At 37.2% G+C, this 106,632-nt stretch overlaps 2 protein-coding genes across 10 annotated transcripts in view; one reads left to right on the forward strand and one right to left on the reverse strand.

The window, feature by feature from the left end:
* Positions 1–1,667: 1,667 nt before the first annotated feature.
* On the forward strand, positions 1,668–86,548 carry LOC103092814 (trichohyalin-like). Of its 9 annotated transcripts, none has more exons than XM_056817516.1 (22): positions 1,668–1,849; positions 4,485–4,711; positions 7,311–7,380; positions 11,188–11,405; positions 11,880–11,910; positions 12,816–13,039; positions 16,890–16,938; positions 18,690–19,261; positions 22,634–22,700; positions 33,758–34,038; positions 35,968–36,025; positions 36,399–36,429; positions 43,746–43,779; positions 47,761–47,959; positions 53,757–53,787; positions 73,733–73,824; positions 76,268–76,301; positions 77,393–77,490; positions 77,770–77,803; positions 81,911–82,024; positions 83,871–84,035; positions 86,458–86,548. In XM_056817516.1, the coding sequence occupies exons 1-21, from the start codon at positions 1,683–1,685 to the stop codon at positions 83,982–83,984; spliced, it is 2,745 nt and encodes a 914-aa protein (XP_056673494.1). In that variant the 5' UTR covers positions 1,668–1,682; the 3' UTR covers positions 83,985–84,035; positions 86,458–86,548. The 9 variants fall into 9 exon arrangements, with proteins under 9 accessions (XP_056673494.1, XP_056673496.1, XP_056673497.1 ...); XM_056817517.1 differs by having other exon boundaries at positions 1,725–1,859; XM_056817522.1 differs by lacking the exon at positions 1,668–1,849 and adding an exon at positions 6,375–6,427 and having other exon boundaries at positions 4,574–4,711.
* A 3,719-nt stretch (positions 86,549–90,267) lies between these two features.
* LOC107648936 (zinc finger and SCAN domain-containing protein 12-like) overlaps positions 90,268–106,632 on the reverse strand; it is an 18,781-nt gene continuing 2,416 nt past the window's right edge. The window contains 1 exon segment of the mRNA XM_056814688.1: positions 90,268–98,148. Coding sequence (XP_056670666.1) covers positions 97,280–98,148 — 869 coding nt within the window. The 3' untranslated portion in view covers positions 90,268–97,279.

The raw sequence follows: 106,632 nt of genomic DNA on the forward strand, positions 1-106,632 counted from the left end.
TAAACCCCCCCTCATGCCTTTTCAACCTCATTATACCTTATTTCCTTTAATCCAGTGTCATTGATCACATTGTTCCATAAAAATGACATCTATTGGATCCAGGCAAGTTCTCTGACCGTCCCCCATACCTAGAATGTTCTCCTTCTTCACCTTGACCTGAATTTTCTGGTTTCTTTTAAGTCCCAACTAAAGTCCAGCTGTCTATAAGAAGCCTTTCCTAACCCCTTTTAATTCTGGTGCCTTCCCTCTTAATTAGTTCCTATTTTTCTTGTATGTAGCTTGTTGTCATAGCCATTAGATTGTGAGTTCCTTGAGGTCAGAGACTGTCTTTTAACTCTTTTTGTATACCCAGAATTTAGCCCAGTGCTTGATATATATAGTTAATGGAATGTTAATTGGCAGTTAATGAATGCTTATTGACTGGTTATTTTGGTTTCCTCATCTGTCAAATAGGAATAATATAATAGCACCTAAGGATTGCTGTGATGATAAAGTGAGGATTTTGAAAACCTTAAAGCTCTATATAAATGCTAGCTTGTTAATGCCTTTGTCATCCTCTAGTCATTATTGTTAGGCAAATTAAGTTGAGCAGTAAGTGATACATGGGACAGTGTTCTCTGGCTTTCATGTTTATAGAGGAGGTGGTCCTGACAATATAGCTGGGATGGGGTACCAGGTGAAGGCAGGCCTTGAGAGTAGCAGATTGGGGTCAGATAAGGAATTTGATTGACCTATGCAAGCAGCCAAGAGGGTTCAGAGACATAGACTGCAAGATGATTGTGTTAAGGAAAATCAGTTAACCTTCCAGACATCAATGCCATGAAGCAAATCCCTAATTGACTTACCCATGTGGACTTTAGGTGTGAAGATTATAGACTCAGACACATTAACCCATTTTCCCAGAACTACCTCTTGTTATGGGTACTTTTTTTCAGATCAAAAATGGAAATGGAAAGGGCTGCCTCATGAGGGTTAGTATCTTCCCATTAGAAAGATTCAGGCAAAAATGATCATGTTCATCCTTCATTTTGAAGAGGATCAGTGACTTTACAGGGTCATGTCTTATGTTGTACCTGAATTGGATTTAATTGAGACAGAGTTGCACAAAATTTTTAGACTCACTTTCTCTTTCAGAGTTATTGAAAATCAGGTTGACTGGTGATAGCCAGGTCAGCGTTGGCAAAGACATGGCATGTGTGCACTCAGGGAGCTGCTCTGTTCCCCCTCTTCCCAGTGCCCGAGGACATTTTTTGCATGTCCTGCCCCTCTGTCCAGCTGCCCAAAGTGAGCACTTCCTCAGCTCTCTTGAGTAATGCAGGGGCTCACAGACAGTTTGAATTTGCTCTCTGGCACTTGAACTAGGAAAAGGTTCACCAACACTGGCCTGAGGTATATTGGACAATCTTGGTATCTTCAATGTCTAATACCTGCTTCAGATGCCTTAATGGCAACTGGAGCAAATTCTTCCTATCATACTTGTAGGGGATGTTGTAGAAGGGACTGGCACAACAGAAGGGGATTTGTATTAGAAGTAATTTAAGATTCTTTCTACCTTCTAGATTCTCTAATTCTATAATGTAATAGGTATCTTTTAATTGTCATAGGCCCCTGGGGTCCCTAACTAGTAGCCCAAAATGCACAAATATGCAATCACCTTGGTTACAAAAACTTGAGGTGACATCATGGTGACACCACAACAGAGGTTGGGGCCCATCCCTGAAAGTTTTTGTGTTTGGGGCCTTACTATGAAGGAAGTGGTCCAGACTGGTTTTATTCTTTCACACACTGTGTGGTTGGATAACAGGCAGATTCACCAAGGATTTTCAAGAATGGAACATGGAAACCAAGGGTAATTATTTGTACGTTGTATTCCAAATTTCTTTTTCTCTCAGAATTATTGATTGAAATATCGAGGGCTAGGAGTAAAGAGTTTAAAACTAGAAACTAAGAAACACATATCTATAGTATATATTTATAAATGTATGTATTTATAGATATCTCCATCCATCCATATATCTTTTTATTTGTCTGTCTACCTACCTATCTATGTCACCTTTTCTAATGATTCCTATGTGTCAAAATACTTATAACCTCTCATATTAGCCAAATTGATTGGCTAGAGGCAGATGTGAGTTTTTTACATTTCATATATAGTCAGCTGCCTAGTCTTGTCAATTCTACCTATATAACATCTCTTTGTTTTCTTCTCCACTCACATAACCAAGATCTTAGTTCAAGCCCTCATCATATCTCACCTGAAATACTGTAGTAACTATCTAATTGGTTTTCCTATTTCCATACTTTTCCCTTTCCCATCTATCTTCCACAGGACTACCAAATTCTTCCTAAATTTAGTACAGGTTTAACCATGTCACTTTCTAGCTCCAGAATTATACGAATAGTTTCTTGCTATCCCTAGGATTAAATACAAATTCCTTAGCTTAACATTTGAAGTACTTCCAATCCAACTTTTTAGTCTTATTTCATACTGTTTGCTTTCACAAAGTATGTTCATACCAAGTTGACCAATTTGCTATTCCTCAAATTCTGTCTCCATCTTCGAGTCTATTTCCCTAGTCTGGAATGTACTTTCTCCTCACTTTCACTTATTGGAATCCTTAGCTTTCTTTAAGGATCTTACTAAGGTGCTACTTCCTACTCAAGATCTTCCTCTGCTTCTTATTTCCCTCTCCCTCCTTATATTATCATCCATTTATTTATTTATTTGTTTGTTTGTTTATTTATGTACACATTGTTTCTCCCAAGAGAATATAAGCTTCTTAAGAAAAGGAACTATTTTTCATTTTTCTTTGTGTATCACCAATGCCTGACACAGTTCCTTGGAAACAGTAAGCATTTAATAAATGTTTACTTCTTATGGTTGTTGATTATATGTAATATTTACTTAAATTATAAGCAGTTTTTTAAAAGTTTTATTATATTCTTTTAGTAAAAGACTGCCAATTACTGGAGGTCATTCCAGTTCACATGGAATTCCTCCAGTTCATTATTCCTTTGAGCACAATAGTATTCCATCACCAGCATATACCACAATTTGTTCAGCCATTCCCCAATTGAAGGGCATCCCCTCATTTTCCAATTTTTTTTTTTGCCACCACAAAGAGCACAGCTATGAATATTTTGTATAAGTCTTTTTTCTTATTATCTCTTTGGGGTACAAACCCAGCAGGGCTATGGCTGGAGCACCCTTTGGGCATAGTTCCAAATTGCCATCCAGAATGGTTGGATCAATTCACAACTCCACCAACAATGCATTAATGTCCCAATTTTGCCACATCCCCTCCAACATTTATTACTTTCCTTTGTTGTCATTTTAGCCAATATGATATATAAACCCTTACCTTTCCGTCTTGGAGTCAATACTGCATATTGGCTCCAAGGGAGAAGAGTGGTAAGGGCTAGACAATGGGGGTTAAGTGACTTTCCCATGGTCACACAGCTAGGAAGTGTCTGAGGTCAAATTTGAACCCAGGACCTCCCATCTCTAGGCCTGACTCTCAATCCACTGAGCTACCCAGCTGCCCCCAATATGAAATATTTTTAATAAAAGACTGCCCAAGATTTCTAAACTAGCCTTCACAGTCTAAACATGCTAAAACAACCCTTCTGGGGCCCACATGAGAGAGACATGAATGTAAGCAACTGAGCCAACAGGCATGGGGAAAATAAAGCGGAAAAGAACCACTTCTTGTTTAGACTTGGTTTTTAAATCTTGACTTGACCCCCTTATGTAATTTATTGGCAAAAGTTACCTTTTTTCTCATCTTTAGTGCTCCAGATTTTGCATTATCTTACCAATGACAAGTGTGGTTTCTTCATTGCAATTGTTAGCAGCTATTTTTTTTTTTACTTTCTTACTGTTCTTCCAACTTTAAGAAGCCTATACCACATTTGTAGAAGAATCAGCAACAACCACTTCAGACTGGGTCACTCAAAATGTCTTTGCTTTTTTTCCCTGAGAATAGATGAGATGATTTTTCAGCAATTAGTCAACATTTCAATTTTTCTTTTTGACCACACTTTTCTTTGCCATTTGTTGTAAATGATCCTGTTTTAGTGCTGAGATGATCCTTGCAATACTTGACTCCCCCACATTAGCAGCCATTGTAGTGTCTCCCAAGTTTCCTTACAGTAATACACAACAATATGTGTCTGACATGAAATCCAGCACTTCACTGATCAACAATTAAGTCTAGGTTGGAAAGCCAGTCCAATCTGGTTTCATCTAGTCCAGGTCAAATGTTCTATGTTAGCCTAATGTTAGTAGACTGCACATTTACATAACCATTGCTGTCACAAAATGAAGCCATACCAAAATTACTGCTCATCTCAAACTATTCACATAGCAGGTCTAGGTGCATGAATAAGGTTCTATAATGAGAAGTATTTAGGGAACAAAACATTTATTTTCCAGTTTAAAATGTAGAAGCTTCTTTAAAGATATCCCATTTGTTTTTGCCCAGGAGAGCCCAGAGAACCACAGAAGAAACAAATAACAGCAAGGAAGAACAACCCTCTGACCATGCAGTATCATCACAGGAGATATCACCATTCCCACAAATTATTGGCATGAGGACACCACCTGGGAGTATGGAGAGAGAGTCCCCATCACACGGAGAAAACAAATGTCCTCCTTTCTCTTTGGAGGTTGGACTGTTGGAGACTGGACCACACAGTGATATAGAGATAGGTATCCTTATGTTTATAAATATGGATATCTTTTTCCTCCTGTGCCTATCTTCTGTTATGACTGAGTTTATGAAACCAAGTGAAACAACTCCTACTGACATGATTGTTGGGCAAATGTCAAGACGATGTCTCTGGTGATTATGATGATTCCAAATAGCCCACTTACTAAATCCATATCTGTTTAGGTATTCTACTTTCTGTCTTGAACAAGGATGGCTGCGTAACACTGACTACTTAGCCATCTTAATAGACCAAACAAAAGAGCCACAATTGTTTTGGATTGGACTTAGGAATCCATTGGTATAGGAAATGCCCTTTGGGAAAGCTCTACCAGGGCTAATCAGCAATGGCTCTGTAATTTAGTCTTTTTTTTAACCTTTTGGGTTTTTTTCAATTACACGTAGAAACAATATTTAACCATTTATTATTTTGTGATTCAGATTCACTCTTTCCCTTTCTCCCCCTGCCTTTCCCAGGCACTAAATAGTCTGATATAGGTTATACCAGTGCTGTTATTCTATAATTTAGTCTTAAAGAGTTGTTGATAAGCAGGGTCACGCTGACTATGTGTGTAGCAACCATAATTTAATAAACTATAAACACAAAGAGAAATCGTTTTTGAGGTTTGAGGTTTGTTTTTTATTGGGGGCTTATATATGCACTATTCAAAAGGCAGGTCTGGTAAACTTACACAAGGTGGCTATTTCTTTGTTTGAGCCTGTGAAAGTTCAGTTGCCCCTCCTGTCAATAAGAGCTGTGCTTTAGGAATATTACTCTGCCACCAGCGTGTTAGATCAGGGAAGGTATATAGGATATGGCCAAGACTGCAGGTAGGAAGATCAGCTAGAAATTATTGAAAGAGTCCAAACTCTTACTTTATACATGTTTTTACAAAAATGAAAGTAGGAAAACTTATCACCCTTTAAACAAAAAATTTAATATAATTCTTTAAAAAAAAAAACACCTTACCTCCCATCTTAGAATCAATACTAAGTATTGGTTCTAAGGTAGAAGTATGATAAGGACTAGGTAATGAGAGTTAAGTGACTTGCCCAGGGTCACACAGTTTGGAAGTGTCTGAGGTCAGATTTGAACCCAGGATCTCCCACATCTAGACCTGGCTCTCAATCCACCAAGCCTCCTAGCTCCCCCTCCCCCCTCCCCCTATAATTCATGAAAGAGCCAAATGTAGACAAAATTAACAAACATAATACTTGTAGAATGTAAGAATCGCATAAGTACAAGTTGACAACTGGGAGCATAAAACTGTTCACTAAATATATTACATGATTTGAAAATAGACTTCAGTTTAAGAAGAGAGACTAGAGAAAGAGGAAGGAAGTGGGGCAAAGGGACACTCAGAGGGAGACATTGAAACAGTTTGTAGAATATTTTCTGTCAAGATTCTAGAACTTATTATTAAAAGGATGATTATTAAGAAAGCATTTTTAAAAAGCCACAACCTACTAGCATGGCTTTACCAAGAAAAAATAATGTCAGATGAACAGTCCTTCCCTTTTTTGGACTGGTAAATCAGGAGAATTCTGTAGATATATTTCTACCTAGATTTTAGCAAAACATTTAATAGTCTGTTGAACTAGTCCTATGGAAAAGATGAAAATATGTAAACTAGATGACAGTACATTTATGTGCATTTGAAACAGGTTGGATGGCTAGACAAAGAAATGGTGACACTTTGGAAGATCTCCACTATTGGGTATGTAATAGAGGATTTTTTTTTGCAGGTATACATTGGATTAGACAGGGACAAGATCCCTTAGATCTCTGAAAAGATGTGTTTCTGTGAGGGTGTGGGAAAAGGTCTTGGATTCTCTGATATCATGGGCATAGAAACATCACAGCCAAAGACTGGGACATTGATGACCAAAAGGACACCAGCACCAAAATAGGTGGCATGGGCTTATTGAAGACTAAGAGATACAGCATAAGAAGGTCTAAACTTTAGTGATGAGAGCTGTCTCTCTTTTGGTTTGGGATGTTTTCTTACACAGGGACCTATTGAGGGAAATTAAGATTAGTGTAACAGGAAAAACTTTATAATTTTGCCTAGGCAAAATTATCTTTTTTAACTGGTTCGATGAGTATTTCATATCCTACCAGAAGGCATTTGCCTGGGATTTTAATTAGCCAAGAAAATGAGCTTGGATTGATAATTTTAATAAAAATCAATAGAAATTTAAATTAACAATAATATAATTTTTTTAACAAAATAGAGCATTTATAGGAGTAGAAGAGTGGTTGTTGGGGGTTTTTCTTTTTCCCCTCCAGAAATTCATGTTGCACAGGCCTCTATAAAAGATATGTTCCACTTTCGGACTTTCCTTTTCTCCTCTTAGGTTTCTGTTGGGTCCTACTGGTCTTGGAGATGAATATTTTACCTTCAGTTTTTTTTCCTTTTTGTCTATGCCCCCTTTTCCTGCTCTCTGATTCACATCTTGTTGATAATGGCAACTCTGTTGTATTAGAGCCACATCTACCCCATAATGGGTCCTATTTCACATATTTGCAGTATATTGAAAAGTTTCCCCCATAATAATCCATCAGTAACAACTCTTTCTTCTTCCTCCTTCTCATTTCAGGGAGTGGAGACAACATGAAAGGAAGCTCAAGTCAAGAACCAAATCTTCAGCTACCTGTATCTAACTTAAAGTAAGGAGATGCTTTATAAAGGGTGTCTGAAATCAATTGAAACAGTTTTGTGTTCCAAATACTGCTTGTCTTAGAGTATATAGGCTAATAACTTTTTTCAGTGAACAAAAAAACTACTTTATCTCCCTACCTTATCTCCCCCCTGAAAGAGAACAAAAACAAAAATTTTATAACATGACTATGCATAGTCAAAATAAACAAATTTGTGCATTGACCATACATGCATGTGTGTATAGTTCAATCTCTTTGGGCTATGTTTTGTTGTTGTTGTTAAATTGTCTTCAGTCATGTCCAACTCTTCATGACCCCATTTGGGATTTTCTCGGCAATTATTTTGGTTTGCCATTTCCTTCTCCAGTCAATTTTTACAGATGAGAAAACCAAAGCAAATCATATTAAGTGACTTGCCCAATTAGAAAACATCTGAGATCAGATTGGCTCTCAGGTCTTTCTGACTCCAGGTTCTATTCACTGTGTCACATACCCCCATGTGTTGTTCAGTTGTTTTTCGGTTGTGCCTGACTCTTTGTGACCCCAGTTCGAGTTTGCTTGGCAAAGAAACTGACGAGGTTTGCCATTTGCTTCTCCAGCTCTTTTTACAGATAAGGAAACTAAGACAAACAGAATTAAGTGATTTGCCCAGGATCACACAGCTAATAAATGTCTGAGGCTAGATTTGAACTCCTGATTCTAAATCAGTGCTTTATTCACTCCACCTATGTCTAGAGCATACATTGTTTGAAGAAAGTTAGTATCTTTGGTGTGGGAGCTTTGCAAAGACCTTTTCAGGACTTCTTGCCCCCTTTGGTGTCCACCTGCCACCTAATTCTCATCTGTGGCTCCAGGAATCACACACATTGGCCACACCCTGGTAAACCATCTCAGCAAGCAGGTCAAATCCAGAGTAATCAACAAGCCTCAAACTCATCAGTGAATAGTGTCTACCTCAGACATGTGAACTCTCTTGGCAGAATTGGTGAATGAGAACAATTTGTTCCAGCAGCCCTGAAGGCAGCAGCAGTGGCAGTTATTGAGCATTTAGAGCTTGGTTAGACATGAAAGAAGCATCCCAAGCCATCATCAGTTGTCTTGACTGTAAGAATTTAAATTCAAGTTTTATGCTAAATATGAGAATTCTAAAGTAATATTGTGGTCACCCATTTAAAAATAATACAGCTTAAGTCAAAATGACTTTTAGCAGCTTTATTTACAAAGAAGTGGAAAGAGTGAAAGTGAAAAAATGTAGATAAAGAGACAAAGTACTGTGTAGCTACAAATACCCTGAGTTTAATACTAATGTCTCCAGATCACAAATGCAAATCCAAAAGTGAATCTTACCAGAATCCAAAGCCCTAAGGAAGTCGGAATCCAAAGAGCCAGGAGATGCTCAGCTGAGAATCTTCAGTGCATACAAGGCAAAGACCTTCAAGAATATAACCAGAACTCATGCTGAAGAGAGTGTCCCACCAAAGTGCCGATGAGCAGAGAGTGTCTCCTCACTGAAGAACCTAGGAAGGAATCACTCCACCCACCACCTCAAGTCAATGAAGGATCCAGGGAAAGAGTCTCCTCCTCCAGTCTGGCTCACCAGTGCAAAGAGAATCCTTGAATCCTTGAGCTGGCCTTTTTAAAGCAGTTTTCTCATTGTCACTTCCTGTCACTCCCCCACTTTACAAGAACCAATCACAGTCTTTCAATTTGCCTAACACAGCCCAGTGACTGGGCAGTGGCCTCTGAAGTTTTTCCCCACTCTAGCAAGTGACTTGTGAACTTTCATACTTAGTGACTGGTAAGGTACTAAGTAGGGGTACTTGAGTTTTTGATTGATTAACTTAAAAGTTACTGATTGATAGACAAAGAGAGTTTGATTCATTCTTCACATGACTTTTATATTGCCACTGGGCTTCAATGACTAGAAGGGTGAGTCTGATGTTTGTACAACTGCCTCATTTAAGGTTTGAAAGGATGTTTTGCCGTTGTCATTTTCTTCAATGAAATTGTTAATTGTTTCTATGATTTCTTCTCTAACTATCCAATTTTGGAGTATTATGTTATTTAATTTCCAATTAATTTTTTATTTGGGTCTCCATGTACCCTTGCCGATCAATATTTTTATTGCCTTGTGATCTGAAAAGGCTGCAGTTATTATTTCTGCTTTTCTGCATTTGAGTGCCATGTTTCTATGACCTAGTGTATGATCTATTTTTGTGAATGTGCCATGTGGTGCTGAAAAGAAAGTGTATTCTTTTTTGTCCCTATTTATTTTTCTCCATATGTCTATTAACTCTAATTTTTCTAAGATTTCATTCACCTCTTTTACCTCTTTCTTGTTTATTTTTTGGTTTGATTTATCTAAATTTGATAGTGGTTGGTTCAAGTCTCCCACTAATATGGTTTTACTGTCTATTTCCTCCTTCAATTCTCCTAGTTTCTCTATTAAAAATTTGGATGCTATACCATTTGGTGCATACATGTTGATTAGTGATATTTCCTCCTTATCTAGAGTCCCTTTTAGCAGAATATATTTACCTTCCCTATCCCTTTTGATCAGGTCTATTTGTGCTTTGGCTTTGTCAGATATCATGATTGCAACTCCTGCCTTCTTCTGCCGGGGAGAGGAAGCGTGTGGCGTCTAGATTGCAGCCATGATTACCCGGAAGTCTCTTCCAACTGCCTCATTTAAATACAATTCTTGGGAGAGTTAAAAGACATCAGTAGTGATGTCATTTTGGTCCTCTTTGAGTAAAAAAGACAACCACCAATATGTGTACACATATATCTCTCTTTATCCATATATATGTATTAAATGTATGTATACACTTACATATATATCTTTATTTCTATCTCTATCTCAAACTGCTCCCTGAATCCATTACTTCTCTGATAGATGAGATGATTAGTACATTTCATCATTAGTTTTCCAGAATTGCATTTGGCCATTGATTGCCAAGAAAACTCCAAATGGGGTCAAGAAATCAAACACAACTGAGTTACAACATAGAATAGATTAGTTCTTAAGGCTTTCAAATTTATAAACAGGTTAATCTTAAAATTAGGGAAATATAGCATATATTCCTCTCTTGTTTTTATCATTTTCCTTTCCAAATAGTTTCTTCTCCTACTATCTGGAGTTGTCCCTTGTAATAAAGACTAAAAAAGAAAAACAAAAAAAAGGGTAGAGGGAGCAATTTCCTAAAACTCATTAATCCATCAACTAAGTGTGAAAGAGTCTTTGGAAGCTGAGTTTCCAGGAGAAATCATACCAGGATTTAGCCAGAAGTCTTAGGTTCAACAGCTTGTATTAACTTGCTTGAGGACCCTGGGAAAATAACTTTCTCTTTCTCTTTCTGGACCTCATTTTCTTTTTCTGTAAAATTAGGACCTATACAATTACCTCTTGAATCTCTTTAATTAAACAGTATGGCTTAGTGAAAAGAACATTGACTACTGCCTATGACACTTTCTACCTATCTGACCTTGAACAAGTCATTTAATCTCAATGGGCATGCAGTTTTCTCTTCTGTAAAGTGAGTTGTTTAGCCTAGCTTGTTTCTGAGGACCCATCTGGCTCTAGATCTGTGATCCTATGATTATATTGTCTGTACTTTCTCCATTACATTGCCAATCATTATGAAGGAAATATATATGATAAGAGGTTAAACAAAAATAAAAAGGACTGCAAAAGAGCAGAGAAGTGGACCACTGGGAGAAGGAAGGTCTATTATGATGAGAAATATTTAGTAGGGGGAATATCTAATTCTTAGAAAAAATCCTTTATAATATGCTCTGCTTGTCTTCGCCTGGTAGAACTCATGGTCTCAAAGAAGAACCAAGTAACAGCAAAGAGGAAAAAATCTCTGCCCAAATAGTGTCACACTTGGAGATGTCACTGTTTGTGCCAATGAAAGCAATTATTGGGAAGGTGACATCACGAGGGAGTGTGAGGGTTCCCCCATCCCCCAAATGTGCGCCTTTTCCTGTGAATCCTGGATGTTCTTCTGGGCCACAGAGTGACACGGAAAAAGGTATGGATCCTTTCTTTTTTCTTTGGTTCTTATCCCTTCTTTGGGATTTCTTGGAGGAGATGAAGTTACAGGATCAAAGGGTATACAGTTTTATAGCCCTTTGGGCATAGTTCCAATTACCCTCCAAAATGATTGACTCAGTTCACAATTCCATCAGCAATGCATTAGAGTCCCATAATTGAGAACTTTTATTAGTATTATGGAAACATTAACAAGACTTATGAAATCAGGTCTGGAGAATGGAGTGGGAGGGAAGAGAAGGGGAAATGAGATGATTGAAATTTTAAGAATGAGGGCGTAAGGGAAAGACCTTATATGCTTAACTATTGTGAAGAGATACCAAATAATTTCCCTGGCCTCACATATCAGGAATAAGGATTACCCTTCTTCCAAAGAGAAATAGACAGTTCTTGGGTGGGCAGATATCCCTGATAATGGGAACTCAAGGTGATTCTGTTCTTTTCTTCTATTCAGGGAGTGGTGATACTCTTCAGAATACAGCAAGGTAAGAAAGTCAGAATGTAACACAGAAAAGGTAGCTCTCTGAATTTGAAGTGAGAAAGCAATGTGGAGGAAGGGTTAGAGCACTGGCATCAGAGAGAAAAAGACCTGGGTTCAAGAATTATTTCCAGGTGCAGCTGGGTAGCTCAGTGGATTGAGAGCCATGCCTAGAGATGGGAGGTCCTGGGTTCAAATATGGCCTCAGATGTGTCCTAGCTGTGTGACCCTGGGCAAGTCACTTAATCCCCATTGCCTAGCCCTTACCACTCTTCTGCCTTGGAACCAATACACAGTATTGATTCTAAGACAGAAGGTAAAGGTTTAAAGAAAAAAAAGAATTCTAACCAGTACTGAGGATATGTTTTAAAAAATAAGACGTAGAGATTGGGGATAATCACCTATATGGGTAGTGATTAATACAGGATTAAGCAAAGAAATAGGAAGCGGGAATTTGTGAACCATAGGGGTAGTAGCAAGTTGTACAGATGAATAACAGTTAAATTACGGTCCTTAGGACATGCTTCAGAGAATACTGGCTTTTCAGAGAAGCTCAGGTCTGAGTCACTCTAGGTTGCAACTACTCCTTCTTTGGAATAATTGGGTTGGTGGGAATAGAGCACATGATGGGCAATAGTCCCCTTGGATAGAAGTGCACTCTTCTGATTGGCTGGGCCTAAATTTGATTGAGCCCTTGCTTGCTGTTGTAACTTCCCTTCCAAGGTGGTCAAGTGATAGGCAGAGCAGTAGGCTGGTCCTCTCTCCAGGAAATGCACTCTCCAGGAAATGCACCCTCCAGGTGCTTCCCTTCATGATAAATTTCTTTCTCTGAAACTCCTATCTACAATACACACACACACACACACACACACACACACACACACATTTATTGATTGATTGATTACCCAACAGCTTCCTTGACAATACAATAAAAGGCAAAGAAAGTAAAAACATCAAGGAGGAAAAAAAGACCCTCAAAAAATCGGTGATATTGAATGTTGCCCCAGTGACTGGAATGGAATCTAAGAAGAAAATTAAGACTTGTGCCACCCAAACAGAAGAAACATTTACACTACTAGTTTCTCATAAAGCAGTACAGATCCCTGAAGAGTCAAGTAAGAAAGCCCAAGACCCAAGTAGGTGACTTTCTTTCTTTAAATGTACTAAATTAAATACTTACTTGAATTTGCGTTTTTATCTTCTTTATCCTTCTCTTTCTCTCACTTTTATTCCACTTCATTTCAGAATATATGAATCATTTCCTATATTCCTGAATCATCAGTCTTTCCTTTTCTACTGGCTCTTCCCCCTCTGCTGACAAACATACTCAAATTTTCCCATCCTGAAAAAATTCATGTCTGGAAGGCATTTATTCAATCTTATTTAGTTAATTTAATTCATATTTGCCCAGCAGCTTCTAGATGCAGATTCTAGATGCTTGAAGAGATGCAAAGTTTAGGTAAGACAGTACCTGCCTTCATGGAGATTACAATCTAGTAGTAAGTATAATTAAGATAACTAACTTTATATCAATACTTCAAGAAATCCATGATCTCATTAATTTTGGTATTTCCTCCAGTTGTGCAGATGAAAATATGACCTTAACTTGATCTTGCCCAGCTCTTATGTTTATCCTCTTTTCAATAGGGCAGAGTCTATCCAGGCCACTAGAGACATTTCACATTTTACACAGAGGGCACACACGGATAGATTGTCCATCTATTGTTTTTGTCTTTTCCAGTCACTTCTTATGTGTAAGAAGCCATCGTCAGTAATATCCTGCAAACGATTTACACCTGCCATATGTGCTTCTATTGTCTTGCTTTGTGAAACCAAAAAAGTACATAGGAAGCACACTAGGGAGATAAAAAAGAAAGTTCTACAATTTTGCCTGCTATTATAGTTATTTGTGCCTGTGTCTTCTCTCCCCCATCACAGTTTATGGATTTAAGAGAAAGAGATAGCACTTAGGAAATTTATCTAACAATGATTTATTAAACCAGTAAGACCTGGTTTCTACTCTTGTCTCTGACCCATATTGGCTATAGGACCCTGGACAAATCACTTAGCCTCTTAGTTTTCTAGTTAGCTAATACTGTTCGTACTAAAGAAATATCACTGTAAGTGACCTGTATTGGTAAAAGGAGATTCCTTACCCAGGACCCCCCTATATCAGGGAATTCTCATGTCTAATTCCTAATCCCTGTGGGTATAATTTATTGACATCAAAATAAAGACTATACTAAAGGGCTTTTGTGGGCCTTCAGCCAAAGGAGCCAAATCTGAGCAGCACAAATCTCTGATACTAAATTGTTAGCACCTCGAAGTCAAGGATCATCAATCAGTTGATAAACATTAAGTGCACATTATATGCCAGGCACTGTGCTAATCTCTAGAGATTAAAAAAAAGAGGCAAAACACAGTTCCTACCCTCAAGGAGCTCACAATCTAGTGGGGGAGACGATAAGCAAAGAAAGATGTACAAAGAAGCTATATACATGATAAATAAAAGATAATTAAAAATATGAAGGAGCTAGAATTAAGAAAGGTTGGGAAAGACTTCTTATAGAAGATGGGAGTTTGGGAGTACTTAATGGGGGAAATCAAGAGGCAGAAATGAGGAGAGAAAGCACACCAGATGTGGAATTAGAGAAATTGACTGGGAGCAAGAGTGGGAGTTTCTTGTTCCTGGAACAGCAAGAAGACCAGTATCAATGAATCAAAGAATATTTGAGGAGAGAAGTAAGAAATCTGCAAAAGGGGGGCATTTAGGGGACTCAATGGATTGAGAGCCAGGCCTTAAAGTCTGGAGGTCCTGCCTGGGTTCAAATGTGACCTCAGATACTTCCTAACTGTGTGACCCTGGGAAAATCACTTAACTCCCATTGCCTAACCCTTACCACACTTCTGTCTTGGAACCTAAGGACTTTAAATACCAAAGCATTATGTATTTGATCTTGAAGCTAATTAAGAGCCACTGGAGTTTACTGAAGAAGTAGTCAGACTTTAGGAAAATCACTTTGGTAGCTGAATAGAAGATTGATTGGAATGGGTAAAGACTTGAGACTGGAAGTCCAAACAGAAAGCTATTGCAATAATGTGATAATCCAAATGTGAAGTGATGAGGTCCTGCACCAGATTGGTGACAGCATCAAGGAAGAGAAAGGGGCACATAGGAAAGATGTTTTAAAGCTGAAATTAATAGGCCCTGGCAACAGACTAGCTATGGAGGGCAAAAGAGAGTGAGGAGTTGAGGACGGTACCCTATGTTGAGAGTGAATAAGGATAAGGTTGGTGATACCTTCAATAGCTATAAGGAAATCTGGATGGTGGAGAGTTTAGGGAGAAAGATAAAGAGTTCAGTTTTGGACATGTTGATTTGTCTTCTATACATCCAATCTGAGATGTTTGAAAGACAGCTGAAGGTATGATGAGACTTGAGGTCAAGAGAAAGATTAGGCAGGACAGATAGATCTGAGGATAATAATTAAATAATTAAGACCTAAAGATAATAATTAAATCCATGGGAGCTGATGATATTAACAAAATGTGTAAGAAGAGGCCAACCTAAGACAAAACCCTGTGGGAAATCTATTGTTAGTGGGCATAACCTGGATGAGGATCCAGCAAAAGAGATAGAGAAGATAGAAAACAACCAGGAGTAAATGGTGTTCCAAAAACCTAGCGAGAAGAGAGAATCTAGAAGAAGGTAATCAACATTGACAAGTGTCATTGCTACAGTTGGTTGCCCTTCCCTAGATTTTGAGCTCCCCTTCACTTTTGGAACTGTAATACTTTGTCCCTAGAAGACATATCTTGAATTTCAAAGAAAGTTACCCCTAACTTTTAGCCAAGAGGGTGACAACATTTTCAAGTAAACAGGGAATAAGGAGGCATCATGATTCAGTGGGAAGAGCACTGAATTTGGAGTAAAAATACATAGGTTCAAATATTTTCTCTGCTTTACTAAGTGATCTTGAGCAACTTCATATCTCTGATCTTCAGTGTTCTCATCTATAAAAGATTGTTGATGTTGACAACCAACAAAGTCCCTTCTATCTCTAGGTCTATGGTCCTATAGTCCATTTGAATCCCTGCTGTAATGGGGGTTTGCTTTTGTGCTTTTCTCCCACAAAATACAGTAACCCCTTGCAGGAACTATGCCTTCTATATTTTTTGTCATCTCGTCTTCATCAGTTTCTTCATTTACAAATTAAGAGGGTTGGATTGGATGGCCTTTTCACTCCAAATCTGTGATCCTAAATTTGATCAGTACTTCCCAGTTTTCCACTCTAGCACTGTATTAGGGGAATTAACTGAGGGTTATGTTGATGGAAAGATCAGATCAGACATCCTCCTCTCCCTCTTTACCCCCCTCCCTTTCTTTCCTCCCTCCTCCCTTCCCCATCAGTTGGTTCTTCAGCTGGTATCACTGGAAATCAGCTCTAAGTAAGTATCTTGATATTTCAGACAGACAACTCACTCTTTGGTATGTTTAAACAAGGGGTTTTATTTAGGAGAAGGGGAAACATAGGGAAGTTGATGGGAGGGAGGGTTTGGGATTTCCCTAATCCTAAAATACTCCTATGTTGAAGAATAGTGGAATAGAGTCTAAAATTGGAAAGATGGATAAAGGGTTTGAGGATTTATTCACTTGAGTCTTGAAGGGAGAAATCAGTGAGAGCAGGATCTTTTCAGTCCTTACTCTTTCTTGTCCCAAGAGCAAGAGACTCAGTCTCTCAGCTTGGGTGTTCCTTCTTCAACCATCCTTCCTGGTCACCATTCCATTTAGAATGCTTTCTTCTGCAGGTCTTGCTACTTCTGTTCTGCTGCAGGTTTTTTCAGTTTTCTCATCCACAGTACCCCATTTGTCCTTATTCGCTAATATCACTAATAGTGCTATTTACTAGCAGTCCACTAATAACTTAGTGTCCCTATCTTAAGAGATTTTTCATAATGATCTCATTTGTTTCTTGTACTTTTCAGGAAGTGAATTACAAAGCCCAGATATCTTTCCATCTTCTTCAAACATAAGGTAAGTGTGTTTTGGGCTTATTTGACTCAAGTTTTGGTAAACTATAGCAATGCAAATGAATAGAAGGCTTTTTCTGAGTACAATTCAGAAATTTTCATCCTAGAGTGAGGAGGCTAATGCTTTTCCAGTGAAATTTGATCTGCTTATTTTCTAAGTTGCATGAAATTCTTTTTAGTTAGCAATTCAATTTGATTTATTGAATTAAGTCAAATTGGTTGAATTATTGTCAATATTCCCATGGGTCAGCAAGGTAGTGCTAGGATAGAGCTCTGGACTTGGAATCAGAATTTTTTATCTTCATGAATTCAAATCCAGCCTCAGACACTGTGTGATCCTGGACAAGGAACTTAACCATATTTGTCTCAGTTTCTTCATCTGTAAAATGAACTGGAATAGGAAATGGCAAACCACTCCAATATCTTTGAAAAAAAAAACAAAACCCAACAACAAACAACTCAAAATGGGGTTAAAAAGAGTTGGACATGACTGAAAATGACTCAGCAACAACAATACCATTTCTATAAAAAGAGACAGCATGAAAGGTACAACCTTGACAGGGAATCATAAGTCCTGGATTCTAGTCTGGCCTGTACCTTCTGCTGCATGATTCCAGAACTTTAGTTTTCTTATCCCTTTGGTGGGGGGTGGGGAGAGGGAAGAGAGAAGAAAAAGGATTAGATGATTTCTAAGATCTCTTCCAATCGAAACCTTGTGCAGGAAATTTGTTCTAAAGAAGTCCCAGCATTAGCTATGGAGCACATAAAAATAGAAAGGGGGGGGGGGAGAACGGGACAAAAAGACCTAAAAATGACCAAATGGGTCTCTGCTCTCAGATACCCTATGTAGTTACAAACCAGCTTCCAACTCAAATATTGTATGATTACATGTTAATTTTATCTGATATGTATGTATATTAATGGTAGTAGTTTATGTTCCATTTCAACTAGATTTCTAGATATGTCCCATAATTCTTTTCATTTGGATACTTGTATCTATTTCTTCTGAGCTTTTTCATAATTTAATCTCATCTAAGTTTTTGTTAGTAATCAAGGCTTGTGGAATTTTGGAATTGGAAAGAATCTTAAACCTAAGCTGTCTTGAAGAGGTAGTTCATTGTAAATGAAAAAAAGCAAAAGAAGTCATAAGAAGACTTGGCTTTGAGTCCCAGTTTCAACATTTTATAGCTGTGTGACCTTGGGCAAGCTACTTCGCCCTTAGCTTTAATATCCTCATCTGTGAAAATATTTTCACTACTTATCTATCTCATTAGGTTGTTAGGAAAGGACTTTGCAAACCACAAACACTATATAAATATAAACATAAATTCTTCCGTCTTTTCAGTCATGTTTGCCCCTTTGTGACTCCATCTGGGGTTTTCTTGGCAAATATACTGGAGCGGTTTGCCATTTCTTTCTCCAGCTCATTTTACAGATGAGGAAACTAAGATAAACAGGTCGACATGTCTTGCTCAGGGTTGCACAGCTATTAAGTGTCTGAGCCTGGATTTGTACTCAGAGATTCCTGACTCTAGACTAAGGGCTTTATCTGTTGTACCACCTAACTTCCCATGAATTGTTAATAATAAATACTAATTCTATTTTTTTCATCAGTGTTGTCTACTCGAAAGAATTTAGGTTCGGATTCTTTCTTCCTGAAAGTGAATTCTTTACTTTTTTGCAAATTATCATCAGGAGAATTTACCAGCTGCCATTCAAATATGCCTAATTATTATTATCATTTTGTTCAACCAGTGGTCTCATAGAGAAGGAAAAAGAGTATAAGAGAAGACAGGAAGAGAAAAAACAAGTTAAACAAGAAAAAAAGAAATTTGAAAAAATGGAAAAAAACAAGGAAAAGGAGAATGGAAAGAAACAGAATGAAGAAAGTGTGAAGAAAGTAAGAGAGGAAAAAGAAGAGAAAGCAAAGAATGAGAGAGTAATAGAAGAGAAAGATATGAGACGGAATGAAAAGCATAAAAAGGAAAAAGAAGAGAAAGAAAAAAAAGAAAGAATGAAGGAGAAGAAAGAGAGCTTAAAGAAAGAAAAACACAAAGAAGAGAAAGAAGAGAGGAAGACAGCAAAAGGTAAAGGTGAAAAAGAAGAGGAATATGTTGAGAACTCAGAGGAGGAAAGAGAAGACAAAAGGAAGGAGATTGAAGCAGAGAGACTGGCTTTGCAAAAGCGACTCCAGTTGAAGGGAAGAATGAAAGGGATGAAGAACAGTGAGGTGTGGTGGCCCAAGGAGAAAAAACTGATTGGGAAGATAGCAATTCAGAACTTTATACAACTCTTGCCAAGTTCCTCTACTATACTCAAGAGCCCAGGTGCTTTTCCACTCCCTACCCCACTTCTCTCTTTTACCTGCTTGAGTTAATACAGGGAGGGAGAGAGAGAAGAAAGGAAGGAAAGAGGGAAAATGGATGGCACTGTGGAAAGGGTGCTGGACTAGGAAACAGGAGACCTGAGTTCTGGTCCCAGTTCTACAGATGACTAGCTATTTGATTTTGGACAAGTTATTTACCTTTTCTAGACTTCAATTTCTCCCTCTGTCAAATGAGAAGGCTGGACTAGATCTCTAAGGTCCCTTTCTGCCCCTAATGCTATGTAAGCCTTCTTTATATTTGGAGGTCTTTAGGAGATTGAATGGCAACTTGTTGGAAATATCCAAAGGAATTCTGCCTTCAGATTCAATAAATACTTGGGTCCCTCCTAATTTTGAAATTTTTTGATTCTATCTAATCTATGAATTAAATTGGAATTACAAGATTTCAGTTTTGAATAGTGAATCACCTTGGTCTAGACAGAAAATATATTTACATTTCTGTTGTCTAGGAAATAAACTAGGGGCAATCAGGTGGCTCAATAGATAGAATACCCAGCCTGAAGTCAGGAGTCTTGAGTTCAAATTTGACCTCAGACAATTAGTTGTGTGATGCTGGGCAAGTCACTTAACCCTTTTTTTCCCTCAATTTCCTCATTTGTAAAGTAAGCTGGAGACATATCTCTGCCAATAAAAACCCCATAAGATATCACAGTGTTGGACAGAACTGAAAATGACTAAACAGGAAAGAACTATGCCACATTATTACTTCAAGCTCACCTTTGGTTTTCTAGTAAAGTACAAAAAATGAAAGTCTTGTCATTATACTTCTATTTTATGGTGATGGATAGATATACCTTTCCTCTTTTGAAGTCACCCATTGGTGATTGCTCACCTCTTTATGAGTCCAACTTCTGAACTTTGGAATTGCTTCCTCTGTTAGACTTCTCAGAGGGTCCTGGAGGCCTCAAATTCTGAGCTTCCACACTCCAGTATCATATCATCTCCACATTAGGCTATATCCAATCTTTGCCTTATTATCCAATGACTGGACATCAATTGCCCTCTGTAGTGTTGTCCTTAGGAAAGTAGAAATGTCCTTGCCTTAGAATGAATCATGCTGTATATTATAATTCCATTTCCCACTATTCCCCCCTCTCTCTTTCTCTTTCTCTCTTTCTCTCTCTCTCTTTCTCTCTCTCACACACACACACACACATACACACACACACACACACACACACACACACACACACACACCATCTTCCTATGCTAGTAAAATTCAGTTAAGCAAGTCTCAAGGGCAAACTTAAATGGAAAAAAAAAGGCATAAAGAGAAGGGTAGTGTGAAGCCTGAGGGAAATATATAGGATATGGTAGGGTAGGCTTACAGGTTAACTATATATGAGTTTAAAGTCTTTTCTGATACTATAATTCAGTGGACATTTAATTCAGCCCACACTCCCAAAGAATCCTCACTGTAACTGTCGTTAATACCCCAAAAGAAGTCATCCAGATTCTGGTTGAAGATTCCTAAGTGACCCACCACTTCTTGAAGTGAGCCCATTTCATCTTTGGACTGCTCTAATCATTAAGGAATTGACTAATGTCAAATCCCATTTACTTCTTTATAACTGGTACCTTGCTACCAAAATTGCTTCGGTTATGCCCTCTAGGATCAAACTGGTTTAATCATTCCTCCTCTAAATGCACTCTTCAAGGCTGAAGGTAGCTAATCCCCTTGAATCTTCTCTTCTCCAGACTGAATATACCTATTCCCTATCCTCATAAGAAATGAACTAACAGCTTTTCACACTTTTGTTGCTTTCCTCTGTACATTCCTCAGCTTATTAATGTCCTCCTTAAACTAGTGCTCAGAACTGAACCCAATAATCCAGATGAGGTTTGACAGGGGCCGGTACTATTTTTTGGAAGTTTCATTCCTCAGAGGAAGTCCAAAATTAAATTAACTTCTTTTGGTTGCCTCATCACACTACTGAAACTTACATTTCATTAAAATCCCCATATATTTTTCAGAACAACTGCCATCTATCCATGTCTCTCCCAGCTTATACCTAGGAAATTGATTTTTTTTAAACCTAAATACCATTTTACATTTATTCATATTGAATTTTATCTTATTTGATTTAACCCAATGCTCTGACCTCTAAAGACTCCTTTGTTTTCTGACTGCCATCCATTCTGTTCATTGTCCTTCCAGCTTGGTGTTTTCCACAAATTAGAAGAACTTGTCATCTGTGCTAGTCTTCATTCATATTATTGATCTAAATGCCAAAAAACCAAGAGCCATGCACAGATCTTAGTAGTACTCCACTGAAGAACTAGTGCCATGTTGCTATTCAACCATTAACCACTCACTACTCTTTGAATCTGATTATCCAATCAGTTCTGAATCCATATTGATTATCCATTTCACTGAACATCAATGTTCCCTGCAGTGCTATCCTTAGGAAAGTAGAGAAATGTCTTAATTTAGATGGCTCTCTACCTCTTCTCCACAAGAAAAGTATGAGATACTTTATCAAAAGTTTTGCTAAAATCTAAGTAAATTACATCCATACCTACTAGTTTAGCTTAGTAATCCTGTCAACAAAGGAAATGAAATTAGTTTGACATGAGCTGTTCTAGATAAGCCATGATGGCTCTTTGTAATTACTCCTTCCTTTAATGGATATATATCCACCAACACTTTTTAAAACCGTTCTTACATATTTAATGGAATTTAAATCAAGCTGACTGGCCTTATAGTCTATAAACTCTGTTCTCTTCTCTTCTGAAATTAAGGACAGTTTACTTTTCTTTGATCTAGTTTTCTATGATCTTTAAAATATCACTGAAAGTGGTTCAGCAATCATACGTACCAGTTATTTTAAAAGTTGAGGATATAGTTTATCTGGGCCACATGATTTGGATTCATTAAGGGCTGTCATATACTCTCTCACTATCATCTCCCTGTTAATCATTTTTGTGTCTTTAATTTTCATTGAAAAGGTCATTCTCCTTTTCAGAGAAAAGAGATAAAAATCATGAGATTATATTTAGAGCTCATCAAGGTCAAACCCCTCATTTTTGTAGATGAGGATAATTGGGACCCAGAGAAGGTAAGTGTCTTGTCTGGGAATTATAGCTAGTTTCTGTGGTGGGTTTTGAATCCAGGTCTTCCTGACTTCAAGTCCAGTTACTACCACCACCCTGTATTTTATAGAGAAGGCAAACAAAACCTAGAAAAATTTAGTAATTTTTACTAAAAGTCAGATAAGGGATTTCTTTCCTCCAAATTTCCAGTCTTTCTATTGAAGTCTTCAGGAATGATAACACAAGACTACAGCAATTACTCCTTATTTTTAACTTTTAGACATAGAAGACCATGTGAACAGGCCAAAGAAGAGACACATGGACCTTCAGGAACATCTGGACCAAAAGTAAAATTTTTTCTTCTCTGCAACCCATGTTAATGTGCATTTGACTTAGAGTCACACACACATAGAATGTATATGTATATATGTATAGATATATCATTTTTTGTATGTACCTACCAGGCATTCATAGAAAGACATCTGGACTGGGAATCAGGAGATCTAGCTTTGCAAATTCTATGTGATCTTGTCTAACAGTTTTGCTTTTCTGGGCTTCAGTTACCCATATGTAAAAACAAAGAAACAGAGAGAGACTAAGATGTGCTTTAGTGTCTAGTCTAGTTCATATTAATCTGCTTTGGTGCTGCACCCCAAGGACCAAAGACTTTTCCATCTGAAAGGCTCCATGGAAGAGGTCGTAATTTAATTCCTTGAGGAAATGGTAGGTCTTTTATAGGAAGGATAGACTATCAAATGTTACAGAAAAAAATGGTCAAGACTCATGAGGACTAAGTAAAGGGCACAGGATTTGGCATTGGAGAGAACAGTTTTAGCAAAGTGTCAGTATAATGGAATGGAATCTTGCTACCAAGAAAGTGAGGAGTTGGTGCTTGATAAAGAAATAGAGGCAGAAAATATAGAAATAGGTTGACAATCAGGAAAAGAAGAACAAAACAGGACAAGAGATTGGAGGGTGAAAGAGGGTGAAAATGTTTCTATTTTTGTTTTTTGATTGAGCAGACCATAGCATTCCTTAGAAAGGAAAAACTAGGAGACACAGATAGAAAAAATGAAGATGGAGAGAAATGATTAACATATTGCAAGTTGCCAAAGGAGTTAAGAAATTAGGATGAGGGACATATGCAGAGGTTAGTTTTGGCAATAAGGGTCCCCTTGAGCTCTCAGAACCTTGAAAGAAAGAGGAGGAAACAATGGGTGAAAAAGGGTTTTTTGTATTTTTTTAATTAACGTTTTTTTTATTTGTTCAAATTCAAACATTATTCCTTGGATACAAAAATCATTTTCTATTCCTCCCTCCACTCCGACCACCCCTCCCATAGCTGACGTGCAATTCCACTGGCTATTACAGGTGTCCTTGATCAGAACCCATTTCCATGTTGTTGGTATTTGCACTAGGATGTTCATTTGGAGTCTACCTCCCCAATCATATCCCCTCGACCCTTGTAGTCAAGAAGTTGTTTTTCTTTGATGTTTTTACTCCCACAGTTTTTCCTCTGAATGTGGATAGTGGTTTTTCTCATAGATCCCTCCAGATTGTTCAGGGACTTTGCATTGCCACTAATGGAGAAATCCATTATATTCTATTGTACCACAGTGTATCAGTCTCTGTGGACATTGTTCTCCTGGTTCTGCTCCTTTTGCTCTGCATCAGTCCCTGGAAGTTGTTCCAGTTCCCATAGAATTTCTTCACTTTATTATTCCTTTGAGCATAATAGTATTCCATCACCAACATATACCACAATTTGTCCAGCCATTCCCCAATTGAATAGCATCCCCTCATTTTTCAATTTTTTTGCCACCACAAAGAGCGCAGCTATGAATATTTTTGTACAAGTCTTTTTCCTTATTATCTCTTTGGGGTACAAACCCAGAAGTGCTATGGCTGGGTCAAAAGGTAGACAGTCTTTTAGTGCCCTTTGAGCATAGTTCCAAATTGCCCTCCAGAATGGTTGAATCAATTCACAACTCCATCAGCAATGAATTAATGTCCCAACTTTGCCACATCCCCTCCAGGTTTCATTACTTTCCGTTGCTGTCATGTTAGCCAATCTGTTAGGTGTGAGGTGATACCTCAGAGTTGTTTTGATTTGCATCTGTCTGATTATAAGAGATTTAGAACACTTTTTCATGTCCTTATTAATGGTTTTTATTTCTTTAGCGGAAAATTGCCTATTCATGTGCCTTACCCATTTATCAATTAGGAATTGGCTTGATCTTTTGTACAATTGCTTTAGCTCTTTGTAAATTTGAGGAATTAGACCTTTGTCAGAGGTTTTTGTTATGAAGATTGTTTCCCAGTTTGTTCTTTCCCTTCTGATTCTGATTACATTGGATTAGTTTGTACAAAAATGTTAATTTGATGTAGTCAAAACTATTTATTTTACATTTTGTGACTCTAAGTCTTGCTTGGTTTTAAAATCTTTCCCTTCCCAAAGGTCTGACATGTATGATATTCTATGTTCATATAATTTACTTATTGTTTCCTTCTTTTCATTCAAATTATTCACCCATTCTGAGTTTATCTTGAGGTATGGTGTGAGGTATTGATCCAAACTTAATCTCTCCCAAACTGTCTTCCAATTTTCCCATCAGTTTTTTATCAAATAGTGGGTTTTGGTCCCCAAAGCTGGGATCTTTGGGCTTGTCATAGACTGTCTTGCTGAGGTCACTTACCCCAAGTCTATTCCACTGATCCTCCTTTCTGTCTCTTAGCCAGTACCAAATTTTTTTGATGACTGCTGCTTTGTAATATAGTTTAAGGTCAGGGACTGCAAGGCCCCATCATATGTGTTTTTTTTTTCATTATTTCCCTGGATATCCTTGATCTTTTGTTCTTCCAAATGAACTTTGTTATGGTTTTTTCTAATTTCAGAAAAAAGTTTTTTGGAAGTTCAATGGGTATAGCAAGTTTGGGTAGGATGGTCATTTTTATTATGTTAGCTCATCCTACCCATCAGCAATCAATGTTTTTCCAATTATTTAGATCTAGCTTTAATTGTGTGGTGAGTGTTTTGTAGTTGTGTTCATGTAGTTCCTGTGTTTGTGTCAGCAGATAGATTCCTAGGTATTTTATATTGTCTAAGGTGATTTAGAATGGAATTTCTCTTTCTAATTCCTGCTACTGAGATGTGTTGGAGATATATCGAAATGCTGATGACTTATGTGGGTTTATTTTGTATCCTGAAAATTTGCTAAAGTTGTTGATTATTTCCACTAGCTTTTTAGCTGATTCTCTAGGATTCATTAAGTAGACCATCATGTCATCCACAAAGAGTGATAGCTTTGTCTCTTCATTGCCAATTTTAATACCTTCTATTTCTTTTTCTTTTCTAATTGCTACTGCTAGTGTTTCTAGTACAATGTTAAATAATAGAGGTGATAATGGGCATCCTTGTTTCACTCCTGATCTTATTGGGAATGCATCTAGTTTATCCCCATTGCAGATGATGTTGGCTGATGATAGATACTGTTTTTAGGAAAGACCCTACTATTCCTATACTTTCTAGTGTTTTCAATAGGAATGAGTGTTGTATTTTGTCAAAGGCTCTTTTTGCATCTATTGAGATAATCATGTGATTTTTGTTGGTTTGCTTGTTGATATGGTCAATTATGTGCATGGTTTTCCTGATATTGAACCATCCGTGCATTCCTGGTACAAATCCCACCTGATCGTGGTGAATAACCCTCATGATGACTTGCTGGAGTCTTTTTGCTAGTATCCTATTTAAGATTTTTGCATCTATGTTCATTAAGGAGATTGGTCTATAGTTTTCTTTCTCTGTTTTTGACCTGCCTGGCTTTGGAATCAGTGCCATATTTGTGTTATAAAAGGAATTTGGTAGAATTCCCTCATTGCTTATTCTGTCAAATAGTTTGTATAGTATTGGGATTAGCTGTTCTTTGAATGTTTGATAGAATTCACTTGTGAATCCATCAGGCCCTGGGGACTTTTTCTTAGGGAGTTCTTTGATGGCTTGTTCAATTTCTTTTTCTGATATGGGATTATTTAAGAATTCCATTTCTTCTGTTAATCTAGGCAATTTATATTTTTTGTAGATATTCATCCATATCACCTAGATTGGCATATTCATTGCCATATAATTGGGCAAAATAGTTTTTAATGATTGCCTTAATTTCCTCTTCATTGGAGGTAAGTTCTCCATTTCCTTCCCTGATACTGTTAATTTGGTTTTCTTCTTTCCTCTTTTTTATTAGATTGACCAGTACTTTGTCTATTTTGTTTTTTTTTCAAAATACCAGCTTCTAGTCTTATTTATTACTTCAATAGTTCTATCACTTTCAATTTTATTAATTTCTCCCTTAATTTTTAGGATCTCTAATTTGGTTTTCTTCTAGGGGTTTTTAATTTGTTCACTTTCAAGTTTTTTGATTTGCATGTCCTTGATCTCTGCCCTCCCTAATTTGTGTAACAGTTAAAATTTAGGGGAGACTGAGGCAGGTAGAAATTAGTTTCTCTCTGCAAGGAGTATTATATTTTTAGAGGTTTATTGAAGATTAAGGATTAAAGAAAATACAGGATAAGGAAAACGTGCCTAGGCCAGAGAGGCCTAGACAAGACCTCACCTACATTATGGAAAGAGCCACGTCTGCCCCAAAACGGAAGTCCAAAAAAAGCTCAAAAGCCTTTGCAATCAGGTTAAATCCCTTCTCAATCTTGGCCCAGGTGAGATTTCAAGGCATTCTGGGGAAGTGGAGCAAAGGCTTGTGAGGATTGAAGTCCAGAGTTTGAGTCTATTTTTACATTCCTCCATTTGATTGTTGTTGGGGGGCAAAGTTTCCCCAAAAAGGATAATGAGAACATAATCAACTTAAACATTACAGTAATTTGAGGATAAGAGAAAAAAACAAAACCAATACATTGACAAAAAGCCAGTTGGGGGCAGTCCCCTTTGGCATGAAAGTATACATACAAATAAATGTTCAATCAACCACACCCAAAGTTCAATTTTTGTGCAGCTGTCTGGTTTGGAGGCTTCTTCATGGTATCTTCTCCAACAGTTCAGTTCTGGATTCAGAGAGGTAGAATCTTCTTTACCTAAAATTCTTCTCAAAAAGAATTTACACTTTGCAATTTAAATGATATTTTTTACATTCCCCCATTAAGAGGGTGATTGACAAATACAGGATCACTTAGGGATGCATGGCTGAGGTATGAGGTATATGAATCAATTGGTAAGAGATATTAAAAGGATATCAGAAAAATCAAAAAGAAAAGAAAAATTTCTGGATGAAAATATAGACTATCAAAGTCTTATGTGTAAAAATTCCAAGTAAAAGAAAAATAAATCTATAACAGGTCCTTCAATCAGGGCCCAATCAAAATGATCTAAGCAATGATACATTTACCCAGTCAATAGCCAGGACTACAGAAAGGTACCACACTATGAAAGACAGAAAAGGGGACCAGATTATGAGCCAAGGTTTTGGGGATACTCGTCTGTGAGTATTTTCAGAGTGAGTGTGGACACAAGGAAAGCCTATGTCTAACAATGTTAAAACACAGTAACCTCGAGTCTTCACACTAGGTTCAAGACCTTTGTATTGGCCTAGAAGTGCATCAATCCATCCTGGATTGGGTTTTCTTTGGCCCTGTGCAATGGCTCTTGTGTGGATATCTTGTCCTGGATTCAGACAGAATCATTAAGCAAAGTCCCATAATTTTTTAAATAATTAGTGGATCATTTTTATAGTCACAAGCTTTTTAGGACATGCATTAGCAAATGTATCTTAAACTTATAGTACTGAAAAATCAAAAGATTAAAGAAAATCTTAATGCTGGACATGTGCTTCAAATATAAAAAGAGACTGAAAAAGTATATTGCACATTCAAGAAAAATATAATAATAAAAGAGCTTTAAAAAATAAAAATGCAGCTTATAATCATTGACACACTATGTCAGCTAAGAAATATACAAGGCTTTCTCACCAAAAACGAGATCCATTTCCTCTTCAATATCTGGCCATGATCCAAACAAATGAGTTTAGCAGTAGTACAAATATGTAGGTATCAATATCCCCAAAATTTGCAATAGCCCAATTAATTACAATAGCAAACAAACACACTTTAATATTTCACATAAGTTACTGTATGGAATTTAAAAAAACCTATACATTGATGGAAATTTGTCACACGTTTTTACAAAGATAGCAAATCTTTCAACCTTGGTAATAAACATATTTTTTTAAACAAAGTAAAACTCATCTTGGGTTAAGAACATAATCAAGAAATCTGTATATCATTCTGGTGGAAGTAAAATAGTGAGCTAAAGAGTATAAATAAAGGGGTGCTCCTTTTTTGGAGGCTTTTTAGGGGTACAAATGCCCTGAGATTAACTGCCCCAACTTCCATTCACATATTTAGAAATGTGGGAAGGTTGGGGGTTATAAATAAAATGTATTTCACTTCAGCTACTAGAATGGGCCTTACCTCATAGTAGGGGCAGGCAAAATAACTAGAGATTGTTTAAAAAATTACAAAAATCATATTTAAAAAACCCTTAAAATCATTTGAGATATTTAGCATATTAAATTTTCCAAAGGTTGTTATACAATTATAACCAGTCCTGAAGTCCATCTATCCTCTATGTGATAATCTACAAAGTCAAAATAGAAAGGCTGTTGTTTTTTTTTCATATGGGCTTAATTACAATAATATTTGTTCAGCACAGTTATAGGGGAAAAGCAACAGAATTTTTAAAACTCAGTACATTAAATGAACAGTATAACAGAATATATGAACTTAAAATCACAAAGTTAAACCTTAAACAAAAAAATCAGGAAAAATGCAATAGAATACAGAGATTTTTATAAACCATTGGAGTCTGAAATGCCTTACAATATAGCCTTTAGTCTCTTCAAAGTTCCTTGAGGTTTTTTTTGTTTGTTTTTAATTATCTATTTAAATGTCTATTGTCCGAAGGCAGAGTAGTAAGGGCTAGGCAATGGGGGTTAAGGGCCCCACAGCTGGGAAGTATCTGAGGCCAGATTTTAACCCAGGACCACATGTCTTCAGGTCTGGCTCCCAGTTCGTTCAGCCACCCATTTGCCCCTTCAAAGTTAAAATTGAATCTTAGGGCTGAATCTTCTCCCTTACAGGCAGGTGAAGTCAATGAAATTATCAGAACAGTCAAAAGGTATTCTTTTAAACAGCCCACTGCTATTAAGTTTCTGTTTGAAAAGTCTGTTTCTTCTCTCTCCCCTGCTATGAACCCCCTGTGGTCAATACTCCCATCCATGTGGAGGCTTAGCCTAAGGGAAAATTACCCATTCTCCTTTCCCTCTTGTCTCTCCCCTCTGCCCATGTGGCCAATACTGTTACCAGCTGGTCGCAATGAGTCCTGAGCGATCTGCTTCAAGGATCTCAGTGATGAGCCTGCTGGGGTCACACTCGTGGGTCTGGGGCTGGAGTGATGAGCCGTCTGGGTTGGGGGCCAGATGGGCAAGAGACAGACCTCCAGGGTGGGCAGGGCCGGGAGCCAGAGCACAGACAAGCAGGGCCTGGAGCTCGGGCACCAGGTGAGAGGCTAGGAGCAGAAGCAGGAGCTGGAGAGGGCCGCAGACAGGAGCTGATCAAGATGGTTTTCTAAAAAGCATCTTGGAGAAACGTGGCTTAAAAAAAATCATTATCTAGGCTAAAAATTTTTTGAGAAATTCTCATCCAATCTAGTGGTCGCCAAAAACTGTAACAATTAAAATTTAGGGGAGACTGAGGCAGGTAGAAATTAGTTTCTCTCTGCAAGGAGTATTATATTTTTAGAGGTTTATTGAAGATTAAGGATTAAAGAAAATACAGGATAAGGAAAATGTGCCTAGGCCAGAGAGGCCTAGACAAGTCCTCACCTACATTATGGAAAGAGCCATGTCTGCCCCAAAACGGAAGTCCAAAAAAAGCTCAAAAGCCTTTGCAATCAGGTTAAATCCCTTCTCAATCTCGGCCCAGGTGAAATTACAAGGCATTCTGGGGAAGTGGAGCAAAGGCTTGTGGGGATTGAAGTCCAGAGTTTGAGTCTATTTTTACATTTGTTAATATATGAACTCAAGGATATAAATTTTCCCCCGAGCACTGCTTTAGCTGCATCCCATAGAGTTTGAAAGGATGTCTCATCATTGTCATTTTCTTCAATGAAATTATTAGTTGTTTCTATAATTTGTTCACTAACTAACCAATTTTGGAGAATCATATTATTTAATTTCCAATTAATTTTTGATTTGGCTCTCCATATGCCCTTACTGATCATTATTTTTATTGCCTTATGATCTGAAAAGGTTGCATTTATTATTTCTGCTTTTCTGCATTTGTATGCCATATTTTTACGGCCTAGTATATGGTCAATCTTTGTGAATATGCCATGTGCTGCTGAAAAGGTGTATTCCTTTTTTCCCCTATTTATTTTTCTCCATATATCTATTAACTCTAATTTTTCTAGGATTTCATTCACCTCTTTTACCTCTTTCTTATTTATTTTTTGATTTGATTTATCTAAATTTGATAGTGGTAGGTTCAGGTCTCCCACTAGTATAGTTTTACTATCTATTTCCTCCTTCAATTCTCCTAGTTTCTCCATTAGAAATCTGGATGCTAAACCATTTGGTGCATACATGTTGATTGGCAATATTTCCTCATTATCTATACTCCCTTTTATCAGGATGTACTTACCTTCCCTCTCCCTTTTAATCAGGTCTATTTTTACTTTGGCTTTGTCTGATATCATGATTGAAACTCCTGCCTTCTTTCTGTCAGTTGAGGCCCAACCTTTAATTCTGACCTTGTGAGTACCTATCTGCCTCAGGTATGTTTCTTGTAGACAACATATGGTAGGATTCTGGATTCTAATTCACTCTCCTATTCATCTACATTTTATGGGTAAGTTCTTCCCATTCATGTTCAAAGTTATGATTGTCACCTGTGAATTCCCTAACATTTTGATATACTCTCCTAGTTCTGTCCTTTCTTCTTTTGCTATATCCTTTTAAACCAGTGGTTTACTTTTAATCAATTCCCCTAATCCCCTCCCTTGATATGCTTCTGTTTCTGGTCCCTCCCTTTTTGTTCCCTTCTTGTTTTTTTAGGGTCTGTTAAGTTCCCTCCCCCCTCTCCTTCCCTCCCTTTTTGTTCTCCTTCCCCCTACCCCCTTAGTTTTCCCTTCTTCCTTACCCTGTAGGATAAAATAGACTTCAAAATCCCAATGGATCTAGATGTTCTTCCCTCTCAGAATTGATTCCACTGAGAGTAATGTTCGAGTATTACCTATTAGCACTCTCTTCCTCTCCCTCTTATAAGAGTATTCTTCCCCTCCCCTTCCCATTTGTATCTTTGTGTGACAATGATTATTCTATTTATTTTATTTCTTCTACTATGTCTTGGTACCATCATCTATTCTCCCCCAACCCTTTTTCTTTTTTTGTATATCATTTTACAGCCCTTAATGCCCCAGTCCTTTCCTATGAATGATTCTTCTAATTACTATAATAATGAATACAATTTTTCAGAGTTACAAATGACATTTTCCCCCATATGATAATATATATAATTTGATCTAATTGTAGCCCTTAAAGAAGAGAGTTTGAATAAAAAAATTTTTTTTCTCCTTTTCCCTCTCTTTCATATTTACCTTTTCATGTTTCTCTTGATCTTTTTTTTGGATATCAAACTTTCCACTTAGTTCTGGTCTTTTCTTTACAAATACTTGGAAATCTTCTATTTTGTTGAATTCCCATATGTTCCCCTGGAAGTATATAGTCAGTTTTGATGGATAGGTGATTCTTGGTTGAAGACCCAGTTCTCTTGCCTTTCTGAATATCATGTTCCAGGCCTTGCGATCCTTTAGTGTGGAAGTTGCCAGGTCTTGTGTGATCCTGATCGGTGCTCCTTGGTATCTGAATTGTCTCTTTTTGGCTTCTTGTAGAATTTTCTCCTTAGCTTGAAAGGTCTGGAATTTGTCAATTACATTTTTAGGAGTTGTTTTTTGGGGGATTTTGTGTAGAGGGTGTTCTATGAACTCTTTCAATGTCTATTTTACCCCCTTCTTCAAGAACATCAGGGCAGTTTTCTCTTGGATGATTTATTATAGTATGGTGTCAAGATTTCTGTTTATTTTTGGCTTTTCAGGTAGACCAATGATTCTCAAATTGTCTCTCTTTCCTCTGTTTTCCTGATCTGTCACCTTGTCAGTGAGATATTTTATGTTTTCTTCTACTTTGTCAGTCTTTTGATTTTGCCTTATTTATTCCTGCTGTTTTACAAGATCATTGGTTTCCTGTTGCTCAATTCTGGTCCTTAAGGCCTGGTTTTCTGTTATAATCATTTGGTTTTTTGATTTAATCTTTTGGTATTCAGCTATGATTTCTTGGTTGTTTTTTTTTTAACCATTTCTCACTTATCTTGCCAGAAGGCTTCTGTCTTTTTGATAAGCTCCAATTTAAATTCTTCCAGAGCTTGTGGACAATTTCCATTTTTTAAAGGTTTTGCATTTATTTGAATTTCATCCTATATTTCCTCTGTAGCATGGTTTTTTGGAAGGATTTTGAGGTTCCTGTGTGCAATTATCCATCACTAAGGATGGTTTTCCTTCCCTTTTTAGTCAGAAATCTGAGTGAGCTTGGCAGGTTCTCTGTGTATGGAGTTAAGGAGCAAGGATTTTGCCTGAGGCAAGCTCTCAAATCTCTGCAGTCCTTTGCAGCTCTTCTCTGCACTACCTTCCCAGGGGCTCCAAAGGTCTGTGCTCCCCTGCCCACCTGGGTTTCTGGTCTAGCTGCTTTCAGGGGTAGGTACTGGACAATCCTAGTCAGCTCCCAAGGACCTAGAAGTGCCCTTACTCACTCTAGAGGTGCCCCTTGCTCGCTTGCTGGTTCTGACGTGTGCTGGCTCTGGCTCTGTAGGTGGGGTGGGGAAGGGTGGATCAGCTCACGTTTGGGTGGGAGCTTTTTCATCCTCTTATAGTGTGAAAATGCCCAAATCCCATGTACCTTCAATGTTGCACCCTACTGTACAGTTCCTCTGTTCTTTTGAAAATGATTTTTAAGGACTTTTGAGGTAGTCTATATTGGTGTGTTCTGGGAAGAGGAAGTGTCCCGCATCTAGACTGCCACCATGCTTACCCGGAAGTCTCCTGAAAAAGTTTTAAAGTGTGGAGAAGGGCTTCTTCTCAGTTGGTTGATGGGACTGAGGGTAGAGTCAGAGATTTGAGGAAAAGGGAGAGGAGAAATAACATGAGAGATGAGATAAAGGTAGATTGGGGCCAAATTCTGAAGGCCCTTAAATTTTAGATATACTATTGAAATTGGGAATAAATTTTAATGTCAACCTTATCCCATTAGGCAGTCTCAGGGGTCTTTGAATCAGTTCATTTTTTGTCCCATAGATTTGTGGGGCAGAAGGGGAAAACAAATAGAAAGGAAAGAAAATGCAAGGGAAGAGGTAATGTCAGCAATTCAGAAGAGGAAGACCAAGCTGAGAAGAACAAAATTAAAAGAATAGACAAGAAACAGAAACTAGAGACTGTCAAAGTTCTAAGAAGGAGAAGCATATGGTTCCAAAAGATGACACTTGGAGATCTGCACCCACTGTATACACCACGCCCCTGCAGAATCTATCTGCTCACACTTGAAGGCACCCACACAGAGACAACCACCATCATCAATGGTAACTTTTATTTTTAATTTATTTTTAAAAATTTCCCCTTTTTCTCCCTTTTATTTGGTCTATTGGTTCCAGAAGACCAAATGAGAACTGACAGGTGAGAGTTATTGAGAAGCAGATTTTGGCTCAATATAAGGAGAAAATTCCTAACAATTAGAATTGTGAAACCACAAAAAAATGTTGCTTTTAAGGTAGTAAAAGTTCATCATTGAAAGGACTCAAAAGAGTCAAATAATTATTTTATTGGTCATATGGAAATATCCAAAGACTAATCATATTCATCACTAGATCATTAGTAGAGACATTTTATTACTTTGTTTTATTATATACTTAGAGCATAGGTATCTGATCACTGTAAATCACTAAATAAATCTGACCACTGAGCATCAGAGAGAGTTTTCATAAGATTTATGCAGTTGCTAGATTCATCAGAAGGGGGAAAAAGATAAAATTAGATTTTGAAGCTGGTAAAAAAGTTAGGGGAAGATTTACATTTCAAAGATAATTTTTTTTTAGTTATTGTGGACTAATGGAGAGGAAGGAGGTTTATATGTCAAAGATAACAGAAAGGGGAAAAATTAGGTTATGTTGTAAATTGATCCATAAAACTGAGGGGAGTTACTGTGGAATTTATAACTAGTAATGTTTATCATAAAGCTGGGATATAAATTCTAAACTGTTAATCATCTTCAGTGATGGTGAACATTTTAGAGACTGAGCACTCAAACTAAAACCCTCATGCTGCATGTCAGCTGTCCCATGGGATACCAGACAGGGGAGGGAAGAAATGCTCTCATTGGGATGCTGGGCCAAGGATCGAGAAATGTGAGAAATGTCCTCAGGTTTGGGGGTAGAGTGGAAGGGGAACAGCCTCCTCTGGCATGTGTGCCATAGGTTCGCCAACATGGATCTAGATTAAATTATTGGAGGGCTCACCTAAATTCCCCACTAAGGAAAGCTTCAGCCAGTAATTTGATTTTTTCCTATAAAGTGGCCATACTGAAGCCAAATAGAAAGGAAATTTAAAACCTTTATAATGCTGGGAATAGGATTCCTATATATTGAACCAAGAATTGTACTAAGAACTTCTAGGATCCCTCTCAATTTTGAGATTCTAAAAATCTGTTGATATGCCTCACTGCATTCCTAGAATAACATCTTATCTTCATTCAGTGTTCCACATTTGCTTTATCCTCTAACTGGGTGACTATGGGTGAATTTCACCTTTCTAAACTCAAGTTTCTTCCTGTAAAATATATAAACTGATTCCTGGGGTCCCTTTCCTAGTGCTCACATTTTCTATATATCCTTCAAAAATCTCTTCAAATCCAAAATGGTTTCCTTGAATGGTTCAAAACAATTCTCACAAATTGGTCTATAAAATGTCAAATAGCCAACTCCTTTCACCTTCTGTTTGTTCAGTTTCCTCCCTAAGAGTTTCTTATGAGTCTCCAACTCCATGTGTCATTCTGTCATTCATCCATATATTCATTTGCCACACATCTCTTAAAAGTGCTTCTGTGGATATTATGCTAGGGTGCTTCTCTTTTTTTGCTTCAAACTATTTTTGTATAGTTTGTAACTTAAATAAATGATAACATATTTCTATAATCCTTTAAAGTTTATAGTTTCTCCGCAATGATCGTGGGTTGTAGGGATTATAAACCCCACATTTTAACTTCAATTAATTAACAACTAATCAACCAAAAATATTATTCAAGTCCAGGGTTCTTTTTTTTTAACAATATTCCCCAGATTCAAAAAAATATTCTGTGACTTTGATCCCTCACAAAAGGACCCAATATATTTCAACTCAAAGGGAATTTCCTTAAAAATTGGTATTTCTATTCTTCACCATTGCTTTCACCAGGCTTTCTCCATCTCTTTGGAGGAGAGTACAGATATGGTTTTGTTCTTCTTTTTGTCTTTCAGGAGATAGACAGTATGGTCTTGATCCAGAGGAGAGAGAAGAAGTCACTCTTGAAGAAAGGTAAGAGGTTTTACCTTTTTTTGTTTGTTTTGTTTTTATTTAATTTTATGGTTTTTGCTAGATGTTAGTTTTTGGCAGGATAAAGGGATTCTTAGAGAAAAGCCAAACTTCTCTTCCTGAAAGCTGTTATTATATTCAATTCCTGTCCTTGTATATGGATTATGGATTCTGGAGTCACAAATGTTGCTCCACATCATCCCTTTCACACCAGGAACAATTGTGTCACCCTAGCTCAGGAGTAATATATTGGGGAGAGGGAAAAGGGAGAAGAAATTGAAACCTTTGGGATGGGGACTGACTGCCTTGAGGGATGAAGAGACAATGTCAATAGGGCAGAAAAAGTTCTCAGGGTTCTTTTACTCTCTTTGTCTAGACTGATGACACAGCTTGTGCAAAAGGGCAAGGTAAGTGGGACTCCCTTGAATGCTGCTAGTACCAGTCCATAATTCAGTGTCCTGCATAAAGGAGAAAGTGCTCAATAAATATTCATTGCATCAGATTAACCATCCAATAGGTACTTTTCTCAATTAATATAACTATAGAGGAGAATCATCAGAGAGTAGGAAATAGAGAGCTGGACTTGGGGCTAGGAAGAACAGAATTCAAGCCCCATCTCTGACCCAAGGATGAATCATGAAACCTCTCAGTACCTCCAAACAGTCCTCTAAATTATAGTCAAATTTCAGATCACTAACAGGAGTTTGGAAACAACCATCGGTCCAGACTAAAGGGAAAAGGTAGTAAATTTGGCATTGTACATTACCCAGCTCCCATGAGTGATAGGATCAAATGAGATCAGAGGTGCGTTTAAATCAAGTACCAAATGAGTGTGTGTCATAGTTATGATTATTACAAATAATAACAAATTGGGTTCTCTTTTTGCAAATGTGAGATAGGGTTGTTTTCTTTCCCTTATGCAAAATGTGGGGAATTTTTTTTAATTCAATTCAGTAAGCATTAATTAGATGCTTACTTAAGTATTAGTGGCATAAAAATGAAAAACAATAGAGTTCCTACTTCAGGAAGATTACAGTCTAGTTGTTAGATGATTCATGCACACAAAGGGAGAACATGGTTGATTACCCAGGATAAATCAAAAGAAGAGATGAGTGGAAGGAGGGAGTAATTATCTTCAGCTGGAAGGATGAGGAAAGACTTTGAAGGAAATGGCAACTTAAGCTGGTCCCTGAAGAAAGAGAAGTTTTCAACTAAGAGACTGTTCTGGGGATGGGAGAGGGGACAGAGGAAGAGGGACAATGAGACTTGTAGGAACTTGGGCAAAAGAAGGCAGGACAAGATTAGGCATCAGTGATTAACTCAATTTGGCTTGAGTATAGAGCATGTGAAGGTAAACAATGTGAGGTAAAATTGTAAAGATAATTTGAAGCCAGATTTATGCTAAGGAGCTCGCATTTTATTTCTTTGTCACTCACATGCTCCGTAGGAACCAAAATCTGAAGGGTGGTCTACACATTTATACTTGGATAGAAAGTGGACATTTTAGTTGGTAACCTAAGGCTTTGGATTTTGATCAAATGTTTTACTTTCTAGATTTAAAATCCTTAAGACTGAGCTGAGTATTTCACATAATGAAACCTAATCTCCCATTTGTACTCCTTTCTGAATTATTTATTCTTCTCCTTGACCCTCAGAGATGAGATGGTACTTCTGGAAGACAAAAAAAAAATTTACTTTCTCTTGCATCTACTCCCACTGTTAATGTGATTCTGGTCATAACAAAGTGGGACCGGGCTTCCTTAATTTTGCACTGAACCCCAAATACAGGGGAGACAGATTTTTAGACATTAAAAACTATTAATGAAAAAAGAGCAAGTAATTAAAAGAAAACAATTAACAGGATAAAAAAAACTAGGTAATCTGATCTCTAATTGTAAGAAAGATTAGGGGCTTTCTAAGTTAGGAGGGTAAAAAAAAAGTTACAGGCAAATTGCAAGGGAGTGAGTAGATTTCTGAGATCTTTCTTTTTCCCAGAACTGGGAGGTACTGATTATGTGTATCCACTTACCTTTATGAAACAATAGATGTCTTATACCATTTACCTTCCCATGAATTATTTGCAGAAAAATAAGATGGAAGATAATACATGTGACAGCACAAGATGGAATCAGTGTTCATGAAATAGAAGCTGATTGATTCTCTTGATTCCCACACCAAACCAAATCTTTTTCTTCATAACTGGCTTTCATTCCATCTTGTTAAGAGATAAATGTAGGATTTAAATTAATGTCCAATACTCCAAATATTATATTTAATAAAGTTTATTAATAATCACTATAAGTAAAGGAATAAAAAGGTAATTATCTAACAATAAAACCATGTGACTAAGCTCTCCTTGCCTGTTTAAAAGACCGAACTCCACCAAAGCTATGTCAGGAAGAGAAGAGAGCAAGAAGCAGGGCTACACAAAATTTATATCCTCCCTACATCAGCATATAACATGAGGAGAGTAGGATACTGGGAATTGTAGTTTTTAGGGTAACAGATTCTAATCACACAATCCCCCTCATGATCCTTTGGGAGACTAGTCCCCATAATGGATCCCTTAAACTTAACTATTTTATATCTCTAAAGATCTTCTAAAGGTGCATATAATATTGTACTTGCTAAGGGGAAATTACAATAATTTGGAGATAAAGGGGAAATAAAAGAAAAAGAGAATAAAATCAATGATTGCTAGGTATATTGACAAACAGCCAATTGGGGACAGTCCCCTTTAACATAAGAGTACACATTCAAAATAAATGTGTTCAACTCCCCATAGTTCAATTTCACTACATCCCAAATTTCATTCTGGATCTTTTGGTGCAGTGTGAGGTTTCTTCAGGCATCTTCATGGCACCTTCTCCAAATAGTTCACTTTCTGGGTTGTGGGAGGTAGCAAGTTCCTTATCCTAAAATTACTCTCAAATGAAAATTTTTATAAAACTAGAATTTTATGATTATTATACAGTCTCCCCTGAGGAGGGTGTTGACAAACACACAGATCACCCAGGGATACATGGCTGAGTTATAAGGTATATGAATCAATAGTCAAAAGAAAATAAAAAACATTAAAAAAACAAAATAAATTTAAAAAGGGAACTTCTGGGTGAAATATAAAATATCAAATCATATGTGTAAAAAATTCTAAGTAAGGAAAAGTAAACTTATATCAGGTCCTTGAATCAGGGCCCCATTAAGGTGATTTATGTCCCACAAGCCTGTAGGACCATTGTAACTACATGCACTTAGCCAATCAGCAGCCAGAACTACAGAAAATTGCCACACTTATGAAAGACAGAAAGGGGACTAGATTTTTGTAGAAGACATTGGTCTGATTTTACATTTGCTCTCAGGGATGGGAGAGCCAATATTGTAGCTAGACTGAGATACTTTGTCTGCATCTGGCATGGGGAAGTCCTGCAGCTGACTGTCAAACATCTGATTGTCAAACAGCTGCTTCCTTGAACCCCCAAAACAAGTCTTTCATCTTGGTGCAGATTCTTGTCAACCCCACCATGATTGGTTGGTCTCTGTGACCTTGTGCTTCTTGGCACTGTATAATGGCTCTTTTGTGATCCCTTCTCCTGGAAGCAGACACAATCATTAATCAAAGTCCCATAATATTTAACAATCAATAGCAGGTTTCCATAGTCTAAAGCTTTTGGGTATATTAGAGCAAATGGATATTTTAAACTTATATTAGCACAAAATCAAAAAACCATTAATACTGGTAACATGTGCTTCAAGTACAAAAAATGAGAGAATAAAAATAACTCAAATACTCTATTGCACATACAAGGAAAAATAACAATAAAGTTTTTTTTAATCAAAGATATATAGTTCACAATCAGTGACACACTGTGTTTGTCCAAGGAGGGGGCAGAATGAAAAAGTTTCTCACTCAAAAGTTATATCCATTTCCTTTTTAACTTAGCTGTGATCCATAATGTGAGTGTATATAATTTTCACTAAGAAAAAACAGCTTTATTTAAAAAAAAATAGTAGTATAGCAGCTAATGTACATTCAAGAAGTACCAAGATCCCCAAAATCATAAGAGCACATTTAAATGACAATAGCAAACAAACCTGCTATCATTAGGATTCACATGAGTCTCTATAGCCACCAAAGCTCATGGATACTTGTCACAAGTTCTCCAGATTTAGCAAATCTTTTAACCTTCATTGAGATATTTTTAACAAAGTCTATTACTGCCATAATTCCAAAATTTGTCAGAAGAACCCAGAAAAAACCTCTGTACTGCTGATGAAAATCTTTTGGGTCTAACATGTCACCAAGAATCTAGATCATTCTGGTGGAAGGGTAGAGTAAGCTGAAGAGTTACAAATATTAAAAAAAAATTCAGAAACTACTAGGCTTCATGGGAAATGCACTCTCTCAGGGGCCATTCAGGGGTACCACACCCCCTAGGAAAACCTTCCCACCTCCCAGATGAGATTATAACTCGTCATGGGGTAACCAAACCCCTTGGGAAACCTCCCTCCTCTGGCATGAGACTGTAACAACCATAAAAGGCATATCTTTATAAGTTCCATCCATTGCAATGTGGAGGCAAGGACTACAATAGTGAAAATCACTTTAGATGTCCCACCCATTACATTTTTACAAATGCAGAAGTGGGGAATATAATAGTGCTATAGCACTTCAGTTCAGCTAGTAAATGGACCCTTTACCTCTTTTTACAAATAACCTAAAGGTAGGCAAATGATCAGTCATAAGTAGTGGTGCTCACTGGATATCTAAAAATCATTTCTGAAGGCCCCTTAAAATCAATTCTAATTTTTAGGTCATTAAATTCTCCAAGGGTTGTATACAGGTTGTAACCAATTTGATGGAGTCCATCCATCATCATCTATGTGACAGTTAATAAAGGCAAAAAGGCATAAAAGACTGTTTAGGCAACATGTGACCTTGATGGATCTGGTGACAAATCCACAATTCATAAAGACCTATGGTTTTGCCATGGAAAAGGATTTGCAAATGTTGACCTTTACAATGGTATTTTCTCAAGTCTAGTCATAAGGGAAGGGTGCAATTAAATGATGATACTTGGGAGAGGAAGGAACCTTAACGAGTCTAGAGGTAACAACATATAGCTAACAGCCAAAACACACCGTAACTTAAAGTGACATAGTGTAACAGAATATATAAGATTAAATCAATATGTGAATTTAAAACAAAATTAAACTTTAAAACAAATAAACAGCAAATACAATATACATGACAGGATACAGGCACTAAATTTGAGTCCATTTCTCCAATTCCAATAGCTGTGTTACAGAGACTTCACTATTTGGAGGGGAACAAACTCAAACATCAGTAAGGCAATGGGATCTGAAAAGGCTTAAAATTCACCTCCAGACTCATTAAGGTTCCTTCCTCTCCCAAGTATCATCATCCATCTAGATTCCTTTGGTCACACTTCTGGGGTGGGCATAGGGTAGATGAACCACATATTAGATGTGCTGCAGAGACTAGGCAGGCCAAAATGGCAAGAGAGTGTAGAGAGATGAATCTCCCCCTGAATCTCAGGATTACTCAAACTAATCTCAAGGACAAGAGCACCCAGTAATGGTAGTAAAAGATACCCCAAAACTTTGAGCTATGTGAGCTCTGTAATGCTCTCTCAGAATGGGAGCTGTTTGAGATAAGCAGGAAAGTGGGCCATGCTTGCAATTCTACTTCTTAAATTCATTGCAAATTTGCTTCCTGTTTTGAAGAGTAACCTTACTTCCTCTCCCCCCCAGGGGCAAAAACACCAGGGGCCACATGATACCTTAGGCCCAACCCCCACATCCAGGAGCATAGAAGCCCCCCTGGGTTAGTTTAAAATTTATCTGGGAGGTAAATGGGAGTAGGCAGCTGCTAGTTTAGAAAGCCTTTCAGGTCTAAGCTACCACAGGCTTCAGACCTACATGGTAGGGAGTTAAGAGGATAGAAGCATCCCCTCAGGAAAAAACCTGTAGGAGGCTTTTTGTTGCCTAAAAGAAATGCCCAGGCTTCCAAATCATTCAGCTGTTTGCAATGGAAGAGAAACAGGGATTTATATTTTACCAGCCCCATGGAAAGTGGCTCACAAGAACCCCTAGCTTGATGAGTGGCAGGCTTACAGCAGCAGGAGCAGGAGCAGGAGCAGGAGTGAGAGTAGAAACAGCAACAGCAGGCAGCAAAGGCTTCATGCTCAGCAAGGACCATCTAGGCAGTTAAGGAGAAAGGCAGAAGCAGCCGCAGTTAGAGTTCCCTGGAGGGGAAGGGCAAGAAGGCCATGACAGGAGAAATGTGGTTTTTAATTAAGGGTTCTAAACCCCACTTCTGATCACCATAAATGTTTTAAATTAATATCCAACACTCTAAGAACTAATTTTATATAAAGTTTATTAATAATCACTTGAAGTAGAAGGAATAAAAAGAAAATAGAAGTAAAAAAAAACTAATTATTTAACAAATTAAGACCACATGACTAAGTTCTCCTTGCCTGTTTAAAAAGTCCGCTACACCAAAGCTGCTTCAAGAAGAGAAGAGAGCAAGAGGCAGGGTTATGCCAAATTTATATCCTCCATACATAAGCATGTATTGTGAGGAGAGTAGGGCTGGGAATTGAAGTTCTTGGGGTAACAGATTCTAATTACACACAAGATGTACATGATGCTCTGTAGTACATATTGAGATTCCTATCCCTTTGATTTCCCAGCTACTCATGTATCCTACCTCTCAACTGCCATCCATATTCTATTGATGCCCTCTTGTCCACCGCAAAGGCACAGAACACTCTCCCCTAAAAGTAGGAGGCAGTCTTGAGAAGCCCAATCTCTGCTCAAAATGTCCCAGAGTTCCCAATATCCTAATAAAATATATTGCAAGGCTCCTTTTTACCCTATTCCCAGTGAAATATGCCTCAGTCTTCACAGAGAACTAAGGCTCCATAGATAGAGTCTGGTTTCTATATGGCAGAGTCAGAAACAAAAAGGATCTCATTAGACTGGAGCAATGATTGGTTGAGTCCAAGAAGATACAATTCTTTAAAATAAATGTAAAGTCTTACACTTGGATACAAACAATTAAATTCACAAGTACAAAATCAGGAGGAAGCATGATTAGACAGTAATTTAAAGAGGTTTTAGAACTTTAAGAGGTCTGTGAGCCTAAAATGAGTCAGCAGTATGCTAGAGCAGTCACACCTGGGCAGACCTCAGCTGGAATACTGTGCTCAACACTGGGTGCCACCATTTAGGAAGCTGGAAAGTGCCCAGAGCAGAGCAGCAAGGATGTGAAGGGTGTTGAGTCCTGTCATATTAGGATGAGTTGAGGGAACCCTGGAGAAAAGAAGGCATAATAGTTGTATTCAAGTATTTGAAAGACAGTCATTTGGAGGAGAGACTAGATTTGTTCCATTTGAACCCACAAAACAAAACCAGGAGCAATGAGTAGACGTTCCAGAGGCAAATTTATGGAATGGTTCTCAGTATCTTTAAGCAGACTTGACAAAGGGGAGTTTTAACTGAATTAGAACTTTCAATTTTGTTCCCAAATAATAAGAATCCACTTTTACCCAGTAATACGAATAGCACCCAACCCAGGTTCACCATAAGGAATAGTCAATAGTGTGAGCAAAGTGTTGTGTTAGATAAATAAATGTATCTCTTTTTTTCACATTTTTCACATTCTCTTAGTAATCTGACTTTTTTCTTTATGTTTTAGAAAACAATACAGGAGACACTCCCAAAGGTAAAAGGTAAATAAACATGAGAGAACTAGATGGCAAAGTCCTCTCCTCAAAAGAAGTTAAAGATACCTGAGTAGAAATGGGATCTAAAGAGGATTTAGAACTTTTAAGGTGCTGTGATCTTAAAATGAATTAGCAGTGTGCTGAGGCAGGTAGGTGGCTCAGGGGATTGAGAGTCAGGCCTAGAGACAAGAGGTCCTGAGTTCAAATGTGGATTCAGACACTTCCTAACTATGTGATCCTGGGCAAGTCATTTAATTCCCATTGCCTAGCCCTTACCACTCTTCTGCTTTGGAACCAATATTTAGAATTGATTCTAAGGTGGAAGGGAAGAGTTAAAAAAAAAAAAAACAGAACAGAATAGAACAGAATAGAAAAGAACAAAAAAAGAAAAGAAAAAACTGGGATTTGTGGGGAAAGAAGAGTTTTTTCTGGTCATGAGCTATGAATACAGAGGACCACGCCATCTCTTTTTAATTTTGATGTTTTTGACTACCTACTTTCTAAGCAGCAATCAAAGAATCAATCAACAAACATTTATTAAGCATGTATGTATCAGGCACTATGCTAGGTGCTAGAGATTCCAAAAACAAATAAAGCCCTCAAGGTACTTACATCGCAAAAGAAGAAAATCATTTCAGTGTCCCTACATTTCAAAGTCTAAAAAGGAGTGTTAGCCAGTAAACTTATCTTTGGAGGAGGCTGAATGATAGCTGAATCAGTGTTATTCTCCTTAGTAACTAGCCTGTCTTCAGAGTAATCCATTCATTGTTGTAATCCCAATGTTTAGTAAGTGAAGAGTCCAAATAGGGTGAATCTGGGGAGTACTCAGAGACAACATACTGGAGAGACCTTAGGTATGTATTTTCCCATAGTGTTGGGAAAGGTAGATTCAAAATGAATACTGGGAACAACATTGGGTTGCTCTGGGAGTCATGAATTATGGAGTCCTAGATGAGAGTAAGAACTCTCTCACCGAATTCAGGATATTTCTCCTTGCAATGAACCCAACAGCTTAAGCCAGTGATGGCAAACCTTTTAAGAGATTAAGTGCTGGGCCCTGCCCCCTTCCCATCCCCCAGACCAATTGTCATGCCAGACCCCCACCCACAAGAGACCATGTGCTGTGCCCTGCCCCCTCACCAAGTGGGCATACCTTGCCCCTCCCCTTACCCCACACAGGGAAAGGAGAAAATGTTCCCAATTGGGTTGCTACTGGAGGAACAGGTGAAGTGAGGAATGTCCTCAGCTAGTATAGAGAGGGAGAGGGGAGTAGCCTGAGCACTCTGCTCCCCTCCAGCTCTGCTGCCCACCTTACCCCTCTGTGTTCCCATTGGGCTCATGGGTAGAGGGGTGGGTGAGGTGAAAAAATGTCATCAGGTGTGGTAAAAAGGGGAAGGGAGCAGCTCCGCCTGAGTCCCTCTGCCCTTCTAGTAGAGAAATAGGGGAAGGGGTGCACATGCCCAGAGAGAGTGCTCTGCGTGCCATCTTTGGCACCTGTGTCATAGGTTCAGCATCACTGTTTTAAGCCAAACCCAGTCTCTGCTTCAATATACCCATTGTAAGATAATGCTGTTTACTTAATGTGAACTGAAATCAGGCTTTCTATAACTTTCACTCCTTGATCCTTATTTTGACCTTGGGATCTATATACAATATGTTCTATCCCTCTTTCATATGGCAGTCCATCAAATGACCCTGGAAAGATAAATTTAGAGATGACCTTAATAAAATTAATTTGGAGATGATCTCAGTGAGGTTGCTCTGGGGAGCCACCCTGAGATCATCTTGAAAAGCAACTCTGAAAGAGTTGTCTTGGTGGAACTGGTGATAGGATAGGTGATATTCCCAAATTCTTGTTTGTAGATTATGGCAGAGTATTTCTAGAGTGGCCCTATGGGTTCATTTCCCTTTCCAAAGTAACCCATCAACTTAGTGTTGCCTCAATCAGGCTGTCCTCTAGAGATATTTCCCTGTTGACCTTGCCAAGATTGGTCTCTGAAGTAATGTTGACAAGTCTATCTCAAGAGCAAGTCCTCAGGATGATCTTGGGGACCTACATCTATAATGATCACCAAAACATGGATTGCTTTTAGCCAAAGGGAAAAATTACTAGAATGTATATTATACTATCTTTATAATAAATTCAGAATAGAAGATAATTATAGTGAATTTTATTCATGAATTAGGTAACTTTCCCAAGTTGGTTGCAAAAAAAAGAATCTCCATGCCTATATATAAATATATTTATTTAATAATTTGCGATCTGATTTTTGAAGCAGCCAGGCCAAAAGAGATTCTCTAAAAGTCACATTTAGTTATGTGCCAGATAGAAAGTAACTTGTCTTTCCTGCAATTAGTATTTTTTAAATTCAAAGATATTTTATTTTCCTAATTACATATAATAACAATTTTCAATATGTGTTTTCCAAAATTATAAGATCTAGATTGCTTCCTCCCTCTTCTAGGTTATATATATATATATATATGTTATGATTCTATAATTATTCTTAAATAACTGCTCGTTAAAATGACTTCTAAGAAATATTGGGAGGTGACAAAGAGCCAGATAAAAAGGATGTGAAAGTTTCTCCCAATTTGGATTTTCCAAAAATGCATATTTGCTTAAATGATTAGATGATGTCATATAACTAGTATCAGTCTTGAGACTTGACGTTGGGTCCCATGACTCTTAAATCCAGTGTTCTTTCTCCTATACATATCTTATTTTATCCTCACAGTAGTCTGAATTAGGCAGTATAAATATTATTCCCACCTCTGCCAATTTTACAGGTCAGGAAATTGAGGATTAGAAAGTCAAAATTACTTGCTCAAGGTCATATAGTACTAAGACTTTAACCTAACTCTAAATTCCCTGCTCTTTCTTCTACCTATACAGGAAGCCTTCTCTAACCTCTCTTAATTCCAAGGCTTCCCTTCTTTCAATTATTTCCTATTCATCCTGTATATAGCCTGATTTGTATATATTTATTGGTATGTTGTCTTACATACTAGATTATAAGCTCCTTGAGAACAGGGATTGTCTTTTGCTCCTTTTTATATCCCCAGATCTTGGAACAGTGCCTGGTATATAGTAGGCACTTAATACATGCTTGTTGATTGATTAATAAAAGTAAAGTATGGGGAAAGCACAGACTGAACAGAAACATCTGGATTAGAGTTTGACCCATCATTGGGATCAGCAATGAGAACCAATATGGCATTTCTGTCCTCACTAACATTGTCTTAATTTTTTATCTTCTTTCCGGATGAGCATTAATAGAGTATCAAATACTTTAGAGATAGTTCCTATAAGGTTGCTATGATAATATGGAGAATCACTCTGGACAAGGGTTTGATTTCTGGAAAGTTTTGTTGGGTTATTTTCATGGAGTTGTTATGGGTGGGAATCAACTCTGGTGACTCTTCTAAGAATGGTTCTCAAGAGTCCCATTGAGAGGTTGCTTTATAGAGGTTGTTTCTAAAGTGCCCTAAAATCACAATTATTATTGATAAAGAGTAGTGGTTTTTTTCTATTACTGTTTCAGCTTCTCTAATGTTTGAAAGCTTTCTTTTTCCACTGACTATTTTACAACAGTAAGAGCTAAAATTTTCTCATTAGGTCAATACCATAAAAGTAATTGAGCTTACCTCTCTAGGTCAGTAAAACTCTTATGGGAGTTTTCATAAACTGAGTTCAGTAGCTAACAATAGTTATTCCACTTAATTTTCTTGGTAGAAAAGTAGCAGAAAGAGTCTTTGGACAAGTAGCCAAAAGGCTTATTAGGTTCTTGTCCTGTCTCTTTATTTGTTGACTTTGTGATTTTATATCTCTGAACCTCAATTTTCTCATCTGTAAAATAGTGCTATCTTCTCTTCCTACCTAATGCAGCTGACTCAAATGAAATACATATAAGTGAAAGGGCTTTGTAAACTATAAAATATTATATAAATAAGGTTATTTGGCTCAATATTTTATGCCAACTATAGAAATGGCTATGAGTGTTCCCAATCGTTTCCATGGATGTTGGCTGATCTGTCAAGAAGAAAAGAACCTAAATACATTCAGAAAGCTACAGGCCACATATCAACAGCAGCTCCTAAAGCAGAGAGAACTGACACCCACCTGGGAGAGCACTGACCTTAAGTTTTGGAAAGAGTCAGCCAAGTCAACAGCCTTAGTTTCAAGGTAAATGAATATGATATAATGGAAAGAATGCCAAGTTTGCATTCAGAAATCAGGGTTTCAAATCCAGTTCCTCCCCTTAATTGACCAAGTGACCTTAAGCAAGTCGTGTCTTGTCTCTGTATCTTAGCGTTTTCATTTCTAAAATAAGGAGATTTGACTAGATATCTATAATATCCCTAACTGAGGGAGTCCAAGGCTTTGTTCCATTTTCTTTTTCTCTACACCCACTCTTATTGATCTCATCAGCTATGAGAGGTTCAATTATCATCTCTCTGCAGATGACTCTTAGATCTATATATGGAGTTCTAATCTAGGCTGTCTCCTGAGTTCCTGTCCCACATCATCTACTGCCTATTGGACATTCATTTCTTACTCAAATTCATCATATCTAAAACAGCTCATTTTTTCTTCTCGTACCTTTCCCTTTTTTCTAACTTCTCCACCAAGGGTAGCTCTAGTCTGTCTCTTTCCTGAATTCCTGTCCTACTATCCTACTATCCAGCCCATTCCATAACTTTTCTACTGAGAGCAGGATCATCCATTCAACCACCTGGCTTCACAGTTTGGTTATTATCCTATATTTTTCTCTCTTATTCACCATCATATGTAATTAGTTGTTCTTTTTTTTGTCACATCTATCTCTGTATTTCTCAAATCTATTGGCTACTTTCCAATCATGTGGCCACACTCTAATTTCTTTCATCTCTTATCATTCAAACTATTGTAATATTTCTCCCTCCCTCTAGGTTTCACCTTACCAATCCAAGTCCATAACTTCACTAAAAGCACTTTAACAATCATTTATCCAAAAATCACATATCTCCTATGTTAATTGCATTGTGCTTTGGCATTGGAGTGGCAATAATGGAAGAAAGCTCTTAAGTATTTTGAAAGTTCAAGCAATTCTGACACCTGCCTCCAATTCTATGACAATGGAAATTGTGATCCCACACATGAAACAGCCATTTAAAGTGATTCCTGGAGTTCTCAGATTACATTAAGACACGGATGTGACTTTAGCTATAATTCCAAACTTTGAGATGGAAAATGGGAATTCAGTCAATCCCCTAAATGTTTAAAAAAATATTCAGGTGTTTCGCATCATGGATACATGGATGATATAGGAAGTTAAACTGATACCATCTTTTTAAAAGTGTGTTCTTTATTGACAGTTCTATTCTGATACTTTGTTGTAGCCCAAAGGGAATCCAGATTCTCAAAGGCAGTATCAGTGAAGTGCAAGCTCTGGCAGGCAATTTCTTCCAAGCTGGAAAAATTTCAAGAATGGATGGGTATTCGGAGAGTGACAAAACCTCATCAGTTTTCAAAGTTGATCTACTAAAGTATATGAGAAGGCTTGCAATCTCTACTCTTGGCCTTCTCTGGAGTTTGCTCCCACAATAATTTCCTTAATTTCTGTCATCTTGAAACTCATTGTATGCATTGGCTTATACATACATTCCTAGGTTTTCCTAATGCATTAAAAGTCTTTCCTTAAGGGCCATCCCTTTAAGGTACCATTTTATATCTTTTTTTTTTCCCTTTCACAGTCAAACACATAGAGGATCATCTCCACGCATTGCCTCTATTTCCTTACTACCCACTTGCTTTTCAATCCCTTAAAACAGGGGTCCCCAAACTTTTTACACAGGGGCCAATTCACTGTCCCTCAGACCGTTGGAGGGCCAGACTATTTAAAAAAAAACAAACTATGAACAAATCTGTATACTGCTGTCTGGAGCCTGTCATACCTTACACAGGCCCAACTCTGCCACCACTATTGGGCAGCAGTATTCACAGTGCGGAATCCCCTCCCCCAGATCGCCACTCACCATGCTGACATCTTCCATAGTGCAGCCACATAATCCTTTGCATGGTGCCTCGTTCTTGTTCAGTTACTCTCAGAACAAGGTGCCAGCAAAGGATTATGTCACTGGAAGTAGTACTGTACATGAGTGACACTGCGCTTTGCGGCGCCACCACAAACAGTGCTCCTCTCACTGACCACCATTGAAAGAGGTGTCCCTTCCAGAAGTGTGGTGGGGGCTAGATAAATGGCCTCAGAGGGCTGCAGTTTGGGGATCTCTGCCTTAAAATATCAACTCCAAATCCATCAGTATTTTGAAATAACATATAAACCACCAACAAGAAATATTTTCCATCCATTTCAATTCAACAGATATTTACTGAAATCCCCCCGTGTGCTAGGTAGATAGTGTTCTTGGGGAAATAGTTAAGTAAGATATAGTCCATCCCTCTCCTCAAGTAGTTCTCATAATACTATTGTCTAGGATTCTCATGTTCTGTGTACTGAAATACTAAATCTAGTAATACTATGACCTAGGGAAAAACTCGCACTCCTGGGACTTAGATGACCCTTTCAGTCCACAGACTGGCTTTGTCTTACCAGGCATAAACACTGAGGACTCTCTCTTACTTCAGGTAACTCACCTTATCCCCCTAGACTCATAATATAAATAAGAATCAGATCTTTGAAACTCTGTCACCATCTACCTGGAGAATATGCCATTGCTCCAACTCAGAGTTGGAAGAATTCCTGTGAGGTTATGTCAGTCCATTCGTATTAGGAAAGAATCTTGGTAAGGGTTTTAAAGGATTTCACTGGAAGACAATTCAACTTGACCTGCTTTGCTAGCATTTCTGGCTATTGATCTTTACTCCACTATGAATCTGTCTACCCTGCAAGCCGCTGGGTATCTGCCTCGTGTTTTTCAGTGTTCATCAGCTCCCTTTTCACCTGTACAACTATCCTTTGGCACCATCTACTGGTTGGATTCTACCTACAAAAAAAGCCTTCAAAGACCTTACATAACTGTTAATGCATGCCCAATTCTACTGCAAGTGTTGGTGTAAGGAATGAGTAGTTAATATCAATCCGATGGATATTCCTAGACTGGTTCTGACTAATTGCATCATTGCTTACTACAATTCTGGCTACGTGAAGGTCCTTGAACAGTATGAGCTATAAGCACCATATACAAATGTGGCCACTCCCACTGTTTTTTTGAATCCTACTTACTGTCTTAATAACTGAGAGAAAAGAGCAACTACTATGTAAACTGGGTTAAGTGATTTTCCCAGGGTCACAAACTAGGAAGCATCTGAGATCGTATTTGAATCCAGAATCTCCAAACTCCCAGACCTCCTATTCTATCTTCTGTGCCATTTAGCTGCCCCATTTCTCCCATTGTGCTATGATGATGACCCAAGCAAAGTAATCCTAGTCTCCACCAAACTACAGCCACTTCTTGAGCTCTGCTGGTGTTTTCCTTGCACTCAGTCCATTCATCTTAATTAGAATCATTTAACATCATGTATATGTGATACACAAGCCAACATATTACTTTATTTAAGTCTTGCTTTATTTAAGTACCTTTATGATCAGTCAAATTTATGATCAATCAAAATGACTATTTTTTTAAGTTTCATTGATACCTCTTCTTTTGCCATCACAGTAATTCTGAGTACTTTCTTGTATCAAAGTAAATAATTGAGTAGAAATTGAGGATGACCTCCTTTGATGATGTAGGTGATATTCTGTTCCTGTGTTTTCCTGCCTCTACTGAGAGAAAGGAGGAATGCTTGGTCCTCTGATTTCTAGGAGCAAAAATGGCTTTTACAATTACTCAGAGTTCAGCTGGGTATTTAACACCTATCCCAAAGCAGACTTCCATTTCTACCAGCACAAGGCAATTTTGGCCTCCTTCTGCCATTCTGATCTCCCAAATATGATGTGAAGGACCTCTGGGACAAAGAGGAGCCACCTTCTCTTTGATCTCAGGCCTTCTATCTCCTGCTGCATTCTTTTTCTGCCTGATCTCTACTTTTTGAAGGAAAGAGGAACAGCGAAGTAGGGAATCTCATCTGACTGTGTTCCTCTCAATCTAATGCTGTACTTGTAACTCCCTTTCTAGACTTTCTTGGGAAGAATCATGTTCTCCACTCAACTGTCACATCTGAACATTCCAATAATTCTTAACCCTTATAGATCATCATTCAAATATCATTCTCCACCATCCCTCCCATTGCTTGATTCCTTATTTCCATTCCCTTCAAATCTCCCACCTGAAAGTTTCAACCAAACACCACCCAGCCCTCTGGAATATCTGTTCTATAGACAATTAACTTCCCTTTATCCTAAGTCTTTTCCTCTCTCACTGCCCAGCTATTACTGAAATCTGCCTCCCCCACTAAATGACACAGCCTCTCTGGCCACCCTTTATAATAGCTATACCTTCACTTATTCTCTTAGAGTCACTGGTTGAGGTGCTCCCCACTGCCACTTCCAAACACTCATCTGTCACCATCATTCAACAATGTCTTCTCCTTTGAGATTTACTCTTCCCAGATTTATTAACTAATCTAGATCCCAATAATCACTATCTACCAACTTCTAAGACTTACTTCCTCAATGAGTAATGAGTTCAGTGTCTGGTTCAGTCTTCTTCTCCAGCCCAACATATATTTTGATGTTCCCTCAAATACCCTATTTTTTAAGTTTGTCAATTTATTTAACTTCCATAACCACTCCCTCTTCTAAACCCCCTGCAATCTAACTTCTGACTTCATTATTCAGACATATAAAGCCCCTATTTGGCATTTAGAATTATTTATAACCTGGCCCTTACTGCCTTTTCAGTCTTCCAATACTTTAAGAATATATTCTGTGTACGCTACAATCCAGATCTATTTGCTGTTTCTTACAAATGATATTCTATCTCCCATCTCCATGCCTTTGCACTGGATGTCTATCATTTGGGAATGCCTCCCTCCTCTCCTCTACCCACCAGCTTCCTGGATTCAACTCTAAATCAGCAATCCTATGATTCCAGATTGGTTGGGAATATTAGCCTTGCTTAAGGATGTATTGCTCTAATTCCTAATCAGAAAATCATAAACAGGCAAATAAGATCATTGCCTTTAATAATAGCTCATATACATATGATGATTTACAATTTACATTGTTTTCCTCTAAAGCAGCCAATAAGAGTAGAATCAAAAGATTTAGACCAGGAAAAGATTTTAGATATAATCTAACCAATTTCTTTGTTTTACAAATAATTGGGACAAACTGAGAATCATTATTATCCTTATTTTACAGATGAGGGAACCAAAGGCTCAGAGAGCTGCTGGTGCTGGGATGGAAACCCAGGTCTTCTTTCTTCTTCTATAGTACTCTTTCAATATAATACTTTAACAAAGTAAATTTGTGCATATTGGATGTGCATTAAATGAAGTATTCTTGTCCCTCTCCACACCTCCCTCCAAGGAACAGAACTTCTGGTCATCACCTTGCCCACCCGCTTCACATCCCCATCCTTAACCTCTTCTCTGCCTCCACCAACTCAGCAGGATAAAAATGAGGCTAGCAGAGTAGCGTTAGTGTTAGTGCCAGGGTTTGAGAAACAAATGGCTAGCTGTGCCCTAATCCCCCAGATTTTCTCCAGGGAGTCTTGCAATTTTTTGTCTGGATATCAGTTAATTCATTCTATAGAAATAAGACCTCATTACTATTTCAGTCAGAGTCCAAACATAAAATAAGACTCAGTCCTTACACTCAAGAATCTTATATATAATCTATGAGGAGGGTGGTGTAAGTGCTAAGAAGGCATCATATAAAAACACCAAATTCTGTGTTAGAGGACCCACATACAAATCCTGCTCTATATGATAGGATTTAGAGTTAAATGATCTCTAGAGTCCATTCCAACTCAAAATCCTATGGTTTAGCAAAAAAAAAAAATTATCTAACTGGTTCCCCTTTCCTGTCTTTTAGTGAGGAGGTCACTAAAACAGCAAGTGAAGAGGTGAGTAAATACCCTTATTAAGCCTTTATGAAACCAAGGTCAGAAATATTGATGAGATGAAACAGTCATTATAGAGTAATCTTCTAATTTACTTTTTAAAATTAATTAATTTTTAAATATTTTTCCTGGTTACATGATTCATGTTTTCTCCTTCTCCTCTTGTCTCCCCACTCCCAGAGCTGACAAGCAATTCCACTGGATTATACATGTGTTATCCCTTTTTACCTATTTCCATATTATTCATTTTTGTAATAGAGTAATCTTTTAAAATCAAAACGCCAAATCATGTATCCATATAAACAAGTGACAAATCATATGTTTTTCTTCTGCATTTTTACTCCCACCTTTCTTTACTTAGACGTGGATAGCATTCTTTCTCATAAGTCTCTCGGGGTTGTCCTGGGTCATGGCATTGCTACTAGTAGCAAAGTTGATTACATTTGATCATTCCACAATGTTCTCTTGGTTCTGTCAGTTCTCCAGTTCATCATTCCTTTCAGCACAGTCCATCACCATCATATACCACAATTTGTTCAGCCATTCCCCAATCAAGGGACATCTCCTCATTTTCCAATTTTTTTTACCACCACAAAGAGAGTGGCTAGGAATATTTTTGTACAATCACTTTTTATTATCTCTTTGGGGTACAAACCTAATAGTGGTATTGCTGGATCAAAGGACAAGCACATGCCCTTTTAGCATAATTCCAAATTGCCTTCCAGAATGGTTGGATCAATTCACAACTCCATCAGCAATGCATTAGTGTCCCAATTTTGCCACATCCCATCCAACATTTATCATTTTCCTTTATTGTCATATTGACTAATCTGCTAGGAGTGAGGTGGTACCTCAGAGTTGTTTTGATTTGCATTTCTCTAATCAAGAGGGATTTAGAACATTTTTTTCTTTTTTAAAGTTTATTTAATTAATTAATTTAAAATACTTTTCATGGTTACATAAATCATGTCCTTTCCCTCCTCTCTTCCCACCCCCCTCCCGTAGTCAACAAGCAATTCCACTGGGTTTTATATGTGTCATTGATCAAGACCTATTTCCATATTATTAATATTTTCACTAGGGTGATCATTTAGAGTCTACATCCCCAAACATATCCCCATCAAACCATGTGATCAAGCAGTTGTTTTTCTTCTGTGTTTCTATTCCCACAGTTCTTAGGACACTTTTTCATGTGATTATTGATGGTTTTGATTTCTTCATCTGAAAACTACCTTGAACATTTGTCAGTTGGGGAATGGCTTGATTTCTTGTATATTTGACTTAGTACTTAGTTCCTTATAAATTTGGGAAACTGGACCTTTGTCAGAGATTTTTGTTATAAAAGTTTTACCCCAGTTTGTTGCTTCTCTTCTAGTTTTGGTTGCATTGGTTTTGTTTGTACAAAACCTTTTTAATTTAATATATTCAAAATTATTCATTTTATATCTTATAATGTTCTCTATCTCTTGCTTGGTCTTGTTACTATGGGATGTTTAAGGGGAAGAAACAAGAGGTAAACATATCAATGTTTTGAGTTTATTAATGGGGAAATGGGATAGAAATGAGGGTAACAAGGAGAAGGGAAATTTCTAAACCTTATTCCCCAAACTGATTTTCCTTATCTACGCTAAATAAGTTAAGTCCCACATAAGTCTCACAAAGTTGAGTCCAAGATAGGTCAAAGTCCAAAAGGAAAGATAACAGCTTCCAGCCAAGTAGATGAATCTTCCTTATACTCTCCAGTCCAGCTGACCTGCAGTCTGGTTGCACAGCCCTCTCCACAGCTGATGTCTTCCAAGGACCAATGGTATCTTTTATAGTTGAAATTGTAGCTACTAGCCACACTTACTTTTGCTCCATAAGGAAAAACCGTTGTAAGTTGTGTAAAGATTAAAATTTAGGAATATGGGGAGACTGAGACAGGAAGAAATTAGTTTCTCTCTGCAAGGAGTATTATATTTTTAGAGGTTTATTAAAAGTTAAGGATTAAAGAAAATACAGGATAAGAAAACACGTGTCCAGGCCACAGAGAGGCCTAGACACAGCCTCACTTACATTATGAAAAGAGCCATGTCTGCCCCCAAACAGAAGTCCAAAAGAGAGCTCAAAAGCCTTTGCAATCAGCTTAAATACCTTCTCGCTCGCCCACCTCAGAATTCCGTGAGATTACAAAGCATTTTGGGGAAGTGGATCAAGGGCTTGTGGGGATTGAAGTCCAGAGTTCAAATCTCAATTTTACATTCCCCCCGTTTGATCCTCTGGGAAGAAGTCCTTCCCCAAAGGATCATAAAAACATAATCAATTTAAAGATTACAATAATTTGAGGATAAGAGAAAAAAAACAAAACCAATAATTGCTGAACGCATTGACAAAAAGCCAGTTAGAGGGCAGTCCCCTTTGGCATGAAAGTATACATACAAATAAATGTTTAATCAACCACACCCAAAGTTCAATTTTGTGCAACTTGTGGTCTGGAGGCTTCTTCATGGTGGCTTCTCCAACAGTTCAGTTCTGGATTCAGAGAGTTAGCATCTTCTTTACCTAAAATTCTTCTCAAAAGGAATTTAAACTTTGCAATTTAAATAATAATATTTTTTTTTACATTCCCCCCGTTAAGAGGGTGATTGACAAATACAGAATCACTTAAGGATGCATGGCTGAGGCTGAGGCTGAGGTATGAGGTATATGAATCAATTGGTAAGAGATATTAAAAAGATATCAGAAAAATCAAAAAGAAAAGAAAAAAATTTCTGGATGAAAATATAGACTATCAAAGTCTTATGTGTAAAAATTCCAAGTAAAAGAAAAATAAATCTACAACAGGTCCTTCAATCAGGGCCTAATCAAAATGATCTAAGCAATGACACATTTACCCAGTCAATAGCCAGGACAACAGAAAGGTACCACACTATGAGAGGCAGAAAAGAAAGGGACCAGATTATAGAAGCCAAGTAGGAGCCAAGGTTTTGGGGATACTCGTCTGTATCTTCAGAGTGAGTGTGGACACAAGGAAAGCCTATGTTGTAACAACATGTTAAACACAGTAACCTCGAGTCTTCACACTAGGTTCAAGACCTTTGTATTGGCCTAGAAGTGCATCAATCCATCCTGGATTGGCTTTTCTTTGGCCCTGTACAATGGCTCTCGTGTATATCTTGTCCTGGAATCAGACAGAATCATTAAGCAAAGTCCCATAATTTATTTAAATAATTAGTGGCATCGTTTTTATAGTCACAAGCTTTTTAGGGCATGCTCTGACAAATGTATCTTAAACTTGTAGTATTGAAAAATCAAAAGGTTAAAGAAAATCTTAATACTGGTGACATGTGCTTCAAATATAAAAAAGAGAGAAAAAAATTAAAAAAACTGAAAAAGTATATTGCACATGCAAGAAAAATATAATAACAAAAGAGCTTTAAAATTCAAAAATATAGCTTATAATCATTGACATACTGTGTCAGCTAAGAAAATAAAGATTACAAGGCTTTCTCACCAAAAATGAGATCCATTTCCTCTTAATATCTGGCCATGATCACTGTGAGTAGAAGGCAAATGAATTGAACAAGGTTAACAATTTTTTCATTTTTAAAAATACAGTAGTACAAATATGTAGTTATCAAAATCCCCAAAATTCTCAATAGCCCAATTAATTACAATAGCAAACAAACATACTTTCATATTTCACATAAGTTGCTATATGACATTTTTAAAACCTATGAATTGATGGACATTTGTCACACGTTTTTACAAACATAGCAAATCTTTCAACCTTGGTAATAAACATATTTTTTAAACAAAGTAAAACTCATCTTGGGTTAAGAACATAATCAAGAAATCTATATATCATTCTGGTGCAAGTAAAGTAGTGAGCTGAAGAGTATAAATAAAGGGGTGCTCCTTTTTTGGAGGCTTATAGGGATACAAATGTCCTGAGATTAACTGCCCAACTTCCATTCACATGTGGGAAGGTTGGGGTTTATAAAATGTATTTCATTTCAGCTACTAGAATGGGCCTTACCTTGTGGTAGGGGCAGGCAAAATAACCAGAGATTGTTAAAAAAAAATTCCAAAAATCATATTTAAAAAACCCTTAAAATCAGTTGAGATATTTAGCACATTAAATTTTCCAAAGGTTGTTATACAATTATAAACAGTCCTGAAGTCCATCTCTCCTCTGTGACAATTTTACAAAGGCAAAATAGAAAAACTGTTTTTTCATATATGGGCTTAATCACTAATATTTTTTTCAGCACAGTTATAGGGGAAAAACAACAGAATTTCAAAACTCAGTACATTCAAAATAAATTCAATCAACCTTCAGTGTAAGAGAATAATATTGAATCCAGTAACATATGAATTTAACATCACAAAGTTAAACCTTAAACAAAACAATCAAGAAAAATGCAATAGAATACAGAGATTTGTATGAACCATTGGAGTCTGAAATGCCTCAAAATATAGCCTCTAGTCTTTAAAGTTCCTTAGGTGTGTTTATCCATTTAAATGTCTATTGTCCGAAGGCAGAGTGGTAAGGGCTAAGCAATGGGGGTTAAGGGACCCATCCAGGGCACCACAGCTGGGAAGTATCTGAGGCCAGATTTTAACCCAGGACCACATGTCTGTAGGCCTGGCTATCAGCCACCGATTTGCCTCCCCAAAGTTGGATCTTTGGGCTGAATCTTTCTTCTGGCACACAGGTGAAATCAATGAAATTACCAGAACAGTCAAAAGGTATTCTTTTAAACAGCCCATTGCTATTAAGGTTCCTGCTTGAAAAATCTGTTTCTTCTCTCTCTCCTTTTTTCTCTCTCCCCAGTCCACGCCCAGCAAAACATTGGTTTGCTGTCTTTCTCTCCCTCTATTTCCCCATATCTACAACTATTATAGTTTTCCTCTTAGTGGGTAAAATTTTTGTATACTCTTACAGTTAGAATTTTTGGGGGTGCAGTACACTTATGTTTAGTGATCAATTGGGGAGACTAGTCCCCCAATCATCATTAGGGGGGATTGTGAATTTTAAAATCTCCATCTTGGTCTAGCACCCAAAATTGTGTACACCCACACTACACGGGCATGTGCTAGTCAATGACAAATCAGAAATAACTAACTGCCCACCTGGGCTGTCCTAAGCCAAGCTTGAGTCACCATTGGCACTTGTGAGGCACAGGAAATGACGGAGAGAGCAGCCTCGGGAATTCTCTCACTTCCTGTGAACAGGGCTAGATGCCAGTTCGTGTTAGGAGCTTGAACAGGGAGGAGGCCCACAGACAGCTTCCCTTCAGATCGGTCACGTTGAGTCAAGGACTGATTCCTTTCCTCCTTGGCCCTTTAGGCCTAATCTCCCTCTGCCTTGGTCAGAGGTTGAGTAACCCCTTTCCCTTTTCTCCTCTCTCCTTCTCTCCCTCTCCTTTTCCCTGCTCCCATTATGATTAAACCTCCATAAACTCCATTCTGACTTGAGTGTTTCATTTTAGGAATTTCATAAGTAAATTCCTTGGCGGCCATAGTTCAATATTATAACAATCTTAAAAGGTGAAATTTTCCCTACAACAGTTGGGATAAACCTCCCCCAACCTCCTTGCTTGGAATCTTGACCCAGGGTCCCATGTGATTCTGTGTCACATGTCTCTGTCAATCAAAATGCAATCTTTTCCTTAATACAGTCTTAAATTCTTTACTTTACCATAGATCTGACAGGTATATTAGTCTATGTTCACCTGACTTATAATTTCCCCTCTTTATATTTAAAATCATTTATCCATTTTGAATTTATCTTGGCATGGGGTGTGAGATGCTGATCTAAACCTAATTTTTTCCATATTGTCATCCGATTTTCCCAGCAGTTTTTGTCAAATAGTGAGTTCTAGTTCCAAAAACTGGGATCTTTGAATTTATCATACACTAGCTTGATGAAGTCATTTACCCTTCATCTATTCCATTTATCCACCCTTCTGTCTCTTAACCAGTACCATATTGTTTTGATGACCACTGATTTATAGTACAATTTAAGATCTGGCACTGCTGGGCCAGCATCCTTCACATTTTTTTTTCATTATTTCCCTTGATATTATTGATCTTTGGTTCTTCCAGATAAACTTTGTTATAATTTTTTCTAATTCAATAAAAAAGTTTCTTGGTAGTTTGATAGGTATGGCACTGAATAAGTGAATTAATTTAGATAGGATTGTCCTTTTTATTATATTAGTTTGTCTGCCCATGAGCAATTAATGTTTTTCAAATTGTTTAGATTTAGTTTTATTTGTGTGAAAAGGGCTTTGAAGATGTGTTCATGTAATTCCTGACTTTGTCTAGGCAACTAGATTCCCAAATATTTTATATTCTCTAGATTGATTTAAAATGGAGTTTCTCATTCTAACTCTTGCTGCTGAATTTTGTTGGAAATATATAGAAATGTTGATGATTTGCGTGGGTTTATTTTGTACCCTGCAACTTTGCTAAAGTTATTATTTCCACTATCTTTTTAGTTGATTTTCTTGGATTCTCTAAGTATACCATTGTATCATCTGCAGAGTGATAATCTAGTTTTCTCATTGCCTACTTTAATCCCTTCAATTTCTTTTTCTTCTCTAATTGCTACTGCTAGCATTTCTAGTACAATATTAAATATTAGTTGTGATAATGGGAATCCTGATCTTATTGAGAAGGCTTCTAACTTATCCCCATTATATATGATAATTGCTTATGGTTTTAATTAAATAGTACTTATTATTTTGAGGAAAGACCCTTTTATTCCTATACTTTCTAGTGTTTTCAATAAGAATGGGTGTTGTGTTTTGTCAAAGGCTTTTTCTGCATCTATTGAGATAATCGTGCTATTTCTGTTAGTTTGGTTGTTGAGATGGTCAATTATGCAGATGGTTTTCCCAATATTGAACCATCCTTGCATTCCTGGTATAAATCCCACCTGATCATAGTGAATAATCCTCGTGATAACTTGCTGTAGTCTTTTTGCTAGTATTTTATTTAAGATTTTTGCATCTATGTTCATTGAGAAGATTGGTCTATAGTTTTCTTTCTCTGTTTTTGGTCTTCCTTGCCTGGGAACCAGTACTATATTTATGTCATAAAAAGAATTTGGTAAGATTCCTTCTTTGGTTATTTTGTCAAATAATTTGTATTGTATTGGGATTAGTTGTTCTTTAAATATTTTATATAACTCACTTGTGAACCCATCTGGCACTGGGGATTTTTTCTTAGGGAGTTCCTTAATGGCTTGATTCATTTATTTTTCTGATATAGGATTATTTTTCTATTTCCTCTTTTGTTAATCTAGACAATTTCTATTTTTGTAAATATTTATCCATTTTCCCTAGATTGTCATATTTATCATCATATAATTGGGCAAAATAGTTTTTAATGATTGCCTTAATTTCCTCTTCATTAGAGGTGAGATTTCCTTTTTCATTCATGATACTGTTTATTTGATTCTATTCTTTCTTTTTTTAATTAGATTAACCAATACTTTTTCTTCAAAATACCAGCTCCTAGACATTATTTATTAGCTCAATAGTTCTTTTACTTTCAATTTTATTAATATCTCCTTTGATTTTTAGGATTTCCAATTTGGTCTTTATCTGAGGATTTTTAATTTGTTCTTTTTCTAGGATTTTTTTTTCAGTTGAACGCCCAATTTTTTATTTCTTTTTTCTCTTTTTTGTTGATATGGGCACTCAAGGATACATATTTTCCCCTGAGTATTGCTTTGGCTCTATCTCATAAATTTTGATGTGTTGTCTCTTCATTGTCATTCTCTTCAATGAAATCAGTAATTGTTTCTATAATTTCTTCTTTAACCACCAGTTTTGGAGAATTTGATTATTTAATTTCCAATTAATTTTTAATTACAATTTTATCACATTATGATCTGGAAAAGTTGCCTTTATTATTTCTGCTTTTCTGCATTTGTTTGCAATGTTTTTATGCATGCCTTAGTACATGTTCAATCTTTGTATATATGTACCATGTGCTGCTGAAAAGAAGGTGTATTCCTTTTTTATCCCTATTCACCTTTCTCCAGGTATCTATTAACTAATATTTCAAAATTTTCATTCACTTCTCACTTTTGGTTCAATTTATCTAGATCTGATAGTATAGTTTTACTATTTCCTCCTTGAAGTCTAATAGTTTCTCCTTTAAAAATCTGGATGCTATACCATTTGGTGCATATATATTGAGTACTGATATTTCTTCATTGTCTATACTGCCTTTTATCAGGATGTAATTACCTTCCTTATTTCTTTTAATCAGACCTATTTTTGCTTTAGCTTTGTCAGGTATCTTGATTGCTACTCCTGCCTTCATTTTCTCAGTTGATGTCCAATAAATTCTTTTCCTGCCTCTTACCTTTATCCTGTGTGTGTCCACCTGCCTCATGTGAATTTCTTGTAAACAATATATGGTGGGGTTTTGGTTTTGAATCCACTCTGCTATCCACTTCCTTTTTATGAGTGAGTTCATCCCATTCACATTCACAGTTATAATTACCATCTGTGTATTCCTCATCATTTTGATTTCCTCTTTTAATCCTGCCCTTTCTCCTTTCATTCTTTCCCTTCACATTGGTTTTTTATTTCTAATTAATCCCCCTTTCCTCCTCCCTTATTTTACTCCCCTTCCTACCACCTCCCTTCTTATTCCCCTCTTATTTTTTTAAGGTCTATTAATTGTGTTCCCCAACTTTTCCCTCCTTTATATTACTCCCCTCCCCCCTTCCTTATTCCCCTTCTGCTTCTCTATAGGGTAAGATAGGATTCTATACCCCAATAAATCTGGCTGTTCTTCCCTCTCTGAACCAATTCCAATGAGAGTAAGGTTTAAGTATTACCTGTCACCACCCTCATCATCCCCTTCTTGTAATAGTATTCTACCCTGAAGGGAGCAAAGGGGTTAAATCCTCCCAAAATGCTTCTCTCCTGGCATTCTTGAGGGAGTCAGGAAAAGGGCACAGCTGCAGAGAAAAAGCAGCCTTGAGAAAAGAGACACGTAGGTAGGGGGGAAATTCCCTCCCTTGTTCCAAATGTCCTGCCCAGAAGGAAAACAGTTTCTAGTCAAAATTATTATTATTTTTAAACTCTTACCTTCTGTCTTGGAATCAATAGTGTGTATTAGTTCCACGGCAGAAGAGTGGTAAGGGCTAGGCAATGGGGGTTAAGGGACTTGCCCAGAGTCATACAGCTGGGAAGTGTCTGAGGTCAGATTTGAACCTGGGACCTCCCATCTCTAGGCCTGGCCCTCAATCCACTGAGCTATCCAGCTGCCCCCCAAAATTATTTTTGTTGACTGACTGATTCCCAGAAAAGCTAGCTTAGTTCTCATGGTAGAATAAGGTATATACATTGCTTCTGCCAGAGGATTGCTAAAACCTGCCAACGTGAGTGTCTCTCACCCTTTGCTTTATTCTGCCACCATCTCAATTCAGGATTCCTTCCATGCTCAACATGGGGCATGGAAGGTCCAGAGCCCAGAGCCTTTAAGTCGCAGAATTTAGCAAAAATTCCTCCAGGTTAAAGTGTGCACTTGAAACAGTATAGTGGGGGTTGGGGAAAAGCAGGTTGTTCCATTTTTTTGCTGCTTGTTGGTGAAAAGGAGCAAGCCTGCATTCAAGGGATTTGCAGTTCCAAAGGATATTAAAACAAATGGCTGCAGATGTAAGGATTTTAGGATGGAGACAAACACCCATCTTGGCTTGAACAAGACCCAACCAGACTTCAGCTGACTGGAAGACTTGTCCCCCACACCACCCAAGTAGACATCTTGGTCGATAAGCTCCTGGCCACTAGTATCATTGTGAGTATAGATCTCAATTCACACTTAGGGTAAACAAGATTTTTTCAGCAGTAAATTTACAGCAGGCATTACATTCTTCAGAAATATGCTCTTCCTAATATGGAAAAGAACTCATTCATTTAAAGAGCCAGCTTCCTGGAAAATGCAGAATGACCTTTTTTAGTGAAGATCTTTGCCTGAGACACCAGACCACAAGAAGATTTTTAGCACAACATAAAAAACAAATACATTTTAATACCAGAATCCTGAGCTGCTTAATTTTTAAGCATGCTTCCCACAGTCTACGCTCAATGTTTTCTGTCTTATGTGTTTTTTGTTTGTTCTTGTCTCTGTGTTTTTAATTGGGTGCTCACAAAATACACTCCAAAATCCTCCATGGAGGGACGTAATTAACTCTGCCCTCTACATTTAGCAGAGGACAAAGGCAAAATATACCTTCAATAAGTTTTCTCCTCCCTTTTCTGGATGGGCCCCTAATGAAAGAAAAGAGAAACGATCAGAACACATGGGGGAAATTTGATCCCACAATTGGATTAGATATAATCTTAAAGATTGATAACTTTGGAGAATTGCTAATGATTTTTTATATGTACTATGATACAGTGTAATTTCATTTATGGTGATAATTGTCTATCAGTTAAATATGAAATGTGAGCTGAATTTATTTCTGCACAAAACTTTTATTGTTAGAGGATTGTTTATTTTCATTAGGACTTGCAATGTGGCTACTTAGTAAACATAAAATCTATAATATAAATGCAAATTTCAGTTAGGAAAAAGTTGTGGTGTAATGTGGAGAACTTTCTTTCCCTAGGATTTAAATTTTGGATTTTCAAATGAGATTCGTGTACTGTCAGAACTAGCAACAAGTGATCATACAATGACTTTGGGGTATAAGAAGTTTAAAATCTGTTAATCTGTGAATGTGAATTAACACAGGGATTAAAATTTTGACATATTGCAAAGGATGGAATTTCTAAACAGTGATGTATTTGATTAGGATATATAATTTTTTTTAAAAATATGTGCAATGTATAAGAAGGAATTCCTGGTCTAGGGATTAGCATATATTCAAATACAATTTGTTAGAATATAGTAATGGATGAACACAAAGAATGTATGAATTTGTACTGTAAAGGAAATTAAATTTTATGCAAATTGTCAATGTGTATAATACAATTGGCAAGGAAAATTTGACCAGTTCAGGAATCAAATAAGACTTGGTATGAGATTATTAATTATAAGTAATTATGTGTAGTTGCCTCTCCTCTATTTGTAATGAGGGTAAAAGAGGAGAAGCCAGATGAAGTGAGAGACAAGGAAAATGGAAAAAGGAATGAGGAATGTTAGCTCAGAGTATGAAAGAAAAATTTACTCAGTTATGTAGAAATGTTTTGAGATATAAGGGAAGGAAAAAGAGTAAATGCTTTGAGACTCTTATTTGAATAATGGTGACATCTGAAGGAAACATTAATGTTAAAGGACTTTAATCAAAGTCAATTTGAAAGTTATAGAGTTTAAATTAATATCCATTGAGAATAATTTATTATCAAGGTTTTAAAACATGCAAATTTTATAAGTTTAATAATTTAAGTTGTTAAAAAAGCATGGAAAGACAAGGTTGTTAATAACAAAAAAAATGTTTGGCCTTGGAACTTCTTACAAACTTATTAACCCCTTCCTCACACACAGGAAGGAGAAACACTGCCTATAATTATTTTCAGGGCCTTAAACAGCAAATGACAAAATGAGTTGAGTGATTGTAATTGATATGTAATTGATATGTTACATTACATGAAGTTTAGAAAGATAACTTTAGAGCCTCTGAAATGTTAGTTGGCCAAGTTTGAATAAATTTTGATCTAGTATTAAGATATGTTACAACCAAAAATCAAAGAGTAAGCAGGAGTTTGTTTGTTTGTTTGTTTTTAATTAAAACCCTTACCTTCCGTCTTGGAGTCAATACTGTGTATTGGCTCCAAGGCAGAAGAGTGGTAAGGGCTAGGCAATGGGGGTCAAGTGACTTGCCCAGGGTCACACAGCTGGGACATGTCTGAGGCCAGATTTGAACCTAGGACCTCCCATCTCTAGGGCTAGCTCTCAATCCACTGAGCTACCCAGCTGCCCCCTAGGAGTTTTTTTAATGTATATGTGTATATGTGTAGAAGGAAATTTTAAAAGAACAAATGGCAATTAGGATAGATGGAAACAATTCCTATGAAAATTCAGGATTTCTTTTTCAAGAATTTTCAGAAAAGGTTTTTTTTTTAATATAGAAGTTAAAGCTGTTCAAGATAAAGAACATACTTCCTTTATAAATACAACAGTTAATATGTTGTAGTTAATTAAACTAAATTAGTAATTCAATTCTTTATGGACAATAACAATTGGATTAACTACATATATACTAATATGAATTTTTTAGCAAAATATTAGAGGCTAGAGCACTCCTTTCCCCCACTTCTTGTTTTTCTCATGCCCAGCACCCCCTTCCCTTTCTCACAGCAGCACTAACAAAGGAGATAAACAGTGGCTGACAAACAGAAAAAAAGTCTCCGGACCACAGATCAATCTCATTGTTTATTGGAAAACAGATTCCATTATTGACCTTTATGTATGGGAATCCACATATTTTTGAAAACAGAATTCCTGTGTTTTTAAACACTACTATTGAAGTTGGACTTGTTTGGAGCACAAATCTGTCTTGTCAACCCCACCTCCTGCTACCAGGAAAGGGAAAACTATGACACTTTGAGTATTTTCAGAGAGCACTAAAAACACTGTAGTAAGTAGGTTATAATAACTTCGAATAGACTTTAAGAGAGGATACGATAGTTTTTTCACTACCATAGTGACATGAATATAAATAAAGCTTCTATGCAGCAAAGTTAATAGGATAAGCACAAATTTCTTACATTTATTTGAGATAAAAATTTTTTAGAAATTGTTAGGTTACATGAACATACAAGCAGCTTGTTTACAAGTTTTGAAAATCACCAGAAGTGGAATGTTATTGATAATGTGTAGAATTTTTTTTTTGTCATTCAAGAAAAAAGAACCACACCTGATATGCTTGGTTTTCATTGTTATTGGATGGGCACTCAGTGGAAGAGTGCATGGTTGAAATAGGTTACATTGGGCCACACTCAGTCTGTATATTTCAAAAGATCTTTTCCCCTACATTTCTTTTATGATAAAAAACCTTTTAATTTATAGCAAATATAATTTGTTAAGTAAGAATTTCCATTTATAAGGTCAATCAACATGTCACAAGTACAGGTTAACTACTTACAAAAGAAATAAAATCTAAATTTTAGATTGAAAGTATGGACATCAGGAATTTTTAGATCTCCTGATGTAGAAGAATTTATTTCACCTTATGTTAGCTTTGCAAAGAATTTTTTTTTCTAATAGGAGGATCAATTCACAGACTCTGCAAGGAACTTGGAGCACACAGGCTAGAGGGCCCAGACAAACAGAATCTATAACGATGAAGATACAGATGAAGATAAGAGAATATCCAGCTAGAGTTTAGTCAATTATTAATTATTATTGTTATTGGAATATACTTGTGCCCCATGGACCTTAAATTCACCTAGAATGATGACTTAACTACAAAAGTGAATCTCCTCAAATAATCAGTATTTTATTCAGGAGATGAATTAGAAATCATCAAAACAAGATTGTCACTGAAACACAATTATAGATATGTAATCATTTGTGTAACACCTTTTTATGTTAACCAATCTGATGAGAAATTAAGTACATCAAGCCACTTAGCTTCCAGCATTAGCACATAATGTAACTATGGCTTTTCAGTTACAGAATAGAGTTAATAATGATTTGTATACAGTGAGAGCTGCTCTTAGAGATGATGTGTTAGAATTGACTTCTGAGGTGCAGATCTTACAGTTATCTCAGAAGCTGCAGTGTTTGTGTGGATATATTCATTTTTGTTTATTACCTGTTTAATAATATAATGCTACTGGTGTAAACTTTGTTAAAAAAAATTAAGCTCAGGTGCAAGGGATGGATTTCTGGAGCAATGAATAACCTCCTCACTGTGATCTGCTTACTAAAAATAAAGGTGAGTTGCAGAGAACTCGAGTTAAATTCTCCTGACACATTCCCCTCTCCCTTTATGACTTTCTTGCTTACAAAACAAAAAAGGAGATATGTAGGGAGAAAAGAGGTTAAATCCTCCTGAAATGCTTCCCTCCTCCCTTCCTGGCATTCTTGAGGGAGCCAGGAAAAGGGCACAGCTGCAGAGAAAAGGCAGCCGCAGCCTTGAGAAGAGAGACTGAGGTAGGAGAAAATTCGCTCCCTTGCTCCAAATGTCTAGCCAGAAGGAAAACAGTTTCTAGTCAAAATTAATTTTTGTTGACTGTCTGATTCCCACAAAGGCTACCTTGGTTCTCACAGTAGAATAAGGTATATACGTTGCTTTTGGCTCTGCCAGAGGAGAAGCATGGTGGAATAAATCAGAACTGCTAAAACCTGCCAACATGAGTGTCTCTGTTTTGCCCTTTGCTTTATTCTGCCACCATCCCTATTTGGGACTCCTGGACAGACCACTATACCCCCCACCCCCTTGTGCCTCTTTATGTAGTATGATTTATCCCATTTTACCTCTCCCTTTGCATTTTTTGTCATATAATCCTCTTTTTTTCCCTAATTTTTTTTTTACGTATCATCCTAAACAGCTTAATACCACACTCTCTGCCTATGTTTATTTCTTCTACCTACTATAATAATGATAACAATTTTTAAGAGTTAGATATCATTTTTTTCATATAGGAGTATAATCAACTTGACCTTATTGAAGCCCTTAAATTTTTTCTCTTTCTTATTTACCTTTTTATGGTTCTCTTGAATTATATATTTGGATATCAATTTTTTTGTTTTAAGTCTGGTCTTTTCTTAAGAATGCTTGGAAATCTTCTATTTTATTAAATTGCCCATATTTTACCCTGAAAATATATAGTCAGTTTTGATAGGTAGGTGATTCTTAGTTGTAGATCCAGTTCTCTTGCCTTCCAGAATGCCATATTCTAAGTCTTGCTTCAGTGTGGAAGCTGCCAGATCCTGTGTAATCCTGACTAGGACTCCATGATATCTGAGTTGTTTCTTTATGTCCATTTGCAGTATTTTTTCCTTGGCCTGGAAGCTCTTCATCTTGGCTATAACATTCCTGGGAGTTGTCATTTGGGGATTTATTGCAGGAGGTGATCTGTGGATTTTTTCAATGTCTATTTTACCCTCTTCAAGAATATCAGAGCAGTTTTCTTGGGTAATTTCTTATAATATGATGTCTAGGATTTTTTTTTGATCATAACTCTCAGGTAGTCCAATAATTGTCAAATTGTCTCTCCTGGATCTATTTTCCAGGTCAGTAATTTTTTGAATGAGAAATTTCATGTTTTTTCATTCTTTTGATTTTGTTTTATTATTTCTTGGTGTTTTGAAAATCATTAGCTTCTACTTGCCCAATTCTATATTTTTTTTCCAATTCTAGACTTTAAATACTGGTTTTCATCCATGATTTTTGATTCTCCTTTTCCATTTGGTCTATTCTGCTTTTCATGGCACTCTTTTCATCATTGGACTCTTTTACTTGTTCTTCCATCAGGTCAATTCTGGTTTTTAATCTGCTTATTATTTCATTTGATTTCTGAGTCTCTCTTTCCATTTGGCCAATTTTGTCTTTTAAGTTGTCATTTTCCTTTTGCATTACTTTCATTTCTCTTCCCCCACTTTTCTTCTCATTTTTCTTGTTTTTTTAATTGCTTTTTAAGTTCTTCCAGAGCTTGTGACCAGTTTCCTTTTTTTGTTTGTTTGCATGTATTTGCTTGTTTCTCAACCTCTCCTGTTGCTTTTGTTTTTTGTTCTTTTTCTCCATAGAAATTCTCTAGGGTCAAGAGCTTTCTTTGCTTCTGTTTACTCATTTTCCCACTCAAGGACTGGAAGTCCTGCAAGTTGCTGGTCATTCCTATCTTTACTTTTGACTCACAAGGTTTTGCCTTGGAGCTATCTTCACTGCCCTATCAGAGGCCCAAGTGGGCCCAATGCTATGGAGTTCTGAACTTAACCTCCAGGGATTTCTAGGAGCAGGTCTGTGGTGTTTCTTTTTGGGATAGCATGCTTCTCAGTGTTTTGCCCTGAAGCTATCTTCACTGCAATTGCTATTGCTCCAGAGAGACCTGAGTGAGTCCAGTGCTATTGAGCTCCAAATCTCACTGCCAGGACCTAAAGCCTCTAGGGGTAGGCCTGTGATACTTTTTTCTTAATATAGGTCGCCTTCTAGAATTCCGGGGTTATCCAAGTGTCCTGGCTTTGTGTCTGGTGCAGTAGGTGGAGGCGGGGAGTGGTTGGCCTGCTCTTTTGCTTATGCAGTTTTGCCCCTTATAGCATGGAAATCCACTGTCTCTGCCTACCTTTCAGATTGTGTTTAGTGTGGGAGCCCTCTCACTCGTCCTGCTTTGACTTCTGTTCTTTTGAGATGCTTTTTAAAGATTGGTTTGGAAGGATATTCAGAGCAGTTTCAGAATTTCCCTGCTACTATGCTGCCATCTTGGTTCTGTCCTCAATTTTCTCATTTAGAGGGGATAAACTCTAAAGACAAATCCAAGAATGTTTACTTTCCACTTTTCTCTGCCATTTTAATCCTTTTGATTACATCAAGAAGAAAGCCTCAGCCTTAATGAGATACTAATATATATTAGACATGTCTTAGAATTTTGAGCTTAATCAGTTTTAACATAAAAGAAATTTTTACATACAGACATCAATAGTATCTACAATCACTTTTATTTAACTCTTACCTTCCATCTTAGACTCAACTTTGGTTCTAATGCAGAAGAGTGGTATAGCCTAGGCCAGTGATGGCAAACCTATGGCACATGTATCAAAAAAGACAGGTAGAACCCTCTCTGTGGGCATGCCTGCAGTCACCACCAGAGATCATTATTAGAAAGGCAGAGGAACTTAGGGTAGAACTGTTCCCCTACCCCTCTCCATGCATCTGAGGACATTCTTCACTTCACCCACCCCTCCTCCCTCCCCTGCAGGGGTAAGGGCGGGTCAGGGGACAAAAGGGGGATTGAGGCATGGCACTTGGTCTCTGGCGAGGGTGGGAATGACACTCTGTGGGGTAGGGGTGAGGTCCAGCACTCCCATCTCTAAAAGATTTGCCATCACTGGACTAGGCAATAGGGGTTGCCCTGGGTCACTCAGCTAGGAAGTACAATTACTTCTGAACTTGAGTTTTATATAAGACTTTAAACTTTACAAAGCAAACTACATGAATTATTTCATTTGATTCATAAGAAACTGAACTTCAGAGAGGTTGAGATGTCTAACATATTTAGATGGAATATTTATATATATAGATAGATATATATATGTGTATATAACATATGCACACAAATGTAGATTATATATACACATATACAAATGGGCAATCTCTGTATGAGATACATATAGGCAAAGCTCTGTATGAGAATATATGTAATATATATGTGGATATGTACATGTGTACACACATACATTTCTAGTAAATTAAATTAAATAATACTATACCTCCCTTTTTTTGGAATAGGACATATGTCTAATTCAATGAATAATAAAAAGAGTTCTAAATTTGGAATCAGTACCAGATTTCAATCTGTGACTGCCACTTATAATTATGATTTGCTGAAGCCACTTTACTAAGTCAGTTTCTTTGCCATTTTCTATTTAAGAAAAAATAATAATACTGTTCTGATAATGCTACTGTCTTCCAAAATTATTGTGAAAAAAGTTCTTTGTAAATCTTAAAGACCTATAGAATTATGAATTATTCTCATTATTATTATTATAGTAGTAGTTCCAGCACCATTTCTTTTTCATATCTACTCATTAATTTTCCTTGTAAGTGACAAGTGAGGAAGAGTTGAGCATGGTTGGGTTGAAGAGGAGTGATAGGGAGATAGAAATGTCACCAGGGGGCAGCAGAACATATGGAGGGGGAATCTGAAATTCAGAATCCCAATGGAAAGATTTTCTTATGAACTTCAATCATAGTCTGGTACCAGAAAGGTGCCTATTGAAGATGGATTGCTGTCTGACAGTGACTCTCATCCTTACTGGGTATTTTGCCTAACAAATCACTACATAATCACTGTCTCACATGTTCATGATAAGAACTGTAATGATTATAAATGAACTGGACACTGGTGTTACTCTAAGGCTGGTTAAAGATGGTCAAAAGGGAGTTTGTTGTGAAGGAGGTAGGAGCCTTGATGGGCTGACTCCTATACACCCTCTCTTCCAATCACCCCTCCTGGGTTATGTTGTCAAGGGGTGCTACTCTGGAAATTGGGGTTCCCCTGTTATGTGAGAATGATGGGAAGATGAAGGTCTCCCCTATCAGGTGATATAAGAGGTACCCCAGATTTCCCTGGCATGTGAATGTTATGGAGACAAGCCTCCTGGAGTCTTTGACTCAGAGGGGGAGGAGTCTTGGTTAGCACTATGTTATAGCTGATCTAGCCACAACAAATACCCTTCCTTTTAGCTCCAAGAAATAAGTCACAAGAAATATCTGACTGAGTGTATTGTATGAAGGTTTAATGAGCAATGACTATAGGAAAGTTGGGGAGCTGGAATGGGGAAATAGGGGTCCCTGATCTATCCCCCTAAATGTCTGTCACCTTGGCAGCTGTCAAGCCAACCAGGGTTTCTCCTTCCCTTTCCCACTAATTCTCCCAATCCCATTTCTAATACTACTGGGCTAAGGAATAGTCTGAGCAGGTGCAAAGGGCAAAGGGAGAGAGCTGGGCTTTCGGGCAGAGAGTCCATGACCCTCCTGGGTCTGAAGAGTCTTGACATTCTGTTGAGATGTTCCTTGAGGTATTATGTTATTGAAATAACTTGGTAGTAATAATCTCAGGACTATACACAGGAGAATTCTTTATTGGCTCTTGGCAAGATCCTCAGCAAGGAAATGCTTTCTGCCTGTTCAAGGTCTCTGCTCAAAAGCCCAGAATTCTTCCTGGAGCTTTACCAAGTCCCTTCTTCTCTCCCAGCATCCTCTGCTCCCAACAGTCTTTGCTGTCAATCAACTCTTCTTTCAATGTTCCATCTTTTCCCCTTTTGCAACCTGCCCTTATAGAACTCTGTGATGTTTTTATGCAGACCATACACATCTCCTTGCACCTAACCTCAGAGCAGAGTTAGGAGGCCTAGGTTTGAATCCTAACTTCCAATTTCCTTATGTTTTTAATATTCTTCTCATTTAAACTTTTTAAGTCTCAGTTGCCTCACCTCTAAAATAAGATTAGATTAGTCCCTAGATGAAACCTCGGGTTCATTCCAGTTCTAAAATCCTATAATCCTAGGTTAGAATGTGTAGTGTATTTTGGATGGAAGTTGCAGAATAAGGTCCAAGAGAGAGCCTTTTAAAAGAAACACTATGCTTATTTTAACATAAAAACATATTTCTTTGTTGAATTTATTTTCTGAGTAAGCCCCGTTTTTTAGAAAATGATCACTCATCCATTCAACAACATTCATTAAGTAATTACTATGTGGCAGGTACTATCCAAGGCACTGGGCATATACATTGTGCCCTGTGCCCTCAAGAAGCTTACCTTCTATTGGATTTAACATGCACACAGATAAGTAAATACAAAAGATATGCATTAAACTTTAATCTATTCACAAACATTTGCTAGCAACTCTCATGGTGCTAAAAAGAAGAAAAAAATGTAAGAGAGTAGTATATGGATCTCTAGAATTAGGATAATGGTAAATATTAAGAACTCATTCTGTATAGAAGGAATTTAGCATCTATTACACTGACTTTTAATTCATATCTCATTGGGAGTAGATTGGTGAAGTCTAAGAGATGGCATGATAGTTTGGGGATGAAGCTTGACAGGGAATCTTTGCATGATTCATGAATTGGCTAGTTCACCCCCCGTTACAGAAGCCCTTAAACTACCACTAGTTATTCATAACCCTAGGGTACCTCATTTTCCCCCATCTATTAAGAAGGGAAATCATCCTGGCTTTTTCTGTACTTCACTATGAAAAGAAATTAAATACTGCCTAGTTGAGTAATTATACGTAATATGTGAGGTTTGTTTTTGGTTTTGCCTAGCTTCCTTCTACTGAAAAGAAGAAGAGGAGTTTGTCAGCACATGATTTGGTGAGATTTGGTTCCAGGACCCTAGTGGGGGCCAAAATTGCAAGGTGAGTGGATTTATAGTGACAGGAGCATAATGGAGAAGTATCCCAGGACAGATCCCACAGCTCTGGAAAAATTTCATCATGAAAATTATGTTTATTTCAAATTTCTTACCCTTTACACTCCCCCTATCTTCTCAGTTCTCTTTATTCATTTGTTTCATTTTGGTTTATTCATTCATCCATTTGTTTGTTTTGTGGTTGGGAATGTGTTGGGTTTTTTTGTTGGACAAAGCATTTTGTTTAAATATCTAGTACCTGGACTCTCCCTCACAGCATTCTGTAGGTCAGCACCCACCCAAAATCATAGCTCATAAGGATAAATGTACTTTTATGATTTAGTCAAAGGACACATTAGTTCAAAGTAAAAGTCATGGACATAATAAAAACAAATAAAGTGGCAATAAAAGATCCTCCCACACAAACATGCTGTATACTTTCCCACAGATTATTGTACCACTGGATGGGTCACAGACACAAGGAACATTTGTGAACAAGAAAAATGCAATGAAGGAAGGCCAGACATTCATGTTCCTCACATATGTGTCCATGATATACATATATATACACATATATATGGTCTTGCACAACTCATATCTCTAATGCTATAGAATGGTTGATATCTTCTGTGATTGTCATAACCCTGCTGAGTATCAAATTGAGTGCCATCTCCATTTATATTTGCCTTTTCTCTTCTTGTTTTGGAATTGTCGAATTCTTTTCTGCTTCTATCTGCCAAATCTCAGCCACTTAAAACCTTCATTCTCAGCTCTCTACTACCATGTAAGGAGGTATAGAGATAAAAATGCCATACCCTAACAAGTATAGTGTTCATGTTGCCTCTTAGGCCCATGGTCTGTCTAGACATGTCTTAACAGAGAAAGCATGGATAGTGTTTCTAGAGTTTCCACTTACCTTTCTCTAAGGGAGACTTTAATAACTTCTAGGAGGGGAGTAGTAGATTAGGACCATGAGACCAGCCACTCTGCTCACTCTCCTAAATATTAATAGTCTAGAGGAAATCATTTTTAGACTCAAATTGGGCCAGTACCAAACAGAAAGCCAAGTAACTATTCAGATAAGATTATATCAGACAATACACTGGCAGCAAGATATTTCAACTCAAATAGCAAATAGTTCTAAACCTCACCCAAGAAATTCCAAATTCTCTAGCATGGTAAGTTGAGACAGTTTACAATTAATTCATTTTTCCCATAAGTTCCTCAATTCAGAAATCTTCTATAGTCAAAAGAACTAGTCTCTAAATATTATAAAAAATTCCTCTCTATAAATAAATAACCTTAAGATATATCCCCTGTAGACTCTAAACGATCACCTTAGGGCAATTATCAATAATATGGAAATAGATCTTGATCAAGGAAACATATAAAACCCAGTGGAATTACACATTGGCTATGGGGGAGGGAAGAACATGAATCATGTAACCATGGAAAACTATTCTAAAGTAATTAATTAAATAAATATTTTCAATTAAAAAAAGATATAGCCCCTATCTCCAGTGCCCATTAGGGTGATCCAACGTCTGATACACCTGACCCAAGAGTTTTGAATTAATCCTGACTTTATTTAAGAGACCAAATAGAAGAATGAAAAGTTCCACAGGAACACAGGATATGTCACACTAACTGCTTTCTGCAGCCATTGGCCCTGTCTTTCCTTCATAGTCTATTTGGCAGAGGAGTAGAGAAGTAAATAAGAGAATTAGACCAGAAAGTTTCTAGGATCTCATCCTATTCTATAATCTTATGAGATAGAATAAGGTTTAGAGTTGGAAGAAACCCTAGAAATCATCTTCCTCCCCTTCCCATTTTAGAGAAGAAGAAATTGAGACCTGAAGAGATTTAGTGATTTATCCATTCAGGTAGTAACAGTCAGGCTTTGAATAAAATTCCTGGTTTCTATGATAAGCCACTGCTTCCTAGTACCATCCCTACCTTAGATTCCCCCTTCCTTGAGCTAGTCTCTATCTCAAAGGCTTTTTTACCTCAGCTTTTGACTTGACATCAATTTCTTATATATCTGTAAAACACACACATATATAATACATATACATAGATATCCTGTGCACATGTGTATATATGTTTAAGTCCTCTAGATTGCTCAGTGGATAGAATGCTGAGCGTAGAATCAGGAAGACCTGAGTTCAAATCCCGATTCAGATACTTATTAGCTATGTGACCACAGGCAAGTCCCTTAACTTCTATTTCCCTTAATCCACTGGAGAAGGAAATGACAAACCACTCTGGTATCTTTGCCAAGAAAACTCCCTGGTGTGCTATGTTCCACAGTATCAAAAGCATTAAGACAACACTAACAACTAAGCAGCAACAATATATGATAAATGTGTATATATGTGTCTCTACACATGTAAATGTGAATCTAAGTATATATATTTTAGAAGTTCCTTTCTCCTATTTTCTTTCTCTAGGGAGGAGGACATGGGAACAGTTCAAGCCAAGAAGGTAAGTGGGAATCTTGGAATACTTAAAATCCAGATCCTTCTAACTTTTAAATCACTTTTTAAACTAGGGGAGAGTAGGATGAGGTAAGAAAATACAAATAGTTGTTCTTCAGTTTCTGGTATCTAAAGGCTTCAGAAAAAGTGAATTGGTATAAAAGGTTGCATATTCTCATAACTAGGATATAGTCTCAGGAACTTTGCCCCATCTTGGAAAATATAGAGGGTACAGCCTTATCCAAGAGTAGATTATTTCATCTTTCAGGCAACTTATAAAAACCTCATAAGGTTCTGGAATGCATTTTTCCCATCAGGAGCTGCATTCCAGGTATAACTATTATACTACTTCCCCAAACATAAATTGTAACATCTTAGGTACAAAAATTTCTAGTTACAATTTTACATAGTCCTGTCTTATGAAATATTTTATTTTCTCTTAGCGACAGGCCTCTTGTGCCTATTGAACCTATGCAATAGCCCAGAACCTTGTGTTCCAAGGCCCTGGACTAGGGGATAAGAATTCACCTTTATAGATCATGTTAGTTAAGGGTTATAAAGTACTTTCCTCACAACACCCTATGAAGGTAGGAAGTGTGCAGATATTAAGATGAGGTCCAGAGAGAGATGATTGATTAATGCTTGTTGTACCTATTTCAAAGCATCATTTTGAAGAAATCTTGTAAACTGTTAGTCTATATATAAGTTATTATCTCAGATTGTATCTAACTCATTCTTTTTTTTTAAACCCTTACTTTCTGTCTTAGAATTGATATTAAGTATCAGTTTCCAAGGCATTAGAGCAGTAAAGATAGGTATTTGGGGTTAAGTGACTGGCCCAGGGTCAGATGAGTAGGAATTTCTATTAACAATTCTTGAACAAGCATTTAAATTTTTTTTTAATTAATCAAAATGGTTATTTAGAATCAGGCAGATGCCTCCCCCATTTAAAAAAATTAAATTCTCCTTTTCTTTTTGAAACTGACTTCAGTCAAATTAATTGTGCATGTGTACATAGCTTCAGCTTATAGATAGATTTGCTGCTTTTAAAATGTTTAGAATAAGTCGCTTTCAATGATGTAATTGTCATCTCACCAGGAGAAAGAGAATAAAGCTATAATTCTAACACACAACTTGGTGAGATTCAGCTCAAGGACAATAGTAGGGGCAATAAAAGCATCCAATGTCACTGAATGGTAAGTAGTTCCTGTTCCACAAAAAATAAAGGGAAAAGCTGCCCAACATATATTGAGGGGGTTCAAAAGGAATGTGACACAAACTATGCTTTTTTTCACAATTGTGTCTTGCCAAGCATCTTCCCAATGAACAAATCTAAGCAGAAGGACATGGCCATTGTTAAGCTATGCCTGCTATGGGATGTGATAAATTCCTTTGATTTTCCTCTTCTCAACATTTCTTAATCTCCTAAAAGCACTATATATATTCTAATGGTCTTCTCTGTCCTCTTTGTTCAGGGAACAGGTGGCTGGAACTCAAGATGAGAAGAAGGTAAGTGACTTTGCTAAATAGTTTAAACCTACTGATTTTCAAATTGGATTTTATGCCCAAAGAAAAGAATACATATGTTAGAGGAAAGTACATGTTCAGCTAAACTTTATTCTAGATAGGATGAATGCTCCTTCCTAAGTTAAGAAAGTTCTATAGTCCTTTTCCCTCCTGAATATTCCTGTGAGAGGTGCTACTCTAATTTATTCTCTATACATGTCCTGGAGATAAGGGAGTAGCTATCTTAGGATTTCTTGATGGCACCCACCTCCTGACAGAGAAGGGATGGATTCAAGTGTAGATTGAGATACATTTTTTGATCATGACAATGTGTAAATTACTTTTGCTTAACTATGAGTATTTCTCATAAGAATTGTTTTTAAGGGTTTGGAGTGGGAATGGAGAGAAAATAATGCCAGTTGAAGATGCAATAACAAATAGCAAATAAATTAATCAATTTATTCAAGTCACTAGCAAAACAGAAATTAGAAAAAGTTTATAGAGGAGAATATATATCCGACAATACAGAGTAAATGAGCCCTCCCATTAGGAGCAAGATAATTTATCACAACCAAGAGAGAGAGAGAATCTCAGAATCACTGAAGGGGAAATTTCCTGCAGCCTCTAGTGTAGTAAACTGAGGATATGGATCTGATAGAACCAGCCTGTTGTTTTTTTCAGAGCATATCTCCCTTCATGAACTTAAAGAGAGGTTTGAATTATGCATCTAATGAAGATGCACCTAAAGACCCTCTGATGGATGTGCTTATAGATTTTTCCCTTGGGGATTCCCATGGGATAGGAAGACTAACTCAGATTCTAAAGGGGAGAAAATAATAAACTTCCATCACACAACAATCCTAACATAGAGAAAAAATATCTCAGTTATGAATATAACTATCTATAAATATTATGTATATATGTAGCAAGTGATATTACTCTCCAGTGTAACATCATGCACTTTAAATCTCAGAAACTGGTGGGCCCACAGTTTTTCATGTCTCAGAAGTAGTTCACTCTTCCTCTAAGTCAATGGTTTCCAAATATTTTGGTTGTATACTCTCATCGGTAAAAATTTTCAAGCATGCACCTCTAATATGTATATATTTACCTGAATATTTCTAATCTATATATGTAATACTATATTGATAATTACATTATAAGACTTTTAAAAGTGCACATTTTAAAATGACAAGATAAATAATGAAACAATATTTGATTATTGGCATTCACTGAATAGGGAAATCACCTGGTCAGACCAGGGTCACTCTGGCAGCAATTTGGAGAATGAATTGGAAACAGGAGAGAAATGAGGGAGGGAGACAAGTAGGAGGCTACTGCAATAGTCTTGGTAAGGGATGATGAAAACCTGAAGAAGAACAGTGACTGTGGGAGTAGAGAAAGCAGGACAGATAGGAGAGATGTGGAGGTAGAAATAAAATTTGTCAATCAATGGAATAAGAAAAAAGTGGGATAAATTGAATAACAATGGAAAGTGCTAAGTCAAAGATGGCATTGAGGTTTTGAACCTGGATGATGTAGTAAGGATGGTGGTATCCTTAACAAAAATAAGGAAATTTGGAAAAGGAATAGAGTTGAATGGGGGGAAGGTCATGTACAGATTTGTATAATTTGTCATAATTTATTGGTGCCTGTTCATCCTGTGCAAATTTCTCTTTCCCATTCAAAATTTTTTAAATGGGGAAACGAGATACTTACTCATCAGTCATTTCCCCATGTAGCAGGTGGGTGGACTGAAATGACTTAAAAAACAAAGATTTAACCTTCCAAGCATATAAATCTATTAAACAATGCCTAACAAATTGGGACCAAGACCCCTCAGCTGGACCTCAGATACAGGGGGAGACAGATTTTTGTGCACTGAAAGAAAATAATTTGACAGTATATAAGCCAGAAGGCAAAATTAGGTAATTTGATTTATAATTAGAGGAAAGATTAAGGGTTTTCTGAGTTGGGAGCAGGGAGAGCAAATAAGTACAGTTCCCTGAAATCAGAAAAAGAGATATCTCATTCCTCCCAAGTGTTGTATTCAATCAAATGAACATGGAGTAGATAAAAGTGCTAGCACTGGAGTCAGAAGGACCTTGGGTTCAAATTTAGCCTCAGATACTTTCTAGCTGTGTGACCCTGAGCAAGTCATTTCACTTAACTCCAATTCCCTAGTCCTTTCTACTCTTCTGTCTTAGAACTGATACTAAGGCAAAAGGTAAGGAAAGAAGAGAAAGGAAGGGAGAGAAGAGAAGAGGAAAGGGAGGGGAGGAGAGGAGAGAATAGGAGAGGGAAGGGGAAGGGAAAAGAGAAAGAAAGAAAGAAAGAAAGAAAGAAAGAAAGAAAGAAAGAAAGAAAGAAAGAAAGAAAGAAAGAAAGAAAGAAAGAAAGAAAGAAAGAAAGAAAGAAAGAAAGAAAGAAAGAAAGAAAGAAAGAAAGAAAGAAAGAAAGAAAGAAAGAAAGAAAGAAAGAAAGAAAGAAAGAAAGAAAGAAAGAAAGAAAGAAAGAAAGAAAGAAAGAAAGAAAGAAAAAGAAAGAAAGAAAGAAAGAAGGGAGGGAGGAAGGAAGGGAAGGAGGGAGGGAGGACAGACAGACAAACTTTGGAGTAGTCAGGTAGCTCAGTGTATAGAATACCAAGCCTAGAGATGGGAGGTCCTGGGTTCAAAGGTGGCCTCTGTAGTAGATAATTATACTAGGGGAAATAAGGTAATAGGGAAATGGTAGAAAGGTAACACCAGGAAGCAAGCCAAGGAAAAGACTGGATCTTGAACCCTTCCCCCTACACTACTTCCTGTTTCCTTGCAACTGTCTTAGAAATATTCTCCTCACTGATGATATGCTTGAAGATTTCTCCCCAAAACCAAATCCCACAATCAAATCCTTCAACTAAAAGGTCTTCTATTCTTTGGGTAGGGGAGGGAAGGAGAGGGGAGGGGTGAGAGGAAATTAGGTCGCCCTAAATTTTCTAAGTTATCCTGTTGATTGAAGATTTCAAGAAATATTCAAATTCAGGAAACAAATTATCTTTCCCTAAGGGGAGATATTGACAGCAATGCTGACAGGTTTCTTCTGGGCTAAAACCCAAAAGTCTTTTCAGTACACAATCTTATGAAAAAGGCAAAATGACTAGAGAGTAGTTTATCTTCAACCTTCTGGTCAAACAGCCAGAGAAGGAATTCCTCTCAGCCAGCTCAAGCTGCTTAACTGATTTTCCCCAAGGTTCCATGAGAACTGTCTCCCCATCTCAGTTGATTGGTATTTCACAAAGTTCTGAGCTCCTTTTCTTTTTGCAGATGCATTTGCCACTTCTCAAAATCTTCATTTACACCTCAGACATTTCCTAGCTGTGTGACTCTGAGCAAGTCATTTAACCCCAATTGCCTAATTCTTACTTCTTTTCTGATTCTTAGTATCAATGCTAAGACAGAAGATAAGGGTTTAAAAAACAAAAGGATCAGGGAAACAATAATGATTGATCATTATTGGGCCAGTTTTCATATAAGACATATGGATTGCTTGAAATGTATATGAGAAAACCCCCTGCATCAACCTTTGGATTTGACTGGGTTTCTGGTCAGCATCTAGTTGACCCATCTTCCCAGACACACAGAGCTAAGATCAAACAATGGAGTAAAGGTTTTTACTATTCCCATAACTGAATAAAGTTTTCTTACAAAACAGAAATTGGACCAGACTCATAATTGAATAGAAAGGGAACTGAACTAGCTCCAGAACTGAATCAGAAGATGGAGTCACTGTGGTTCACCAAGTTCCCATAATCTCCTCATCCTGAACACAGAACCCACCATCCAAGGGGTCTCTACTGAAACCATGAGATTCTACGGGGGGCAAGGGTTAGATACATTGGGGAAGATGGGGTGGGAATCTTCCCAATGACACCTGATCAGTTCAACAACCAGAAGTCGGTATCTTGAATGGAAGAGAGAGTGGAAAGTGGTCCAACTTCCTGCCCTATATTATTTGGAGACCCTTGTATGTTGAACCCTGATCACCTGAATGCAACATACCTGTGGAAGAGATTTGATTGTTTTCTGTCAATGGATGTTAAGTTTTATCCTGCTTTATTTCAATCTTAATCAGGGCCTTCAAGTTAGCATAAAACATACTCCTGAATCTCAGTGTCTCCAGTTTACCCTGAGAAGCCAGCAACCTGCCATAATCTGGGACCCTTGGTCACTGAAGAGCCATGGTCAGGTAAAAGTCTAATAGGTTCTAGAAGGGTGAGTTGAAAAGAGATGAGAGGTGGGCCAGATTGGTGGCTCTCAGTAGATAGAGAGCCCAGAGGCTAGAGTTTTGGGGTTCAAATCTGGCTTCACACACTTCCTAGCTTGTGATCACTTAACCCCTAGCAAGTCACTTAACCCCTATTACCTAACCCATAGCACTCTTGTATCTTGGAAATGATATTTAGTATCAATTCTAAGATAGAAAGTAAGGGTTTAAAAAAAAGAAAAAGAAAGAAAAGAGACCTGTAGGAAGCAAGGAGAGCAAAGTAATTAGAGAAACATGGAAATACAGTGTATTGTATTCCATGAAATGTAATCTAATTTTATTCCATGTAATATAATCCTGAAATGAGCTTATTGAAGCTTAAATTTTGTTTGGAGTGAGTAGTTACTCATGCTGCTGTGGCTTAGTTTATCTATTCATCCCTTCACTCAATTGTCAAATATTTATTTGCACTATTTTATCAGCATCTGGCCCAGAGTACAAGGCAGTGGGCCAGGTATTACTACAGGTCAAAGAAGAGAGAAATATGCAGTCTAGCAGGGGAGATAAGAAACATACAAATAACTACACATACCACTAGGTAGCTTATAAAAGCAAAAAGGGAAATGTAGATGTTCAGAGAAGATTTATTTTTCTGAATTCAAATCCAGCCTCAGACATTTACTAGTGTGACCCCTTAGAACCAATATAAAGAATTGACTCTAAGTCAAAAAGTAAGGGTTTAAAGGGGAAAAAAGAAAGAAAAATGGGTAAGACATTAACAGGACGGATGAATTTAGATAATCTGGATGAACAGGTCATTTCAGGTGCAGGGAATGAATGGCATGAACAAAAGCAAAGAAGCAGAAAACTAGTCAGGCTTTGATTAGGAACTGACTCTGCTTGGATAACTGATTGGTTGTGTGCCTCCTATAAAAGATTCTTAATAATGGAAAGTCTGGCTTCATAAACTCCCTCAATGCTAGAACTAGAAGGGACCTTTGAGGTTATCAAGTCCACTGGCAAATCATCTTACTGCTCTGACCCCGAGTTTCCTCCTTGCTAATGTGGGCATTATTTGTAATAAGGGAGGTTACAAGGTTAATGCTTAGTTGTTATTCAAGCTGCACAGAAATATGAGCTGCTATTTTTTGTTATGATCTTAGATATGAGGGAAAAGGAAGGCAAGAGAAAGTGCATTGCTCACGGTTGCAGAGCTATTTAATAGCAGAGCCTGAATCTTGATCTAGACCTGAAGATGAGTCATCTGGAACCCAGATTGTTATATGATGCTGCCTCGCTCAAATAAGGGTCTTAATTTTAGGATTTAGCCCATCCCAAAAAAAGCACTCAAAAAGGGAATTGCCTTTGTGAATAGTCCCAATATGACAAGTAACAAGGGGCAGTTTGGAGGGTGCAACAGATAGAATACCAGTCCTAGAGTCAGGAAGAACTGAATTCAAATTTGACCTCAGACATTTACTAGCTGTGTGATCCTGGGCAAGTTACTTAACCTCTGTTTGTCTCAGTTTCCTCATCTGTAAAATGGAGATAATAATAGCAGTACCTTCCAGGGTTGTTGTGAGGATCAAATGAGATAATAATTGTAAAGCACTTAACACAGTCCCTGGCACATGGTTAAGTGCTATTAAAACGTTAGTGTTATTATTGTTAATGTAGCAGAAGTTGGGGAAAACTTCACCTCAATCATCCTTAGGCAGAGGGCAGCAAACTCATCCCAAAGCAGATTATACTGCTTTTCTCCAATTAAGGTTTTCACTCCAATATCCCAAAGCAATTCTCTTTTTCACTTTCTCCTGATCTCTACCAGTATGGTGCCTTCAGCATTCCTGGAGCCCACAGGCATTTCTGTCCCTGTTGCTGTGACCATGGCATGAGCATGGCTCCTGGATCATTCCTAAGCTGGCCCAAAAGAAGCTGCTGACTTTTTCAGGATCTCCAAAGCCTTTGATGATGCTCCCAGAGGAAGTGAGAGGTAACACAGCTAAGAGAACATGGAAGGAGAAGGGAAACTGATGGAGAAACAGGGTTTACAAGAAGAACTGGGGATCTGGAGGGCAACTAGGTGGCTCAGGGGATTGAGAGCCAGGCCCAGAGATGGGAGGTCCTGGGTTCAAATTTGGCCTCGGTCACTTCCTAGCTATGGGACTCTGGGCAAGGCACTTTAACTCCCATTATCTTACTGCTTACTTCCTTACTGCTCTTCTGCCTGAGAACCAATTCACAGTATCCATTCTAAAATGAAAGGTAAAAAATGGAGAATAGGGCATGAAACAACTTAGATTAAATGATCTTGTAGGTAGCATATCTTGGTTAACTCTGCAGAATAATGATAAGTTTGGGCAACTATTTTAATGATTTAATATATCACCTGGCCAAGTCACTTTGCTCAAAAATCTTTTATTTGGTAAAAAAAAAAATGGCACTAAAGTTCAAACTCTAGTATGCAAGGCCTTCCACAATAGACATCTTCCTACCTTTCTAACCATATCTCATGTTAACTATTAAAGGCCAGCTAAATAATATTGCTTCCTGTGAACTCAGCCTGTGTTATCATGACTTTAGGTCTCTGTCTAAAGTATTTCCTATGCCTTGAATGCCAACTCTTTCCTTTCTTTGCTTTTTCCAATTTCTATCCATCTTTTGAAACTAAAATCAAGGGCTTCTCAATAAAGCATTCCTTGTTTAATTAATTGTCAACCATAATAGAATGTCTGCTGTATTCCAGAAACAGTGCTGGGGATATAAATACAAAAATGATACAGTTCTTATCCTCAAGGAGCTTATGGTCCTGGGGAAATCATATATGCGTTTAAAAGTCAACACACAAATATGCACAAAATAAATACAAGGTAATTTGGGAAGTAGAGGCATTAACGGCTAGCTGGAGGGATCAGGAGAGGCTTCAGATAAATGGTCCTTTAGCCAAACTTTAAAGAGAGCTACAGATTCTAAGAGGTGGAGGTGAAGAAGGAGTGCATTATACAAATTTGGCTTCCAAGTCTAGAACATTGGCTCTATCAGGTTATACTTTCTACAAAAAGAATAGGATAGATATAAGGTGTAGTGGAGTAGAATTGGGAAGGTATATTCATGTGAAGAAATCCAATTAGAGCGGGGTACATGAGGGAGAGCATTTGGATGAGGATGAATGGGATCTGTATATTTGAACAGAATTTCATTTTTCATATCAACTTGCCTCAGTACATGTAGTTTCCTACCAATAGAATGTTCCTTGCTCCTTGAGGGCTTTTGTCTTTGTATCTTCAGTGCCTAGCACAGTGGAAAGTATATTAATAAATTTTTGTTGAATTGAGAGATGGGAAGCTCTGAAGAATGAAATTTTGAAGACACAGAAAAATAATTTTAGTTAGGAATTTTCAATTCAATTATAAAAAAAATGATTGCCTAAGGAAGTCAATGGTATAGTAGAAAGAGTGTGCATTAGTAAGATTGAGCATTAGAAGAAACAAAATTCAGTTGCTAAAGTTTACCAGCTATTTAACCCAAAGCAAGTCACTTAACCTGAGACTCTTTTTCTTCATCTGTGAAATGAATATGCTAATAATAGCACATATCTCATGGGGATACTTTTTAAACCTTAAAACAATATAAATAACAGCCATGGTTATTATTGTTGTTGTTATTACTGTAAAAGATATACAGAAACAAGGACAAAGGTGGCAGAGGATATATATGCCAAAGCAGACCAAAGTCTTATAAAAATAGTGTTGAGTACAAATGCTCAGAATAAACTGAGGATAGCAAGAACAAGATAACAATAACAAAAAAGAGGGGGAGGGTTTAAGACAGAATAAATAAGTTAGAGAACCAAAGTTCAGGGTGCATAGAAATTACAATAGTGAACCACTGAATGAAGCCTATTAAATTTCATCATCTTTGATTGGGTGCAATGTATCTAGTTCAGTTTTTTTGAGATCACCTGTGGGAGTGGAAGAGAGAGAATTGGGAAAAGTTTTTTGGAGGAAGTCATATTTTAGCTGATTTCTAATTTTAGCAAATGTTCCTTTAGGCCACCTATAACCAGCCATCACCCATCTATATAATACCAAATAATCAGTATGTAAAAAGGGAAAGAAATAAAGAAAAAGAGAATGGGATATTTTGAGATTATGCCTACACAGCAATAAAATTTTCAGCCATACCATCCCACCTCACCTCCCCCAACACCAAGGATATTAGTGCCAATTCTCATAATTGGTTTAAAGAAGCTAGCAAATTGTCTTGCTGCCTACCAGATGTTGTGACACTTTAAAAGCTACAATCTATAATAGATTTGGCAAAACATGAAAAGTACTTTTAAAATGCTATAGAGACCTTAAAAGAACACTGAATGTTAATGACAATTAACTTTGAATTTCTTTCTTTTCTTTTAGCTGTTCCTGCCAACTATAAAACTCATCAACTCAACTTACCTTGAAAGAATAATGTTGTCGTGTCATAGTTACTATTACATTTTAAATATGAGTAATGTTGTTATTGCTCTAACAAATTATGTGAGAGGCAGTATAGTACAGAGGGGAAAGTGCTGAATTTGGGATAGTAGCACCTAAATTTGAACCCCAACTTTATGACAATAACTTTTGTGATCTTGGGCAAATTTCCTCTCCAGTTAATATAATTTTAATTTAAGGCCAGTTATTTATGGTCATGTATTTATCCAATCACTATTATATTCCCAACTTCAAGTTTTACCTATCATCATAGTTCTATTCAGAGAAGATGTTCTTCCCATATTCACTGTTTCCCTTCCAATGAAATTCCAGCCCAAAGTCTTGTGTGAATTAGGTAGATTTGAGCTATAGAATCTTACTTGACTTTAATTATACTTCTTTGTGAGGCAGTTGATAGTGAGTGCACTGATAGAGAAACACAGAACCTGAAGTTAGGAAGATCTGAGTTCAAATGTGACCTCAGACACTTTCTAGCTTTGTAATCCTGGGCAAATCACTTAACATCTCTTTGCAAAGGGGCTAATAAAAGCATCTATGCTTATTAGAAAAGTAAGCATTTGGAGAAAGATCTGGAGAAGACTTAGATTAACTGAATAGGGGTCTTCAAGTATTTGAAGAGCTATCATGTGGAAAAGGGATTAGAGTTGTTCTCTCTGGCTTCAGACAGAAGAACTAGAAGTAATAGGAATAGATGGAAGTTGCACAGATATATATGATAAAAGGAAAAGATGCAAAGAATTGAAGCAATCTGAAAAAAGAAGTGAATATATCAAGAGGTAATGGATTGCCTTTTCACAGTGGTCATCTCTATGGGTAGAATACTATTTTCTCAAGGTACCTGAGTTAGCTTCGTATATTCTCCATCTAATGCTCTGAGCTCCCATTTACTCCTCTGTGAATCCACACAGACCAACATTAATCACAATACCACCTGATAGTGAAAAAAAAGATAATTTATTTAAAACAGAAATGTGAAGAAAATGTATTAAGCGGCAAACACTTTTAACACCCATTTCTCAAATTAATTACTTCCCGTCCTCTGTGAACAGAAGGCTGGTAGTTCACCCTGGTCTTCATACTTTACTACTTCTGCCACCCAACATAGGGAGTAGGAAGTGATATGTTAAGAAACCTTTGATGACTAAAATGGTGCTTTGTCTTCAATTCTGGTTGCCACATTTTTGGAAAGATATTGATAAGGATATACAAAGGAAGGCAACCAAGATGGTAAAAGAACTTTGAATTCATACCATTTGAGAACTGATTGAATGAAATAGGTGTGTTTCCTGGAGGAAACTTCAATTTAAAATTTTTATGCAATTAGATGGTGAAGGCACATGCAAAGAGCAAAAAAGTCTTTCAAAGGAATGAATATTTTTCTAGTCTTAGGCTTGTGGTTATATATTATATTCTTTATGAACTTTTTCCATCATTCTGAACTTTACAAACACTAATATTTCCATATACAAAAGAGAATGGGAAAAGAGAAAATTGTATATGAAACCATGACTCTACTATAACTATCTGGGTGGTTTTTTTCAGTATATAATAAATTCAGTATTAGTTTCAAAGATCTCCTTCTAATCTGATTTTCTCTTTGAGTTTCCTTCTCTTCTGTGTATGACTATAAAAATGTTTCAAAGATCTTCTTTTTCTTTTCTTTTGCATCAATATCAAGCCTTTTGTTGTTTAGTCATTTTCAGTTGTCTTCAACTCTTCATGACTTTCTTTGGAGGATTTCTTGGCAAAGATACTAGTTTCTTCTTCTCTAACTCATGTTACAAATGAAGAAACTAAGACAGTTAAGTGACTTGCTCAGAGTCACACAACTAGTATGTGTCTAAGACCAGATTTGAACTCAGGTTTTCGATTCCAGAACCAACGCTCTCTATTCACTGTACTAACTGCCTCCTAACTGCCTCCACTAACAAACTAGACCCACCAAATTCCCACATATACACATACTTTTAAAAACTTAAAACTTTTTTTAAAAAGCCCTCTGTTGTATCAAATAAGCATAGTCAAGCAAAACAAATACAAATATTGTCCATTTCCTGTTTCTCTATATACCATGAGTCTTCATATATACCTCTTGATAGGTCCTTCATCACTGGTCCTTTCAATAACCAGAGTTCTTTAGTCTTTTAAAGTTGTTTTTCTTTACAATATTGTAGTTATTGAATAAATCATTTTGCCAGTCCTACTCAATTCACTTTTCATCAATTCATGTAAATTTTGTCAGATTTCTCTAAATCAATCCCTAATCAATCTCTTTCATCATTTTTATAGTAATATAATCTATTATATGAATATGCTATAATTTGTTCAATCATTCCCTAATTTATGGGCAAAGAATCTCTTGCTCTTTTCTATAACAACATCATCAACAAAAAAAACTCATTAGTATTTTTATACTTATGGAGTCTTGCTCTTTCTTTGATCATTTTGAAGACTATAGACCTGTATCAATGGCTCAGAATGTATGCACTGTTTAGTGAATTTGAGGAGTATTATTTCAAATTGTTTCCAGCATACCTAGACTAATTCATAGCTTTATTAGCAATGTGTGCATTCTTTGGTGCAATTGTGAATTAATATTTTTTGTTTTTCTGCATTTAGTTGTGGGTTTTTTAATTACCTAATATGTGGTCAATTTTTGTGAAGATGACAAATTTTGTGAAGCTGAGAAAAAGGTATACTTCTATTCTTATTCAGTTTCCCCCCCCCCAACGGTCTATCATACCTAACTTAAAAAAACAAAAAACTCTTACCTTCCATCTTAGAATTAAAACTGTGTGTTGGTTCTAAGGCAGGAACAGTAGTTAGGGCTAGGCAATGGGGGTTAAGTGACTTGACCAGGGTCACACAGGTAGGAACTGTCTGAGACCAAATTTGAACCCAGGACCTCCCATCTCTTGGCCTGGCTCTCAATCCACTGAGACACATATTCCAAATGGCAAAAGATATGGACTTAACCAAGAAAAACTTATCTAGCAAAAGTGAGTATAATGTTACAGAGGGGGAAATAGTTTTTCAGTGAAATAGAGGATTTCCAAATATTCCAGATGAGAAGGCCAAAGTTATGTAGAAACCTTGAAATTCAAATATAGTGGTGAAGAGAAACAAAAAGGCAAGCATTAATGAACAATGATAAAAGACACACTTACAAACATTTTGGGCAGAGAAATACATTTCACTCAAGAGAAAAATGGAATGGATAGATAAAAGGGGGGAAGGCAAATTAGAGGGAAGAGAAAGTAGATTAAGAGAGGGATTTAGTCTTAAGTAAAATAAACTCTAATCATGTACAAAAATATTTATATCTCTTTTTAAGGAGACAAAGAATCTGAGAAATAGATGAACAAGTTATAGTAAATAAATGTGTTGGAATACCATTATGCTGAACTTTTATCATGATTATGATCAACTACAATTTCACAAGATTAATGATGAAACAGGCTACCCACCTTCTGATAGAAAGGTGAAGGATTGGGGGCAGCTGGATAGCTCAGTGGATTGAGAGCCAGGCCTAAAGACAGGTCCTAGATTCAAATCTGGCCTCAGGCACTTCCTAGCTGTGTGACCCTGGGCAAGTCACTTTAACCCCCATTGCTTAGCCCTTACCAATCTTCTGCTTTGGAATCAACAATACATAGTATTGGTTCCAAGATGGAAGGTAAGGGTTTTTATTTAAAAAAAAAATAAAAGGTGAAGGATTCACAAATACCCACATTGGTTAATGTCTATATTTGCCTTGATCAGCTATATATGTTTCTGTTCTCAGTTTGGGGAATGGGGGGAAGAGTTGTAGTGGAAGGATGAGAAGGTATGTTTTTCTGTATATACATGTATATTTTTAAAGAGACAATGTTGATTTTGGATGAGAAGACAGTGTGATAAGATATAATAAGTTCATTCTTAAGGCAATTTCCCTTATTTGCTGCTCAAATACTTTTCAATCTGTTCTAAATTTTTCCATTTCCTTTTTGGTTCTGGAATTCTATATGAATTTTTTGAGAGTCTAGTATGCCCTTTACTACTGATAGGGGCATTTTCCTCTTTGTAAGTAAGCAATCCTACAAATAAAAGAAGCATTTTCTCCATTTGGAGTATTCATTTCAATGAGATCTTTAAAAAACCAAAAATTGTTAAACTTGTGTTGCCACTTCCTACAGTTTGGTTTGTTGTTGTGTGTGAGGGGGGAAGAGAGTGCCTGGTTTTTGCCACTTCTCAATTTGTCCTTGCTAGAGATTCATTTAGTCCTTGTTTTGGTCCTCAAAGAGAAAAATCACTAATTCCATCTTCCTAATGTTGGAGAAATTGAAGATATTGGTGAGAGCTCCAGATCAGTTAATAACTTCTATATTCAGAGCTATGCTTTTAAATTTTCTACCATCAAGAGCATTTCTTATGTCTTAATACAAAAATCTTTCTGTTTGTGTTGATTCCATATTTCACTCTTTTAACTTCATTCTCTGCTTGCAAATCACACCTTAAGTTTTCCAGTTGTGTTGTTAGATCAGACTTCCTTTTCTCCACTGAATCTGTCTCTTAGCAAATTAGTACAATTTTCTCTGCATTGAGTTAGCAACGTTTTCATATATAAACATGTTACCCATATTGCTTAAACCACATTAGCTTCTTTTTGGTTTGCCGTGCCTTTTACTTATTGGCAAAAATTTTCTCAAAATTTCTGAGTGTTTTGGATTGTGGGTCAAGACCCAGTGGGGGGAGTGGGGCCTGATAGGGGAGAGGGGAGGAACCTTGTATTGGGAACTTGTATATATTGCCTGTTTGAGGCCTAGTCAGTCAGCATTTCTTAGCCCATCATTGAAGTGCTCTTTTTCACGAAGGAGGGGAATAAACAACTGCCTCTTTTTTCTCCTACTTTCTGATTCCAGGTTTGGTTTATTTGAGTGAATGGGACTTATTTTTGAGTGGGGCACTTGTCATCATTTTTATCTCACACACTGGTAAAAAAGAACTGGCTAAGTGCATTTGGAGGGTAGCAGGGCAGTATTCTTAGATCCCCTGTTGAAATGAGCTATTAAAATAGAATAGTAAACTGAAGGAAACTGTTGCTTGTTGAAATAAAGAAGTAAACTGAGGGGAAACTATTTCTTCTTACAATAACTACTGTTCTACTCTCTAGCTGTGACTAGAGCTGCTATAGGAACTTAAGGCTGCTTATTTGTAATGGAGGTAGGAATGAGAAATGCTGCGGGATGCTGCCACACAGGGATGTTGGTACACAGGGGACTGCTCTGGGGTTTACTCTGGGGTTAGCCTACTGATCCCTACTGATGGCTAATGGACAAATCTATTTCCTAACCTCCTTCCTCCCTCACCCTCTCCTGAAAGCCTTTGGCTTCCTCCCACCACCACCCCCTTTTGAGTGGACTATAAAATACTCTAATTTTCTTTCTCAGGTAAGGGGTTTATTGTGATAACAGGATGGGAAACTGAGGTAAGAGGGATGGGGATGTCCCTAACTACAAGGGGGAATTTTGGGAGGGTTTGAAAAAGTAGTCCAGTCACAAAATGTGACTCTAAGACAATTAGAGGGATGGAGGACTACTGTTTGAATCTTCTTTCTTCTTCACCAAGAAAAGTCTCTTCTACAGCCTGGCTTTCCTCCTTTCTCAGCTTCAACCCCAGAGAGAAACAAAGTTCAAAGTCTCTCAGTTTTTCCTGGCCAGCTCAACCCTTAAATAGACCACCAACTCAAAAGCTTCTCCTTCGTCAACTTCAACTGTCCAAAGCCAGAGAACCCCAAAAACCAAGTCAGCCCCTCTAGGGGCTGCCAACTTCAAACCTCCAGGGAGAGAGAGTGACTCCAAGTCCCCTCCCCCTGTCAGCTCAAACTGCCAACTCCTGGGAACATTCCATTTGGAACCCTGGTTCTTGCATCTTGGTTTACAAGTTCTCTCAGTTTCTCTCCATGCCTCTACTACACTATGGAGGTCAAAATTTAACCATACCTAACTCAATTTTCCCATCTAGATCCCCAAGGGCTATTAGAATCTTATGATAAGGCATGACTTCCCCATTACCAAGGAATTAGGGAAGGACTAAGAATTATTCCTCCTCTTCATGACATTCACCAATTATGGATGTCTTAGACTGTCTAGGGGGAGGACTGAATAATGAACTTCCAAAATTGTATTTAATGACTCAAGATGCTGTATGTCTTTGCCTTTGATCACTGAGAGATTGGTGACCAATTTATTGACAACTCGCTACCTTGATCAATAAATTTATTTTCTTACCCAGAATCTAGTTTAGCAGAATTTTTAATCATCACATCTCTAAGAGCCAGCTTCCAGAATCACTCACCCAAGGGAATATGGCCTTATAACTCAGAGACTGAAAGAAATTCATTGTGAACTTCACTGTCTGGCAGGAATCTGTACCTCACTCAAATGACAGGGTGTCCAATCTTATTCCTACAAATTGTTTTTGCTGCTGAGATGTATTTTTTCAGGTTTTTTTCAGTTCTTTGTGTAAATAATCTTAAACCCAATGGATATGGTATATTTCTAAATATAAAACAAGTGTACATGTATTCAACAAACCTGGCATGACATATTAGTTACCAACATGAGCACAAACAGAGATACACACAAATACCTCTCAGTATGGCTAACAGATTGCCTTTCTTTAGAACAGTCAGATAGATTCTAAGAACCTACATGAAGAATAAATAAGAATGGGCAGTTTTACCCTGAAAAAAAAATACTCTTACAGAGGTTCAAAATGTCCTTCATCTCTATTTAATTAACAAAGGAAGTCTTTCCAAGCAGGGCTGCCCAGTCATACTAGTTCCTAACAGATGCTGAAACCTGAGTCCAAAGTCATCATTTAATGATGAAAGAAAAGCTTGCTATTCTATTTACTTGGCAAGTCTATCAAAAATAAAGTATTATCTAAATCCAAGCATCTCTGATTAAAGAGATCCAAAAGGACATAAATCTATCCTTTTGAGAATTTCTCTGACCCAAGCCATGTCCTTTGTATAAATTACAGTGTCCAAGAACAGGAAGCAAAATTCCACAGTCAAGATTTTAATCAAGATTTTAGAAAGGCACAAAATGTAGGGTTTTTGAATTCCCCAAGCAACACAAAAGTAAATTACCTTTGAAAATCAATTTTCCTAACCCCATTCGATTTAGCCAGAAATGGAGAGAAAGAGGTACTGCTCATAATTGGATTAATCCAATTAATTCCAGCCCTAGCCCAGTCACCACCCTCAACTGCAAGGAAATCAGAATTTCTCTCAGAATTTCAATGTAACTTCCCTTAGGAACTGCTTAGAACTCTGATAAGAATATTACAAAAGTATTTTGGATTGGAACACTGACATAATACCATGGCTTGCCATTTCTAAAAGAAGGAATAGGGGAAGGCAACAGGTTTAAGCTTAGTATGCTTTCATATTTATTAATTGTATGTTGGTAGGAATGGGACATGGAGATTTCACACAAAGAAGTGAAATGAGGTGTAGTAGTAGTCTCTCAGTAACCAGAATGACAATTGTCTTTGTGTGACACAAAGACACTTGTGCGTGAAGGAGATTTAAGTGGAAAAGTCGATGCACAGAGACAGTCCCACTCTCTTGGTGTTGGAAGCCTGGGTCCAATGGCACGAAAAATCGTTACACTTGGAGACTTCCTCAGCTGCATTGGATGGCCGTGTTGTCTTTTGTGCTCCAACATGTCCTAAGCACTCCACAGTGCTTTGCTGTGTTGCCTTCTCAGCCGTTGAACCTTCTTATTGGTTTCTTCCATCTGTTCGGCCAAAGCAGTCTTCACAGGCTGGGTGAGCAAAGCCTTAGTTCACCAGGGGTCGACGACCCGATGGCTACCCTCACAATGTTTAGCCGGCCTGTCGAAGCTGTTGCTCAGGGTGTGGCGGCTGCCGCATGCTAGCAGCTACTAGGAGCCACAAGTGAGAGCTGGGTGTCAGGTGAGGGTCAGAAGCTGGAGAGCTGCCCTAGGAGGGCACAACAAGCTCTCCATACCAGAGATATTACTCCTCCCTGAGCACCCCATACACCCCAATGTAATGAGGTAGGAGAGTCTTAAAAGCAGACAAGGCTGAGCAATGGAGTATGGAGAGTAGGAAGATTGTTTCATGAGAGGGAGAGAAGGGAGGCAAATCTCTAGGGATGTCAGTGGGGTGGCTTTTTTCTGTTGTTCACTTACATAAGAAATATACTTGTCAAGAACTCCCTGCATATTTGTCAAATGAATAATTGCTTATTGATATTTTTGTACCAAACATTTCTCACCAAAATCCATAATAGTCTTACTTGGTCTAGTACCAAGCAGGATCAAATAGAGCAAGAAAAAATAAGCAGATCCTTTTATTTTTGAAGTGGCTCACACAGTGTAAAAGTTTCCAAAAGATCAAAGCATACTTTTTTTCAATTTTTTTCTTTTTTTTCAGTGTGTTATCTTTCATAACATGACTAGTACAGAAATGTTTTGTATGACTGCACATGTGTAATTTATTTCAAATTGCTGGCCTTCTCAAGGCGGGAGGTAGAAAGGGAGTGAAGAAGATAATTTTGAACTCAAAAAAAATGTTTAGTGTTGAAAAAATTTTTATATGTAATTGGGAAAAAATATAAAAATTTTAAGTTGGTAAATCAATAGCATTTAGATTATTAAGAAATATGATAATGACTTCAAGAGGAAAAAAGAGTACAGGGAGGTGGCTCAGTGGATTCAGAGCCAGGTCTATAGATGGAAGGGTTCAAGCCTGGCCTCTGACACTTCCTACCTTTGTGACCTCAGGCAAGTCACTTAACCCACTTGCCTAGCCCTTACTGCTCTTCTGCGTTGGAACTGATATACATTATTGATTCTAAGTTGGAAGGTAAGAGTTTAAAAAAAATCCAGCTCAAGTCCTACATCCTCTATGAAGCCACTCCTGACTCCAACCACATTGTTCTTGCCATCTTCTGAATCTCCATTGCACTTATTTCTCTGACTCATGCAATTAAAACAACTATGAAACTTTTGAATTGTCTTGCACTATTGTTTCCTTTATCTCTTCAAAGAGACTGTAAGATCCACAACGGACCATGTCTCATACTTCTTGATCCACATAGCATTTATACTAATCACTGCAGGAAGAGTAACTGAAAGTTTACCTCCAATTTGTTTTGGGAGCCACGAAATTTTCTTAAAGTCTTTACAAAGAGACAGATTTTTCTCCATTATGGTCAGACTGATGTTGAATAAACATTGAGTAATGACTAAAAGTCTTCCCACATTCATTGCATTATATGAGCCACCTCTAATATGAATTCTCTGATGTTTACTGTAAACCTTAAAATTTCACAGACTTATGAATGTTAAAAATTTTACTCCACATTGAGGAATCCTCCAGTTCCCTACTTGAAATAATTCCCTACCAGATAGTGAGAACTCTACTTGAATGTGAAAACTCCTTGCTATGGGAGGACCTCTATTCCACCCATACTTAAGAATGCTTTAGGGCAGAAAACTCCTTGCTAAACAATGAAAGTACTTGAAAACCATACTTATAAAGGAAAGGAGTTCTTTGAGCCATGCCTATTTTTGGAATTGATACAATGGGATGCTAAGTGCCTATAAAGGTGGGGCAACTTGTAAACTACTTAGACCTAAAAGGTGAAAACTTACTCAGAGGTTTTCTCTTAATGAAATTACTTGACACAGCAGCATTTTTTTTCTGACTTACTAAAGAGATTAATCTACTCAGCTGTGAATTCAAAATGGGCTGTCTTTTGGAAAACATCTACAGTGATTGGTAGATGGAAGAACTTAGGGGAGGTGACATAGGAGATTTTGCCCTTAAAATATAGAGCTCAGAGAAGAGCTGAAAGACTCATTCTGAAACATTCAGATTGAGGAAGATCATTCTGAAACATTCAGATTGAGGAAGATCATTCTGAAACATTCAGATTGAGGAGGACTCATTCTGAAACATTCAGATTGAGGAAGGACTGATTCTGAAACATTCAAATGGAGGAGGGAGCTGGTGAAAGCAGCTGAGATGATGCTGGCCTGGTGTCACTAGAATCCTTGCTTAGGCAGACCTTGTGGTGAGTGTTAAAAGACTGACTGACTGATCTCTCTCTCTTAAGACTCAGGTCTAGGCCATGTTGGCTTAAGGCCCTTCATACTTATTTCCTTTTTTCTCTCTTTCTCTCTTTTCTTTAATTCCACATTTGTATTAATTAAAATCTCTATAAAACCCAGTTGACTTGGGTATTTGAATAATTGGGAATATTTCCCTGGCAACCACCTTATATTTGATTTAAAAACCAAGACACTGTAGTGAAACATATTTTCTGCGGTCAAATTTACTCACCCTCTCTTATATCTATCACAATTTATATCTTCCACTATTTTAATCACTACAGTTTAAGACCTCAACCATTTTAATTCTCACATTACTAAGGTCTGACCTCTGTCGGAAGGCTTTCCCACACTCATCACATTGGTAGGGCTTCTCCCTAGTATGTATTCTCTGGTGTTGAATAAGACTAGTAATTCCACGGTAAGCATTCCCACACTCATCACATTTATAAGGTCTTTCTCCAGTATGAATTCTTTGATGTTCAGTAAGGACTGATCTTTGAGTGAAAGCTTTCCCACACTGATCACATTTATAGGATCTCTCTCCAGTGTGAATTTGCTGATGTTCTATAAGGCTCGTTCTTTGAATGAATGCTTTCCCACACACATCACATTTATAGGGTTTTTCCCCAGTGTGTCCTCTGATGCTGAATAAGGCCACTTTGACTGAAGGCTTTCCCACATTCATTACATTGATGGCATTTCTCTTTGTGATGGATTTCTTGATGTGAAACAATAGATGAATTATAAACAAAGACTTTTCCACATTCACTGCACTCATAGGGTTTTTCCCCTGTATGAACTCCTTGATGTTGAATAAGGATTGAGCGGCAACTAAAACTTTTATTACACTGATTACACTGATGTGGTTTGACTCTGGTGTGGATTTTAAGGTGATGAAAAAGACCTGCTTTCTGACTGAAGGCTTTCCCACATTCATTACAATGATAATATTTCTCTCCTATATGAAGTCTCTGATGTTGATTAAGGGCTGACCACCGACCAAAAGCTTTCCCACACTCATTACATTTATAGGGTTTCTCCCCAGTATGGATTATTTTATGTCGAATAAGTACAGTTCTTCCTCAGAAAGCTTTTCCACATTCTTCACATTTATAGTGTCTGTCTCCAGTATGGATTCTTTGATGTTCAATAAGCCTAGAGTTCTGACTAAAGGTTTTTCCACATTCATCACACTCATAAGGCTTTTCCTCAGAATACATTCTCTTATTTTCAATAACACTTGGGCTCTGAGTGAAGCTTATTTCATTTTCATCACAGTTAGACTGTTTATCCCCTGTGGGATATTCACAGGGGTCTTCCACTTTGTCCCCCTGTTGCTCATCAGTTTCTTCACACTCAGGACCTGAAAGTATTCCTTTATTAAGTTTGCCAGATATGTCCCTGTTTAGTTCCATTTTTTCAAGGTTCTCCAGCTTTGAAGTCAACTTCCCATGCTCACTTCTGGTCTCATCATCTGAAACTATAAAGAGTGAATGACACCTAGTGCAATTATCAATAATATGGAAATAGGTTTTGATCAATGACACAAGTAAAACCCAGTGGAATTGTGTGTCGGCTACAGGGGGAAGGGGAGAGGAGGGGAGGGAAAGAACATGAATCATGTAACCAAGGAAAAATATTCTAAATTAAGTAAAAATTTTTAATTAAAAACAAAGAGTACTTTTCCTCTGTGCTAGGAAGCAATAAACTGTAAGGGAAGAATAATAGGGTAGGATAGGGAGAGAAATTAGATTTATGATTTCATTGAACTCTTGAAAAAGGGAACTCCTGCCAACACAGTTCTTAATGCAATAAATATTAACTAGAAATCTATGGCTTGTCTACAACTTAATTCAAAATATAAATAGGAAGGTTAATCAGAAGGTATCAGAAAGGGAACTTATTCAATAAGGACTAAGGTGAGGTTCTTTCCATGGAATCTGTCCATTAAGAAATGTGAAAGGGAAGAGAGGAGCAAGGTTCAATTGAGATGATTTGCTGTATGATTCCCCATCCTTATAACTTAAACATACAAGCAGTCAAACCCACTCCACTTACATATTCTGCATATAAAATACACACATAATAAGAAAGGTTTTTATATTTTCCCATATTTCTTAGTATTAGCTCCCCAGAGGAGGAAGCTGTGAACATTATAAACAATGAAAATGTTGTGACTGGTAATGATAAGCAATTTCTAATCATATATGAAATAAGGGGTGAAATAAAATGATAGAGAAAATATGTTGACTAAAGCAGTGGGTCACATACTTAGCACTGGAAGGGTTTCAGGACAAGTCTGAGAATCCTTTTTTGCAGATGAAAAACTGAGGCCAAGGTCTCAGTAACTTGCTCAAGTTCATAAAGGTAGCAAGTTCATAAAGTAGCAGTGCTAAGATTTGAACTTAAGCCCTTTGACTCCAAATCCAGTGCTCTTTCCACCTATGATCTATCAACCTAAAAAACAGTTAAACATGGGAAGAAGAGTCTTTGAAAGGACAAAGTCAAAGTGGTAGATGACAATGTCATGATCTAGTACTGATGACTTGCTTGGATAGAACATAGGAACACTGAGTTTAGTGAGCAGAAGGCTGGAAAGGTTTTATGTGACAAAATGTAGTAGAACATGGCTAATTTTGAATATGAAGGGGGAAGTGTAAAAGAACACGAGATTTGGAGTCAGAGAACTTGGATTCAAACCAGAGTTCTGATACTTGTGTTCTTGAGGAAGTCCCTTGATTTCTCTAGGCTTGTTTCCTCATCTTAAAAATGAGCAAGTTGTCTGGGGTCTCCTCTAACTCTTGAAGTACTAGGATAGGTTGCAATGAAGGGAATGAGTAAGGCTGAGACCCCAGGAAACAGGAAAGTGGAGAAGCCTCCTTTAGTATAATAAGAGGGGAAACATTATTTAGAGCACTAAAGCAACCTTGGGTAACTCTTCTCACTGTTCTCCACAGATAAATTATTTCTCCATTCAACAAGCACTTAAGTGCCTGTCATGTGTGATAGGCTTTGAGGATTGAAAGACAGTCCCTGTCCCTTAGGAGCTTCTGTCCCAACTTGGAGAAAGGGGAGAGGCAAGGAGAGAAAATAGATATACAGGCAAATAAATACAAAGTAAATGCAAATCTCCTCACCTCTCTCTTGTAGGGCATGGGGCTCTGATGTACTGGACTGTCAGAGGTCAGAGGAGCAAGGTTGCTGTGTTTTTCTTAGAGATGTCACCTCCCTCAAAGACATTTCCTGTTCTTGTGAACATGCTGAGTCCTATGGACAATTAATTACATTTAGTTGGGTTTGTGAGACAATCATTCTGGGAACAAGAAGTAACAACTTCACATTATCCAAAAATGAGAAAGGAAAAAATGCTTTGGATTGAATTGCTTGCCAGCTTTAGGAGTGGGGAGGGAAGAAGGGAGGGAGACAATATGGATCCTATAACTTGGAGAAACTTATGTGGAAATCTGTTATTAAAAATTTAAAAAGAATTTAAGAAAGAATTTTAAAAAATCCTACCCATTTTTAAGGACAACTTCAAATGTCACCTCTTCCACAAAGTTTTCCCCAACAATGGCAATTTCCCTCTCTTCAGCACTTTATTTGTAATACAACACTTGTCACATTCTGCGTGATGATATGAATTGTATTACAACTCTAATAAATATCTTATTGCCCCTACTAGACTATAAGCTCTGAAACATCAGGGATAATGCCTCAATAATCATCTGTACACTCGCTCCCTACAGACACTTGCACTGACCCTTGAAGAGAACAGGCAATAAATACTTGTTAAAGAACATCTAGAGAAGGAAAACCAAGATGATCAAGGGCCTCAAGTTTATAACATATAGGAGCTAATTGAAGGAACTGGAGATTTAGCCTATTTGATGACTTAGAAGACTGATTTCAAGTAACTGAAAGATTGGCAAATGGAGAAAGGATTTGTTCTACTTGACCCCAGAAGCAAAATTAAGTGTAATGAGAGGAAGTTGTAAATAGGCAGATTTCTTATTGTTCAGACCTATCTAACTTTTTATGACTTCACTTGGGGTTTTCTTAGCAAAGATATGGAATGATTTGCCATTTCCTCCTCTAACTCATTTTATAAATGAGGAAACAGAGGGGTGAACAGGGTTAAGTGACTTGCTCCAGGTCTAAGTGTCTAAGACCAGATTTAAACTCAGGAAGATGAGTTTTTCTGACTCTAGGCCCAGCACTCTATCCACTGAGCCACCTAGCTGACCCTGTTACAACAACAAAAGAGTAGAATGGGTGACCATGTGTGGGTTCTTTCTCATTTAAGGTCTTCAGGCAACAGCTGGATGATCATCTTTTTGTTATGCTGAATCAGGGAGTCTTGTTTAGGTCTTTTCAATTCTGAGTCTATAATACAGACTATCAAATTCCTCCTTCAGTCCAAAAAACCCATACCAATACGAAAGTCATCCAGTTCAAATGCAGCCTGAAACTGAATTCTCCTTCTGTCACTGATCCTTAATAAAAATAAATTTGTTTAAAAATCTATAGAGCATAAGTAATAAGCAAGATCCTAATAAAAATAGTCCAATTTGACTTCATAAATAGTTTTAAGAAAGTTTTAAATTTAGGATGAGATCCTTAACTGGAATATAACAAGCAGCACATAACTTATTCAAAAGGAATAGGATAGTTATTAAGCATCCACTATATGCCAGTCACTGTGCTAAGCACAGGGAGTACAAAAAGAAGCAAAAGCATTCCCTATCACCAAGGAGCTTACAATCTAACAGGAGAAACAATATACAAATAAATATATACAAAGTAAGCTATATACAGGTTAAATACAAAATAAATACTGGAGGGAAGGCACTAGAATGAAGAAGGATTAGGAAAGACTCCCTGCAGATAAGATTTAAGTAAACCAGGGAGGTCAGTAGTTAGACCTTTTCTAGATAAGTACAAAGGGCAGAAATGATTTAGGATGGTCAAGTAAAATTTTTTTTCAGGATAGGGGAGATAAAGGCATGTTTTTAGGCAGTAGGAAATGAGCTAGTAGACAGGAAGAGATTGACAATAAGTGCAAGTGAAGATAACAGAGGGGAAATCTGTCAGAAGCATACGAAATGGGATTACCAACAAGTAGAAATATTCACCTTGGTAAAGAGTTGGGCCATTTCATCAGTATGGAATAAGAGTGAAAGAGAAAAAAATAACAGAAGGTACATAAGTTGATAGAAGATAAGGAAGAAGAGAAAAGAGGGGGTTTACAGCAAGTAGCCATATTATTGATGTTTTCATTACCATCAGCTGTGACCACTGGACATGCTATTGCTTCCTGGAGCCACAGGTGAAAGTTGGTTGAAAGATAGACACTAAAAGTAGATAAATAATCCTGAAAAAAGCTCAGCAAACCCTTATACCAGAGGTATTACTCCTCTCTAACACCCTATCCATCCCTCCACACTAGGCTAGTGACACTGGTCTCCTAGTTGTTCCAAGGCATTCCATCTCTCAGCTCCAGGCATTATCTCCCTATTCCTAGAATGCTCTTTCTCAACTCCATCTACTGACTTCTTTGATTTCCTTTTAAGACCCAATTAAAATCCCATTTTCTACAGGATGCCCTTCCCAACCCCTCTTAATTTTTATACCTGGCCTTCTCTTAACTATTTTCTGTTTTGCTATATATAGCTTGTTTGTACATATTTGTTTTCTTATTCTCTCCCATTAGCGATTGTGAGCTCCTTAAAGGCAGAGTGTGTCTTTTGCCACTTTATGTCCTAAGTGTTTAGCTCAATACCTGGCATGTAGAAGTGTTTAATAAATGTTAACACTGACTGACCTCATTTAACATAGAAGGAAAATAGAGATATAGAGAGGTTGTGACATAAGATATATGTGGTAGAGTCAAGATTTGAACCCAGGTCCTCTGGCACCAGATCCTATAAACTTCCCACTGCACTAACATGTGTTAACTTGGAAATAACACAGAACTACTAAAGTAGTCAGAAAAAAAACTTGTCCTTAATCAGGAAAGAGATCCAATAATTGGCCACTACACAGAGCTGGGCTCTGGGGACAGTATCTCTGGAAGAATGCCCCACACAAGATGATTCTCCAAAAAATGACAATACTTGGGAATCTTTTATACCCTCTGGAGAACTTGGTATAGCAAGTATGCATAGACAAGCTGAAGCAAGCTGCAAAGAGGGTGCAGCCAGCAGCTGGGGTATCAGGGACTGAGCAGTCAACTACTATGTATACAAAAAGAAAAGGTCAAACCAAAACCTAGGCTTCCTGAAAGAGGGCTTTAATACAATGGCAGGAAGCTACTAAGACAAATAAGGGTACTCAATTTAGGACTCTGCCTACCGGTCCCACCCAAACTGGGATCACCAAACACTTCAAAGTTCAGTCCAAAACAAGTGTGTCTTGAGTTCTCCAGCAAGAGGGGCAAACTTAAAACTTGTAGAAAACCCGGTTGACACATACTAAATTAAAAATGCTAGGAACAAAGAAGAATGCCATTTATTAAAACAGCCACACACACCCTCCCCAACCCAGGTTTCACTTCATCCATAAAACCTACCTTTTATACTGCCAGCTGAAATGATCCTAAACTCCTCAAATGCCTATCTGACTTCTCCTATGCATGCTTCAACTTTATTATGGCAACCTGTATATATGCCATTTCTCTCATAATAACTAGAATTTATATAGCATGTTAAGGTTTTGCAAAGTGTTTTATCCCATTTGATCCTTACAACAGTCTTAGGAGGTAGATTCAATTATTAGCCCTGTTTTACAGATAAGAAACAGAGGGTGAAAGGACACTAAAATGTTCAAGTCAAGAATCAAATTCTGTTCTTTCTGACTCAAGTCCAATATTCCAGTCATTGTTCCCTAGAGGGAAAGAACTATGTTATTTTTCATAATCACAGGGCTTAGAATAACACCAAACCCATAATAAGAGCTTAATTTTTGTAGCTAAATGCAGGAAAATGCACAAGTGAACATTGAGAGAACTGGCAAAGGTTTGTCTCCAGTATGGACTCTGAGATGGTGAAATGAGATGGTCTGCATTCTGGCTGAAGGCTTTCCCACATTTTTTCCACTGATAATGTTTCTCTCCAGTGTGAAGTTTCTGGTGCTGATTAAGAGCTGACCGCTGACCAAAGGCTTTCCCACACACTTCACACTTATAAGGTCTTTCTCCAGTGTGAGTTCTCTTATGTCGAATTAGGCTAATGCTAGCACTGAAGGCTTTTCCACATTCCATACATTTGTATGGTCTATCTCCATTGTGGATTCTCTGATGTTCAGTAAGGCCTGCACTCTGACTGAAGGCTTTCATACACTCATAACATTCATATGATCTCTCTCCAGTGAGTGCTCTGATGCTGAATGAGGACTGAATTCTTTTTTTTTCTTTTCCCTAAGTAGCTTTAATATAGTCCTCATAATCTTGTTTACAATTTATTATTTTTTTAAATTTTATAGTATTTATTTGATTATTTCCATGCATTATTCATTAAAGACAAAGATCATTTTCTTTTCCTTCCCCCCCCCCCCCCGTAGCCGACGCGTGATTCCACTGGGTATCACATGTGTTCTTGATTCGAACCCATTGCCATGTTGTTAATATTTGCATTAGAGTGTTCGTTTAGAGTCTCTCCTCTGTCATGTCCCCTCAACCGCTGTAGTCAGGCAGTTGCTTTTTGAGGACTGAATTCTGAGTGAAACTCACTCCACACTTATCACATTTGTGTCTTCATTCTCCCACTAGGTTTCTCTGTTGCCTTTCTATTCTTTGCACATCCTTGCTGCATTGTCCAGGCAGCTCCATGTCTTCCTCTTCAGATTTTTTTTTGCTGTAGAACCAATTTCCCATTCTCAACTTGAGAAGTATCACCTGAAACATTAATTAATGTCATTCATTCAACAGTATTTATTGAACACACATTGAAAAGAAAGAAGGGAAGAAGTATTTACATGGTATTTACTATGTTTCAGGAAATATTTTCTTATTTGATCCTTACAACAATCCTACAAGGTAGGTCCAATTATTATCTCCATTTTACAGTTAAGAAAACTGAGGAAAATAGAAGATCAAGGAATACTTAGGTTTAAGGTGTAAGAAAACTGTAAAGGGGAGGGGGGAAGGGAGGTGTATGTCTAAGTTATGAAGAGCCTTGAACTTTAAATGCCAAACAGAGGATTTTTTATTTTATAGGCAGACACTGAAGTTAACTGAGTAGAAGATGACTTTTATAATAACAAAACTAATTTTTAAAATTAAACTTTAATTTAATACCTATAAGCTACCATCCTTCCCCCTGCTATCAAAATCAGCAAATACAGTTATCTGAAAATTGCCTTTTTGAGATAGAAGTTCAGATCTTGTCCCGATATTCTCATCTTTATACTTCACTTTGAACCTCTAATTTCAAAGAAGTAAATGGTAAAGAAAGCTGGTGGCACAAAAGACAGAGTACTAGACTTGGAGTTAGGGGGACCTTGATTTCAAATCTAACCTTGAACACTTATCAATGTGATTCTGAACAAGTCACTTAATTTCTGTCTGCCTCAGTTTTCTCATCTGCAAAACAGGGATAACAATAGCAAGCACCTACTGAGGTTGTAGTGAGGATCAAATGGATTAAAATTATAAAGTGCTTAGCAAATAGTCCCTGGAACATAGAAGATACTAGATAAATGCTTGTTTCCTTCCTTCAATAATCTCACTAGGCTCACATAGCTCCTACATAAATGACCTGTTTTCTCCCTATGTATGATGGATTTTTATTTTTTAAAATAATTAATTTAAAAGGCAATTGCCACTAAAAGTAGGAAATAACACAAATAAGAAGATCTGATTAGCTCAGTTTTTATCTTTTCTATCCTTTATTCTTTTTTTTTTAACCCTTACCTTCTGCCTTGGAATCAATCAACACTGTGTATTGATTCCAAGACAGAAGAGTGGTATGGGCTAGGCAATGGGAGTCAAGTGATTTGCCCAGGGTCACACAGCTAGGAAGTGTCTGAAGCCAGATTTAAACCCAGGACCTTCCATCTCTAGGCCTGGCTCTCAATCCACTGAGCTACCCAGCTGCCCCCTCTATCCTTTATTCTTGTTTTCTTTTCCTATCCTCCTTCTCCTAAAGTATTTTTCTTTAGCTGTCCCTCCTGCTTTTCCTTCCTTAATTAATTATAATATGGAACTGATATATTATTGATTATTATATTATATACAATATTATTATATCATATACAGTTATATACAATATATTATATACAACATAATATGTTATATTGATTTTTCCCTATTCTAAATTTTAAAAAGAGCAGAATTGTTAAAGGCTATTTTTTGGGAAAAAATATAAGATAAATTACCCAGATTAATTTAAAGTTATTTTCTAGTTGCCTATGAAATGTGTGAGTTTTCTTTCACTGGGTCAGAGGGATCAAAAGAAAAAGTGTTCCAGGAAGTTCTCAAAGGAAGCTTTTGAAGAGATGCTCCAAATCACTAATGATTAGAGAAATGCAAATCAGTTCTCTCTCATACCCATCAGGTTGGCAAAGATGACAAAAAAAAATGAAAAAGACAAATATTGTAGGGTTTGCAGAAAAACAGGTACACTAATACATTATTGGTGGAGCTATGAATTGATCCAATCATTTTAGAAAGCAGTTTGGAACTATGCTCCAAAAATTGCTAAATTATGCATATCCGTTAATATCCTCTCTATATTGCTACTAGGCTTATAGCCTAAAAAGATCAATATAATAAAAAATATCCATAACAGCCCCAAACTGGAAACCTTAGGAACTCACCTAAGGTCCCCACCTAGTGGGGAATAGCAAGTCACTTAGAGTGATCTCCATCTTGCTTCTGTTTTCTCAACTATGAAATGAGGATGATAATAGCATCTCCACCCAGGGTTATTGTGAGGGTCAAATAAGATAATATTTGTAAAGCACTTAC

Source organism: Monodelphis domestica, chromosome 2 (genome assembly GCF_027887165.1).
Source record: "Monodelphis domestica isolate mMonDom1 chromosome 2, mMonDom1.pri, whole genome shotgun sequence".
NCBI lineage: Eukaryota > Metazoa > Chordata > Mammalia > Didelphimorphia > Didelphidae > Monodelphis > Monodelphis domestica.

Excerpts from the sequence above, each read along its gene's own strand:
- LOC103092814 (XM_056817516.1), top strand. The coding sequence starts at position 1,683 with ATGGTGACACCACAACAGAGGTTGGGGCCCATCCCTGAAAGTTTTTGT. Across the intron at positions 36,026-36,398 it reads GAAGTCACTCTTGAAGAAAG|ACTGATGACACAGCTTGTGC; the intron begins GTAAGAGGTTTT and ends CTCTTTGTCTAG. Across the intron at positions 77,804-81,910 it reads GAACTCAAGATGAGAAGAAG|GGCCTTCAAGTTAGCATAAA; the intron begins GTAAGTGACTTT and ends AATCTTAATCAG.